Source organism: Neophocaena asiaeorientalis, unplaced genomic scaffold, assembly GCF_003031525.2.
Source record: "Neophocaena asiaeorientalis asiaeorientalis breed wild unplaced genomic scaffold, Neophocaena_asiaeorientalis_V1.1 scaffold135, whole genome shotgun sequence".
Lineage (NCBI taxonomy): Eukaryota > Metazoa > Chordata > Mammalia > Artiodactyla > Phocoenidae > Neophocaena > Neophocaena asiaeorientalis.
The window spans coordinates 1,899,007-2,042,910 of record NW_020175190.1 but is presented as its reverse complement, the minus strand read 5'-3'; the positions used below and the strand labels follow the sequence as shown (position 1 = coordinate 2,042,910).

The window sequence follows — 143,904 nt, the reverse complement described above, 5'->3', positions numbered from 1 at the left end:
GAAAGAGTTACACATCTATTTTTCCAGAGCTGGACAGAAAATACCATTTTTTTCACATGGACTTTTGACTTTAAATCACAACTTCATTTAGGTCCTACTTGTATTCCCAGATTTTAAAGGGAGGAGGCTGACTGGGGATGGAATCCTAAAACACATATGCCCTTTTTGTGATTATCTTGGTAGATGAATTAAGGAATTGTCCACTTATACACTAGGCAGAGTACTTATCTTTTATTCCTGGGCAACATGGTAATTAGGGCTTTTGTCTACGTCCAAAATAAACGTGTGGAAATTTTAAAAACCATGTTATCTCCACTGTTACAAATTTCCACAAAGGCTTTCTAGGTGAATAGAAGATGGCAATTGCTATAGCTGTAACTTCTGGTAACTCTGAGAGTCACCTCTAGTTGATGATCTTGTTTCTGTTTCTTTGCCAAAGTTTATGTTATCTAGGTACAATGCACTGGCATAATGTGGAAGATGGGAACATTTATCTTAGTCCATTAACTTCTAATATGTTATTAACCATAAATCTTGACCACAAGTAGCAACTTTACACTTAAGGTGTGGACTTACTATTTAGATTATAAAAGTTCTTAGGAACCAAGAAGCTTATATCTTTAAAAATAAAAAATCACCTCATATTATTCTTGTGTACAATGAATGTTCAATATAATAGACTCACAAATGTCTGCATTTTATTGCCTTGATCTGGTTTCTATTTCCTTGAGGATATTTCTTTAGTTAAATTGGTTTTTATATATTATTCCTTATTACATTAAATTGTAGAATATCTAGATTATCAATTTTTAATGGTGATTGACAATGCATAGATCTTGTGAAATCTCACCTAAGATAGTTGGAAATATCCAATATAAAGTTTTATAATAGAAGTTTGTAGTATAATTCAGGACAGTTATACTTTTTAAAATTCTGTTAATTTTGTCTGTGGTCTTAGGAAACTTACTATTGGATCATTTTAGATAGTGTTAAGATATTAAAGCCTTAATATGAAGAGATTAGTCTGTTTGCAAATTACCAAGTTACTCCTATTCAACTGTACAAAATATCTACAATTGTTTAAAACCATTATATTTTAGTGTGATATGACCTGCAAATATACAAAGCCTTTCTCACATTTTAATTCTTTGCTTCTAAAAAGGGCACAGCTTTTAAAATAGGAATGTTTTATGAATAACTGGTTATAGGGCTATTTTTAAATGTTCTGGTTAAAAATGAAAAGTAATTTGACCATAGCATCTTTATAATAGAGTTCTCTCAAAGTTTGTTGACATTCTTGATTTTTAGTAGGCTGTAACTGCAAGTAGGATACATTTTGTGCATGTATTTGACATTTGGGACATGATTCATGTTCTTGAAACTAATAGCTGGCAGTGATGAACATTTTAGATATCATGACTTGTTGTCAGCAATATTCTCAAACTAATGATTTACTCATTTCATTAAGTTATTTGTTGAGCCAGAAAAAGTAATAATTTATGCTTTTTTTTATTCCTATGTCCTCAAAACAATTAAGTGAATGGTTGTTATTAGATCTTTTTTTTTTCTCCAGGCACTCTTATGAAGTAACTCAGATATTGTCAGTTAATTAAACTATGTAAGTTGAGAACCAACTATCAGAATAGGAAAAATCTATTTAATTCTGGCATTTTAATATATTTGAGAATCTTTAGCTGGTAACATATATGTATATTGTCATTTTTGAAAGTTAGGCATACATTGTTAGCACTAGATTATCAACATCAAAGGTAATGTATTGGTATGTGTGTACTTTTGTATAATATTGTAGTATATAATGATTTTTTTAAAATGCACTTAAATACCAATTCCAAATGTTACTGTAACAAATAATACTTGTTTTATTGGACAGCTCTTCAGCATGCAGGAAGAAATCCATCCCAAAAGACTATTACTAAGTATTGGACTCCTCAAACTGCCAAACTGAATTTTGATGATTTTTGTTTAATTTTAAGAAAGGAAAAACCTACTTCAAAAGCAGAATTACTAAAATCATTTAAGCAATTAGATGTAAATGATGATGGCTCTATTTTACACACTGATCTTTATAAACTTCTAACAAAGGTAAGATCTGTGAAACAGTTTTGTAATATGCATGTTTTGCAGAACAACTTGGAATCTAGCTTTGGCTACCGAAGTCCACATCAGAAATAACTATTTCACTGGCAGGTGAAATGAATCACATATACGTTGTTTGTAAAGTACTTAAGGATGAAGTACTTCTGGATGAAAGTACTTTATAAAGTATAAAATTGAGCCTGTGTTGTAATCCTCTTGTGCTCCTTTGCAATTCTTTCCTGCCAGAACTCTTTGTAAATCAGTGATAGGTTCATATGTGATAAGTAAAAGAGAACTAAAGTATAAATGAGATTCAGAAACCATTCTGTTTCTTGGTACAGCATGAGAAAGTATTGTTACTCTGAATTTAATAGTAGTTATTACTGAATCTATGATATATATTGTTGAAATTTAGTAAACTGAAATTCAGCGCACTTTTATACAATTTAATTGTGAAATTTTATTTCATATAATAGGTTCATTTTTGCTTGACATAATACTCATTCTGAGATTTTTAATGAAATCGTATATTCAAATTTACTTGTAGAAAAGATTAAAATTAATTTCCACTCTCCCCATGCAAAACAAAGTGATAGGCATGTTGCTTTAAAATAAATCTTTTTTTTCCAGAGAGGTGAGAAAATGACTCGAGAAGAGGTAAATGCCATAATAAATTTGGCTGACGTAAATGCTGATGGCAAATTTGACTACATCAAGGTACATAAGCTCATACTGTATAGGAGAAGTATTACTGTATAGGAGAAGTATTTTTAAAGGCACATATCTTTTAAATATTGACAATGATATATATTCTGTACTAATTGTACTTGAAATTTAATCTCTCCAGTCCCACAATTGTAATCTGAATGACTACCTGAAAAATAATGTAACCAAGTTAAAATACATGCATGTGCTCACACACACACACACACACACACACGCACACACACACTCTTCTTTGAATATGCCTCTTCTGGAGTGGAAGAATCATAAAAATTATTTAGAACAAACGCAAGTCTGCACGTCTTGTAAAAAAATAATAATAAATCACCTTTCTTTGTGTAACATTTTATTTTCACTCAGGGTATGGTCTCCTTATTGAATCATGGCTGCATTTCACTAGGTCTCTTGAGGGTGGTCAATCTGATTCAAGAAAATAAAATGAGTAACCTAGTTCAATAGGAAATATATTTCATCTATCAGTCTATCCCTTGCCTACTAATGTGCATTTTCTTTCTCCTCCCAAATGTATGATTGAATGTTTTACCCACTGGAGTACTTGTTTCCTGTAGTTTTGTAAATTATATATGACAACCAATGAACAATGTCTCAAAACTACGCTAGAAAAATTGGAGGTTGACAGTAAACTGAGGCGTCAACAGTTTGGAAGCCATATGGAAGGGTCCCCTGAAAGGGACCCATCACCAGTACCAAAACCATCACCCAGAATCATAAGAAAAACTGATCAGGAATCATTCTCAAATAAAGGTATTTACTTTTCTTGTTCAAGAATTAAGGATCATATTCAGATAAATTTTTCTTTCCATCTTAGCTTATCAGTGATAAAACAAACTTTTGTTAGCTACTGTTTCTAGACTCACTTAGCTATAAAAATCTATTGAAGTAAAATTTTATTATGGAACTTGACTTGGCTTTGTTCATTATATTTTATTAAAACTAAAATTTCAGGCTAAAAGATGACAGATTGAAATAAAGAATCTTATTAGTAGATCAGAAATTAGGAGCCATTAAAAGTCTGATAAATATAAAGCTTTTGAGTTTATTTCAATAGGAAGAACAAAGAGAATGAAATTAATACATAGTCCTTTCATACTACACTGTGTTTAGAAACAGACTTCTTATTGACAGCTTTTCATAATGTGAGACTGAATAACTATTACTTGTTACAGGAGACACGAGGAGTTCTTTACTGACAACAACTAGAGAGTTCAGAACATCTGTTTCTTTCACAATTACCATGGGCGCTAATAGTAACCAAAACTCAAAGTTAACTCTGCCAAACTCAATAAAGGTATAGTATTTTAAATGAATAGGTATGACTTTTTCTGAAAACAAATTTGACATTAAGTTTATTAATAACGTTTTGGTGTTTACAGAGAACAAGTAAAGTTTATGAAATAATTCTTTGAGGTTTTTTGTGGATTGTAGCATTTCTACCTATAAGCCAGTTTTAGTAAATTTAAAGTGAAAATGATGGATAAGAATATTATTAAATGGTCTTCAGTTTAAAAATGATGACTCTTCAGTTTTTGAACTTGATGAATAGATTTTGCAATTATGTACTTTGCCGAGCAATTTTTTGGTTTTGTTTAACAAATACTTCTCATAGGTGTTTCTTATAAATAAATCATTCATTCAATATCAGTTCCTTTGAGAGAAAGACAACAAAGTCACTTTGCTAAGTCAATATTTGTAGAGTGTTAATATTGATCTTCTTCCTTTGTTTTCCCTTTCTAGACTCAACCTTTACTAGTTTTCTTTCAACAGAAAATAATAGCTACAGACATATAAAACATTAACTGGAAACTGCTAGGATACATTAAAAATGTGTACCTAGGGACCTCTGTAAAAGGGGGAAAAATGGTTATGACCACATACTATAACTGCTGTTAGAAAACTGAACTGATTTTTCTCAAGAGCTACATTTTTGTTTCAAATAACAACTCTGTATTTGATATTGAACTCTGAAGTGCCTTATATCTTTAAATTGCTAGACAGTGACATTTGTTCTATATTAAAATTTTAAAACATTATCTCCAAGGAATTTTGTTCAGACTGTTTAGGAATCTATACACCCTAAGCAATTTGGTGTGCATGTCCAACATGTTCACACACAATATTTAGTGTTCCAACAATATTATTTTCCACCAGTGAAAACTTTCTGTATTTTGCAACTAAATTAAATGCTAAGTAATAAAATCAACTTAAATAATTGTTGCTTACCTGATTCAAAAGTGTAAATAAATATAATTTTATAAAATATAAATGAATATTAATATGGGTTATATTAAAGCCATAATAAAACTTTTTCTCTGTTTCATGCTCTTATTAATTGGGTACATACCAATACACTTCCTTTAATTTAGTTCAGCTCAACAAGTATTCATTGAAAAGGTAACATATGCGAGCTATTTTGCTTAGTGTAATGGGCCCTGAATTAAAAAAATAAAAATTTTCATTTCATTATTAACAATATACGAAGTTAGTATAGCATTTCATTTATTCAACAAATATTTATTTAGGCCCCACCAAGCAGTGTGGCTTGTGGGATCTTAGTTCCCCGACCAGGGATTGAACTCGGGCCCTCAGCAGTGAAAACATGAAGTCCTAACCACTGGACCACCAGGGAATTCCCACACCAACAAATATTTATTGAATGACTACTTTGTGCAAAGCACTGTTCTAAGGTGCTGATTAAAACCTTTGAATAGACAGACCTGTGTTTAACTTTTAGCTTTATCACTTAATAACTGTGTGACCTTTGGTAAGTTAGTCAACAGCCCCTCTGAGTTTTAGTTTCCTTATCTATAAATTGGGAATAATTATATTTAGTGTGTTTTTGAAAGATTTAAATCATCTAACATATATAAATAATTTAGCACAATGCCAGGGACATAGTTTTACTTTAATAAATAATATTGTTATTAATATTATTATGGAAATAAGAAATTACTGTAGGTCTTTGTGTGGGAATAGCATGATGAAAGTATAGTTTAAGAAAAGTTATTACACTGTTGTATATTGTATATGGAGACTTCAAATTAGGGAGACTGTAGAGAGGCTGATAGAGTTACCCAGATACAAAGTAAGTACAGCTAGACCAAGGGTAGTACCTGAACATAGTAAGGAAGGGACAACTCTAATAGACAACACCAAAATTAATCTGTAGGCCATAGTGATTGTATAACAAAAGACTAAAGTTTTGCATCTAAGACATCAAGAGCAAGGAAAGGTACTGATGATAATTAGGAATTAGGTAAAAGATAGTAGGAGAATTTAATGATTAAAAGAAGATGGTTTACTGTCAACTCATAAATTCTGTGACTTTCATATAAAATTTAATGTCTTTTAGAAATACTTCATAGCTTTCATATTACTTACCTGACTTTATGTCCTTTTTCTGATCTTGATATTGCCCACTGTTTGTACTCACTGATATTTCTTAGATGAGCTGAAATGATTTTTTTAAAAAATGTGTGATCCTTTTGCTATTCAGCAGAATTCAGTTCTTTGTTTGCATTTTACCTTGAAGTTATTTTTAAAATTTTCTTAAATTTTATATATTTCTTAAGTTTCACAACAACTCTAAGAAGTACTTGGTTAGGAATACAATTATTGTATAATTTGTTTTAATTGAGATTGATAGAATAAGTTACTAAAAGAATTATGAAATTAATTTTCTTCAAATACTTTAAATCTATTTTAAACAAGTTTGGGTACCTCAGTTTTATGTGGAGTGGAGAAGTATGGAATTGGGACAGAAAAGAAAGGTCTTTTCAGAAATTAGAAAATTATTGTAATGGGGTACACATAAGCCAGATTTTAAATCATAAATCTACACAAATGGTAAAAGACCTGAATTATGGGAGGAAAGTACGACCTTCACAGGGACTATACATGTGTTACTTTCTGTATACCATATGTAGGTACTGTATCACTATTCTTTTTTTAATCCTGAATTCTCTCCATTTACTTAGGTTTCATAATGTACAAGGAGTGTCAGAAATTTTTCTTTGAGAGAAATATAGCTTCAGTTGCCAGTCATGACTAAAATTAGAGAAAGCCATGAGTTGTAAGCTCCAGAGTTGCAATACTATATCCAGATTCCTAGTTAGACTATGTCTACATATATTTTACATATATATGTGTTGTGTAACATATATATAATACAACATATGTGTTGTATGTGAATATGTTGTGTAACATGTAGGTTATATATGTCTATATATGTAAAACAATACAAATATAAACATTTTAGACTTGAGATGGTTGTCTAACTTAATTTTTGTGAAGGCTCCAAAGAGTAATTTTCTTATAAAAGTCTCTCATTTTCAAAATGATGATCAATTCAACTTGTCAGTTAGGTGAGCAATCTATATCAAATTTTCCCCTTATAAATCATCTATTTAACCTCCTGTTTTTAAGTATGTACAGTTTTTAAGTATGTACAGTTTAAAATTCTTTAATAGCAAAAAGTTCAATAGCAGTCTGTTTACCTACTTAACAAAAAGTAAATAGCCTTCTTATAGTGTGACGTACGGTATCTTTATAGAAAACAACGTGATGATGATGATGATAATGATGACATAGAAGTTCCTCCTTTGACTGAGTCTATGGCAGATCTACTGCTTAATAATTCTACCTCACCTAAAACTTTAATAATACAGAATTGTGTGTCAAACAAATCATGTTCTCTACAGTGTTCCAAGAAAAATGTAACTTTACTGATATATTTAGGTTTTGAGAGCTAGAATTTTCAACTTTACTATTTTTAATTTATGCTTTTAAGCATTTCCTTATGCATTGTGAATGAAAATAAATAATATTTGTATATGACAAATGAATTAACAGTTCTTTTTCCTTTTATATGAATTTACTTGAATTGGTAGAATATAGCACCACCTTATGCCCTATATAAGAATTACAAGCTACTATTTTATTTCTGCTTTATATTGTCAAAAATTATATCATACATGGAATTTCTTACTCTATCATTCTCAGAATTTTTTAAAAACTCAACCTTCTTCCATTTTTCTCATAATACTCAAACTGTCAACTTAATCTATAATCCTTTCAAGTTGATTTATTTGAATGAGCCAGCCAATTTGTCAGTACTTTTTTCCTTTTAATTCATAACATTTTAGTCTAGGTCCTAGAGAAAAAGCTCTGTGTGATTGTAAGTCTATTTGTTTTAAAGTAAATTTGGGGTTGAATAAGCATTGTGTGTTTAATAACTCTGACAGATCTTAAGAATTTGAATTCTTCCTTTCAAACAAGAGAGCTACAAATTCTCCTAGTGGTGTTATTTAATATTCAAAGTAAACTGATTATCACATTGAAGTTTGGTTGATATATATAATATATAGGCTTTCTTCTATTTAATAATAGCTGTTTTCTTACCATTTTCCAGCCTTATTAACCATGTGTTGTATTCAGAGTGATTGTCTTTCAAAGACACTTGTAAATTCCCTTCTACCTGTACCTTTTCTAAAATTGGAACTTAAGAAAGACGTCTAATAAAAATACTTAATTCGCTCCCCAGCTAAATTTTATAAAGCATCTCCTATCAGCCAGAGATACCATAAGCACATGGAGAAACTCTTCCATTTTTGAGTTTCCCAGATGCCACAAGTACTTTTCACTATGTGTACCAGGCAAAGTACATTGTTTTTTAGTTTCATTTAAACATTTTTTAACTGGAGAGTAGGAGGCTGCTATACCCATGGTTCCAATACAAATTTAAGAAATCTTTTAGCTACTGAAATCTACATTTTTTTAGTAAGAAAACCAAATAATTATGTTTATCTTAATACTTCAGTATATGTATAATTCTGAATGATAATGAGTTATCATACTTATGATAATTTTATAAACATGAAGTTTAAAAAATATTAGCTTTAGAAAAATCATGGCAGATATTTAAATGTGGGGAAAAAAAAGATTTTTGAATATAGCTGGTAGTTTGGAGAGAAAATAAGGATACTTAGGTTCAGGTCTGGTTCTGCAATCAACGAGAATTGATTGCAACGAGAATTAAGCATATCATTTTATTTTTCAGAGTTTCATCAGTCAAAAGAGAAGTCTGACTGAATTGCTTTTTAGACTTCTACCTTTAATATTCTGTAATTCTAAACTAGTATCCTTTACCATTCCAGTTGGGTAAATGTAAAAAATATATTCATAAGTTATATTAGATTAAATTCCATGCGTGCTGCAACTAAGGAGCCTGCCTGCTGCAACTGAGACCTGGTGCAACCAAATAAATAATTATTTTTAAAAAATTGATTGAAAGGAAAACAGTTTAAGTGTTTTCCATTTGATGTCAGAATCTTAGTTCAAACTGTCTCAAAATTCCATATGATTGTATCTTTCCTTTCTTATCTGTGGCAGTCATCATCGTCCAAGGTCATGTTGATTATGTTCAGGACAATTGGCTTTGAAATAATGTCAGCATCTATTGTTAGTCAATAATACATTCCCATCCAAGAGATTTACAGGGAGGCTAAATGAAAGTCTGTACATACTCTTACTCATCATTAACAGTTGAACTTTTGACTCAAGCCCAACTTTGAACTTCATTGTGTTATAAAAATTTTGAATTTAGTACCTTGAGTATATTTTCTTTTAGAAACATGATTTAATGGTAAAGCTTTGATCCAGAAGTCTTAGACTCTACACCTAATATTTCTACAAACTCCTTGTATAACTGTGAACCCATATAATCTATGGGTATCTCAATTTGTCTGTTTATTAAAATGACTAATTTATATCTACCCCATATTGTCTTATAGGGATGTTGTTGAAATATCATGTATAATGACTTGTTTCTGTCATGGGCAGTATACTTGTGAAGATGAATTCCAATAATTTAAGGTCACGTTTTAATTTCTCAGAATTAAAAGTACACATATCTTTTTTTTTTTTTGCGGTACGTGGGCCTCTCACTGTTGTGGCCTCTCCCGTTGCGGAGCACAGGCTCCGGATGCGCAGGCTCAGCGGCCATGGCTCACGGGCCCAGCTGCTCCGCGGCATGTGGGATCTTCCCAGACCGGGGCACGAACTCGTGTCCCCTGCATCGGCAGGCGGACTCTCAACCACTGCGCCACCAGGGAAGCCCAGTACACATATCTTTTATACCCCAAAGGTGTGACAGTGCATGTGACTAATGACTGACTAAAAGCTTGAGTAATAGTTTAGCAATAATGATAATTTCTTAAAATTCAGTTTAAGAAGAAATCTCCAAAGAAAAGATGAATATAAAAATGGAAAATTACATAATTGAAAAATAACCAAAGCTAAAATTAAAGGAAATAGAGAAAATACATGCATCAAAGTTTACAAAGGTGATTAATACCTAAAATAATCAAAATAACTTATTAAAATATGTAAGAAAAATACCAAGTCCACAATAGATCTATGACGATAAGGGATAAATAGGCAGTTCACACAGAAGGAGACAAAATTATAAACACATGGGGAAATGTTCAACCTTGCTAGTAATTAGGGAAATTAATGCAAAAATCATTACAATACCATTTTAATTTATTATATTTTATTACGTTAATATAAATTATTGTAAAAAATCATTAACAATACCATATACAAAAATATATGTAATGCTATAATGAATATTTTATGTACTCACACCTAGCTTAAGAAAGCATCCCCAACCACTAACGAATTTTTTAATGGTAACACTACTGACCAAGTTATGGTAATAACAAATTATCAAATTATCACAACTGTAAAGTTGCATCACTTTTATAAAGCGGTATGAACATATGTCATTAGCCTTAAAAATACACATACTTTTTAAAAAGTTTGTTTATTTTTATTTTATTTATTTTTGGCTGTGTTGGGTCTTTGTTGCTGCACACGGACTTCCTCTAGTTGTGGTGAGTGGGGGCTACTTTTCCCTGGGGTGCACAGGCCTCTCATTGCGCTGGTCTCTCCTGTTGCGGAGCACAGGCTCTAGGCATGTGGGCCTCAGTAGTTGTGGCACATGGGCTCAGCAGCTGTGGCTCGTGGGCTCCAGAGCGCAGGCTCAGTAGTTGTGGCACACGGGCTTAGCTGCTCCACGGCATGTGGGATCTTCCCGGATCAGGGCTTGAACCCGTGTCCCCTGCATTGGCAGGCGGATTCCCAACCACTGCACCACCAGGGAAGTCCCCACATACTTCTTGCTTAGAAATTCTTCCAAAGGATATGCATCAGAAGAAAAGCATTTAGACAAAATAGTATTCATTTTAGCATTATCTATACTGATAACCTACATGTCCAACACTTTAGAAATAGTTAAGTAATGGTATATAAACTCAATGGGTAATAAAAGAACCAGTTAAATTGAAAATTTGAATATTGCTTAGCAAAATTTTTTTTTTATCGTGCTAAAATACACAGAACATAAAAATTACCATTTTAACCATTTTTAAATGTATGAATCTGTGGCCTTAAATACATTTGTGTTGTTGTAAGACCACTACCACCATCCATCTCCAGAACTTTTTCATCACCTCCACTTGAAACTGTACCCATTAAACAATAACTCCTCATTTCCTCCTGCCCTCAGCTCCTGGCAAATGACGTTCTACTTTCTGTCTCTGAATTTAACCATCCTAGCTACCTCATATCAGTGAAAGCATACAATATTTGTCCTTTTGCTTTTGTTTTGGCATACTTCACTTAGCATATGTCCTCAAGGTTCACCCATGTGTCAGAATTTCATTCCTTTTTAAAGCTGAATGATATCCCATTGTAGGTATATACCATATTTTGTTTATCCATTCGTCAATGGACATTTTATATATTTGAGTCTTTGCTTTCAGTTCTTTTGGATATGTACCCAGAAGTAGAATTGCTAGATCATATGGTAATTCTATGTTTAATTTTTGGGGAGGAACTGTCAAACCTTTTCCACAGTGGCTTCTTCACTTTACATTCCTATGAGCAATGCACAAGTGTTCCAATTTCTCCACGTCCTTGTCAGCACTTGTTATTGTCTGTTTTTTTTTTTTATTAGCCATCCTAGTGGGTATGAGGTGGTAACTCATTGTGGTTCTGATTTGCATTTCTCTAATGATAATGCTGAGCATCTTTTCATATGCTTATTGGCCATCTATGTATCTTCTTCGGAGAAATATCTGTTCAAGCCCTATGGCCATTTTTTAGTTGGTTTCTTTTTTTTGGTTTCTTGTTGTTGAGTTGTAGGAGTTTTTAGTATAATCTGGATAATACTCCATTTCAGATATATGATTTGCAGATATTTTCTCCCACTATGTGTGTTGCCTTTTCACTGTGTTGATAGTGTCCTTTGATGCACAAAGGGTTTTTAATTTTTTTTTTTTTTTTGCGCTATGTGGGCCTTTCACTGTTGTGGCCTCTCCCGTTGCGGAGCACAGGCTCTGGACGCGCAGGCTCAGTGGCCATGGCTCATGGGCCTAGCTGCTCCGCGGCATGTGGGATCTTCCCAGACCGGGGCACGAACTCGTGTCCCCTGCATCGGCAGGCAGACTCTCAATGACTGTGACACCAGGGAAGCCCAGGTTTTTTAATTTTGATGAATTCAGTTTATCTATATATGTTTGTTGTTGCCTATGCTTTTGGAGTGTCATATCCAAGAAATCATTGCCAAATCTAATGTCATGAAGCTTTCGCCCTATGTTTTCTTCTCAGAGTTTTGTAATTTTAGTACTTACATTTAAGTCTTAGATCCATTTTGTGTTAATTTTAGTTTATGGTATAAGGTAAGGGTTCAAAGTGATTATTTTACACAGGGATATCCAGTTTTCTCAGCCCCGTTTGTTGAAATTTGAATTGCATTGGCACCCTTGTTGAAAATCATTTGACCATATTTGTGAGAGTTTATTTCTGGTTTATCTTTTCTGTTCCATTGGTCTATATGTTTGTCTTTATGCCAGTATCATACTGTGTTGATTAATGTAGCTTTGTAGTAAAATCAGGAAATGTGAGTTCTTCAACTTTGTTCCTTTTCAATAGCACAATGTTTCAGATATAACATTAAATGAAAAAGGCAGGACATAAAATAATATTAATTAGAATGTAAAAAATAGGTTTTTATATAAAGTCAGTATTAGGAATGATTACATAAGAATCAAACTAGGGTGGTAGAACTATGGGGACTTTTTTTCCTTATTTTTAAATTTCTAATTTAAAATTTTTTTTGGTACCAGTAAAATAATATAAAATATAAATGTAATTATAATTTACATAGTAGAAAAGTGGTGTGTAAGTATATGTTAAGATAGTTTAGCCTTTAAAAATGTGAGTAAGATATCAATATCAATGTAAATAATGTTTGTTCTTGACTCTTCAGTGCCATAGTAAATCCTTCTAAAATGGATTAATAATATTTTTTTAAAAAATATTTATTTATTTGGTTGTGCCAGGTCTTAGTTGCAGCAGGTTGGCTCCTTTTAGTTGCAGCTCACTGGCTCCTTAGTTGCAGCTCACTGGCTCCTTAGTTGCGGCACATGGGCTCCTTAGTTGTGGCACATGAACTCTTAGTTGCAGCATGCATGTGGGATCCAGTTCCCTGGCCAGGGATTGAACCTAGGCACCCTGCATTGGGAGAGTGGAGTCTTAATCACTGTGCCACCAGGGAAGTCCCAGGATTAATAATATTTTTGATATTATTGTTACATAGCTAATGCATGCCTTTTCAGTTGTTATCTTAATATTATTAAAGCCTTGAGCTTATTATTTAAATATACTAACAGATAATTTTTCAAAATCATCCTTTATATAGTCACTTCAAAACCTCATTAATATTCTATTTTTGGAAGCCATTAGGAGTGGAACAGAAATATGTCTTATAGGTAGGCAAGCCTACTAATGATAAAGTGGAAAGCATTTTTGCTCACATCTATGGTAATGGAACAATTTCTCATACCTTCAACAAAGAATCCTTTACTTTCTGCAGAAAGTGCCATCTTCAAGTAAAACCTGTTATGAAGTTCTAGTTATGAGATCACATGTAAGCATGTTTGTTTGGAACTAGGAGAAGGAATTTGAGACCAAGAGGTAGTAGAGCTAATTTTATAGAGAGGTCTTTCTCAAAACTGGTATTTATCAGCATTTTGCTATAGCTGTGAAATGAATTCAGTCTTTTAGTTACCTAGACTTGAAGCAATTATTCTGGTTTATTATACTTTATCTTTTAAATATAAAGTCCTTTCACTTTTTCTTTCAACATATCAGTTTTAACAATCCTTACTTCTTCATTCTTAGTATGCTCTAAGCACTAATCTCACCCTGATTATTGCAGCAGCATGTTCATTTATTACTTTGTTTCAGTACTTTTCCAGCTCTCATTAACTGTATTTTTCATATTTCTCCTCTCCATTATATCTTTTCCTAACTTTTTGTTATCTAAATGCTGCCTCTTAATGATGTTGCAAATTCCTGGAGGGCACTGGCTCTAGTTGACATTTCTTTTATATGTTCCCTAGGTTTTTTCTCATTGCTCTTCATGCTGGAAACTTGTAATAAATATTGTTTGAAAAAAGTTTTCCTTCATTTCAGGAGTGGCGTTGTGTACAATCAAAAGGTTGCTTTTTCTTAGAAGAAGATGGTGAAATCATTAGTCATCAATATAGGATGCAAATAGCTCAGAGATCCCTGGTTTATCTAACAATTAAGCCATTAAACCTGAGTCAAGCTGAAGGCAAGTTTAAATTTTCTGTATTTTTAAAAAAATATCAATTTATGCCCACTTTGAAAATACTTATGTAAGTATTTGATGGTTCTAGTTAGTGAAGAAAATGATCTGCCTAAGAAACATGTGGTTACATATTGCAATACACTTAAAGAAAGTCGTTTGTACATCGACTGGGTTGTCATATTATGCAAAGAAAGTAAATTGTTTTGGACATGTTTAAAGTATTTTTGTTTTAATTTATTTAAAAATGAGAACAAAATGTTACCTGGTTTCCTTTTGACATAGAATTAACTTTTTATCTGCTAATAAGTCCTTAGCTTTATCCATTTATCAATTTTTTAAATTAATATGCATGAGACAACTTCTATAGGAGCATAATTTGGGACAAATATGAACTACAGGTATTTTTGAATACCTTCAAAGTGCCATGTCATATGACTTAGACAATCCTTATTAATAATTTTCATATCCCTGGTAATATTCTTTTTCTATACATCAATGCTAGATAAAAATTAATAATTTCCTAGTGTCTACAGTGGTTATTACATAATTTTTAATTAGTGAAAAATGGCTATATGGGTGCTTTCCCTAGATATCCTTTTAATGTTATTGTTCTAAGTGTCAATCTTTATTTTTCTTTTATTATGTTTACATATAAACATCTACTTACTAGAGGATTCTTCCCCACTTACATTACTTTTCCCTCCTAAAGTAGAGATTCTGAAACTTTTCACTGTATATATTGTAGGACACTTACAACATTTCGTAAATGATACTTTTAATTTTTTTTATTTTAATTTTTTAATAAATTTATTTATTTATTTTTGGCTGCATTGGGTCTTTGTTGCTGCACGCAGGCTTTCTCTAGTTGTGGCGAGCGGGAGCTACTCTTCGTTGAGGTGCGTGGACTTCTCATTGCGGTGGCTTCTCTTGTTGCCGAGCACGGGCTCTAGGTGCGCGGGCTTCAGTAGATATGGCACGCGGGCTCAGTAGTTGTGGCTCATGGGCTCTAGAGCGCAGACTCAGTAGTTGTGGCACGCAGGCTTAATCGCTCTGCTGCATGTGGGATCTTCCCGGACCAGAGCTCAAACCCATGTCCCCTGCATTGGCAGGTGGATTCTTAACCACTGCACCACCAGGGAAGCCCTGGTAATTGATACTTCTAAATGACAATTACAATAGTCATTTTTCAGATAAAAGTATCAAGATAGGTCTGCAAATTCAATGTAGTTGTTTATTCTCTGTATTCTTATGAAGAAGATTTTTTTTTCATTTATTTATCAAATATTTATTGAAGACCTTATAAACCAAGTATCATTTTAGGTGCTTAAGATACAGATACATCAGAGTACAAAAAATACAAAATCCAAAAAAAAAAAAAATACAAAATCCCTGCCCTTATGAACTTACATTCTAGTGGAGGAAATAAACAATAAATAATAAACATAATAAATAGTAGGGGATTCCCTGGTGACGCAGTGGTTGAGAGTCTGCCTGCTAATGCAGGGGACACGGGTTCGTGCCCCGGTCCGGGAAGATCCCACATGCCGCGGAGTGGCTAGGACCGTGAGCCATGGCCGCTGAGCCTGTGTGTCCGGAGCCTGTGCTCCGCAACGGGAGAGGCCACAACAGTGAGAGGCCCACCTACCGCAAAGAAACAAAACAAACAAACAAACAAAAAACCCATAATAAATAGTAAATGACATTGTGTGTTAGAAGGTGATAAGTGCTATGGGAAAAACGTAGAGGAAAAGGGGCATTGTGAATACGAGGGAATATGAGTTGCCATTGAAAGGGAGTATTAGTGTATGCTTCATTAGAGGTTGACATTTGAGCAGATTTTGAAAGAGGTGTATTAATTATCAACTGCTGTGTAACAAACTACCCCAAAACTCAGTGGCTTAAACAATTAAACGTTTGTTTGCTTATGAGCAGTTCTTTTGGTCTGAGCTGGGCTTGGCTTTTCTCTATAGGGCTTACTCATGCATCTTTGATCAGCTGCAGGTTAGCTGGTGGCTGGCTTTAACTTATCTTGGCTGGGCCCTTTCCTTTGTATGGGTTTCAGCTGAGACAACTTGACTCAGCCTTTTATAGTCTCTTACCCTCTAGTAAGTTAGCCTGGACTTGTTCTTATGGTATAACAGGACTCTAAGAGAGAAAGCAGAAGCACCAAAGGCCTGGGCTCAGAACCAGCACATTACTTCTGTTACATTCTGTTGTGCACAGCAAGTCAAAAGGCAAGTACAGATTTACAAGGTGGAGAAATAAATTTGATATCTTGATGGAAGAGCTACAAAGTCACATTGCAAGGGGTTGTGGATACAGAGAGGGATGGCCATTTTTGCTGTCTTCCATAGGAGGCAAGGGAGTAAGTTTTGTGGATGTAGGCTGGTGGAAGGGGATGGGTGAAGAGTGGAGGAAGTGACAGGTAGAGGGAATCCTCTGTTCAGAGGCTCTGAGGTGAGAGTGTGCTTGGTGTTAGAAGAACAACAAGGTGGCTAGAGTTGGTATATTGAAGTAAGTAAGGAGAGAGTGTAGGGGCTGAAGACAGGGAGAAACAAGGACAAAAATCAGGTAGAGTTTTGTTTTGTTTTTTGCCATAATGAGAACTTGGACTTTTACTCTGAGAGAAAAGAGGAACCCTTAGGAGGCTGCCATCAAGATTTACTCTTCATCTTTGATTTTCAGTAGTTTGAATATGTGTCTTGGTGTTTTGGGGTTTTTTGTTGTTGTTGTTGATGCTGTTTTTGAGTTTTGGGGAGGTTTTTTGGTTGTTTGTTTGTTTGTGTTTATCTTTTTGGTATTTATCCTACTAACGGCTCTCTGAGTTTCTTAGATTTATCCTACTAACGGCTCTCTGAGTTTCTTAGATTTATGGCTTGTTGTCTCATTACTTTCAGATAATTTTCCATCTTTATCTCTTCTGCTCTCTCTTTTTTTCCACTTATACACCTGACATCTCGTTCTCCTGTGCGCCACCACCAATAAGCCAGTGCTTGCATCTCATCTCTCCTTGGAGGGGTCTGTCTTTCCTTGGATTTCAGGCTGCTTGGTTGTCCTGTGACCTCAGCTCTGACAGGTTCAAGAAATGTTATAATTTTGTATTTCATGCATTTTTTCTCATTGTTAGGGTGGAAGCAACATTCTTCCAACTTTCAACTGTATTAGAGGATTTTTAAATAGAGATGGAACATAATCTGACATATTTTAACAAGAGCAGTCAGGTTGCTGTATTGAAAACAGATTGAAGGTACAGAAAGCAAGGGGTCCAGCTAGGACTCTATTGCAGAATTCTAAGAGGGGACTGGTGTTGCTTTGAACTGGGGTGTAGAGGGTATAAGAAATAGAGATTCTGGATATATTTTGAAGGTCAAACCATAACATTTCCTGAGGCTTCGTTATGATATGTGAGAGAAGGGGAAAGTTAAAGATGATTCCAGGATTTGGGGTTTTAGCAACTGGAAGGAATGAGTTACTCTTATCTGAGATAGAAAAGAGTATAGATGGACAGTTTTTTTTTTTTTTTTCAGATGTTTGGGAAAGCCAGTTTTAGACATAGAAATCCAAGTGGAAATGTCAAATAGGCAGTTGGGTATATGGGTCTAATGTTCAGAGGAAAGGTCCTAGCAGGAGATACAAATTTTGGAGTTAACAGCATATAGATGATGTCTAACATCTCTTCCTCCTGTGCTCCTTTACAGGTAAGCCAGTGCTTGCATCTTCTCTCTTCTTGAAAGGGTTTGTTTGTCCTTGGATTTCAGCCTACATGGTTACCTTGCAACCTTAGCTTTCTGATGAGTTTAAGAAAAGTTATGATTTTTAGAAAGTGTGTATATAGAGAATGTTTCTAACAATTTCATTGTGTATAGGTATATGCCTTATTGCAAATGCTATGATGTTTATAAAAATGGATGTGTATTTCTCAAAAAGAAATCCAAATGGGAAAGAAACCACTACTTTTTTAAATAGGAAAGAGTAAGTAGTGATTGCTTATTTTAAGATGTTTGGGTTTTTTTGTTTATAGGAAAACCATCCCCTTGGTTATCAGTTGATACTGCCCTGTATATTCTTAAGGAAAATGAGAGTCAAGCAAATCTACAGCTCATGTGTTTTACTGAACTACGAAATAGAGAGGTATACATATTTATTTTCTAATGTTTAGTTAAAAATATAGTATGACCTCAAGTTTGAGGAAAATAATCATTTTTTTATATATTTTAAAACTTTTTATCTTCCCTTCCAATTAAGGTATATACAGTAATCACTATTCATATTACATATGTTTTATTAATTGTGAAGGACTTTTTCTTATTTGCTGAGATTTAAAAACTGAGGATTGATTGGCCATTTTGGCTTCATAACTTATAAGTGTGACATTGTACTTCACTTTCCTCTTTTCTAATGCCCTGATACCCCACATATGAATATTTTTTTTGTTATACTCAATAAAAATGATTGATGCCAGTGGATTTTTTTCCCCTAAATACAAGAAATTCAAGGCTTTGAAAAAGTTCCTCTAGATGTTTGTCTTACTTATACTACTATTGCAAAAAAGAAAAACTTCAAGATTACTATCCTCAGGCTTGACTCATAGGGTCCAAAAATAGATTGATCTGAAGAAATGCTTTCAAATGATTTTATATGTTGCCCATGGGGTTGTTCTGATCTTTTCTAATTATATATTTACTCAGAGGCCAAATATGTGAGGCAGATACATAAATGTGGCTATTTGTTTTATGAGGACTACAAAATATATCTGCTACACAATAACAGGAATAATACTATTCAAGGGCTTACTGCAATATCATATTTAATCTTTATATAGGCCCAACGACAGACAAACATTTCCCTGATGGAATGTTATATAAAAGTCTTTATTGTTGGCTTCCAACAGACAAGAATAGTTATAGGCAAGAAACAAATAAAATGACAGCAGTTAATGTTTTGATTAAACTGTTCTTCAAAACTGACTACAAAGTTAAATTCAAGATAAAGCATTGTCTAAAACAATAGCTTTCCCACTTTGTTTTGCTTAAAATTACTTTCTTACGAGATTACATGTATAAAAATGTTAGTACATAGCAAGCCTATAATAAAATTTGAATGAGTTTCTATTTACCTCTTTCCTATAGGCCTCTGTTTATCTTTAATATGTCATATTTACAAAGGATGTTTAGTTTTAGTTTCACAATTATTTTCTTTAAGAGGAGTTTTGTGCCCATGAAAGACTTTCCATTTGCCAACCACTGTGGCAGTTCAAGTTTATATGTAGAGATAAGGGAGGTTCAAGGGATAATATATATTAGGAAACAGCAAGAACTACTTTTCATTCCTGGATATCAGTCAACATCTGGCCAATCTAAAAGATTATGATTTCCAAAAGATGGGTTTGGTCAATCTTTAGTTTTCAAAATGGCCCTCACTTTTATTGGATTCCTTCTCTTATCAAAATAGGACATGGTCACTTTAGGATGATGGTTCCTCTGACTTGTGAGGGTAGAAATAGGGCCGAACCCAGAATTTGGATGAGCAACTTTGTTTTGTATATGAGTCCCCAGGATGACCTAAAGTAAACCTGGGATTGGAAAGGAGTTTTAGACACAATACCAGACAGAATTCCCTAGGGTTATTCCGTGCTGAAGGGCAAATGGCTACTTGCTTAGATATTATACATGACTAGGAAATGCTTAGGTTTAATATATTTGACAGAGACAATCCCTAGGTTTTATAGGAAGGCATTGGGCTCCAGAAAGCACCTAGAAGGTTCATAGAGGGATGCCATTTTGCTTTTTCTTATAGAACAGGAGAATAAAATGTGTTCCTATACAAATGTCTTGGCACGCATTATAAATATCCTGTGATGGAAAAGAATTTTGTATAAGGTAGGTTTATCTGGGACTCTGCCTTCTTGTTTTATAGTCCATATTACATAAATAGTAGTAAAATTCCAGTGCTTTTGTCCACATAATTGTATTTTTACAAATATGGCTAATTCATACAAATAGTGAACTCTTAAAATATATTTAATTTTTATGTTGTGTCATAGCAATCTGAATTACAAATCATATGTTTATATTTGAATCAAATTAGGCAACTATAACCCAGAAAAATTCCTCTAAGATTTTTCTCTTTGCTTCCTGTTGAAATATTTGCATAAAAAACATCTTTGAAGATTATTGGGAAGATTTAGAAGTTATATAACTTCTAACCTGTTACAGCTTTAGGCATTTGTTTTTAAAATATATAAAGTACTACATCTAATATTATTAGCCTTACCATTAACAAAAAGATTTTGAAGCCTATAAAACATTGATAGAACCATAATAGAATTGGTGAATATTGGTATAAAAAGAAACTGTTTCTAATGCTTCCCTTTCATAAGAAAGATTAAAAGTCATTAAGACTCATGGTGGTTGTTTGTTTGTTTGTTTTTAAAATTCTTTTGGAAAAGATGTTTGGGTGGACTGGTGAACTAGGACCTGGAATTTACTGGTTAATTCCTTCCACAACTGGCTGCAGGCTAAAGAAAGAAATAAAACCAATAACAGAAGAAGCCCAACTTGTATATAGAGATGAAACAGGGGAATTATTTCTCACAAAGGAATTTAGGTAAGTTTTGTTTATTAAAGTTAAGAGCTATAACATCTAGACTGGATATATATCAGTAGCCTGTCTTCCATCCTTTCCTTTGGCTAGCTGCAAATCCCAACCCCACATTCTAATCAATAGCTCAACTCATCCACTAGGCATCTGAAAGTGACCTTCTACTCATAGGTCTGGGATTGCCATTCATTTCTGGGTTCCATACATTTGGCAAGTCAACTTTAGTTGCGTATCTACTGATTTCTCATCCACTAGAAATAAGTCCTGCTAGTTGCACTATTGACTTAGATAGCTATCAAATATGAAATCCAAATAGGGTAGTTCTCCCATACCATACATGTACACAGTAAGATCTGGCTGCAGGTAGAGAGGAAGAAGAAAGTAGATGGACAAAGGAGAAAAGAAGAAGGGAACTTCTCTTTGAGTTCCTACTACATGTTGACATGCTGGGGTTGCTTTGGAAACTTGTTTATGTCATGTAATACTAGACTGAGTAACATATATATTTGGATACATTAATTTTATCATTCACAAATATTGTTTTTTATTTTATTCTTTTGCATTATGGTTTATTATAGGATATTGAATATGGTTCCCTGTGCTATACAATAGGACCTTGTTGTTTATCCATTCTATATATAATAGTTTGCATCTGCTAGTCCCAAACTCCCAATCCAACCCTCCCCCACTCTCCCTCCCCCTTGACAACCATAAGTCTGTTCTCTGTGTCTGTGAATCTGTTTCTGTTTAGTAGATAAGATCATTACAAATATTGTTTAATGCCTTTATATTACTTCCTTTTGAAAGTTATCCTCATAGAAACCTTTTTCAGTCTAGTTGCCTTAGAGACAAATAATTTGCTATTTTTTGTAATTTTAGGTCAACTTTATCAGATATATTTGAAGTGATTGATTTAGATGGAAATGGTCTTCTCAGCCTTGAAGAATATAATTTTTTTGAACTGAGAACAAGTGGTGAGAAATGTGATGAAGATGCTTGGGCTGTCTGCAGAGGTAAGCACTTTTCTTTTTCTTAATGGTTATGTAAAACATATATATATATATACATACACACACCCTTTCATCCTTAAGAAGTGAAATGTCAAATTTCTCCATGGAATATTATAGCAATTGGGACAGTTTAAAAGTAGTAGCATTGTTTGTAGACCATAAAAAATTAAACATTTATTTTCCTTAAATTAGTAGTTGGTGTAGTACTCAAGTTAAAAGAAAATGTGAATTAATTAATCATAATTTCTATGTTCTTTGGAGCTTAGAATGTAAAAAAGTTTGTCTTACCTCTGATAGCAAAGGGACTGAAATGGTTGAGAGACCCAAACTGCGCCCAGGAGAGGGCAGCAAAGAGCTAATAGGCTAGAGTTTTACTAAAAATTAAGAGGTTTCCAGGAAGTCGTTTATATATCTTAAGAATTCTTTTGTTTTTTGTATTTGAGTTGAATTAAGAAAGTCCATCGATGGACGTATAAAAGCCAAAAATGCTAAGATAGGCAAAGAAAAATACTGAGAGCGAGGCGAAGTCAGTTGTCACTTGCGAGGAGTCTGGGAAGAGGCTAGAGCTTGTATATTTAAGCCAAGGACTAAAAGGTCAAAGGGGAAAGCCAGAAAGCCACAGCCAACTATAGATCACAGAACAAGAAGTTGAGGAGGCTAGAATGCAGTCAGGAGAGAGATTAACTCACATGTTGCTGTCACTGGGGTATTAATGTGTCCTAATCCTCTGGTTCTTGAAATGGTCTAAGCTTGGCAGTCAGTGAGCCAGAGGGGAGTCTGATAAGTCTGTTTATCTAAACAGCAAGTAAGGTAGAAATATTATTAATATAAAGGTTTTTAAAAATACATCTCTTTTTAACTGACAGTTTATATACTGTAATCAGTAACAAGAAATGTATATTGATTTATAATAGTAAACTTCAATTAACAAGATTGATAACACACATAATAGAGTATTATTTTTAGGAGGATGTAATCATCCTGTAACTTTAATGATATAATATTTTGATTCTCTTTGTTCCCTTGTCATATATCAGTTGAATATATTTGTATGAGTATTTTCTGAGTTCTCTATTCCACTGATCTGTTTGTCTCATCTGTCACCAGTACCACACTGTCTTGATTACTGTAGCTTTAATGTAAGTCTTGAAGTTGGGTATTAATAAACTTTAAAAACTTAATGGAGAATTGATCATTTTAAGTTTTAAAAGTAGATTATTGATAGTCTCTATAGCATAGTATCTAGGTACATTTTTCTTGAAAGTAATAATTTCTTTGTATTATATATCAAATATTAATTTTTTTATCTTGCTTTTCTACTTAGTAGCTCCAGCTTCCATTTTAGTGGCTACCATGTCTTTCTATGATCTAATTTAATCTACATTTACTTTTTTTCCTTACAAAAGTTATGAGTCACTTTCCAAACTCTGAACATTTTAAAGTATTAATCAGTCAACCAGTTTTAAGCAGTTATGTCTCTGCCTCTTTTCTCACAGTAATGTGTACAAAAGAGATATCTCAAATAAGAGTACCCATTTTCCTTGGGTATATTACAGATGGGAGTTGGAAAATAAGATCTTTCTTTGTTGTAGGACAATTAACAGAATGTAATCTAAAATGAGTAGCTGTTTATTGTCTATATTATAGAAACAGTCAGGAATTATATATATCTAGATATTTCTTCATGAATTTATGCTTATAAACAATGTTAAAATGGGTACTTAGATTTGTCTGGGACATTCGTGGACTCCAAAGTGTTCCCCATTATCTAACAGTTTTTTAGGGACCAGTGGACAATTCAGTTAAAATTAAAGCAGTTTAGAATATAGCAGTCTCCTTAAACCTGGCACCATCCACATTTCCCTTTTGAAACACCAGTAGTTTGGGGGGTATTACATCAAATTCATTTGGGTTTAAGTGGCAAATATATAAGAAGCATTTTAATTTTTGAAATACACCGCTGGATTTGGCAGCACATATACTAATTTTTGAAATATATGTCAGTATATACTTTAGATAAGCAGACAGGTTGGAATTTACCCAGAAAAATTAAAGTTTCCTCTAATTTTGGAATATATTTTTGACTTCAGATCTTGTTGAAAAACTAAATCATGCACTGTGACAGTGCTTATTGTGGAAAATTAGAACAGTATGTCTCAAACATGTTTTGAGTAATTCTTATTTCACTTTTGTAGTGCTCACAGATTCCTAAGGCCTCCTTTAAAATAAACATTTGTGAATACTAATATATAATAGACATTTTAGTAAGTGTATGAATTTTTAAATTATGTAAGAAAGAAACTTCTGGTTGTTTTGACAGAGAACTTCGATACAAAGAAGAATGAACTAACAAGACAGGGCTTTATGAATCTGAATCTAATGGAAGCCTATGATGGAGAAGGAGATCCTCGTGACCTTTGGGTAACTCTGCACTCAATGGGCTACAATAAAGCTCTGGAACTGACAGAGGTAAAACAATCTTGAAGTTTTTCAGTGGGTTTAATGTACATAATATTTTACCCCATGAGCATTTTCCTGACACAGGACTTTTGAATTGGGCTCTAAAATCCTTGAACTTCAATACGTGAATGAATCCTGGGTACAACAGTATGTTTCTGCTAGTTTATACAAGTTCTTACCTGAAATTTAGTTACTGCCAACATTTAAGTAATTCAGGAACAACAGGAGTTTGAGCATATGATGTGCAGGAAAAAGATTGGTAATATAAAAAATTATATTTCTTAATTGGCGATGGTTATTTGAGTTGCTAAAATTTCATTTCTATTCAGAGACTCTTTGTCCTAATAGAATAAAGGCTCTCATATAATAAGGAGAATATGTCTGGATGAGAACTGGAATTCTGATCTTTTTACAGAGGTACTCCTTGGGTTAATATTTGTAAAACACTTGGAACAGCACTTGGCTCATAGAAAGCACTGTGTATGTATTAGCTATCATTATTATTATTTATTAACATGATAAGGTATAAAAGTTGAATAAGACTCACAATAAACCAGAGGAATAATAAAAATTAGGCCTATTTCTTAAATTGTATCTTTTTGTGTCCTTTAATAAAGTTTAGAATAAAGGATTTAATAGTTTTAGACCACACAATTAGATAACAATACATTTGTTTATAAATTAAAAATAGTATCTGTCCTTTCTATAAATAAATCAACCTCAGAGGGTAACACTACCACCAACAAATTTTAAGTTTTGGGTGTATTGAGTCTTTGGTTTAGTTCCTAGTTTTGACATCATTTAACATTCCTCATAAATTTGTTTTCTGAGAAGTTCTCTGTAATTTTTTTTGCCATTTCTATTAATAAGAGGTGAATAGTTCCAGTAACTTTTTACATCCTACTTTAACCTAACATTTAGTGAATCTCACATTTTTAAGCATGGTGCAAAATCAGCATCTGATCTGTGAATAATATTGTGTCTGCTACACATGCTTTCACTTAACAAAGGAATTAGTTAAGAGCAAATTAAGACATTTTATAACATTTGCTGATGTCGTTGACTTCTGAAGTCATAGGCAAGAAGGATTTCTGAGACAAAGATCTTTTTATTTAAATTTTATTTTTTTATTGAATAGGTAATATATTCATATCACTGAATGTTCCAAAGGTTAAAAAAAATAATTTATACAGTGAAAATGTCAAAGGATGATGAGACCACCACTCAGTAGCTGGAATAAAAAGACAAAAATGAATTGATTGCTTACTACAAGGGAGAGCTATCTGGTCAGGTGTAGTTTCTCTATGCAAAGCAGAATGTTCATCTTATTTATAAAGTGTTTTGGGGAAGCATGGTTACTCAGGTGAGACTGTTGACTGGTTGGCACTCAGTGGTATATTTATTTACATGAGTCTGTCTGTGATTACTTGACTTTCAAAAGTGAGGAGCCAACACTGGCTGACTTACAAAAGTGTGTTTATTGAAGTGAGTTGTTGCAGATCAACTGAACAGTTTTAAAACAAGTTTCTGGGGAGAGAGATCAAGATGGCAGAATAGAAGGATGTGGATCTCACCTCCTCCCACAAATACATCAAAAATACATTTACACGTGGGCAATTCTCACAGAATACCTACTGGACACTGGCAGATCTCATACAACCACGAAAGATCACCACGTAACTGGGTAGGATGAAAGAAAATATAAAAAGGAATCAGGATGGGACCTGTACCCCTGGGAGGGAGTTGTGAAAGAGAAAAGGTTCCCTCACCCTGGGAACCCCCTTCACCAGCTGGGAGATCAGCCGGGACAGAAAGGGAGATTCAGAGGCTCAGAGTGCAGCAATAGGCTTGCAGCAGGCAGAGCAGAAAGAGAACAGCACAGATGGTCCTGGCCACCTTGCTGAACACTCCAGCCTGAGATGCGCATCTATTGGTGTGCACAGTGACTGGGTGCTGAAACTCGGGCTTCAGCGGACAGACCTGGGGAGGGGACTGGGGTTGGCTGCATGGAGACAGCCCAAAGGGGCTGGAGTGTGGCCTGGGCCACAAATGGGGGTGTGCACGGGATGAAGCCTAGGTCCGCCATAGAAGCCCCGTTGTTAATGCATGCAAAGGGAAGGGCAGGGCCCTACACTAGCAGCCTCATTCTTCAGTGACCTCACAGCAGGCGCAGCTCCAGCTCCATGAGCTCTGGGAGCACCAAGCTGCAGTTGCCCACATGCAGAGGCAGAGCTGAAATCTGAGCCAATCTCCAGGGGCTGCTCGACTTCAGAAGCCGGGCTGAAATCTGAGCCTTGTCCAGAGGCTTTGCAACTTTGGTGGATGTATGCTGCCAGCACCTTTGTAAGCTCAGCACCTGTGGGACATCTGTGAGGATTACTGGTGCTCCCATGGCTGGGGCAGGTCTGGAGTTAGCAGCTGTGGGCTTTGCAGGCACACACATGCAAAGGCAGGGCCAGGGTCTGCGCTGATTCCCTAGTCCCCACAGTGGGTTCAGAGGCACGACTATATGTGACTACTGTGGGTCCTGGTGCCTATGAACACAGTACCTGAGGGACATACGGGTTGATTGCCTGCAATCCCATGGCTGAGGTGGGGCAGAGGGCAGTGCCAACAACAGTGTACTTTGTGAGCACACAACAACTGACACACGACACCAGAGCACACTACCTTGTGGACAGCTCCCACAGAGGAATACTCAGTGGCTCTCCCAGCAGAGATACTTCAACCCCACCTACCCCACACCACAGCTCAGAAATGGATCTGGGGACTTCTACTTCAACAACTGAAGAGCAGACCTTGACCCTGACAGGGCTATGACAGCCACAGAGCAAAGAGGAGGCCCTGCTCAACATCCAGTAAAGGCACTGGTCACCACAAGTCCAATCACACCCCCTATCAAGGGGATAACAGCCAGCACACACTGAGGAAAAATGTGGCAGGCATCCATACTAAAAACAGCCCTCGCACCAAAACTATTAGACTCATGTAGGCTACACAGGAATGCTCCCACATAAAAACAGCCCTTCATGACCACAGTAGATACCTGTTTCTCCTAAATTCAGAGTCAGAGAAGTATAAGTAGAATGAAGAATCAGAGGAACGACTCCCAATGAAAAGAACAAGAGAAAGTCCCTGAAAGGACAAACAATGAAACAGACCTCTCCAGTCTACTAGATCCCAAGTTCAAAGAGGAGGTAATAACAGCACTGAAGGGGGAGTTCCCTGGTGGTCTAGCAGTTAGGATTCAGCACTTTCACTGCCACGGCCTGGGTTCAGTCCCTGGTTGGGGAACTGAGATCCTGCAAGCCTCATGGTGCAGCCAAAATAAACAAAACAAAGCAACAACAAACACTGAAGGAATTAAGAAAGCCTATTGATAGAAATGCAGATCACTGTAACAAGGAACTAGAAACTATAAAAGAGGAGCCAATTAAAATTAGAAAACTCACTTGCTGAGATGAAAGCCAAGGTAAAGGCAGCAAATAGCAAACTAAGTAATGCAGAAGAACGAATAAATTATCTGGAAGACAGAATAATGGAAATCACCCAACCAGAACAGCAGACAGAAAGCTAAACAGCAAAAAAAAAAAAAAAAAAAAAAAAAAAAAAAAAAAAAAAGAAAAAGAAAGAAAGAAAGCAATATATGAGACCTATAGGATAATATAAAGCAAGCCATTCTATGCATAATAGGGATCCCAGGAGAAAAAGAAAGAGAAAAAGAGATTGAAAATGTATTTGAGGAAATTTTGGCTGAAAACTTCCCAAACCTAAAGAAAGAAACATATCCAGGTACAGGAAGCACAGAGGGTCCCAAACGGGATGAGCCCAAACAGAACTATATCAAGACATACTATATAATTAAAATGGCAAACCTCAAAGATAAAGAGCGGATTCTAAAAACAGCAAGATAAAAACACAGTTAGTTACAAGGGAGGCCCCATAAGGCTGATTTCTCTACAGAAACATTGCAGGCCAGAAGGGAGTGCCAAGACATATTCCAAGTCCTGAAAGGGAAAAACCTGCAACCAAGGATACTCTACCCAGAAAAATTATCATTTAGAATAGAAGGAGAGATACTGAATGTTTCAGATAAGCAAAAACTAAAAGAATACAGCAATACTAAACCTATCCTAAAAGAAATATTGAATGGTCTTCTCTAAATAGAAAAGAAACAAGAATCTATAGGAAAGAGAAAATCACAGTCAAATCAGGCATTACACAGAAAAACAGTTTCTTTGTGAAAGCAATGATAACTACAATGAACAGCAAAAGCATAAACATGAATATGAAAAAGAGGACATCAAAATAAAATGTGGCGGAGAGGAGTAAGAAAATTTAGGGTTTTTTTTTAAGAATGTGTTTGAGCCTATATGACTACCAGTCTAAAGCAAGTAGATATACTAATGGGTTAACATACTTGAAAAACAGGGTAACCACAAATCAAAAAACATATAATAGATTCACAAAAAACAAAAACAAAAGAACTCAAGCATAACACAAAAGAAAACCATCAAACCACCAAAGGAAAAGCAAAAAGAGAAAGAAAGGAACAAAGAAGAAATTGAAAATCTGGAAAACAAGGTTTAAAATGGCAGTAAATGCATATCTATCAATAATTACCTTAAATGTCAATGGACTAAATGCACCAGTCAAAAGACATAGAGTGGCAGGTTGGATAATAAAACAAGAGCCTACAATATGCTGCCTACAAGAGACCCACTTTAGGGTGAAGTACGCACACAGATTGAAAGTGAGGGGATGGAAAAAGATATTTCATGCAAACTGAAATGACAAGAAAGCAGGGGTAGATAGCAATATTCAGACGAAATAGACTGTAAAATAAAGGCCATAAAGAAAGATAAAGAAGGACACTATATAATGATAAAAGGATCAATACAAGAAGAGGACATAACACCCATTAACATATATGCACCCAACATAGGAGCACCTAAATACATAAAACAAATACTAACAGACATAAAGGGAGAAATTGATGGGAATACAATAATTGTAGAAGACTTTAACACCCCACTGACATCAATGGACAGATCATCCAGACAGAAAATCAATAAGGCAACAGAGATCCTAAATGATATAATAGATCAGTTAGACTTAATTGCTATTTTCAGGACATTACATCCAAAAAACAGAATATACATTCTTTTCAAGTGCATATGGAACATTCTTTAGGATAGACCGTATACTAGGACACAAATCTCAGCAAATTTAAGAGGACAGAAATTATTTCAAGCATCTATTCTGACCACAATGGCATGAAACTAGAAATCAACCACAGAAAGAGAAATGAGAAAAAAATGATTACATGGAGACTAAACAACATGCTACTGAAAAACCAATGGGTCAACAATGAATTAAATAAACAACTTAACCTACCACCTACCACCTTCTTAGAAAAAGAAGAACAAACAAAAATTAAGGTCAACACAAGGAAGGAAATAATAAAGATCAGAGAGTAAATAAATAAAATAGAGATAAAACACATTAGGAAAAATCAATAAAACGAAGAGCTGGCTTTTTGCAAGGGTAAGCAAAATCAACAAACCTCTGGCCAGGCTAACCAAGAAGAAAAGAGAGAGGACCCAAATAAACAAAATAAATGAAAAAGGAGAAATAACAGCTGATACTGCAGAAATACAAAAAACCATAAGAGTATACTATGAACAATTATTTGCCAACAAATTGGACAACCAAGAAGAAATGGACAAGTTTTTAGAAGCATAAAGCCCACCAAAACTGAATCAAAAAGAAATAGGTAATTTGAACAGACCAATCACTAGAAGTGAAATAGAATCTATAAAAAAAAAAAAAAAAACTCCCTGCAAACGGAAGTCCAGAATCAATGGCTTCACTGGGGAATTCTACCAAACATACAAAGAAGAACTTATACCAAACCTTCTCAAACTCTTCCAAAAAGTTGAAGAGGAAGGGATACTCCCAAAGTCATTCTATGAAGCCACCATCACCCTGATACCAAAACCAGACACTACCAAGAAAGAAAATTACAGGCCAATATCTTTGATGAATATAGAGGCAAAAATTCTAACAACACATAAAAAAGATCATACACTGTGATCAAATATATTCATCCCAGGGTGACAGGGATGGTTCAACATACGCAAATCAATCAATGTGGTACACCACATCAACAAAAGCAAAGACAAAGCACATGATCATTACAATAGATGCAGAAAAAGCATTTGATAAAATTCAACATCCATTCATGATAAAAAAAACTCTTACCAAAATGTGGTTAGAGGGAACATATCTCAACATTGTAAAAGCTATTTATGACAAACCCACAGCCAACATAATATTCAATGATAAAAGCTGAAAGCCTTCCCACTAAAATCTGGAACAAGACAAGGATGCCCACTCTTACCACTTCTCTTCAGCATAGTATTGGAAGTCCTAGCCACAGCAATCAGACAAGAAAATGAAATAAAATGTATCCAAATTGGAAGGGAAGAGGTAATATTGTCATTATATGTAGATGACATGATACTATATGTAGAAAATCCTAAAGACTCCACGCAAAAACTACTAGAATTGATAACAAATTCAGCAAGGTATCAGGATACAAGATTAACATACAGAAATCTGTTGCATTTCTTTACACTGACAATGAAATATAAAAAAGGAAAGTGAAAAAAAATCCCTTTTAAAATCACATCAAATAATTAAATACTTAGCAATAAACCTGACCAAGGAGGTAAAAGACTTATATGCTGAGAACTATAAAACATTGGTAAAGGAAACTGAAGATGATTCAAAGAAATGGAAAGATATTCCATGCTCTTGGATTGGAAGAATTAATATTGTTTAAATGGCCATACTTCCCAAAGCAATCTGTAGACTTAATGAGATCCCTTTCATGACATTTTTCACAGAAATAGAACAAATAACCCTAAAATTTATATGGAATCACAAAAGACCCAGAATTGCCAAAACAATCCTGAGGAAAAAACAAAGCTGGAAGCATAATCCTCCCAGACTTCTGACAATACTACAAGGGTACAGTAATCAAAAGAGTATGGTGTTGGCACAGAAATAGACATATGGATCAATGGAACAGAATAGAAAGCCCAGAAATAAACAAACACACCTACAGACTATTAATCTTTGACAAAGGAGACAAGGATATACAATGGAGAAAAGACAATCTCTTCAGCAAGTGGTGTTGGGAAAGCTGGACAGCTGCATGTAAATCAGTGAAGTTAGAACACTCCCTCACACCATACACAAAAATAAACTCAAAATGGCTTAAAGACTTAAATATAAGACATGACACCATAAAACTCCTAGAGGAAAACATAGGCAGAACAGTCTTTGACATAAATTGAAGCAATTTTTTTTTGATTCGTCTCTTAGAGTAATGGAGACAAAAGCAAAAATTAATAAATGGGACATAATTAAACTTAAAAGCTATGCACAGCAAAGGAAGCCATAAACAAAGTGAAAAGACAACCTATGGACTGGGATAAAACATTTTCAAATGATGTGACCAACAAGGGATTAATCTCCAAAATATCAAACAGCTCATATAGCTCAGTATCAAAAAAAAAAAAAAAAAAGCAATGCAATCAAAAAACAGGAGACCTAAAAAATAGAAAAGGCCTAAAAAATAGACCTAAAAAAGAAATAGACATTTCTCCAAAGAAGACATATAGATGGCCAACACACACATGAAAAGATGCTCCACATCACTAATTATTAGAGAAATGCAAATCAAAACTACAATGAGGTACTACCTCACACTGGTCAGAATGGCCATCATCAGAAAGTCTGCAAATAATAAACACTGGAGAGTGTGTGGAGAAAAGGGACCCTCCTACACTATTGGTGGGAATGTAAATTGGTGCATACACTATGGAGAACAGTGTGGAGGTTCCTTAAAAAACTAAAAATAGAGTTACCATATGATCCAGCAATCGTGCTCCTGGCCACATATCCAGAGAAAACTCTAATTCAAAAAAATACATGCACCCCAGTGTTCATAGCAGTGCTGTTTATAATAGCGAAGACATGGAAGCAAACCTAAAAATCCATCAACAGAGGAATGAATGAAGAAGATGTGGTATATACATACATACACACAATGGAATACACACACACACACACACACACACACACACAATGGAATGCTACTCAGCCATAAAAAAGAATGAAATAATGCCATTTGCAGCAACGTGGATGGACCTATAGATTATCATAGTAAGTGTAGTAAGTCAGACAGAGAAAGACAAATATTATATGATATCACTTATATGTGGAATCTAAAATATGATGCAAATGAACTTATTTACAAAACAGAAACAGATTCACAGACATAGAACAAAAACTTATGGTTACCAAAGGGGAAAGGGGGGTAGGGATAAATTATTAGGAGTTTGGGATTAGCAAACTACTATATATATAAAATAGATAAACCACTGCATATAAAATAGATAAACAGCAAGGTCCTACTGTATAGAACAAAGAATTCTATTCAATATCTTATAATAAACTATAACAGAAAAGAATATGAAAAAAATATATATAATATATACGTACATATCTGTGTGTTTATATATATACATACGTATATAACTGAATCACTTTGCTGTACACAAGAAACTAGCACAACATTGTATATTAACTATTTTACTTATAAAAATTAAATATATATTAAAGAAAAAACCAAGTTCTGATGACTGCTCATTACCATAACAACAGAATAATCAGTTTTTTCATAAGTTTATGGGCACTTTTTTATTCCCAGTCTTTCCTTTTGATTTTCATCCAGCTAAGGTTGCAGAAAAAACCATCAACGATTCACTCAACCACTGATGTTGATTCTCTTTGAAGAGGTTTCCTCTGTGGAGATCTAATTTTCAGTTTGTGCATGTATCATGATTTCATCCTGATTTTGCCTTTAAGTCATCTGTTGGGAAAGTAACTTTTTAAGTTACTGAAGCATTTTAAGATTCTGGACAACAGTTAAACTCTGAGACAAGTACAACTAGAAGTATTATAAGAGAGGACTGAAGGGCACTCCAGAATCAGGACCCCAGATTTTCCAGACTTGGCCAAGAAAAGTCCCAAGGACTCCTTAAGTCTATTTTTTATAGCCTTTTGTAGTTTTAGTTAGTTTTACTTCTAGTGTTAATCCAGGTACAACCTGAAGTATTAGCATTAGTGCAGACTCCTCCCTGATTGTTCAAAAGAAAGTCGAGGCTTTTTTATTATCTATACCCGTTTGTGTTAAAGAATTTAACTCAACTGGCTTGTTGTGCCCCCAGGCTTAGGCTATATTAATTACTGTGTCAACCAAAATGAAGGAGCAATGTTTTGATGATCATGTGGAGTGGCATAACTGCTGCGAATCGGCTTACTATCTTCAGGAGTCTTTTGCAGAAAGGGTTTTATTATTTTGGGGTGTATGTCAGGAAATATAACCCACTGAGGGTATTGGAGAGTCATACCCTTGTAATGGCCTAACTAATAGCTGTACAAAATAATTTACCGTGGTTCTGGGTTGGCATTAAATAGTCTGATTTCCACATAGAAGCTGCACAAGTCATGTAATCATCCTTTGTGGGATTGTAGGTATATTGTTTCTTGGTGTTTCTTGGTGCTGTGACTAATAATAAATATTGCATTTTTATTTCTCATAGTTCAAACATATTTTCCTTAAAGCCTAGACTTAGGAAAGTCAGTATTACTAATAAGGAGAACATGATAGGCTAAGTCAGACATATATACCCTTAAATCAGTAAAGAGGAAAGCTATGAATAAACAAGAGTGTTCAAAGAAGACTGTAACCTATAGAAGAATCTTGCTCCAGTGGTCTCGAGAGAAAGCTTCTTACTTCATATGGTCATGTGCTTATTGAAAGGTTTCTGGGTTAGCAGTTAATTCTGTGTACTGCTGGCTTCTGGAGGTTCTCTGGTAAACCTCACTTTAGGATCTTTAAAGGGTGTGTCTTTCTAATTCTGTTAAGGCCCTTATCGTTTTCCCAGAGATTTGGGAACGATAAAGACAAAAATGCTTTTGAGTACATAATCCAAATTTATGAATAATTGTTCCAGTTAAATGTGTCCCTTGTCACGGGATCAGTAATTTGGAATGTCCTAGGCAGTCATGATGGTTGTGACCTTTCAACAGGGAAATATTTTGATCCATTCTGAAAAGAAATGTGCTATTATTAGTACGACATATTCAGAAACCATGGCAGGAGAGGCAACTGTATAAATTCAATTTGGACATGCCCAGAGTCTTTTAGAGCATAGTCTCAGTTCATGTCCCTCAATTGTTTTAGGTTAATTTAGTTCCAAATAAAGCATGGACCGACTTTATCCTTCATCATCCTAGGAAAGTTCTTTCCTTAGTGTTTGATATTATAGCCAGTTTGTCCCTATTGGAATGAATTGTTTCACAGAGGATTTTATCCTTTATTTTTGTAGCCCAGATGGCTATTTTGGTTTTGTCTGATCTTAATCCTCGTGGTTCTTATAACCTGATTGTACCCATTGTTTCTTTACAGAATTTGGGAGGCCAAAGTTTGTATATCTACAATGCAATCCTTGAACTTTTCCGTGGATTTTATTTTATTATTCTTACAATGCTTTTACATAAGGACTTTAGTCAGAGTAGTCTGTTTAATATAATGGTCTGTTAAAAGTATTTGTATAGTACTTCTAAAGTATTTCTGTGGTATCTATAGTATAGATATTAGCTTCCATAGAACTTCTTTTACTGTCTCTTCCTTTATGATAGCAATTATTTTAGGTATCAAATCATGTATTTGTTGTTCATTTTTAAAGAGTACTTGAGAAAGTGCAAATAAAACCTTGTTTTTTTCTATAACATTTTTAAAAAGTCAATTATTCTAAAAGCATACTAGCTGTTAGCTAGTATGTGTATTTTACTCTCTTCTTCTAGTGATTTGATATGCTTTAGAGAGAGCCATAATTTAATCATTTGAGCTAAGCTATTTCATGGTAAGGAAATAGATTTTACAGAAGAGACTAGGCTACTTATTATGTCAAGCCTGGTATTGTCCTTTTTATTTTTTTTAATATAACCCCATCAACAAACAATATTAAGTCAGGATTTGGTATTGAAGCATCCAAAATTTTTTTCTGGGTATGGATACTTCTTGATTTACAGAATCATAATGAGGATATTCTCCTCATTCAGTAAGAGTTATAGAGTTGTTGGGTTGAAAGTATTGAATCAGCAGATGGTAATAGAGGGAGAAAGTAATAATTCATAATTAATTAATTGGTATAAAAATATTGAATACTTCCATCAATGATAGGGATATACACATGTGATAGCATTTTATTTAAAGGATTCATACAAAATCTGAAGGTATTTGGACTGATTTAGTTTTGACTGATACCTGTAAGTGCTCTGAGACAATGAGCCTGTTCAGTTAAGGTATTAGCTTTGATAGGCAATGGTTCTCTGATGTGTGCTATGTTACTGAGTTAATATACCTAGAGCATGACCTAACATTTTCATGTTTGTAAAAAAAAAAAAAATTTATGATAATTTAGGAAGAATCCATTTAAAATCTTATGAGCTGTGTTCTAATTGGTTTGAATATGTCTGTAGAGTCTTTTGCCCATAAGGATTCAGGAACTGTTTTTTTGGCAATTTCTTGAGTCGTATATTATGTAAGTAATCTAATGTCTAAATGAGCAGTATTTTGATCCCACCTATTAAATTAGTAGGTATTGTGTCACAAAGACTAACCAAAGTATCAGTTACAGGTTAGGATTTAGGAAAGGGCTTAGGTTTGTTTGAAATCTCATTAATTGAATGGTTTTAGTAAACCAAAGTTTATTTTAAGCATTCTATAAGTTACTATATACTCTCAGTTTGTCTTATTTTTTTCCTCTACAATCAGGCACAGCCAGTCACTTTTACTTCATTTTTTCTTATTAAACCCCCTAATTCAGTTTTAGAATTATAGGTTATCCACTCTCTCTATCAACTTATAAAGGCAGATCCTCTTTCAAAGAGCCGCATAACTTCTTTATTGTTCCTCCTGCAAGAGCATTGCCCCTATGTCACCATAACAATAATTTGTTCTTTATTGGACGTTGATAAGCAAAACGTATGCCTAGTTTTTTCCCTTTTTTTCCTTCTCTTCTTTTTAAAAAAAGAATTTCATGGTATAAATTCCTTTTGGAATTCAGAACTGGGAAAAATTTCCTTCGTTTTTTTAGATATTGAGAGCTACGTAATACACTCTCTTTCACTTTTATCTTGGCTAACAGGTAGCTAAGAGCCACACTTTGTGCAAAATTTTAGTAGCATGCCTTAATCTAGGTTTTTTTATTACAATCTTCCCCGTCTTCCTTATTATATATTGTTAATATTTTTACAATTACCAATTTACAATGAATTGTTTTCTTCCTTATTGTATGCTTCCTATATTAACTTAGTAGGATAAAAAAGTTAAGTAAATAAAAGATCAAGTCCATGAACAGAAAAAAGTAATACAGTTACAGGGCACCATTTTTAGAGTAGATAAGATTTTATTTAAAAATTTTAGGGAATACGTCTTTAACAAAGACTTTAAGATGTTTATAGTCAGTGATATCTGAATGTAATATTGATACTCTTTGGTTGAATAAGACAAATAAGCAAGACTTGAAAAATGGTAGAATAATACCAGAATCTATTCAGTACTGAAAAAATAAATTAAACCTTTAAAATGCCATAATCATAATTATTACAATTTTTTTTAGAATTCTATATTGTGAAATATTTTGACACATATTACTATTAGATATTTCTAGCAACTCTTGGCAGGATATATACTGTTTATCCCCACCTTCTCAATGAAGAAACTGAGCCTCATAGAAGTGAAGTGACTTCCCCAGATCACGAAGCTAGTAAATGTCAAAACCCAATTACAAACTCAGATCTTCTGCTTTCTTTTCCAGTGATTTTTCAGACTACTATCTCTTAAAAAGGTGACTTTATTATTGCCAAAGGTTGGAGTCATTAAATGTTTTTAAACTTTTTAAAAAAAATAAAAATGTATATTGTTCTACTAAGTTCAGACTTTTATCTTTTGTCCCCATAATAAGAAGTTGATCATCAATGTGTGTGAATTCATTCATTTACTCAACGAATACACTTTAATGCCTACATAAAGTAAGCTTGTAATAAAGAGGCACAGTGATGAATAAAATAGTCAAAAATTCTGCCCTCATGGACATTCCATGAAGGAGGATGACTGATTAAATGCAAAATTAATAAAATCATTTCAAAAGTGTTTTGAAGGGAACAAGCCAGTGGCCAAAGTAGAGAACAGTGGGGGAGTGAAGGAGATTGGGGGACCAGAGCCACTCTCTCTGCAGAAGTGACACTTAAGCTTAAACTTGAAAGAGGAGGATGAGATATATATGTGAAAATGTATGAATCTTCTAAGCAGGGAGAATACTACATACGAAATCCCTGACACAGGAAAGAGCTTTATTTGTTCTAGGATATGAAAAAGCAGAGTAACTGGAACATGTCCTGCAAGGCAGGGGACTGGGCTGTATAGAGAGGCTACCGTGTGCAGTATCTTGTAGGCTATGGTAGAGACTAAAGAGTAGACATTAGAAAAATCTATTTCCAAATGCAGAAAATCTCTTTAGATCTCAGATTTTTAAAGGTGCTTTTACACTAACTATAAACTGTGTGAATTAATTTTTCTACACTTAGTTATTTTTGGTGCTATATATTCGTGTATTGAGTTTCACATAATTTCTTTAGAGCCTGTTGATGAATTCTTTCTGTAGTCTTTCTGTAGTTAGGAAAGGAAATTAAGTAACTAACATGACATGAGTTAGCTTTAGAGCAAATGGAGGGGTTGGCGTAAAGAAGGTTTCTTTCCTTTTCTATGAACATTATCAGTTAATATGCAACCAAAAAATCAGAATTTCATGCTTTTTTATTAATCAATTCATAGTACTAAAATTTTCCTCATAAATGTGTATCAGAAGGACAAGCTAGAAAGTATGTTCTTAAGTCATATGATAAACATATTAATAATAAATAATTTAAATTCTATCAAAAGGCTGAAACAAGGTTTGATTTATTTTTCATTTCAGGCATGCCCATTTGTCATCGATATCTATGCAGACAAATGCAAGCCAAGAATTAAAACTGTCCATATGGAGGCATGCAGTGGGCAACTTGAGAAGGCCATTTGTAAATCTGTTCTTAACAAAGGCGATGCCAAAGTAATGGATGGCTATGAAAATATAATTGTACATACTTATAAGTGTGACACCTGGATAACATCAGTTATTGAAAACAAGGTATCAGTTATGAGGTGGTTCTCCTCATAACAGCAATGTTTGCTACTATGTTCCATCTTCTTTCTCACCCTATTCTTGCATAGTAATTAAATACCCCATTACATTAATAATATCTGTAATAGTCAAGTTATTCTTTTTTCTTTTTGAGTTTCTAACTCAAACTGGGCATGATAATTTTTATATATTTTTAAGGTATATAATATTTACTTTATTTATTAGATATTTATTTTTTGTGTTTCCTTATGAGACAATTGTTTTTCTATTAAAATATTATGAAAATTAAATATTTGGAGATCTATGAAGATAGAGCATAATCTGGATACAAAGTATTTTATTTAGTTTGTTACTAAAAGTCTTCACACATACATAGCTATTTTAAACAATGGACATCATGTTTTAAAGAACTATAAACAAAGTAAAGAAAAGAATTTAGCCCAACTGTTTTATACAAACTTTGCAGTATCAGAAATCCTACAGATTATCATCATTTTATCTAATTAAATATATTCCACTGTCCAGGACCTGTTTTTATCAAGCCAATTATTTCTGGCTTTTGGCCATCTTCTTTGCTACTATTGATATTGCTGGTCAAGAGAATACACACATAAATTCTTAAAGTCAGATATACTGAGTTTTCTAGAAATTATAAATTTTTATAAAATCTTACTCAAGATGGCTAGGTTTTTTAGAACTGTTGGCTTATTTCTTTTAGTTCCTGGGTGAGATTTACATTATTTTTATGCCTTTCATAAATTTCTTAAAGTGCATTAAGATTTGGCTGAGTATTGAGTCAATGTGAATATATATTATGTAACTCTCATAGTCACCATAGGGGCCACTAGAAAGTATAACATGGTCTCTGCTGTCAAGGAGTTTATGGGCTAATTGTAAAGGCAAAATTAATACTCTCGAAATAACAGTTAAATGTTAAATTACATAATACTGTTTGTATGTGCAATAGGAATTCAACTGTATTTGTATCTCTTGTACTTGATGTTAGTTTGGACTATAGAAGTTGGGGAAGGGCTTGTGATTAGGGGGAAGGGAACTGATGTGGGATTTAAACATGTGTATAGGATTTGAAGGATAACTAGGATTTAGATACGCAGAGAGGCAGCCTTTAGAAGCAGGAGAAACAGTATAAGGAGAAATATGAGTAAGAGTTAATGTGAACTATAGATGAAAAAGTGAGAATATCTCCTTTGCAGAAACAGAAAGCTTTATTTGGAGAAGTATTTGAAAGGTAAATAACATAGGTTGAATGGGTCCAGATTATATATGTTATCTTGAAAACAAGATAGAAGAGTTTTAGACTTGATGAAATAAGATAGGTTCCCCAGCCAGTAGATTGCAGTCTTCAAATGGATCATAACACTTTGGAGAGTGGTTCCTAAGATCCAGCATGTTTCTGTTTCTGCCCTCTATGTTTTCTTTTTTGTTTGGTTTTGGTTGTGTGTGTGTGAGCCCTCTACGTTTCATTAGAACTAAAAGGGTGGAAGAGAGCCACTACCTTACCCCAATTCCTCTGCTCTATTACCTTCATTTCTCAACCCTCCATCTCCTTTTCCCTCAAGGAAAATTAAATTTCCTTCACCAAAATGAGGTAATAATAATATTTTAGAGCTTACCATGTGCCAGGCACTTTAACGCTTTTACTTCTCACAACAACCCAATGAGGTAAGTATTATACTATTCCTATTTTCCTATTCCTAAGTATTATACTATTCCTATTTTCCTATTCCTAAGTATTATACTATTCCTATTTTCCTATTCCTAAGTATTATACTATTCCTATTTTCCTATTCCTAAGTATTATACTATTCCTATTTTACACACAAGGAAACTTGTGCACAGGGATGTTAAATAACTTACAAAAGGTCGCAGAGCTAAGTAGTAGAAGAGATGAGAGATGAATCCAGGTAGTCTAATGTTATATTGCCCCTTTGTAGTCATTAGAGTGATTACAGGTTCTTTAGCAGGGGAAGACTTTGACTCCTACATTTCTCTTATTTATCAGCTTCATTCTGCTTTCTCTTGTTTGCTATCCATCCTAGAGGCTATCGTTATCAATGATATATTATCTTCAGTATCACTTCTTCCATAAGGTCTTCCGTGATACCCCCGTCTGAGCTAATGTTTCTGTGTTTCTATAACGTCTTCTTTGTTTCTATAGAACCCTGTGAATATCTCTATCACAAGACTTGCAAAGTGTTTTGCAATTATCATTTTGTTTGTATGTATTTAGTAAAGAAAGGACTAGCAACTTATAAAATCTTTTTTTTTATAGTCAGATAATAAAGTGATTATTCACATCAACAACGAGCTGAGTAAAAACTGTGTAAACAACAGAGGACTTGACATATTTGCAGTAGAAGTGGCACCAAAATCTACAATGGTAATGCATTGTTTTCTAATTAAAGCCTTTTGTTTTATCAATTTGAAAAAAACATTTTTGCTATTAATGTTATGGATAAATATGTAGATAAATATAAATAAAGTAGAAAATTATTTTAAGTATGATATTTGTATTAGTACCATCCTGTACTATGAGATAGGAGACTGGTTCTAATCCAGTTTTCACTATTTGGTTCAGTAATTATGGGACATTCACTTAACTTCTCTGTTTCAGTCTCTTTTTTGTTTGTTTCAGTCTCTTTAAGTGTAAAATTAATGTAATGTCACCAGTTTTAGGTACTTCACAAAATTAATGTAAAGATAAAAATATAATGATATATGTGAAAGCACTATTGAATATTATATAGAAATACAAAGTAGTATTAATAGTAATAGGACTTTTGATAACTCAAAATATTTTTATCTACATTATTAAGATTTTCTGAGGTAACCTAAAAGAAAAAATGCCTGTGAATTTCAGATAACCAACTAAGTCAAGAGCTAGAATAGCTGAAGTTATGGTGTTAGCACAACTCTGGGTTTCTGATTTAGCCAGGAGTTCAAAGGCAGGGAGAGATCAGTAGACCCTGAAACTAGTTTAGTCAAGGGAAAAAGGAAAAAACTTCCTATCTTTCCCTTTTTTTCTCCATACTGTCAGTGAAATCCTAAAACAGGATAAGAAGAGTTTATCTTTTCTGTTATCCCAATCATGGTTTTTTTTTTTAATGTTCTAGGTTTAGTGAGGAAAGAATATTTACTTCCCTTTCTACCACTCCTCTTTACCCACATTCACAAATACCAACTACCAAATACTATATTACGTAGAATTTAGGCTGGATTATCCTGTTAGACATCAGATCGTAGATTGCAGGTCCCTGCTAAGGACAAATATTAAAGAATTTTATCTGCACAGAGGTATTTTTTTACATAGGTTCTAGAAATGTCCTATTGAAAAATTAGCCCCAAATTACAGTATATAAAAGGAAAGTAAAGGCTTTCTATTTTTATATGCAGGTTTGTCAACATGTAATGCCTCTGAATGAACGACAAGAATGGATATATTACTGTGTGTATTCCCTTATATCTTAAACGTTGTTTTTAGGAAATAATTTTGCTTGAGACTATCAAACTGAGAAGAATTATTTCAAGTTTAGTCTGTTATTTGTTGATCAACAAAATGCTAATCAATTTAACTGATGTACGTAATAATCTATTTAATTTGTATGCATTTACATTTCATGTCCATATTATATACTTTGTTATTAAAATAGAAATAATTTTTTAATGTGTGGCCTTCTTATTAATTTAATGGGAAATCTGGGCATATTTCATTTATGACTAGTAAATTGAAATCAAAGTACAGGTAAGCTTTTAAAAAGTAATACTCAATGAATTCTATAAAATCCTATACACTTTTGATTTATCCAAAAAATCCTGGAATAAAATGTAAATGGGCAAGCTGCAGTGAGTGCCTTGTGCTTTATCCCTGTGCTCTGGCCTGTCCAAGGAGCCCAGTGGATCCAGGACTCCTATCCTTACTGGTATAGTCACAGGCATGTGGCTGTGAGAGGACCAGGAGTCCTCCTTCCTGCTGCTGCTGCTGTGGCTGGTGACGTGCAGCCCTTCACTGCTTGCTTCTTCATCGGCAGCCTCTATCTCCTGCTGCGCCTCTTCAGCCTTGAGCATGTGCCCTCCCACAGGGCTCTGCTGGTGCTCAAGCCCCAGGACCGAGTTTCTGCCATTGGCAGTGGCAGTCACAATGAGTCAGAGAACAGTTGGATGCTGCGTTTCCTTCTGATGAGATTGCTACCTTAATGCACAATAGCACAAGTAGACTGATGGGACTGGTCGATGTGTGATTTGACACTTGAACAAATTAGAAAGTTTAATCCTGCAGCAGATCACAGATTCAGGAATAATTTCCCTGATGAGAAGATCCCTGCCCTGAGGGAAGCTGGAGCAGAGTGCCTGAACCATAATGTCACAGTCTTCTTTGATGTCAAAGGCCATGCAAATATGGCTACTGATGTTCTAAAGAAAATGTGTATGAAATTTCCTCAACTATACAATAGTAGTAGTATTTGCTCTTTCTTGCCGGAAGTTATCTATGAGACAAACAGATCACAGTGTAGTAATGGCTTTAACTCACAGACCTTGGAACCTTAGCCAAACAGCAGATGGGACTATGATACTCTCTGGATACAATCCATGTTTGTGGTAATAGATGTTTCATTTGCTTGGAGCATACGTAATATCTTATGGTACCTGTGTGGAATTTCAGGTTTCCTCATGCAAAAGGATTTTGTATCCCCAAACTACTTGAAGAAGTGGTCAACTAAAGGCATTCAGGCTGTTGCTTGGACGGTTAATACCTTTGATGAAAAAAAGTTACTATGAATCCCATCTTAGTTCCAGCTCTGTCAGACAGTGTGTTGGAAGACTGCACATCAGTTCTAGAATCTCCCCCAACCCCCTCCCCAAGGAAACATGTACAGAAACTGCCTGCTGGTCTCATGCAGGGATATCAAAATACCCCTTGTGCTAGCCCAAACCCTGGGAGATCAGGTAGCTCACACAGTAATAGGAACCAAAGCAAAGTCTGGTGTTGCCAACATGCTCCGTGGAATGCCTGAGTTCAACACTTGCTCTTGAAAGTCTGGGTCTGCAAAAAGGCAGAACAGGGCTTCCCTGGTGGCGCAGTGGTTGAGAGTCCGCCTGCCGATGCAGGGGACACGGGTTCGTGCCCCGGTCCGGGAGGATCCCACGTGCCGCGGAGCGACTGGGCCCGTGGGCCGTAGCCGCTGGGGCTGCGTGTCTGGAGCCTGGGCTACGCAGCGGGAGAGGCCACAACAGTGAGAAAGAGGCCCGCGTACCGCAAAAAAAAAAAAAAAAGGCACAACAGCTCCTGCCCTGACCTAAGTGAGGCATACACCTTAACCTGGTGAGGATAAGCACAGACCGAGTTGTGAAATTTGGGGGTACAGATGCAAATACATGGGAAATGCACCATCACTCAGAGTTGACATTTTAAAACTTGCCACGCTTTTGTAACATTTCAATACTGTCTTCAGCTATGTTATCAATGTATTGTGGCTGTCAAACTTGTGACCACACTAAAAATCATTAAAAGGAATAAAATAGTGAATGCAGAAACAGCCATTTAATTATATACTGTATTTAGTTTTCCCATGAGGAAATATAATTAAAGCAAAGTTTGGAGAAATTAATTTTTGTATTAAAGAAGCCAAAATCTAATCACAACAGTAGGAATATTTTGTTCTGACAGTAAATTGTTTAATGGATTTACCTGTGGAGTATTTTTAATTAAATGTATTTTGAAATAATAGGAATTAAATCAAATAGCAATTAATGAAGTAGTACGGTGCATGAAATACTATATTAAGGAATTAAGACCTGTGTAACCATATCAGTAACAGAATACTTGGCTAGTAAATGTCAGCTTTTGAAATATGAATACCAGTATAGCAGTATATTATTTTTACCCAGCATATGCTAGCACATAGTTTAAATGTCACTTGGATTTTTGGCCCTTGATTAGATGTCTGTAAAATGGGTTGTCATTATCTAGCAGTTTGAATTCTTCAGATGATGTCTTAAAAAGTAATGCAATGTGAAAGCATTTTATTAATTGCCGGATGCTTTCTAAGTCAAATAAATGTGGCCCTATATTCTATTTCACAAAGTATTGAGTTGCAGGAAATAAATTATCTGGCTCTGTTACCAAAAGCATATGATAAAGTTGCTATCTTTGCCGCAAGTTGTAAAAAGGCTTTTTATAATAGAATGATAGGTGACATAAAGTGCTATCATTGGAACATGGAGACTCAAGAAAGAATAGTGAGCACTTAAGCCTTATCTTCCACCACTGTCACCACTTAGACATACCAAGACTTTTTTCTTCTTCCCATTACTCACTTATTAGAGGGGAAAAACCCCAGCTATCTTATGGTCCCATTTTCAATTACTCAGTAGAAAAGAAAGATATTTTGTTTCAAGTTAAACTTTCTTCCAAGCAAATGAAAATCCAAGGGAATCAGCTAGTTAATGATTATAATAAGCTGGGTTCCATTTTTGGACGTTTAAGTAAATGATGTTTTAAGAATTACCTCAGTACTGTGGTACTAGAATATCCAGAAAAAATTAATTCAAGTCCTGAAATACCAGACTCATAGGTTGATAATGATTCTTTATTCAACTAAAATAAAGTTGATTAACATGTAAGAATGTTTTCTTTAAATTCAAGAGGTACTACCCTTTTTCAGGGTAGTTTTGTGCCGATTGACTATTACATTTTCAAAGGTAACTTTTCATGTTGTTTAATTTTAAAATCACAAGGATTCAACTTACAAAAAAGACATCTAAATGCCCCAAGTCTCTCCTGTGCCCTTCCTATCTTCATGGTATCTACATTAAAGCTCCCCATGAAAAAATTTTATCTACAAACACTTCCTCGAAATTAGCTCTTTTTTCATTATTATATATATGTGTTCTAGACTTTTCATCTTTAAGAAACCTCTCATTCCCCATCTATCTCTATCATTATTCTGTCCTCCCCTTCACACCAAAAAGACATGAAAGAATTGTTTGCTATACCTACTTTTTTGACTCCCATTCATTCTTCCCAGTTAATTCAACTAGTGGTTGTTTTTCCAGGGACATAAATAACTTCCTTATCATTCAACACAGTGGATATTTTGAAGTCTTCTCTCCAGTGTTAGATATCGTTGATCTCTCTGACACCATATTCTCCGGATTTTCTTCCAACCTCTGACCATTCCTTTTCAGGCTTCTTCCAACCATACTTCTGTACCTTCTCTCAGTTTCTGCATTCTCTCTCACCTCAGGCCCTTTGGATGTAATATTTCCTTCTTGCCCATAGAGTAAGTCTTCCTTCTCCTTTTCCTCTTCTTCCTTCAGGTCTCATCAAATATGTCAGTTTTCCCAAGAATCCTTTCTTGATTACTCCCCCCCACCAAGACCACTTTGATGGCCCTATTACTTTGTGCTCACTCTTTATGGTCACACTCAGCATCCCATACGGGAATTACTGTTTTATCTGTACCCTTCACTAGGCTGAAAGCAGGGATAGTTACAATTCCAGCATATACCATTGGAACCATAATATACAATAAATATTTTTTGGATGATTGAATAAAGTGGGCAGAAAATTTAAACTTACATGTGGTATAATTTTTTCCTAGTTCTTGGGCTATTTGTAAGTTAAAAATAGAAACATAAGAAAAGAAACACAAGGTCTCATTACTATCCAATTCCACTTATACAGATTTTGTTTTTCATGTAATTAATTACATGAAACAGATTAAACAACTAAAACAAAATGAAATATTTTTTCGTTATCTAAGTTTTAAATGGGAGGGGAAATGGCTGAATGATCGCTGTAATTCCTTCCTACTCTAAAATTCTACAGTTCCGATATTTTAAAGCCAAATTAGTGTTAATTATCAAATGCTGTCATAAGTAATTCTTAAATTACTATATTTAATAAGTTTGTTGATTTTTCCATTACATATTGTAGTAGACCTGTGGTTTTTTTTTTTTTTAAGCCAATGGCCTTCTTTTAGATCTATTTTTGGTGTAAGTTAAATAGGAAGCAGAAACTTAATATACCACAGTGATCATATTTTGGATATAATCCAGGAAAATGGAAATGTATTTCTGGTTTTGACCACCAGAGGGTGAGCATATTATTTCATTATTCATTAGTGCACACATATGCCCCAGAGAGAGAGAGACTGATAATATTTCTCAGCAGTGGTTTAAGTCCTTTATGACTTCTAAGACTGCTTTGGGGAAATATATTGTATATTGTGGATACATCCATACACAAGCATATACACCCATTCTTATTAGAGAATATATAAAAATTATTTCTAACTTGTAAAGTGGATACTAAATCTTCAGCTCTTAAAAGGCTCTTCACTTGTTCATGAAGTTACAAATATTATATAAGGACATATAGAGATAGCCCTGCTAGGTTTTCATAGGATTATAAAGCCTATCTTTGCTACTCAGCCTTGCTTAATTTCTGGAAAAAATAAGAGCTACATAAAGATTTGAGGAAAAATAAGGCAAATAATGGAATTGATTTAGGGAAAGTAGATGCGATTGTGGAGACACAATTTAAGGGCCAGGGACTAGGAATTGTTGCTGAAAATCTAAGAGATAAAGGATTTTGATTAAAGTGTCTGTATTTATTAGCTATGGCTAATTCTTGTCTAAGGAAGATGAAGAATAGGCATTCTCAATTCTTATGAATAATTCACAAGCTGCATATATTTGCAATATTTGACCACAGTTGATTTAAAGATATATATGAATGTTAAAAAGAAGACTAACATAAAGTGGTTAGAAGTATGGTTCCATTCCCTCCAAATTTAAAAACAATATTTTAAAATTTCTTTTAGATACAGTTGGTAAACATCCAACATTTTATACATATTCTTAACTTTATTCTTTCCTCTACAGTTTAACACAAGGTCATCTAAATTAAATTCAAGGCCAGCTTAAGTTCAATCATCCGTATGAGGCTAATGTCAACATAGAATATCAATGCAATAGTGCCAGTTACAGAATACCAGTATTGTAACCTTTCTGGCAATTATAGATATGAATATGCAGCATTACTAAAACATACATTTCTCTGCGCCGTTTCTAAACATTGTTGTAAAAATTGTTTGCATTTAGCTTCTTCAGAAAGACTTGTTTTCTTCCTTGCAGAGCAGTAACAATTTTGGAAGCCAAGTAGACTGGTGAATAGTATACAAGGACATAAAATTAGCAAGTATCTAGCACACATGGCATTAGTTACAAGGCCGAAGTAGTGGACATGATCTCTGTCCTCAGGAGAAGAAAGAGCTGAGGAAATGAGTTACATGTTATCCTACTAAGGAATGACATTAAGTCTTAAATTACAGTAGTAAACACTGATCATTAAGCATAAACTAGGGATGAGTTAGGGTACAGGAACAGAAAAGGAAGGGAAGACTTGCCCAATTTGAGGGGAGAGGGGTGATAAGATTTTCTTGGAGGAATGAAGGAATGAAAGAAGTGTGGTTTGAAGCCGACAAGTGCTTTGATTTGTTTTTAGTCATGCAATACAATGTATTTTAAAATTTAAATAATGGAAAAAGGCACATTTTAATAACTATTAAAGGAAATGAGTCATAGGCTTTAAAATATTGAGAAGTACTACACTAAAATATTAGACCATGTTTGGTAGAACCAGTTTGGACAAGTTGGAAAGAGTAGTGTGGCTGGAAGAATCAGGGAGATGAGCTAGAACTTTAACTGAACTTGAAGGGATAAAAGGGATTTAGAAGGGGGAGGAGGAACTTTCAGGCATTTTCTCATGTTTTTCACTTTTCCTACAATTTCTTGTATTGTATCTCTGCCTATTAATATCATAGGCAATAAGTCAATAATCATATACTTATTGATTGCCAAATATGTATAGAGCACTGCTTTATTTACTGCATGTACACAGGTGATCAAACTAGACATTGTTCCTGCTCTCATTATATATAGTCTATCAGAGAAGATAGATTGTGAACAAGTATTACACACTGGGCCTTTAACATATATTTTTTATATTCTTCATGAAGCCTTTAAACCTTTCCCCAATGCAGAAGAAGCTATTCTGCTTCTTGAGCTTCTATTTTAAATCTAATACTTTTTTTTCTGTGAGTTTTTTTTTAAAATAAATTTATTTATTTATTTTTGGCTGCGTTGGGTCTTCGTTGCTGCACGCGGGCATTCTCTAGTTTCGGCGAGCGGGGGCTACTCTTCACTGCAGTGCGCGGGCTTCTCATTGCGGTGGCTTCTCTTGTTGCAGAGCACAGGCTCAGTAGTTGTGGCGCATGGGCTTAGTAGCTCCACGGCATGTGGGATCTTCCCGGACCAGGGCTCAAACCCGTGTGCCCTGCATTGGCAGGTGGATTCTTAACCACTGCACCACCAGGGAATCCCTCTGTGTGGTTTTAATTCCATATTAAAATAATTATTATACAATAAATTTGACCTTTTGTGGGGGAGGAGGTGAGGTTATATATTTCTATTGAATTAACACACGTATAGATTCATTTGACTACCACCGCAATCAGGATCCAGAGCAGTTCCATCACCAATAAACTCCCTTGTCACATCCTCCTCTCCTCCTAGCTCCATACTCCCAGCTCCTGGCAATCACTGATCTGTTTTCCATCACTATGGTTTTCTCTTTTTGAGAATGTCATATAAATGGGATCATGTATCAACCTTTTGAGACTGAATTTTTTCACTCAGCATGCCTTTGAGAATTATCCAAATTGGTGTATCAATAGTTTGTTCCTTTTACTGCTGAGTAGTCTTTCATCATAAAGATTTACACAATTTGTTTATTCATTCATCTGATAGGTTGTTTCCAGTTTTTGGCAATATTAACAGAGCTGCTGTAACATTCAAGTATAGGTTCCTACCTGAACGTAAGTTTTCATTTCTGTAGGGTAGATACCCGAACGTGAGATTACTGGATCATATGTTTAAGTGTATGTTTGACTGTTTAAGAAACTGTTTCAGTGTTTTCCAGAGTGGCTGTACCAGTTTGCATTTCTACCTGCAATATATGAGAGCTCCAGTTGTTCTGCATCCTTGTTAGCACTTAGTATTTTTTATTTTAGTCATTCTAATAGATATGCAGTGTTATCTCATAGTAGTTTTAATTTGCATTCCCCTAATGGCCAATGATATTGAGCAACTTTTCATATGCTTCTTTACTATCTGTATATATCCTTTTCAGTGAGGTATCTCTTTAAGTCTTTTGCCTATTTTAAATTGGGTTGTTTTCTTACTGTTGAGTTTTGGGATTTTTTTGGTAATTATGTAAATTTTTTTTGAATTTTATTTATTTTTTATACAGCAGGTTCTTATTAGTCATCAATTTTATACACATCAGTGTATACACGGCAATCTCAATCTCCCAATTCATCACACCACCACCACCACCACCCCCAGGGCTTTCCCCGCTTGGTGTCCATACGTTTGTTCTCTACATCTGTGTCTCAATTTCTGCCCTGAAAACCGGTTCATCTGTACCATTTTTCTTTCTTTTACATGTAGCTGTCCAGTTTTCCCAGCACCACTTACTGAAGAGACTGTCTTTTCTCCATTGTATGTCCTTGCCTCCTTTGTCATAGATCAATTGACCATAGGTGCCTGGGTTTATTTCTGGGCTTTCTGTTCTTCCTTTCTTTTCATTCTTTTTTCTTTATTCTGTTCCACAGCAGTGAATCCCACCATTCTGTCTTCCAGGTCACTTATCCGTTCTTCTGCCTCAGTTATTCTGCTATTGATTCCTCCTAGAGAATTTTAAATTTCATTTATTTTGTTGTTCATCTCTGTTTGTTTGTTCTTTAATTTTTCTAGATCTTTTTTAAACATTCCTTGCATCATCTCAATCTTTGCCTCCATTCTTTTTCTGAGGTCCTGGATCATCTTCACTATCATTATTCTGAAATCTTTTTCTGGAAGGTTGCCTATCTCCACTTCATTTAGTTGTTTTTCTGGGGTTTTATCTTGTTCCTTCATCTGGTACATAGCCCTCTGCCTTTTCATCTTGTCTGTCTTTCTGTGAATGTGGTTTTTGTTACACAGGCTGGATTGTAGTTCTTCTTGTTTCTTCTGTCTTCCCTCTGGTCTGCTAGTGTTGGAGGGTCTCCTGCAGAGGCGGGGCATGGCTGTGTCTTACCATGGCTGTGTCTTACCAAGGACACCGGCAGCAGAAGTTCTGGGAAGTACTCCTTGGTGTGAGCCCTCCCAGGGTCTGCCATTAGCCCTACCAAAGAGCCTGGGTAGGCCGAGTTTTGGGCTTCTTTATAAATTCTGGTTCATCTTTTGTTGGAGATGTGATTTGAAAATATTGTCTCCTAGTCTGTAGTTTGTCTTTTCATTCTCTCACTTGTGTCATATGGAGAGCAACTGTTTAACTTTGATGAACTCCAATTCATCAGTTTTTCCTTTAATGGATCATGCGTTTGGTGTCAAATCTAAGAAGTTGTTGCCTAACCCCAGGTCACAAAGATTTCCTCTTGCTTTCTTCTAAAAATTTTATAGTTTTACTTTGTACATTTATATCTATGATCTTTTTTCCCCATTTTAATTAAATATTTCACTTAGCTCTTTATTTTTTTAACACTGTGATCTATTTTGAATTAATTTTTGTGTGAACTATGAGGTTTAGGTTGAGGTTCATTCTTCTTTTTTTCCATATGGATTTCAGTTATCCTGGCACCATTTGCTGAAAAGATTATTCTTTCTCCGTTAAATTGCTCTTTTATTTCTGGACTCTATTCTGTTCCTTTGATCTATCTGTAGTTCCCCTAACCAATACTACACCGTCTTGTTAGTGTAGCTTTATATATATAGTAAGTCTTTTAATCAGATAATGTGATTCCTCTAATTTTATTGTGCTTTTCAAAGTTAACTAGTTTCTTTCCCTTTCTAAGGAAATTTTAGGACTAGTCTACAAAACGTTTATATATCTACAAAAAGTTTTGCTGGAATTTTGATTTATATTGTGTTAAATGTATTGATCATTTGGGGGCAATTGACATGTTTATTATGTTGATGCTTCCAATCCATGAACATGGTATAGCTCTTCATTTATTTAGGCTTTCTTTTATTTATTTCATAAGCATTTTATAGTTTTTAGCACACAAATCCTATACATTCTTTATTAGATTTGTATCTAAGTATTTTATTTTTATGAGCTATTGTAAATCTATTTTTTAAAAAATTTCAGTTTATACAGTTGTACATTGCTAGTATATAAAAATATGATTGATTTTTGTGTATTGGTCTTATATCCTGAGGCTCTTGCTTAACTAATATATTAGTCCTAGGAGTTTTTTGTTTGTAGATTTCTTAGGACTTTTTTCATAGAAAAACATGTCATCTGCAATAAGGACAGTTTAATTTCTTTCTTTTCAATCTGTATGCCTTTTCTTTATTGCATTGGCTAAGGCTTCCATAATTATGTTGAATAAGTATGATGAAAGTGGATATCTTTACCTTGCTCCCTGTCTTAGGGAATAAAGCATTTATTCCTTCACCATTAATGCAATGTTAGCTGAAAATGTTTTTGTAGAAGCCCTTTATTAGGTTTGGGAAGTTTCCTTCTATTCCTAGTTTGCTGAGAGTTTTTATCAGGATCCTGAATTCTGTGAAATATTTTTTCTGCATCATCCTATGGTTTTTCTTCTTTAGACTGTTAATATAGTGGAGTACACTGATTGATTTTCAAATATTGAATCACCCTTTCATTCTCAGGATAAACTCCACTTGGTTGTGATATGTTATTCTTTTTATATATTGTGGATTCAATTGTCTAGTATATTATTGAGCATTTTTGTGACTGTGTATATGAGGGATATTGGTCTGTAGTTTTCTTGATTTGTAATGTCTTTGTCTGGTTTGGGTATCAGAGCTATGCTGGCTTCATAAAATGAGTCTGGAATGTTCACTCCTCTTATTTTCTGGGAGAGATTGTATGGAACTGGTGTTATTTCTTCTTTAAATATTTGAATTTGCCATTAAAACCATCTGGGTGTGGAGAATTTTGGAGGTTTAAGTATTAATTCAATTTTTTAAAACAGTTATGGGACCATTCTGTTTATCTATTTCATCTTGGGTGGGGGGTAGTTGGTAGTTTGTGGGTTTTGAGGAATTGGTCCATTTTATCTAAGTTGTCAAATTTATGCACATAGAGTTTTTAAAAATTGTTTATGGGGTCTGTGGTGATATCCCCTTTTTAATTCCTAATATTAGTAAAATATGTCTTCTTTTCTTTGCCACTGGCTGCAGGTTTATCGATTTTATTGATCTTTTCAAAGAGACAACTTTTAGTTTCATTAATTTTTCCCTATTTTTATGTTTTCAATTTCATTGAAATCTGTTATCTTTATCATTTTCTTCTTTCTGCTTGCCTTGGGTTTATTTGTTCTTTTTCTAGTTTGTTAAGGTAAAAGTTTAGGTTATTGATTTGGGACCTTTTTATTCTAATACTAGCTTTAAAAAATCAATACGTTTTTTTGTGGCTCATGCTTGTTTCTTGTATTTTATTAATTTGTATACATGTCTGTATTCTCCTATTTTAAACTCCTTGAGTACAAGGATCTTATCTTACATGACAAATCTGGGCCTACCTAAGTATCTTGTACTATATGTTTAGTAAGTATTTCATAGAAGGCTTGAATGGAAGGATGGATGGATGAAAGGAGAGTTAGTGAAGACAATGAATATAAATTATTTCAAAGATATCTTCAATGTTAAGAAAATATACAGCAGGAGCTACAGGAGTCAGGAGTGTCAAGGGAAGGAAACAAAACAATTCACTCTGAGGAAAAATTGCTAAAGCCAATCTAAGCTACTTCTGATAGGGAGTATTCAGAATCTCAGTGTGGTATACAGAACACTCACAGTATGCTATGTTCAATTCTACATAGTGGATGAAACAGAGACTCTGTTTCCTAGACAATTCAACAAAATATTTTGTTAGATAATTTAAGCAAAACAATAATTTGGAAATAATTACATCCATGATTTTCTCAATTCCTTTTTTATTTGTGATATACCTGAGATACTTTCCTCTGTTGTTAATTCATTGGTAGAGCCTCAGGATAGCCTTCTTTTCTTATTCTGTCTCTTGCTGACCACCTGAAGTCACACTTTAGGCCTCTAGAGAATCAGACCATGAGTTTCTTGTCTAGACTTCTCCATAAAGTTAAGCATCTGTGTTAGTTTCCGATGGTTGTGGTAACAAATTACCACAAATTTGGTGGCTTAATACAACATAAATTTTCTCCCACAGTTTTGGAGGCCAGAAGTCCAAAATCAGTAACACTGAGCAAAATCAAGTTGTCATCAGGCTGTGCTCTTTCCAGAGGTTCTAGAGGAGAAAGCATTTCTTGCCTTTTCCAGCTTTTGGTAGCTGCTGGCATTCCTTGGTGTGTGGCTACATCACTCCAAGTTCTGCCTTTATGGTCATATTGTTTCTCCTCTTCTGTAGTCAAAATCTCCCTCCTTCTCCTACTTGTCAGGACACTTGTGATTGCATTTAGAGCCTGCCTGATTAATCCAAGATAATCTCCCATCTCAAGATTCTAAATTATATCTGCAAAGTCCTTTTTTTGCTAAAAAAGTTAACATTCATGGGTATCTTTTGGGGGGGGCATTATTTAGCCTACCATAGCATCTTGATTTCTTTTTTTTTTGCATCTTGATTTCTTAATCAAGAACACTGATGAAATGGGATAACAGAAGACATTCATTATCTCTTTAAAAATGTCTTTCATAATCTGTATTTTAAGAAGCTTATCTTTTTGTCATTTATATTATTAATATTTGCATATGAAATATTCATATAAATTAATTCAGACTGATATCCTTTATAGTAGATTCCAAAAATGAATTCTAAGGGAAAAGTCCAATTTATCATATATCCATCTTTTTCACATAAAACTTCATGAATAACCATTTGACACTGAAACATTAGTGCAGAAACTATTATTTTGACAAGGAACAAACAATTTCAGAATCACTGACTACAGATATCCATTAAGTTTTATTCAAATAAGTTTTAAGCACTTGAATAACTTACAGATGCAGACAGAATAGATATTGAATGGTTTTATATTACTTACACATGTAGGAACAAGTCATTTCAGCAAATTATAAATAGATCAAAATTTAACATAATGAACTAAATCTACAGCCACAAAGAACCTATGATTTAGGTTTAACAAAAGAACAAAAAATGACATTTGCAGTGTTGTTCAGTATTAATTTGTATGGGGATATGGAATCATCAATTAGTTATTTGACAGCTACAAATAATTGAAAGTTCTTGTAGAAGATTATCTACGACTTACGTATTCCATCAGATTTCTCATAATTGAGAGACCTCATTACAGGCCTAGTAGAACACTTGGGTAGGAGAGAGATTTGGGTGACCATTCTAGGCCTAAACTGGAGACCATTCCGATATTCCTCAATATACACTGTCCTGCTATCACTTGACACCACCAGATAGGAAGTTGAGTGTATAAAAATAATGAGTTGTGTTTTGTTTTTAACTACAATATGATACACGTTTTTATTGTATGCCATATAGGGTCTTTCTAAGGCCTTGTCTACATGTTGTTAATTACTTTTCAGTGTTTTTTATTTTGATAATCAGTTTCTGTATAAGCCATATAACCAGTGTTAAATGGCTAATGCCACTAGATCACCCACTTCACCACCCAGTGTTTCCACTATAAATTCCATACATGTCTTTTACATTATAAAATGCGTACCATCTGCAATTTGTTAAAGTCATCAAAGATTGATATCCTATGGTAAACACATTTCTTTAAATCATTATAGTTGGAATGCAAATTATGATTTGTGAAGGGTAAAGGTAAAGCTGCTTTAATGAACACTGTATTTGGAAATGGGATTTGACCAAGCATTATATACTTATCTAGCAACGATTTAACCTACCTTCCATTTATACACACTTGTATATGTAGACAGAGAAATCATTCAACCCTTTCACAAAATCGCCCACTGCTTGTTCCTTGACCTAGATCAAACTTAACAAAATTCTGGATAATTTGGTTTATAGGAAGGCTCCTAAATGGCATATTAATAACTTATTTAAAAAGCAAATCTTCCTTGCCTTTGAATGTAACCTAATAGGTTTGAACTCAGGTTTACGGAAGGCTGGATAACATACAGAAGAAACACATTTAAATCTTCCTGCTAGGTCGATGTTCCTAAAGAAGTTGTTTTTCGAAGGTAGAAAAGCCTAATCTTTCACACTGCAGTTCTTGGCCTTTAAATGTTGGGGTTTCTCGGAGCTTGGTATTGGACTCTCTTTTTTTTTTCTGTACTCTATATTCTCTCCCTGGGTGATTTCATTCACTCTCATGTTTTCAAATGCCATCTATATGCTAATGGGTTATAAGTTCATATCACTTGGCCAAGTCTCTTTTCTAAGCTCTAGACCTCTGTATCTAACACATTATTCTATAACTCCTCTTGGATGCATGGCAGGCACCTCAGACCTTACATATCTAAAACAGAATTCATGTTATACTGCACTACCCTCCAACCCCACATTTCTTATAATAGTCCCAGTCCCAGATTGCCAAGGGATACCACTTCTTTTCACTTACCCTATACATACAGTCTATCAGCAAGTTCTGTTGACTCTACTTTCTGAAAATATCTTGAGTCTATTCACTCCTATATATCTCCTTTGACTTCAACCTAGTACAATCCACTATAGTTTTCCACTTGCCTGTTTGGTTTCACTTCATCCACTTTCTTTCATTCATACACACAGGAGCCAGAGTGATCTCTTAAAAATGCTATTATGATCATAGTATTCCTCTGCTTAAAACCCTTTTGGCATGCTACAACAGGATGAACCTTGAAGACATTATGCTAAGTGAAATAAGCCAGACACAAAAGGACAAGTGTTGTATGATTCCACACATATGAGAATAGAATAGTTAAATTCATAGAGACAAAGTACAGTGGTGGTTCCCAAGTGCTGAGAGAGGGAGGAATGAGAGGCTATTATTTAAATGGTACAGTGGTTCAGTTTGGGGTGATGAAAAGGTTCTGGAGATAGTGGTAATGGTTGCACAATGAATGTATTTAATGCCACTGAATGTACTTAAAAATGGTTAAAGTGGTAATTTTTATATTATGTATATTCTACCACAATTAAAAAAAACCTTTTGGTTGCTTATTGCTATTATGATAAAGATCCTAATGTTTGACACCATCCAGAAGGCCTGACATGATTAGACCCTCTACCCCTCAGTTTCTATGCTACAGTTACACTGATTGCTCTTTAAATCCTCGATGGCACAAATTTTCCTTCTTACTTCAAACCTGCCCCCTTAACATTCCTTCTCATGGAATGAAATGTTCTTTCCTCCCATTTCACCTGGCCAACTACTGCTCATCCTTCCAGTCCTCAGCTTGTACATCAGCTCCTCCAGGATATTTTCCCTGACTGCTCCAATGATAGATCCTCCTATTTACATTTTAAAGCACCACTATGTATTTGTAGCACTTATCACAATTATGATTTGTTATTCAGTATTTGTCTCCTCTAACATATGGAAAACTCGGTGGGATCAGGGACCATTCTGACTTGTTCACCTAACACCTTTTAAAGAGCGGGTGCTTAGTAGCAGTTCAAAACGTATTTGTAGAATGAATGAACCAATACATGAATGAATGAATGCCATCTAAAGGATAACTCATTAATGAAATAACATGAGAATTACCACTTAAAAGAGGTAATAAAAAGAAAAAATGTGTTTTTATTATTATAAAAACAATACAAATTCCCTATAGAAAGCATGGAAGATCCTGATAAAGCATAAAGGAATATATAAGAATTACCCTATCCCACAACCCAGAAGTGATCATTGTTATATATGTTGATCTATTTCCTTTTAGTCCTTTGCATGTATGTGTTTCTAAAAGAAAGAAATGAAAACACTCAAGTAGGATAATACTATATATACAATTTTGTTTCTTTTACGTTACACTATTTACTTAAGCCCATAATATAAGTAATGCTGAGTTAGAATATCTTTTTTTTTTTTTGCGGTACGCGGGCCTCTCACTGTTGTGGCCTCTCCCGTTGCGGAGCACAGGCTCCGGACGCACAGGCTCAGCGGCCATGGCTCACGGGCCCAGCCGCTCAGCGGCATGTGGGATCTTCCCAGACTGGGGCACGAACCTGTATCCCTTGCATCTGCAGGCAGACTCTCAACCACTGCACCACCAGGGAAGCCCTAGAATATCTCTTGATAAATCTTTGACAGCATCTTGGATTTTTATTAGGATTAATTAGTGAAAGTAGATACATTGTATGAACATGAAAAAATATGAATCAGAAAAAAGATGAAAGGGGCACATATGTCACTATAATCTAACTGCAAGGAAGACAACTTACTTTTTCTATAACAACTTAATGTTTTCTAAACTCCATTCTGCTCAGGTGGCAGAGACTTAGATTTCTATGAGTAGATACAAATCTTAGTCCACAGAGTTAGGTGTTCAGGAAATAATATTTATTTCTCTAGAATTCATCTTGATTTCTATTTCGTTTGCCTGAGATAATCCATCTGGGACTATCATTAAGTACAGTTAGCTTATATGGCACCTAACATTGGGGAAGAATACCTGGCCTCTGATACCAAATGTCTTTGGAGGCACAAAATCATCCTGTCGAATTCTTGACCATTGGTCCACACTGCCAAGAATTCTCATTTCTATTTGTATGGGCACTTCAGGTCCAATGGCTTCTTTTCCCACTTCACTTGCCACCCAGGAAGGAACAGGAATCATTCTGCTGCTTTTCTCAATACTACAACTTGGAAATCTGTAAGTCAGTTTTTGAGTGCAGGTAGAATATTCGAACATGATGGGATATAACTTCCATGATTGTTACATTATGTGGCAAAATGGAGGTTATCCAGGTATTCTGATCTAATCACACAAGCCCTTTACAAAGCAGTAGTTTTCTCTGGCTGATGGTGGAAGAGGGAGTCAGAGATTGCAGCCATGAGAAGGACTCACTGTAGGTGGCCTCTAGGAGCAGAGAGTGGAGCCTGGCTGACAGCCACCAAAGAAACAAGGACCTCAGACATACAACTGCAGGGAAATGGATCCTGCAACAATTTGAATGAACTTGGAAGCAGATTCTTCCCAGAGCCTCCAGGTAAGAGCCCAGCCTAGCCAATACCTCGATTTCAGCCTTGTTGTACAGGTACTATGAACATTCAACCCAGCCAAACCCCCCCCAAGACATCTGACCTGTAGAACTGTGATAATAAATGGGCGTTAAGTTGCTGACTCTGTGGTAATGTGTTACACAGCAAGACAAATAATATAAGGGGATTACATAAAAGCATGATTACCAGGAGGAGGGGATCGTGGGGACCACCATCTACAGGAGCCCAGTCAAGATCCGCAGAACCACCCAGTTAACTCATAAAATCATGGGCAATAAGAATACATGGTGATTGTCTAAGTTGAAGAGTGGTTTGTTATATAGCTAAAGCTAATTGTTACAACTTCTGAGGTGAGAGAAGTATGAAACAAGTCCTCTTAAATGAAAAGCCTCATCCTAGTTCCAAAGATAGGGAAGAATAGAGAAAGAGCATGAGATCTGAAGTTGAGCCCACCACTTTATAATAATGAGTTACCATTTACTGAGTAGCTATCAGTACTGTGCGAGGAGCTCTATATTCAGTACGTCATTTAATCCATACAACTCTGAGAGGTTCATATTTCTAAGACTCAGTGATTCTATGCTATATTTTCATTTTGTGGAGTCAGGTAACCTTGATTACATTCACCATTCTATTCTCAATCCTCTAGTCTATAAAATGAGTTTGATTACACTACTTAATTCACAAGATGATACTACTCTATAAGCATGCTGCTTTACTTACATCAGCTGATTATCATTGAATCTGTTTGGATCAGAACATGGCTAGTTTCTAAAGGGTCTCAGGTGAGTCTACTGTGTATGCATGATTGAGAACTAGGGACATACAAAACCCCATTAATTCTTGCAGAAATTCTCTAAGATAGGTTTTGTGTCCATTTTATAGTAAAGAAACATATGCCCACAGATATTAACTAGCTTTCCCTGGTTAACACATGTTGTAAATGACACATTTCTCAAGCAGAGGAGACAACCACTCTCACCAAATCAAGGGAGATGCTGAACCTAAAAGACAGAAGATTCCTAGTTAACAATCGAGCCTCTTTGATTGACTCTGTATCCTCCAACCCTTTGTGGCCACCTCAGTTCTTTTTGATCTCTTCACCAATTCTGTACTACATGAATAACTGGTGGTAGTAACACTCAGCCTTACCGTGTATTTGTACATATGTTTATCAAGGCTTCCCCATACATTTCCTAGTTCTCAAACCTGGTGACATGCAGGCAAATCATGGTAAGAGCCCTGGCTTGGGAGCCACATCCACCTGAGTTGGCCTCCTGCATATACTTATCTCTGTGGCCTTGACTAGCTTTTATTTATTTATTTATTTATTCATTCATTCATGCGGTACGCGAGCCTCTCACTGTTGTGGCCTCTCCCGTTGCGGAGCACAGGCTCCGGACGCGCAGGCTCAGCGGCCATGGCTCACGGGCCCAGCCGCTCCGCGGCATGTGGGATCTTCCCGGACCGGGGCACGAACCTGTATCCCCTGCATTGACAGGCAGACTCTCAACCACTGCGCCACCAGGGAAGCCCCCATTTTATTTTTTGAATCTCAGTTTTGTGAGCATGAAATAGGGGAAAAAATAAAACCTGTACTTTAGAAATGTTATACTCAGTAAACATTATATTCAATAAATCTTATCTATTAGTACACCCACCCTAACCAAATGAAGTGTGGCCCATCAGTAAACAGGTGGAAAGTAGTAGGTTGAATTAGACCTTTGAATTAGACACAAATACCCTAATATTTAGAGAATAGAAAAAATGAGTCAAAATCTAGCTAAGGCTGACACTTCCATCCCTCAGAACGTGTTTCCGGAAAGTTATTTACATATGAAACTCCAGCTTAACCACAGGAAATGTTGTACACATCTTCTTCTACTTAGGGTTACCTCCTGATAAACCCACTGTTAGGTGAAACTATCATAAGGGGAAAACGCATTTAATACACCTAACCTAGCAAACACTGTAGCTCAGCTTAGCTTACCTATAAGAGTACTTACTTTACCCTGCAGTTGGGCAAATTCATCTAACACAAAGCCTATTTTATACTAAAGTGTTGAATGTCTCATGCAATTTATTGAATACTGTACTGAAAGTGAAAAACAGAATGGTTGTATGGATACAGAGTGGTTCCACGTGTATTGGTTGTTTACCCTCCTGATCAAGTGGCTGACGGGGAGCTGGGGCTGGGTTTGCTGTCACAGCTCAGCATCTCCAGTGTACAGAGTACCTACTGCATATTGCTAGCCCAGGAAAAGATCAAAAATCAAAATTAGAAGTATGGCTTCTACTGAATGCTTATTGCTTTCGCACCATCATAAAGCGGAAAAATCCTAAGTTGAAACCTTCCCAAGTCTTCTAAGTCCGGCTGTCCCTACTCTGTTTTTCCCGCTCTGCCTCAAGTCCTTGCCCTGTGACCCGGTCCCTACCCCAAGCTCTGCTCTTCCACTTATGGGAGGAGTTTCGGATTTCATTTTACAGCGGATGGGTTTACGAGGGGAGGGTAAATCAGAGAGGCTCCACCCATCACACTGGTGGCCTAGGGGTGGGCGCTCCCCATTCCCCTCCCTCTCGGACCTGCAAGGAGGTGGGCTGGCCGCGAAGGGAGGGCCCTGTCCCCTGTCACTTTAAGGAGGAGGGACGAGCACCGCTGAGAGAGCCTGTATTGCCCTGACCCGTCAGAGGCCTCACCACACAGCAGCTGCAGCCACAGCTCCGGTCGCCCCTCGCTTAGCAGAGTCCGCTCGGGCCCCAGGAAGCTAGTCGCCACCATGGTGAAGATCGTGACCGTTAAGACCAAGGCGTACCAAGACCAGAAGCCGGGCACGAGCGGGCTGCGGAAGCGGGTGAAGGTGTTTCAGAGCAGCGCAAACTATGCCGAGAATTTCATCCAGAGTATCATCTCCACCGTGGAGACGGCAAAGCGGCAGGAGGCCACCCTGGTGGTGGGCGGTGACGGCAGGTTCTACATGAAGGAGGCCATCCAGCTCATCGTCCGCATCGCCGCCGCCAACGGGGTAAGGGACGCGCCCGCTCCTCAGTCGCCCCCGTCGCCCGCCCGCCTTCTGCCTCACTCTTGCGGGGCCACTTCCGCGCGCGCCGCTTCAGTCTCCACCCCCACAATTCTCTGCGCTCGCTCTTCCTGGCCTAGCGGGCCGGGCAGAGGTGGCCCAGGGCCGGACAGTGGCCACGGGGCGCCGCAGAGCTGCTCTTTTGCCAGCTCCTCCCCTCCCTCGTCGCCCCTCCGCCCCCGCGGGCGGGGAGGCGCGAGGCGAAGGGCAGGGCTTGACCTTGGGAGGCCCGCCCCTCCGCCTCCTGCACCTCCCTTCTCTTTCCCCCTCCCCCCCTCCCCTACCAGGCCTCTGACCTTTACGTTAACCTTTTCTGCTGGTGGAGATGCAGTTACCGAGCAGAGGGCAGTCGCCTTAACCGGGAAAGGTTAGAGGCCGCCGCCTTGCTCAGAACCCTTTTGCATCCCGCCGGGTTGCCTGCTGTTCTCGTCCGGGACTGGCGCTTCCCGCTGGCTGCGAGCTCAAGGCTTTGGACACCCGCCCCGCTGGTGGTCAAGCACTCAGTTCTGAGGAGGCGGTCGCAAAGTCCCTTTCCCCGTCCCCTAAGTTTGCTGGGACGGAGCTTCTGCCTCTGCCCTGGAGCGGCCTGGTTGCGGGGCGGGGGGCAGGCTTTTGAAAACGGTAGTCTTTGCTCGGTGTTGCTACTGGATCTGTTCCACCGAGGGGGCTGGAGCTGAATTTCCATTAGAACAGAAACCACCTACCCAAGGGCGCTCTTGTGTAAGCGTCGTGGCAGGCCAGGAAATTGGCGCAATACCTTGGTTCTGCCACCACAGCTAAGGAACGTTAAATGAGTTAATGGGGCAGGTCCACTTAGGTGAAACCTTGAAGTAGACTTTTCAGTCAACCTGGTACGTTTGCGAAAATGCGGCTTTATAAAATAAGTAAATTGGGGTAATTGTTTACTCTTATAAAAAAGTTTTCTAACGAGTTTTTTTTTTAAGTTTTCTTTTTTCTTTCTATATTTAACATAAGATTTGACTTACTCTCACCTCTTCTGGAACTCAGTAATATTTAGAAATATTTTTATCCATTTTAGCAGTACTTTATTTCTCTTATTAACATATTGAGTGCCATTTTGCCAAGCCCTGTGAAAAGTACTTCCCTGCAGTATCTCATTTATCCTCCCGTAGCCTTATGAGGTAGATGCTATTATGGGCATCTTCAAGATGCCAATTAGAAAACTGAAGCTTAGGCAGGTTCAACAGGAACTCTAATGGCAGCACTGAGAATCTAGTATACACCTGCTAGTTCCAAGGACTTGAACAGTTTCTGGGAATGAAGAGACCCTGAGCCTAAAGACATATTTTCCAGCTGTCTCTCAAATCTAAACTGGGAACAATCTACATCTGCCTCTCTGGGTCAAACATTTATAAGCATCGGTGAGAGAAGATTGTCTGGATTTGTTTTCTTTATAATCCTGAGTTTTCAAACAACCTCACATTCCCTTGAAAGAAGAACGAAGAGTGAACAAGACCTGTATCCCAGTACAGCTCTTGTTCATTTCCTTGTTATCACCTGTGTTGAATTTGCATTTCTTCAGCAAATACTGAGCCTATACTATGTCAGAGAAATGGGTGGAATAAAAAGATGATTTAGAAGCAAGATTTGTCCTTAGGGGGCTTACAGCATAGTGGGAATTTAAGGGGTCCAACTGGAAAACTGTCCATTTGAGAGTAGCGTGGGGTGGAAGAAAAGAATTAGTTAAGACTAAAAATATATGTTCTTAAAACCACTTCACCCTTTTGCTTCTACCCTGTTGCTTTCCCCGCCCCCTTTTAGCCAATCTTTGTAAAGGTTGTGTACATTCACCATCACAGATTTCTTAACTCCCGTTCACTCACCGCCTTACTGCAGTCTGGCTTCTGTTTATTCCACCACTCCACTGACGTTGCTCTTGCCAAGGTTACTGATGACTTTCTGGTTGCTAAATCCATTGCACATTGTTTAGGCCTTATCTTATCTGACCTGCCTGTTGCATTTGGCAGTGCTGACTTTGTACTCATTAAAAATTCTCATTCCCTTGCCTTGGTCACTGTCTCCCGATTCTACTCACACTTTTTGAGAGTTCCTTCATGGACTGCTTACTCTACCCACATCCTAGCTATTCCCTAGGTTTCCATCCTCAGCTCACTGTTCTCTGATTTTATTCTCTCTCTCTGTCATCCCTCACCAGGGATTTAAATATGCTGCTCTTTCTCTTCTGGTGCAATCCAGATAGCATCTTCAGAAAGCCTTTCCCAGCAGCCCCTGTCTGCCACTCTTCTCCCTTAACTGACCTTTCCCCATAGATACCGCTAGAATAGATGAAATTGTCAGTTTACATGTGACACTCCCTCGTACCTAAGGCAATGCAGCATTCAATGAATCCTTGTTCTGTTGCCCTGAATTATGAAGTATATGGAAAACACTTCAAGTATATTCCAGCACTTAAAGCCAGCATATAGTTTATGACCCATACATTTATTCTCATTAAACATTTATTATGTGCTTACTTCTTATCAGTCATTGTGCTTAGTACTTGGGATATAATACATTCCTGCCCTCAGTAAGTACATAGCCTAGAAGGGGAGGTAGACAGGAATAAGCAGACAACACAGTGTGTTAGGTGTTGTGAGGGAGTTATGTGCCAGATGGTGAAGGGACAGGAGCATGGCAGGCTGTACTTGGGCGCGGAAGGGGAAGCGAAAAAGTTTTCACAGAGGGGTGGTAGCGGGATTGAGGCTTACAGGATGAGTTGGAGTTTCTAAGATGGATTTGTTGGGGGAGGAATTCTAGACAGAAAGAATAAAAATCATAGGAGTTGGGGACAGTTCTCTTGGGCAAGTTATTCAATTTCGGATCCTTTTTCCCCCTTGTCTGTGAAGACTGGAAATGATAATATGTACGCAGTGAGGCTCTTGTGAGGATTAAATGAAACAACATATTAAAAAGTGCCTGGCAGCCCCTTTTCACCTGGAAACTGTTTGAATGACACTTGTAGGGAAACCTCAGGATGAGCCTGAGGGCAGGACTTTCTGTTATCAATGTTCTGCTAATATGGGGACACTAGTTAATCATACCCAGCCCGAGGCACATATTAATGCCCACACCCCATAGATCTCAGCGTTGTCTCCTACCTTCCTCTTACCCTCAATGGCCCCAACCAAAATAGAGGGATACCTTGTTAGTCAGAACCCAGTTGGGTACAAGTGACAAAAACTTAGATTAGCCCAAGCGAAAAAGGAGGGAATTTGGGATACCTTCCAAATGCTCATTTACTGCTTAAAGCTTTACCCAGACTGGCGAGGGGGAAGGGTAAGCTGGGATGAAGTGAGAGAATGGCATTGACATATATACACTACCAAATGTAAAACAGATAGCTAGTGGGAAGCAGCCGCATAGCACGGGGAGATCAGCTCGGTGCTTTGTGACCACCTAGACGGGTGGGATAGGGAGGGTGGGAGGGAGGCGCAAGAGGGAAGAGATATGGGAACATATGTATATGTATAACTGATTCACTTTGTTATAAAGCAGAAACTAACACAACAATGTAAAGCAATTATACTCCAATAAAGATGTTAAAAAAAAAAAACCTTTACCCAGACTGACAGTGTCCTCAGCCACTCCCTGCGGGAATCTAGTATTTGGAACACAGTCCTGGCATATCTGTGTTTGCTACTGTGTAACATCTCTTGCATTGCAGGAACAGAGGGGCCAATTCCCAGTCTCTTTTCCTAACTCTGTTAGTGTGGGCCAGGGATGCCTGAAATGTTTGCTGTAGTGAGAAAATAAAGCAGTATGTGTGGAAGTATCTTGTAAAATATAAAACATGAGGGGTTTTTAGTGTGTTTGCTTCCTGTAGAGCGTGAAACAACAGAGTTGGAGGACGGGGCTCTCTCCAACCAGCCTCTTCAACCTACTTCTCCAACATGCTCTACTCTCTCACATCTGGTTCCACCTGGAGCGTTCTTCTCGCCCCCTCACCTTCAGGTCTGGGTTTAGTTGGCACTTCTCTGCTCCCAATCCCTGAATCAGGTGCACCATTCTTCTGCTCTCGTAGCCTGTCTTGCTCACCTCCATGATAGTGCTGACTGCATCTTATAGTGGTTGTTGGGTTGCTTGTCTGTAACCCACCTGGCCTCCAACACAAACCTTCTTGACTGTAGGTCTCAAGTGGTTGAAGCCTGGGCTTGTCTCGTTCTCTGCTTTATCCCAGGAGACCATTCAGATGAACTGCGAGTTCATCTGGAGCTCCCGCCAGTGTTTGTGGTCCTCACGCTGGTTGGTTTGGCCCCAGAATGGCTACTCACCCCGCTGATTAAGCCCATGGGACTCACACAATGTAGTGACCATTTCAGCTCACTCTTTAGCAACACAGGTGTTTGTAAGCATATTAGAGTTCAGTATAAGAGACTAATATTTATTCAGAATCAAATCCTTACCCCCAGATCCTATACCATGTGGTGACTCAGGAGGAAAGTTACCCCAAATCCTACCCCCAAATCCTTACCCCCAAATCCTACCAGGTAGTGTGACCTGGGAGGAAAGTAATCCTTGGGCAGAATCATTCACACTCAACAGCAGGCAAAAACAGATTCATGTATCAGTTGTCAAAATGAGCCGTATGGTATAATCTATAGGAAAACAGGATCTCACCCTCCCTGTATGCCACTAACAACAGTTTAAAAGGAAGAGGCCAAACTTAACCCTGGGAAGATTTTTATAATGTATGGATAGTCATATCAACCCTGGGGTGGTGGAAATTGATACTTCCCAATATCGTTCTGGGGCCCTCTTGCAATCTCACATGACTCTTTTGTATATTAAAAGCTCTGAAAGTCCTACTTAACATTGCCCAATCCAGTTTTCCCAAGCTTTTAAGTAAGATATAACAATCCCTGAAACTGCTTGCTTTGGGATATACTTATTTATGGAAAAGATCAACTGGATGAAATATCAGAAGACCAGAGTCCTGATTACAACTCCACCATTTCTAGCAGGTTGGACAAGTCAACCAAGTCTTTCTGTACCACCACCTACCTGTCACGTTTCTTCTTTTCAGAAACACTTTGGGGCACTCATGAAGAGGAAAAAGGGAAGAAATTGTTTCCAGTACGAAAACTTAGTGTTCAAAGTGTTTCAGACTCATTGGCCTGAGCTGATTGACATTCCTCACTGTATTTATTCAGGGTTCATTCACCTTTTCTATCTTGTGCCTCAGGGACTCATCTGAGTGGTGATTGGGATAAGCATTGGGAAGGGAGACTTCCAACAGTTGAAGTTAAAAAAGCAACAAAGCCCTGAGGCAAAGGCAGCCCCCTTTCACCCTTTCCAAACATCCTCCCCACCCCTAGGGCTACCCCGTTTGTGGTCCATCCCGTTTGAGGACACCAGGTAAGAAAAGTCTTCTCCAAATTCTCCCAACTGAAGGTGAGCCCTCGATTACTTTGGCACACTCAGGAGGCATTAAAAATTTTTTTTAAATTTTTTAATTTGTGTGTGTGTGTGTGTGTTTTCACATCTTTATGGGAGTATAAATGCTTTACAATGTCATGTTACTTTCTGCTGTATAACAGAGTGAATCAGCTATATGCATACGTATATCCCCATATCTCCTCCCTCTTGCATCTCCCTCCCACCCTCCCTATCCCACCCCTCTAGTGGGTCACAAAGTACGCGGGCCTCTCACTGTTGTGGCCTCTCCCGTAGTGGAGCACAGGCTCCGGACGCGCAGGCTCAGCAGCCATGGCTCACGGGCCCAGCCGCTCCGCGGCATGTGGGATCTTCCCGGAACGGGGCACGAACCCGTGTCCCCTTCATCAGCAGGCGGACTCTCAACCACTGCGCCACCAGGGAAGCCCCTCAGTAGCCATTTTTAAAAGGTGATTCCCCACTGTAACCACAGCTCCAGTGGCCACAGAATGACTGGGTATGTCTGTGTCAAGTTCAAGGAAATTTAAGGGAGAATGAATGGATCATAGAAACTTGCCTGCTTAACTTTCTTAGAGGTGTAGCCCACTCAAATCATTCTTCTGAAAGCTTTTCTGAAGTCTGAAGTGGTCCAGAATACATCACTGTGGCATAAAAACTATTTTGAGCTGAAGGCCTTTGAGAATAGGCATTTTTCTGAACCCCTTTCTCTGCCTAAAAGCAGAGCCTCCTCAGTTGTCATAAATCCTGTCCCTGGGAGAGAGTTTCTGGAAACCAAGGAAAATTGACTCAGCACCACACCTAAACAGACATTATCACAAAATTATAATATCCCCTACCCATTCCTTTAAGGCCCCATTTATCTTGCCTAAAAGTCCTTTGTTTCTCCAACACTGATAACCACAGTGAAAGTTCTCACCTAGATGGAGTTTAGAAGCCTGAAAACATTAGCTTTTATTTTTTGGCCTCTATGCTTTGTCCCTCCCCTGATTTCTCTGTCACTGATGGTCACTTTAAGACAGTAGGAAAAGCTAGGCTGGGTAAGAAGACAGTATCCTTAATGGGTTATTTGCTGGTAGGCTAGTTCCCACTGTGTGGCAGAGAATCCCAGGAAAGATTTAAGCCTTTTCTGCTACACCTGCTGCTTCATGGGTAGCTGCTTTAGCCTAGGTATACAAATGATCTTCATCTCAACTCTGCAGTGTACAGATTACTGGACTTGGGCAACATGGTGTACAAGCCACAAAGAAAACTTTCCTTAGCAGAACCATCACCTCCATTTCTGCTTGCAGGATGCCTAGTCCTTGCCTGAGCTCCTCTCTGTATTGTGGCAAGAAGCAGCCAACAAACACTCCTGTTCTGAATTCTCCTAACCATTTGCCTAGAGCTACAGGTTTGGTTGGCCCGTGGTCTGCCTTCCAGGGTAGTGGTGGTAAAAATTTTGCCATGGCCATAAAAAGTATGCCAATGCTGCACATTTTAGATTCTGTTTTGGTACAGAACACCAAATTTTATCATTAGTTAAAACATAGGTTTTGGCTGCTATAGCAGAGTTCTAAAATAAGTTACTTAAAATAAAAGTTCATAGTAATAGGTTCAAGAGTATTACCCTTTCTGTAATAGACTGGGTGTGGGCAGTCCAGGCCTAGGGTGGTGGCTCCACTGTGTCAGAGGATGCATGTTTTTCTTTTGTTGCTCAGCCTTCCCCAGTGAATCGCCCTTATCTGCATAGTCCAACGTGGCTGCCTACCACCATATGGTCATTCCAGCCAACAGGAAGGGGAGAAAGAGAGAGGAAGGCACACCTTTCTCAGAGGCTGCATGTAATCGATTTCACTCCTGTTCCATTGGCTGAAACTTAGGCTAAGGCCTCCTCAAGCAGCAAGGGAGGCTGGGAAATACAGGTATACCTCATTTTATTGTACTTTGCTTTATTGCACTTCACAGATACTGTATTTTTTGCAAATTGAAGATTTGTGGCAACTCTGTGACGAGTTTTTTTCCAGCAGCATTTGCTCAGTTCGTGTCTTTGTGTCACATTTTGGTAATTCTCGCAATATTTCCAACATTTTCATCATTATTATATTTGTTATGTGATCAATGATCTTTGAAGTTGCAGGTGCAAAAAGATGATAACTCACTGAAGGCTCCGATGATGCTTAACATTTTCTTTTACCAATAAAATATTTTAAAATTAAGGTATATACAGTTTTTTAGACATGATGCTGTTGCACACTAAACAGACTGCAGAATAATGTAAACATAACTTTTATATGCACTGAGAAGCCAAAAAATTCGTATGACTTGCTTTATTGTGATATTCACTTTATTGCAGTTGTCTGGAACTGCAATATCTCTGAGGTATGCCTATATCGATGTTATTCTGGGTACTATGTGTTAGGCTAAATATTGGGGGTGTCAGTCTAAATGAAGGGGAGTATTAATCTTGGGGAATACCCCACAGTCCTCATTATCATAAACATGCTTTCCAAATTTAGTGAAAACCACTCAGTCATTTTCAAGTGATAGATTTACAGAGGGAACATAGAGACCTAGTTTTATATCGGTACCTAGATTTTTTAAAAAGACCTTGACTATCGTTTATTCCAACTACAGGCTTAGAAAGGAACCTAGGCAACAATCATTCTCATTGTGGAGGACTTTTAAAATAAAACTATTTTATTGAGATATAATTCACACACCACACAATTTATCCATTTAAAATGTACAACTCAGTATTTTTTAGTGTATTTACAGAGTTATGCAACCATCACCACAATCTGATTTTAAAATATTTCCATCACCCTAAAAGAAGCCCTGTGCATTAACAGTCAATCCTTCTTGCTCCCCTATACCTTCAGCCCTAAGCAACCACTAACTCTACCTTAGGCCTCTATAAATCTGTATGGGTGGATTTTACACAGACTGAATGTCCAGTTTTGCTTGCCAGGCAGAAGAAATTATATTTGGCAGGCGAAGTCCTGGGAACGTGAGAAGCAAAGGCAAAGGGTCCGCCTCCAGAACGGGGATTAGTGTCCTGTGCTTCTGTGCACATTGTCCGAGCATCGGAGATACAGGAACAAAATAATGTCCTCATTCTCAAGGAGCCTCTAGTTGAAGGAGGTAGATTGACACAAAAACAGACAATCACCACTAAGTTTTATAAGTGCTAATACCCGAGGGAAAAGAGATGGCTGTGGACGCTCAGAGCCGGGATGCCTGCCCCCGCTTGAGGTGGGGGTTATGTGTGGGAGGGGGTAGTGTGTCCAACGAAGCCTTTCTGCAGGAGATGAGTCTATTTTTCTCAGCACACTCCTTGTCCAAAGCCAACCAGGCTGTCAAAAAAAGGAGGAGAAATTTCTCCAGGAGAATAGCTTCTTCATTTTCATGAGTGTAAGCAGTCAGATTTCTTTTTTTTACAAACATATTTGAACTTATATATCCAAATTAGTATTGTACCCTGCCAAGTCACCACTCTGGGAACCATACACTTATTCCAGTGATGCATCTAGTGCTCAAAGCGTTTTGAAACTCCTCTACGGGAATTATTTTTCAGCTAGTCGGTTTATGGGTCACCTAGGGAAACCAGTCACATTATTTTACAGTCATGCCTCATTTTTCACCTAAAATGATGTAACAAGATTTGATCACCCACTTTATGCATTAGACATGGCTCCGACCAATTTTCTTCTCTCTCCAAAGTTCACATCTGTTCTCAGAGGATGAAATTTGTTAAGACTGAAGACGTTCAAAGAAAGTACCACAGACTGTAAAGACAGCTGCCTGAAAAAGAGTTCCAGAAATGTTAGTGCAAAGTCAGCATTGTTTGAATACATATGTTGCTACCCAGGGTGCTTGTTTTGAAGGAGATAATATTAATTTAGATGAAAATACTCTGGTATAACTGTTGAAAATGAGTTACATTTTATACTGTTCAAGCACACTGCCCTGTCGAGAAGGTCTTAGAAGACAGTTCATGCTGAGGGAGATTCTGGCGTTCTGCTTTCCTTCTGCAGTTTACCGCAGTGGGCTGGGGATCCAGTTCTCGTCCATCCTGGTAAGCATCTCAACATGCTTTGGTGCATTTAGAAATTGTACGCAGTAGGAAGTTTTGTGAAAGCCCAAGTAGACAAAATGACCCTGACCTTGGAAGGGAGTTCTATCAGCTCAAAGCCACGAAAACCAGAAACCTAGGTGTTAAGCCTGTGTCCACCTCAACTCTGAGAGATCATCCCATGATTGCAAAGAGGCCAGAAAATGGAGCTGGGTTGGCATAACTGGGTGGGGATGGGGAAAGACCTTTTGCTTTGGTAATAAAACTATTATGTTACGCTGCCCCGTGGGGACTTTGAAAGAAATGCGTTCTGTGGAGCCAAATGAAATCCATTTAAAAATGAAGCAAAAGGGAAATAAGTGTAGGAAACGCAGATGGAATTGGGAGTGAGGCTGGCTCCTGTCACAAAAGACAGCTGCCTCTCTGGGTTGGGCCATGCAGTTGGCGCCAAGCCCTCTGAGGTCAAGTTCACTAGAAACATGCTCATCACACAGTTCACCGTAGCCTTTCACCGTGTAAGTAGATTTGGTATAAAGAGAGTAAAAATATCTGCCTTAACGATTAACGTGAGAACAAAGTAACATTTGTGAAGCGCTCACTATAGTGCCTGCCGTTGGAAGTATGTAGCAAACAGAAGCTTCTGATGATTCTAATGATTATTATGATTATTCCAAACTCTGAAGCCAGTGGAGGGGCAGAGGGGAAGGTCTTCTGTGTCTGTCACCTCCACTGCCAACACGTCCTGTCCTGTCTCTGTCCATACGTTGTCCCTTGAATTTGATCTGTGAGGCAGAGGTTCACAGTTGCTCTAAGTGTCGGTCACAAGGCCATTGATTTGAGGCCTTCACCTTACTGGAGTCATGAGCTAGCAGTGCGTAGTTGAAGATGGGTATTTTGGGATGGATCTGTGGCATGGTTACCTGGCCCAGGCCAATGTCATGCTACAGATGGGAAGCTGCACGAAATGTGTGCTGGCGTTACTGTGTACCTCCTGGACCACATGTATTTTCTCATTCAACAAGCATTGCTGAGCACTCTTTAAGTGCCAGGCGCTGTGTGAGATAGTTGCAGGTACAAAGATAAATAAGACAAAATCTTCATTCTCAGGATTCGTGCTGGTAGAGGAGAATCCATAAGTAGTTACAAAAATATGGTGTGAATACTAGTTTGAACATTGGTGTGAACATTAGTTTCCTGTTGCTGCTGTGATAAATGACCCCAAACTGGGTGGCTTAAAACTACAGAAATTTATTTTCTTACCGTTCTGGAGATGAGAAGTCTGAAATCAAGGTGTTGGCAGGGTTGCATTCCCTCTGAATCTCCAGGGGAGAAGTTCAGGGAATCAAAGGATCACAGAGTCACTCAACCCCACCTTGAAGGGGAAGGGAAGAATGAGGATGTTTTCTCTGCCCAGACAAGGTGCTTTTTGAGACAAGTGCAGGATGATAAAGAGGAATCAGGGAGACCTTAGCCGAGAGTGAAGTGAGGGTGGAGGCAGGGCACAGTCGCTGCTTTACTGCATATACCTAATACCGTTGTTGTCCTATTTAAAACTATACTAATGGTAATAACTGACAAGAAGATTCCAGTGCTCCATAATCCACACTGCTTCTGTAGACTTCTGACATAATGTCAAACGGAAGACAGGCCACTTGGTGGCTCCTTGAATCTTACCAGATAACTTTAGTTCATAGTGATGGGTTGGAATTGAAGATTTTGTTTCAAATCTCAGTTGTACCATTTACTGTGCAATATCATGTATTCTGCTTAACTGATCTAAAGCTCAGTTTTCACACTTGTAAAGTGGAATCAATTCTAGTATCTGCCCTATTGGAGAGTTTTATGAGAATTAATTTAAATAATGGGCATACAAAGGTTTGGAAGACTCTAAGGTGCAGTCATTGGTGCAGAGAATTCCAATCTCCATCTCTGTCTTCACTGGCTTTCTTCCCTATGTGTCTGTCTCTGAATCTCCCTCTTCTTATAGAGACACCAGTTATTGGATTTATGGCCCATTCTAATCCAGTATGACCTCGTCTTAATTTGATCGCATCTGCAAAGACCCTTTTTCCAAATAAGGTCACATTCACAGGTATCTGGGGTTCAGAATTTAACATATCTTTTTTTTTTTTTGGTGGGTTGCTCAGTTCAACACACAACACCTGTGCTCTGTCTACCAAGTGCAGTAGGTTGTACAGGCATCAAAACTCATATACTTTGCACTTGCCCAATATCCCGATGAGAGTCACCTGGAATCTGTTTCCTCTTAATTTTTTCCAAGTTCAAATGCACTTGATCATCCAAAGGAGCCATACAGCCTAAGCACCAGCTTTGGCGTTAAAACTGGTGTCGAAGCCTGCCTTCCAGTTTATTAGTTGTGAGGCTTTGAGTGAGTCATTTATTCCCTAAGCCTCAGTTTCCTCATCTGTAAAATGGGGGTTGTGAGGATACCTATATTGCAGGGTTGTTATTAAATAAACCTGCCTGAGAACCTACATGTAATCCTGTGTACCATGATAAGCCCTTTACATGATCTCCTTTTATCCTGTCAACAACTCTTAAGAAGTTGGTATTTAGACCTCTGTTTTACTGATGAGGAAATAGAGGGTAAGTGATTTGCCCAAGATCACCAAGATACATAACCAGTGTTCTTATTCCTAAGATAGGGGCTGAGAATAATAGTATTGATCTCATAGGGTTGTTGTAAAGATTAAGTGAGTTAATGCTTGTAAAGCCCTTGGAACACTGCCCAGCACATCATGACCTACTGCAATTATCTCCTACTGTACAACAGCCTTTAAAGCAGTGTCATTGTCCCTGTTTTACAAATAAGAAAAATGAGACCAGAAAGGCCATACACAGCCAGAAGCTGGCAAAGGCAGGATTCGGACCCAGGCCTGTCTGAAGTCCTCTGGTTAGAGCAGGGACTGTAGATTCCTCTGGTTAGAGCAGGGACTGTAGATTCCTCTGGTTAGAGCAGGGACTGTAGATTCCCCTTCCTCCACCTTTTCCCTGGCCCATCGTAGGTGTTTAATCTATCCCACAGGCCGACCCAGAGCATTGATTCTCTCCTGCCTGGGCCCACGTGCTTTAGAGATCAGGGGTTGTGTTAGAAGGATGGGATCAGTGCTTCTCAGTATCTCTATTTTGGTAGTTTATATAACATTTACTGAGTGGCTACTCTACAGGCCGGCATTGTGATAAGCACTTTACATGCCTTTCCTCATTTGCTGTCAGAACCTTTAAAGGAAGTTTTACTATCCCCATTTTACAGAAACTCAGACTCACAAAGACCCCATAGAAAAAGATGTTCCCTCTCTGTGGCCACCTTCATTCAGTTTCTTTACAGCTGGACATACTAGTTTGGCCAGACCGTGCAATTGGAAAAATCCTTAGTGAGGAGACAGAATAATGTAACGTCTCTTCTTCTTAAAAGTCAAGAAATCTGCCACATTTTAATTATTTGACAGAGGGCCAGTCACTGTCTGCCACAGAATTCCGAGGGACTTGATTCTCATTGTATTCCAGGTGAATGGTACCCTCGAGAGTTGTGTAATGCTGCTCCAGGCAGGTAGCCCACCCATTCTGAGGCTGTTAGGAAATCTTGCTTGTGTTTCCATTTTGTAACACAAGAGGGAAGCATACAGCTATGAATGATTTGAAATAAAGCAATTCTATATAGATAGCCCTCTTTTTACCAGAGGATTTTTTTTTTTTTTTAGTATGCGGGCCTCTCACTGCTGTGGCCTCTCGCATTGCGGAGCACAGGCTCCGGACGCGCAGGCTCAGCGGCCATGGCTCACGGGCCCAGCCGCTCCGCGGCATGTGGGATCTTCCTGGACTGGGACACGAACCCGTGTCCCCTGTATTGGCAGGCGGACTCTCAACCACTGCGCCACCAGGGAAGCCCTACCAGAGGATTTTAATACATAGTTCCTGGTAATAGCCAGAATATGGGAAAATATTCTGCTAACTCCAAATGAATGTTCTTCATGGATTTAAACAAAAAAACTTTAAAGGATGCTCCAAAAAGGAAATAAGATAAAAATACATATAAAAATTTTATGTGAACCATACTCATGGTTTTTTTAGGTCAGGATGATTGAATATTGGTGATTTCTTATTAAACAGGAGTCTTCTTGACATGTGCATTTTGTATGAAAGTAATTCCTAAGCCTTGAGCATCTTCAAGTTGGAGAGACTGTTTTTAGATTTAACCACACAAGTTAAGAATGGTATTTGGGGAGTGGGGAATGCCTTCCAAAAATTTTCTCTCTCCTCTGAACACTCAGAGAACCCTTGCAAGCTCCCAGATTTTACTCCTTTTAAAATGATTTATTGACTTATTAATCTCTCCTTTTAGATCAGGAGATTGATAACTTGAGTCTGTCATCTTCCCGTGGTGCACAGTGCCTGATGATCTGAATGGAAAAGTCAGTTCACATAGTAACTGCTGGACATATGGGTGTAAGCAGAGGGCCAACAGACTGGCAGATGCTAAAGGATGTACACGCTCCTAGGCAGCGGTTTTGTTTGTTTTTAACTTCAAAATGTGCTTCTGGAGTATTTTTTGAACCTGGGATTCTGTACAACTCTAAACAAACCATTTGGTCCTTGTAATTCTTCTGGCCTTGTACCTTTACAGTTTAATGTAGTTTCTCCTTTTCTTTAAAGGACACTTCCTAACTCTATTAAAACATATGTACTCATAGATAGCTATTAAATGCAGCTACACGTTTTCAGATTGGTTCAGGGTAGTCATAAAAGCTAACTCTTATGTAGGACTCACAGGGCACTAGAACCAGCCAGTGCTAAGCTCTTTATACTTACTAACTCATTGTACCTTTATACAACAAACCTGTGCAGTAGGTACTATATCTTTCTTTTTTTAGCTCTCTTTAAGAGATGCATTTTTTTAAAAATTGAGGTATAATCAACATATAACATTGTGTTAGTTTCAGGTGTACAAGCTAATGATTCTAGATTGCAATACTATGAAATGATCGCCACAGTAAGTCTAAGGAGGTGCTATTATCAGTCCCCGTTTCAAAGGTGAGAAAATCGGGGCGCTGAGAGGTTAAATACTTTGCCCAAGGTCTCCTTGCTGTTGGCTGAGGTTGCTCAAAGTGTGAAGGCAGGAGGTTTCTTTTCTTCTTCTTCTTCCCTGGATGGGACAGCAGGTGGAGCCTGCCTCAGAGCTGGCAAATGGGAGCCATGCACTACAGAGCCCTGCTCAACACACTGAAGCGTGCAGGTGTGGCAAGTAATAGAAACCCAGTCTGACACACTGAGCCTCTAAGAGGACTGTATCATAAGGCCAGAGGGTCTCCTGAAAGCCAAGGGCAGGGTGGGCACTTGGGCCTCACAAGAGCCTGAGGCAAGAGGAGCCCAGGCAGCTAGCCTCTGTCTCTCCTCTCTGTTTATCTCAGCACATCTGCTTCATTTTCCTCTCTCTGCTGACTCCATTGTCAGTGTAAGTTGGTGCGGGGTGTGTGTGTGTGTGTGTGTGTGTGTGTGTGTGTGTGAGAGAGAGAGAGAGAGATCTTAGCTATATACTCAAACTCCTATGAATATTTCAAGTTTATAAATCAAATGTTTTTTTACTTTATACAGCCTTTGTCTAACAAGCAAAACTTTGAAAATATTCCCATTGTTCTCATATAATCTAATAATGATAATAGCAGATACTTGTGTAGGGTACCTTATGCCAGCAATGGTTTTAGAATTTTCTGTATATTACTTCATTCAGTCATGACTGCAACAATAAGTGAGATAGGGGGACTGTTGTTCTCCCCATTTTTACAGATGGGACAATGGAAGCCCAAAGAGGCTAAGTAACTTGTCTGAGGTCACACAGCCAGTGACTGGCAGAGCTGGGTTCCAACTCTTGTCAGTCTGGCCTTAGAATCCATTCCCTGAAATATTGCAGTAAACTCTCTGCATCTGATGATTTAAACATACAAGTATGGTACATTCAAAGTTTTCTTGAATGATCCAATAATGTTTATAACTTTTATAAAATTCTCTTACTTGAAATCATAAGTCAAAATAAGTTACTCACCTATATCTTATAAATTGGACTCACAGGGCCGATCTATTAGATAAACCAATATCCCAGAGTCTCTTAATATACTTAAATATAGATTTTCTCCCAAGCTTATTGCAAAAATATTAATACTATGATTTATTATCTCTCTACTACGAGTTTGATTTACTTCATGTCTACACTTAATTCTAAATCTTTTTATGTTAAGAAGTGCCCAATCCCCGACTTTAAACTATATCACAAAACTACAGTAATCAAGACAGTATGGTACTGGTACAAAAGCAGAAATATAGATCAATGGTACAGGATAGAATACCCAGAGATAAACCCACACACATATGGTCACCTAATTTATGACAAGGGAGGCAAGAACATACAGTGGAGAAAGGACAGCCTCTTCAGTAAGTGGTGCTGGGAAAACTGGACAGCTACATGTAAAAGAATGAAATTAGAATGGTACCTAAGAACATACACAAAAATAAGCTCCAAATGGATTAAAGACCTAAATGTAAGACCAGACACTATAAAACTCTTAGAGGAAAACATAGGAAAAACACTCTGACATAAACTACAGCAATATCTTTTTTGACCCACCTCCTAGACAAAGGGAAATAAAAACAAAAATAAACAAATGGGACCTAATGAAACGTAAAAGCTTTTGCACAGCAAAGGAAACCATAAACAAGAGAAAAAGACAACCCTCAGAATGGGAGAAAATATTTGCAAATGAAACAACAGACCAAGGATTAATCTCCAAAATATACAAACAGCTCAATATCAAAAAAACAAACAATCCAATTAAAAAATGGGCAGAAGACCTAAATAGACATTTCACCAAGGAAGACATACAGGTGGCCAAGAGGCACCTGAAAATATGCTCACCATCACTAATTATTAGAGAAATGCAAATCAAAGCTACAATGAGGTATCACCTCTTGCCAGTCAGAATGGCTATTATCAAAAAATCTAGAAACAAAAAATGCTGGAAAGGGTGTGGTGAAAAGGGAACCCTCCTGCACTGTTGGTGGGAATGTAAATCGTTACAACCACTATGGAAAACAGTATGGAGATTCCTTAAAAAACTAAAAATAGAACTACCATGTGACCCAGCAATCCCACTACTGGGCATATATACCCTGAGAAAACCATAATTCAAAAAGAGACATGTACCACAACGTTCATTGAAGCTCTATTTACAATAGCCAGGACATGGAACCAACCTAAATGTCCATCGACAGATGAATGGATAAAGATGTGGCACATATATACAATGGAATATTACTCAGCCATAAAAGGAAACAAAACTGAGTTCTTTGTAGTGAGGTGGATGGACCTAGAGTCTGTCATACAGAGTGAAGTAAGTCAGAAAGAGAAAAACAAATGCCATATGCTAACACACATATGGAATCTAAAAAAAAAATTGGTACCGATGAACCTAGTTGCAGGGCAGGAATAAAGATGTAGACATAGAGAATGGACTTGAGGACCCGGGGTGGGAGGGGGAGGCTGGGGTGAAGTGAGAGTAGCATCGACATATGTACACTACCGATGTAAAATAGTTAGCTAGTGGGAAGCAGCAGCATAGCACAGGGAGATCAGCTTGATGCTTTGCCATGACCTAGAGGGGTGGGATAGGGAGGGTGGGAGGGAGGCTCAAGAGGCAGGGGATATGGGGACATATGTATGCATATGGCTGATTCACCTTGGTGTACAACAGAAACTAACACAGTATTGTGAAACAATTATACTCCAATAAAGATCTGTTTTTTTAAAAAAAATCTTTTATCCCAAGCAATTAGGAGTTACCTTTCCAATGGAATTGGGGGTGACACTGACCAGAAATCTGGCTATGGAAGCACCCCAGTCCAGAATGCCAGTGCCACCAGGGGAGTCTCAAGTGGCTTGTGTTCAAAGACCACAATCCCCAACTCTCATGTCTCACGAGTCTGCAACCCTTACCCACTTGAAAAGATTCATCTAACCTATATTCTGCCTGAATCTACTCTGAATTCTTTTCCAGTTCTTCCTATACATCAGGCCCCCAGCTCTTAGGGATGCCTGAGTGATCCAGAGTTGGATCCTGCATAATATTGTCTCATATTCTCATGTATCATCTGGCTGCCAGTTACAATTCTATATATATTCTCATGACACGACATCCCTGCCCCACAGCGCCTGAGTTTACCTGTATTCCCAGTTCAAGAACTAACTGAATCTGACTGGCACACTTTTGAGTCCTAATTCTAGATTCCTAGGAGAAAAAATATGAGTGATCCAGCTTTGGTCAGGTGTCTGCCATTGGTGATCATGGCCTGCCATCAGGGTCCTGCAGTAGAAACTTGGCCCTAGGTATCCACTGTTGTGGGGTGGGATAGGGGACAGTTCTCAGAGAAGAGAGAGAGTGAACTGAAGGGGTCAGATGAAAGAGCTTGTTCGGGTAGTGTCTTCATATTGGAGGAAGATAACTTTAAAGGGCCCAAACTGGCCAAGACTCAAAGTTGAAGTCCTTTGTAAGAGGAGCAGGTCTTGACAAGATCACAGAGACCAGGATCCTCAGAGCCACCTCAGCTGCAGAGGCAATCCTTTTTTGCAAGCCTTGATTCATCTTTTTCCAGTCTCTCCTCCAAGCTATTTGATGCACTACTGGCAGCCATTCAACTTTCCAAAAAATAGCAGTTTGTATTCCTCCGACTTAAAAATTTCCATAGCTTTTGGTGTCTGCAGAATAAACTTTATTGTGATTCATGAGACTCTATAATCTTGCCCCAACTACTTTTCAGCCTTACCCCATCACTACAACCTCTTGCGAGCCATGGCTCTGTCCATGCACCTCTGGGACAGCACCGAGGCCACCAGGCTGTGATGGCTCCTCCGAAATGAACTTAAGAACAAAGGTCCGTTCGCCTTTTTTTCCTGTCCCTATCACCCCTCAGAATGTGAAAAAAAATTCATATCTTTACATCATTTTCTAGTTCACAAAGGCTTTCACAGATATTCGGGGAAGTCATCGTCCCCCAAACCTTGTGAGGCAGGTATCATTATCCCATTTTACAGATGAGGACGTTAAGGATGGAAGGGTGAGGGGCAGGCATTTACTGATAATCTGCTGTATTCCAGACACAGGTACTAAGTGTTTTCACACCTGTTGCCTGATTCAGTTCTCAGAACAACCTTGACAGCTATCCCCATCTTACAGGCTCAAGTAAGTTAACTTGCTCGAGATAATACCTCCCCATACATTTTAGAGTGCAAGATATGAGCCCTGGGGATTCCCTGGTGGCGCAGTGGTTGAGAGTCCGTCTGCCGATGCAGGGGGCACGGATTCGTGCCCCGGTCCGGGAGGATCCCACATGCCGCGGAGCGGCTGGGCCTGCGTGTCCGGAGCCTGTGCTCCGCCAAGGGAGAGGCCACAGCAGTGATAGGCCCACGTAACCCAAAAAAAAAAAAAAAAAAAAAAAAGATATGAGCCCTGGTTGTGTCTGGCTCCTGAACCTGTGGTTTTTGCATTATCCTGCAGTGCCTCTCCTGGGGCTGGCATTCACTACATGCCTACTTACTGTTGGTTGGAGAAATGAATGATTTTTCCCAGCTTTTGTTTCCTGTCACTGGGGTCAAACACCCCAAGCACTCAGGCAGGCACCTGCAGCTGTCACAAGCGCAGGGCTTTGGGCTGGGGGTCTAATGGGCCCTGCTGCTTTTAGCCCAGTTAGTAGCTTTCTTTCTAGTGCTTGTGCTGAGAGAAAGGGTTACCAGTTCTATCCACTATGCCCACACCTGTGGCATTTTCTAAAGAATAATTCTTGGTGTGAAGAGGCGAACCTTTTCAGGCCCTGGGTCCAGCCCTCCCACTGGCCCTGGGGCACAGCAGTTAGTAACCCAGTAAATATTTGTCAATGGCAAAAAAACAAAGAAAGGTAGAATGAATAAAGGATTGGCAAGTCTTCAGTTTCTGCTGTGTTCTACTAGGAAGGCATCATTGCTGATCAGAGTGGGAGCTGGAGTCTTTGCGAGGCTGGGAGCGAAGGGGTTCATAACTCTGCCATTGTGAAATTGATTGGACCCAAGACCAGTATGAAAGTTCCTTGTCTGAAGGGAATAATCCTTAAATCTCCTGCATGGTTTAAATGTAATTTGTGTCATTGTGAAGGAGTACTGGCAAGGCAGGCGGATTCATTAGGCCAAATTGGGTTCGCTATGCTCGACAGTAACGTTTCTGAAGATGAAGTTCAACCTTTGCTGGAGAGCTCAGACAAATGAGTTTCTTAATAGCTGGCCCACTTAGTCTGAGCGTCTTTGGAAGCTTAATGTTTTTAATGCTGCTTCTTTTTTACCACACTTCACAGTCCATCTAACATTGCTGCTTCTGGTAATATTTTTATGTGGGGTTGAATTCTATAGTGTCCATAAAATTATGACCCAGGCCCATCTTTAGAACAGAAGTTTTTCTAGGGCAAGGATTATATCGTTTTGGTTTAGTTTTGCATGTTGACAAACACCATGCTGACACGTGTAGTTGGTGAAAACATTGCTCTTCATTTTGGGGTACAGAACTCTCTCCTTTGGAGCCTTAGATTTGAGGTGCACTTAAATTGCTGGATATTCATTGGCACGTGCAGGGGCCATGAGAGATGGGGTCTTTTCCAGTCCATGCCTCGCCGTAAAGCTGGCTCACATACAGTGAAGTAAAAAAGTGTGTGTGCCCACACGGACATTCCCATCCAGGAAGGGGGTGCTGGGTTCACCTAGTGACCTGATTCCCCAGGTTTCACAGGTAGGACTTCCCGATGCTCAAACACTGCTGTCTATTTCCCTTTGTGTTCAATAATGTGTTAAATATGAAGATGTTCCACTGGGGAGCTATATTTAAAAACTTGGAAGTGAGAGGCCATCAAATAATGAACCCCAAAGTGGCATATCAGCTATTTGGAGAGTTAGGAGTAGAAGACCACCAGCATTATTGTTTGCAGTGATTCTTCTAAACTACTTTAGAATATATATTTTTTAACCTTGAAGAATCAGAATACTTATGTTTGGAATACTTTCTGTATCAGTCAGTTTTTAGGTGGTTAGAAACTGGTACTAGGCCTAGGAACAGGCTTAATCCTGGAGAAGTGTAGCTCTTACAACAGTTTCAATGTAAAAAATATTTTTAGAAACAAATTTTAGTTCATATGAAAACACACTGCTAAGCTGAGGTGTTCTAGTATATGACGTGGCCACTATCTTTAAAAAAAAAGAAAAGCAAGCATTTACCATCCTTTGAAATAACACCTGCTGGATCTTATGCTGCAAACAAACCCATTTTGATGCTGTGGGTTTTTTTGTGTTGAACATCTATCGATTTTGAATTTTCATAGTTATGCCTTGATTCTTCATCATTTCTCATTTTACGGAATTGATTTGCATTGACCATAAACTGTAAATAAAATAAGTGAATGTGTGGGAAAAGCCCCCAACAAAACATTACTCTTCTAGTTCTGGCTTCAGAAAGAGCTTCGAGAGAAAGCGATCGATCACCAGCAGAGAACATGCTGGAATGTGTGGGCAGAGAAGTTTTAGTGGGGATATTGGAGCCCCTTTGCAACGAAGTGTCCCTGAATCTATGCTGGGCTTTCAAGACCTTGTTAAGGATACTACCAATTACATGGTTGGTTGCTCTGTTATTCCCAATGAAAAGACTGTTGAGTTGATATTTCATGAATGCGGATCTATTATTAAATATGTCAAGACACATAGACTGGCATAATTTGCGAACCTATCTAAAATCAGAGAAAACTGGCCATGGAACTTAAAAAATATGAATTAAAAAAATGCATTTGTAGTAAGTTGAAAAACATTGGGTGTGTAAACTACTGTTCATAAAGGAAGCTTACTTCATAAGAATTTTGGTTTTAAACTTGAAATAAGAGGGAAAAATAAGCTATAAAAAGCAATTGTCTTTTGGCTGACTGGTTTTCAGCTTAATAGACGTGTCCTGTGAATTGTTATAATGTTATGTCTCGAGGTCCTCTTTTCAGGTGGGCCAGCCCTGTTTGCCATTTGAAGGAGACTAGGCTTCCTTGGTAGTGGCCTGCTTTCTGCTCATGAGCCCGTTAGCTCTTCTGGTCCAGTATGTGTAGCCCCTGGAGCACAGAGACATTCTTGCCTCACAGAGGGCAGTCTGCTGCTCTCAGGGCCTGTCTGCTTTTGGAACTGGCTTGACAAATTATTAGAAAAATATTCAGATTTTGTTTCTCAAGAGATTACTACTTTTCCCTTGAAAACCTGACTTTTATGTGCACATCAAACTCCCCAGACATGTGGCGTAACTAGTCTTGATTTACGTTTTAAGCCTTGTTAACAAGTTCACCAAAACCTTGACAATGGAGCTTCATAATTGACAACTTTTGCTGAGCCAGATAAAGAACACAACATGTATGTACTGAAATAGATTATTAATAAAATCTCAGGGATCAAATGGGATGAGGTAGAATGTTTTTAAACATCTTAGGTTCTTCAAATGCAAAGGACTTAAACTGCTTCACTAAAAATGTTTTCTTAAAAGTCAAATACTTAAAACTGAGAATATGAATATACAAATTTTAATCTTATGTTCATATTATTTTTCCAAATAATAACTTGATCAAGCCTCATGCGTTCAGAAAAACTTACTTCCTTCTCCCCCTACCACACACACACTATTCTGCTTATGTTTTCAAGGATTTGGTGCATCTTCATCCCTACTTTTCTATAAGTTCAAGGGAATGATGACCAAGCTGTTGGTCATTCAGGGCATATTTGTGAATCTCTATTCTTCTAGAACTGAATACTTTTTTGTTAAATCTCTGGTGGCCAGTGAATAAATCTGTTCTGTTAGATGCTTTTTTTCCTTCTAACTGGGATTGCATGTGGGAAGTAAAAAAAAAATCACTTGAGTATCAAATACTTAAGTATCAAAATGACAGTGATGAAAGGAAACCAGAGGTAACTGAGATCTTTCACTTCCATTTTAAGATTGACCTTTAACTTGTGAGATGGCCTGGAACAACTTTAGCTGCAGATGGCCTTCTCAGTGGTGACTGCCCAGAGAGGCTCAGTTTTAAGGGGTGTCAGTAGCAGAGAGCCTGGTGGGAGCCACACCAGGTGTCTTGTTAATGATCCTGCCTCTTAGGACTGCACTTGCTCCGTCTTTGTCTGGCTCTGAGAGTGGAGCCTGGAGGCCACCTGGTGTTTGTAACTGAAGTCTGCTGCATGCAACACCCTCTGGACCCATCTCCACCCTAACAGGGAAACGAGGCAAAAATAATTGAAGGGTATTTGGCTTGGTTATGTGGGCAGACTGTCCTCATCAAAACAACTTTGAAGATCTGTGGATGTGGGTGGGTGTTTGGTCTGTAACTTTTTCACACGGGGTGACGACAACAGGAATTAACTCTGCTTCGTCATTGAGAGTGATCTTCCAGGCAAGACCTCTGTTTTAGTTACTCGGCCAACACTGTTGCAGATTCAGTTTGGACAGACTATTTGGGGGACCCTTGGCTGCTTTCTGGGCACCCTCGCTGAGCCAACTGGTGGAAGTGAAAGATGAGTGATCCTGATGAATGGATTTCTGGGAAATACAGAAAAATGGAAGAAGGTCCTCTCCCTCTGTTGACTTTTGCTACAGCTCCCTACTACGACCAGAAACCAGGAACTAGTGGATTACGGAAGAAAACCTATTATTTCGAGGCAAAGCCATGCTATCTGGAGAATTTCATCCAGAGTGTATTCTTTTCCATAGACCTAAAAGATCGCCAGGGATCCTCACTGGTGGTTGGTGGAGATGGGCGGTATTTTAATAAATCAGCAATAGAGACAATAGTGCAGATGGCAGCTGCCAATGGGGTTGGTATACGATAAGTATTGCTATGCTTCTGGCTCTCCACATAACCTCTTAATTTTGCAGAAATATACACAAGTACAAAGATTTGTATATTGTAAACACCTCAATGCTACTAGCATCCAATTAAGTTTCATTGTGACTTCAGAGATTGTATATTGTGATGTTACCCCTGAAATTACATTAGTCACATTGGGATATGGGAATGTAAGCTTAATTTCTTATGTTGTGCTCTGTGCCTGTTGCTTGAAAAAGTACCTGTTGCTTTTAGACATTCAAAGCGTACCCCAGCCTTAAGCTGTCTTATCTACATTCAACTAGTTTTGAGGGACACTCTGTCCTGTGTATGAGGCTCTGATGAGCAGCGGAGAGAAGAAGATTTTGTTTTCTTTCAATGGCTTCCTTGTTGAAGTTCAGTCACTTGTCAAACAGGAAAACAAAAGCCAGGGCACGCTGTTATTTGTGGATCCCGGTAGTTGTGCAGAAATGCTAGGAGGGAATTGGAAAATGTTAGGTGTGAGCTCTCCAAGAGGACCTGTTACAGGGGAACCCACTTATAATGACCTTGGACACAAAGAAGCCCTGTGTGTGGTGAATTTGTGCAGCAGGGTAGAGATAATAACTCCTGTAAGACTATAATATATGGAGGCTCTGCTAAAGCTCTGCATCGTGAAAAACTGTGTTGCCTGAATTAACCAAATCAGAAGGAATCTTGCACCAGGAAGCATTGATGTTGATAATCTAACAATTTGCACAGCCTTACTGATTTACGGGAAGGCAGGCATCAGGACATTGCTGTTTTTGCTCTGCAAATTCCTCTGTGGGACCAAAAATATATTTTTAGATTTTAGATTACAGTTAGCAATAATTTGGAGCACACAGTCCTTCAGTACTTACACATTTAAAAAATCTGTTTTAGTTCCTTTCTGGAAGCAATTCTGATGCTGAGAACATAAAAATTTAGCATTGTAGCCAAATGTGTTGGGCATTCATTTTCAGTCTGTTTTAACAACACACTAAGAAGGTGTGATTACAAAAGCCAAATTAAAAAAAAAGCATACGTTATCAAATTTAGAAGAGTTTGTAGATCCTATTGTTTATGTGAGGTTTCCTCTATACCCAGTTTCAGAATGAAAATGCCTCTCATGTAAAATTTGCTGATAAAGTACTCAAATACGAAATTATGACACATACACATTTTTAAGATAAAATGTGACATGCTGTCAATTTGAGGAGAGCTGCAAAGGGAACGAACGGTATTAAGATGCTTTTAATCATTTGGGGGAGAACGAATGGCACATTATTTCTCCGAATATATCTAGATTGTTGAGTGGATCTGGTACACTGTCCCCTTTGCTGTGATATATTTGGCTTCATTTCATTTTTGTGCAAAGCGGAAGGCTATGGAAGACGTGGTAGGAATGTGTGGTAGGAATTCAGGCAGACGCTATAGACTTTCTCAGATTTACCATCTGAAGGTTTGCTAAATAATGCAATTAAGTGATAATACTTGACTAAATATGGTAACTGCCTATTTGTTAGAGCTGTGACAGCCCCAGCAATATTTTCAAGTCTTTCCAAGGACATTCCTCATTAAAAATAGTGTTGCATTTAAAACAGTCACACTACCCAGCTGACTTACGTAAAACGTTTAGTGGACCCATAAAGCACTTTCATCTGATAAAACCTATCAAATCCTATATAGTTTGATTTCTTTTTCTAACATATCCTAAATTCTGACTATTTTAACATCCCTTTGATTGTGGGCAGAACTTTAGCGAGGCAATCTAAAGGAAAGAAAATTTATTGCCACAGATTTTGGTAGAAGTCAATGTTCCTTCCTCAGCTTTGTCAATACCTACTCCACCTATGAGCCGATTCTAGGAGAGCTTCTCAGCCTAGTGAGCTACATGGAGACCATTTCATTTCTCCCCTTTAGTACAGTTTTATCTGGTACATTTACAGATAATGGAATACACTCTGCCTTTGTTTTTGTTTGCACAGAGCTGTCTGCATTTACAGGCAATTTTAATGTACAAAATAAAACATTGGTGGGGCCCCGTTTATAGTACGGGTATGTCATTCAGTCCCCCGAGCTTTAAACCCAGAGATAATTTTGGAAATGAGAATAGAACCTGTGTGTATGACTGGCAGAGCAAAGAAAATGGAACTTGTTTTTTTTGTTTGTTTTTGTGTGAAACATAAAACACCAGGCCCTATTTTCAATTAAAAGGAATATTTTAAAGTTTGCTCCCTGTCATGGTTAACTATCAAATATGGGGTTGGGGGGAGAGTGAGGTATCCAGCTTGGCAGCAGGACGTGAGTCTTACGGAAGGGAGTAGAGGGCCAGGAGGAAGGGCAGGAAAGGCTGCTTGGTGAAGGACTCTCAGTGCGGGATGAAGGGGTATCTTTAAGTTGGTAGACACTTGGGACCCAGGGAAGGGTTGTTTTTTTTTTTTAATTTTCCTTTTTGTGGTAGAGTATACCTAACAAAATTTGCTGTTTTAACCATTTTTAAGTGTACAATTCAGTGGTATTCATTACATTCACAATGTTCTGCAACCATCACCACAATCTAGTTCCAGAACCTTTTCATCATCTCATCCAAAACTCTGTACCCACTAAGCAAGAAGTCCCCATTCTCTTCTCCCCCCAGCCCCTGGCAACTTTGGTTTTACTTGCTGTGAATTTGCCTGTTCTGTGTCCTTCATATAAGTGGAACCACACAATACTTGCCCTTTTGTGTCTGGCTTATTTTACTTAGTATAATGTTTTCAATATTGTTTGTATTCAATATGTTTCATATTGTAGCATGTATCAGAATTTCCTTCCTTTCTGAGGCTGAATAATAGTCCATTTTATGTGTATACCACGTTCTGTTTATCCGTTCATCTTTTAATGGACATTTGGGTTGTTTCCACTTTGGACTATTGTGTATAATGCTGCTGTGATGGGTGTGCAAATATCTGTTTGAGTCCCTGCTTTCTTTTTGTGTCTATACCTAGAAGTGGAATTTCTGGATCATATGGTACAGGGAAGGTTTTTGAGTAGGGGAGGGACACAGTTAGAACTATGGTTTAGAAAGATGAACTAGGTGGGCCTGAGTAGGTCAGATAGATTCAGCCAGGGTAGGGCAAGGGAGGTACAGGTGGGAGAGAGGCAGGGGAGGTTGAGTCAGGAGCTGTTACAATGCTCCAGACATCCTTAAGGGGAGGAAGATAATAGAGTAATATCTCCCCAATATCAGGTTGAGGATTAATATTGCTGAGGATAATTCGTGGAAAAGAGTCTGCTCTGGAAGGGAATATTTTGGCCAGCTGTACCTATTCTTGGGCTCAGGAGAAGGAACCTACCATGCACTTCCCTTGCTTCTCTTGACTTTCTCTCTTACTCTTACCTTCTGGTATAGTCCTCTCAGTCTTGGACCATTCCTGACTGCAGATTTCACCGTAAGGAATGGTAGAATTAAGGGGTGACTTGGGTGGCATAGCTTAATATTCATTTATCGGTTTCCCCTTCCACATTAAGAACATACAGAATCCAAGTAAAAGTCAGCGTGCTTGATGGGGAAACACTGTTTCCAGATAACTCCACCAGCCACTCTGGCTAATTAAACTGACATCTGTAAGCTCCTCTCATTGAAATTATGGAACTGCTCAGCCATAGGCTTTTATTTTCATCAGAACCACACCCGGAAACTGCTGGAAGGGTGAGATGTTACCATTACCACTGTATTGAGTCAGGGAGCTACCACTTCCTGAGGGAGGCAGAACGTAAGAAATATATTAGGATAACAGAAATTGTTCAGAGAGAGACACATGAGAGCCAAGATATGCCTGCAATGAAGTGGCTGCCTCCTGAGAGGTGGCTGGTAGTGGAGAGGGTTAATTATAAGGCAGTCGAGCCGTTAGTGACCTGCGGGAAGGTGGCAAAGCTAACAGTCCCAGAAAAACTTCCCCAGGGAATCCAGGTATCTCATTGGCATTTTCAACATTAGAAATGCATCTTCCACCATCAAGTCATTTCTTCAACCATGTTTATCTTGGGTGGGGCAAGAAGAAATAACAACTGGAAAACTTAAAAACATCCTCGTCCCTTCCTTCTTTCAGAGGGGAGAATGGAGGAAGGGCACAAACTCCTTGTTTTTTAAATCTTTTCATGTAGCAGTCACATCTTCTCTAGTCAGAGGAACGGACAGAACTTCTTCCTTCTTTTCCAACTTGCGTCGTGTTGAAACAGATATAAATTACTCTCATTTTAGCAAAGGAGTTGTGCTGATACCATCTGTGAGAGAAATGGGAAGGTGAGTTAAGAACGCAACAGAAGTACCACCTGCAGCTCTTTCATGTAGGTGTTCTGGCTGGTTTACCCAGTAACACTCCCAGCATTCCCTGCCTTAGGCCCAGGAGGTAGCTCAGGTACACCCTAGCGTGGGTAGGTGTGTCCTGCTTTGAGGAACCCCCAAATCCAAGCTTGACTGGAAACATAAATTTATGAGATACATTTTGTAACATTTCTTCATGTAAAGTTTGCCCTTTTTACTTTGTCAGATATTTTAGTTTACAGAAGCCTTCTGTTTGGGTTAGAATTCCTTTAACTAGTTAAATTTATATTCTCTTTCCCAATGTGGATTGAAAGTATGATTATAGTGGATAAAAATGTGGGTTTTCTCACAAATTTTTAATGTATCCAAATTATGAACCTAGTCTGGAAAGGCTGTGTTTTGTTTTCTTGCCAAAGCCTTACAGCATCCCTGGATCATACACTACAAAGTCCTAAAAAGCTATCTGAAGGAATGGCTTTGTTCAGCAATGCTGATTCTACTTCAGTAATAATATTACTCAACGACAGCAATAAAATACTCTACTTCGGTATAATAATACTATTAACCCAAGCTGTTAGATGTTCATTAAAGGACATCTTTTCTTGTCCAGTAGAATATTTCTTTGTCCATCTGGCTGTTCTGGCATTTCTGTGCAGTAGCTCTGGATTTATTAACATTAAAGTGTGTGTTCTGGATTTCTTCTCCTAGATCGGTCGCTTGGTTATTGGACAGAATGGAATCCTCTCCACCCCTGCTGTATCCTGCATCATTAGAAAGATCAAAGCCATTGGTGGGATCATTCTGACAGCCAGCCACAACCCAGGAGGACCCAATGGAGATTTTGGAATCAAATTCAATATTTCCAATGGAGGTGAGTTTGCTGTCATTTTGAGTATAGCCAATTTTATGTTCTGTAGGACACACTGATAACCAAGGCCTTGGGAGGTCAGGGTTCCCGTTCTGATCCTTAGCAAGGGAGCTTTTTGTTTCCTTTTGGTGAAAATGAGATGCTTCTCATTTTGCTGTACCTGAGTATGAGAAGCCGTGCATGAATGATCATTAACGTAATATTTCCTTTTAGAAAATTCCGACTTTGCTGCTTGAATGGTGGCATGGCAGATGTGCTAGTAAGGAGGAGTTGATGAACTTTGTGCTCTTTGTATTTCCATGTCAACTGTACAAAATGACCCACTGTTTGCTGTTTGATTTCCAGGTCCTGCCCCGGAAGCAATAACTGATAAAATTTTCCAAATCAGCAAGACAATCGAAGACTATGCAATTTGTCCTGACCTGCATGTAGACCTTGGGGTTCTGGGAAAGCAGCAGTTTGACCTGGAAAACAAGTTCAAACCCTTCACAGGCATGTTTACTCTTCTCCTCTGTTGCCCACTACTAGTTCCAGCTTGAGGGATTTGCCTTTCAAGGTTTTAATAACATGGGTCTTTATCTTTGGAAAGATTGTGGTCACCAAGCTTTGCAGGCATTAATTAGCAGGTCTGGAAGTCTAGAGAACTGGGCTCTTTGGGCCCTGCTGGGGATCAGCTGTGTGACCTTGGGTGAGTTGTTTCCAAAACTCTCGGCTTCAGTTTCCATACCTATAAAACAAACGGCCTTAAGGAGAAGACCTGTAAGATCATGTTCATAGCTATCTTTTATTGAGCTTTTATTGTGTGCCAAGCTCTTCACATGCGTTATCTCATTTTATTCTTACAGTAGCCCTGTGAGGGCAGCACTGTCAGTATTCACTTTTTCCAGATGAGGAAACAAAGGCTGAGAGAGCTTAAGTAACAGGCTCCAGGTCACATAGTCAGTGAGTGGTAAGCCAGGATTCAGACACAGGTGTGAATGATTCCAAAGCCTGGGCTTTGATTTCCTTTTCAGTAAAATCAACTTAGACCATTTTGGGGGCTACATTGAAACTCCCTGTGTAGCAGCTGTGGTAAACATTTTGTTGTTGAATGCCAAGTTTTGACAATAATTGATGGAATAAATGTTTATAAAATTATTCATATTAATAAACGAGGATGAGATGGGTTAGCAATGTGACTTGCATTTCAACTTTGCTCTAAGATGTATTCTTTCCTCTGGGCTGCAAGTTTATGGGAGGCATTTTTTTTGTTTGAACCTACCCATAAGGAGCTGACAGTTGCATCCCAACAAAGAGGAAGAGGTGCTTTGGTACATTCTGAAGACATTCTTAGGGTTTAGAAAACACCAGTAGAGAATTTCTTAAACACTTCATGTTTTGAAAATGTTCAGACCCGTGAAAATTCAACAAGAACAATACTTAGTTCTTACATTTGTTTTATTCCTTTAGCAGTGCATGTGAAAAGTGATTCATTAAAAATTATTTTCTCTGGGGCTTCCCTGGTGGTGCAGTGGTTGAGAGTCCGCCTGCCAATGCAGGGGACACGGGTTTGTGCCCCGGTCCGGGAGGATCCCACATGCCGCGGAGCGGCTGGGCCCGTGAGCCATGGCCGCTGAGCCTGCGCGTCCGGAGCCTGTGCTCCGCAACGGGAGAGGCCACAACAGTGAAAGGCCTGCGTACTGCAAAAATAAATAAATAAATAAATAAATTTATTTTCTCTGCTTTTTACTAATATGTCTTGATGGCAAGGGGCCTGGAAAAAGTAAAATAAAGTAGGTGTTACATTTTCTGTTATTTTTTGACACCCAAATACACTTCTCGTGGAGACTGATAGGGAATCAATGTGGCAGCAGAACAGAGTTTAGCATCAGGCAAAACTCTGTCAAAATTCCCCTCTGTGCCCCATCCCAGGTGTGTGGGCAAGTTACTTAATCTTTCAGGACTTGAACTTGCTCGTCTATAAAATAGAACTGATAACATTTACCTCTCAGGAAATTTGTTAGCATTGAATAAGAGATCATGTAACGCGGCCCTGGCACATTGGAGCTGCTCCGTAAATGTCCTTTTAAAATAGCAATTGCACGTTTACAGCAATGTGATCATTTCAGAGGAGAATATTTCTAAATGTGTTTAGTTCCTCCATCTTTAATGTTGCTTGTTCTCACAGTGGAAATTGTGGATTCGGTGGAAGCTTATGCTACGATGCTGAGAAGCATCTTTGATTTCAACGCACTGAAAGAACTGCTTTCTGGTCCAAACCGACTAAAGATCCGTATAGACGCCATGCATGGAGGTATGGAGCCATTTGTTTTCTTACATTTACCCTCAAAGACATGAAGCAGCTCTCGACTTTGTGTATTATGATGCTTTAGTAAACCTTTTCTTAAGACTCTCTCTGTTTGACGGTTTTTAAAGTTATGTTGCAAAAATTTCAGAGTAATATTCACGCAGATAAAAATCTAATTGTATGCAGGAAAAATTCCTAATGGTAAGGTAGTGTGAAGGTCAGCGTTTCCACATTAAGCATCAGGTTTTGAGTAACAGGCAACTATTTTTGTGTACCCTCCCTCCCCCTCAGAAGATGCCTTACATTCTTCTTAAATGCCCCCATCTATTTCCGAGCTGGCCTGTGGTTTGCTAGATACGATAAACGTGCTTCTGAGCCCCACACCCCACTTGCCTGCTCCCACATAAGCCTTTACTTAGAAGATGACCAGAGCAGGCTGAGGATTAAATTCAGGAACAACAGGATGTGTCTCTCTCCCTCTTCTTCCTCTGTGGGTTGTGTGGCCAGGTCAGTAGAGAGAGCAGCTGTCACCGAACCAGAACCATGAGGTTCTCTTGCATATAGGGAATTCCTGAGCACTTGAGTTTATTTGTTTTGTAATAATTTACAATTTTAGACTCTTTGAGTCACAGGGATTTTCCCTGGTGTTGGAATCCATCTGCCTGCCTGGTTGTGGAAGACTTTCTGCCTGTGCTTGAACCCTTTCCATGATGCTGTCAGGGCCTTCTGTTACACTGCAAAACCACAGTTAGAAAACTTCTCCTGGTGGGCTGAAATCTTCTTTCTCTGGAACTTCTCCCATTGGGTCCTAACTTGCCTCTGGAGTCCCATAGAATGGGTCTCCTTCTTGATTCAGACAAAGGCTATTCTGACTTTTCAAAGCATTCAACAGACATGTATTGAGTAGCTACTATGTGTATGCTTGGGGGTAGGCAGGGGTTCAGTAGAGACTCTCTTCAAAGAGCTCTGCGATGCTTGGAGAGATGAGGTAGGTAAGAAACCAACCATTGCCAGGCCAGCAAAATGAGGGTTAGGTAGAATTTCAAGTATTCTCCTTGGGGTGTGGAAGAAGGCATAGTTTGACCAAAGGTATCAAGAAAGGTTTCCTGGAAAAAGTGGCAACCAACTCATCTTTTATGAAAGAAAGACGTAGGGTGGTGGAGAGTCAAGTGATGGTCATTCCCAGCTGAGGCAGTTGGCTGTAGCAAATGCATGAAAGCTTAAAGATAGAAGTCACGTTAGGGGAATGAGCAGAAGCCTGGGCTGGCTTGAGAACGGAGCCTGTGATGGGGTATTTGCTAGTCGCTGACAGTCACGAAGCTGACCTCTTTCTCCAGGCCTTTATGTTGTTCCTCGAAAGCCTCAGTTGCTATACCCCTCACAGCCCTGGCTGCCTCGGCCTCATTCTGTGGTGTGTCAGTAGCCTCCTTAACAGGAGGCCCCTAATGGGAGACACGTATTCTATACTGTTCTGACCTCTGTCGCATATATTGGTGTCGGTACCTTCCTTGGTGAAAAAACATTCTCAGCATTTTAGAGATGAACATTCTTGATCGTTACACTAAGTATCACTGTAAAGTATGTGACTGGTTTTTCCTGTTGTTCATTGTTACTGTTTTTTGTTTGTTTGTCTGTATTCTTTGGATCAGTTTTCCAGATAGCTTGATAGAGGAGAAGGATTAGGGCTCTGAATCCTAGCTCCCACTCCTGCTCTCTGTGTAAGTCTGGGCAAATAGCTTCCTCTCAGAACCTCAGTTTTCTTATCTATAAATTGGAGGAAATAATCGTAATACAAAATTTATAAAATGTGTGCTGGTACTGTTCTCAGTGCCTCATATCTATTAACTCATTTAATTCTCACATCAACTATTATTATCCTCATTTTGCAGGTGGGGTAGACGGAGGCACAGCAAAGAGATTACATAGCTTTCCCCAAATGACACAGCCAGTAATTGGCAGAGCTGAGATTTGAACCCAGAACCTCTGATTCCAGAGTCCAGGTTCTTAAGCACTATGCTGTACCACCTCATGGGCCTTTTTTGAAGGACTGAGTGAGAAAACAGTTGAGAAGCACCTGGTACAGGTGTGTAGCAGGGCCTTCATAATGGTTCGCTCCCTTCCCTTCCCCCACTCTTTCCTTCAACAAATGGCCTCACCCTTTCCAACCTAATCTCTCAATATTCCTGTTTGTAGAACTTTCTACTCCAGACTTATCTCCCCACAAGCCCTTGAATACAGTTTGCATGTTCTCTTTGCCATTCTCCCTAGAACACTACACCTTATGTAGTAAGTCCTCACCTCCTGTAGTAAGTTTTTATTTTCTGGTTCTTTATTTCACGCTCTGCATAGTTGTGGGACCGTATGTGAAGAAGATCCTCTGTGAAGAACTCGGAGCCCCCGCGAACTCAGCAGTTAACTGTGTTCCCCTGGAGGACTTTGGAGGCCACCACCCTGACCCCAACCTCACCTATGCAGCTGACCTGGTGGAGACTATGAAGACAGGAGAGCATGATTTTGGGGCTGCCTTTGATGGAGATGGGGTGGGTACAAGTGTTTTTAAGTGAACTCTGATGCAGGGCAGGCCTGATCCTAAAGACGGGGGAAAAAGCAGACTGCTTCTACCAGGCCCTGTGGGCCTAGGAGTGCCAGTCAACCTCCTTCATTGCACCTGGAGTCAGGGCTCAGTTATTAGAAGACCCTCTTGAACAGAATGAGTCCTTGAAATGGAACCCATGTGTTTAATGTCTGCTAAGAGGGGCAGGGTAATTGGGGCCTGGTTATGATGTCATGACTGGTGCTTCATGAACTAGTTGGGTTCTAGGTACCTGTCCTGAGGTAGGTTTTTGCTCTCAACGAGCAGCTAGCTACTTAATCTCTGGCAAGGGTCTTGGCCTTATAATATACCCACCTGTTCATTCACATTAGCTGAAAGATGAAACTATAATGAGAGAATTAACATTTTATTCTTTAGCTACAATTAATATTTTAAATGAACACGCACTTTTATTTACATTGGTGAGTACATGACAGATGAGGAGGGAAACTGTCTTAGTTTTGTATACTTGATACTCAGAGATAGTAAACACTACACATATTTACTTAGTCGAAAATATATTATGGTGGTTGCTATTATTCTTTAACATCATCTAGAATTCATTGTTTCCTAAAAATAGATATTCCAATATCAAAATTTGGAGAAATTAGAAGGGTCCCTAGCAGACATCATTTGCAATGCATCTTTCTGTGGCAGTGCATGATGGGAGTTTTTCCCTCCATACTCTCAGTTACTTGAGTACTTCCGGTATGTCAGGCACCAGGAGAGCAGTGAGGTGGCAGCGTGTTCTGTTGGGTCCTGCACCACGTGGAGGGCCCAAGATTTAGAAGCCTTTCCTTGAGGGAATCTGCTTTGTTCCTTGAAGGATGTCTGGTAGACCTACCAGACTCTAAAGAGCCCATATTTCCTCTCATTGTGATCTCTCCTCTCTTTTGGGAGACAATAGAGGTGATTAGTTCCAGAGTTTGGAAAAGGTCAGGGAGGTTACAGTCAGCTGGCCTCTGGAGGGAGAACAGAGGATTCGGCCCAGAAGGAGTTTGTGCCTGCACTTTAATTTAAAACGGTTTTAGCTCTTCGGCACGGAGGTGCCGCTGGCCCAGTGGTACTGTACAGATTCATTAGGAATAAAATCCAGTGTTTAGAAGCCAGTATGAATAAATGTATCATAGTTTTAAATTTTATAAAACCTCCATGTAAGATAGTTTGGTTTCTTCAGCACTTTGATTAAAAGATCTTCCTTTGAATTCCCCTTCTCCCAAAGGATCGAAACATGATTCTGGGAAAGCATGGGTTCTTTGTGAACCCTTCAGACTCTGTGGCTGTCATTGCTGCCAACATCTTCAGCATTCCATATTTCCAGCAAACCGGGGTCCGCGGCTTTGCACGCAGCATGCCCACCAGTGGTGCCCTGGACCGGTACGTCTCTCCATTCCCTTGGCTCCCGCCAGGCCCTTCACAGTGCTGGGAACACCCTTCTTCCCTTTTCAGCTAGGGCATCAGATGCATAGTATGTGCTGTGGAAGTGTTTATTTTATGAAGGAATGGATGAACTTTTTTCTGGTTTGGTTGTCTCCCCTCTGTGCTCCCTCAGCACCCTGCATTCTTCCATCCTGGCACTTATCACACTGTGTCCTGATAGCCTGTTTACTTGACTATCTGCCCCGTTAGACTAGAAACTTCTAGTCTAGTCTAGTCTAGAATGTCTTATTCACTGTCCTAAACTCTTCCTGATCATGGTGTGCCTCACACACACACACACACACACACACACACACACACACACACACATCATTTTTAAAAATGAATGATTGAATGTTAATGAATAAATGAATGGATAGCACTTCGTTGTAGTCAAGACATCATTCTAGAGACTCACTTTCCCTTAGCAGTGTACACAGAGTTTGGATGAAAGAGCAGTTTGATGTAAGATCAGTGTTTCAGCAGAACTTTCAAAAAACATCCCTCATCCAGCCCCCATCAGATGCCCATACACACACAAGCATAGTAAATGTTCATTTGTCCAAAATCTGAGTAAACGTAAAGCTAGAATAGTTTAAAAAGTGCATTCGGTTTTTGAGAAAGGCGGTACCAGTGACAGTAAACAGTTGATATCTCTGACTTGCTTATTTATTGATTGATTGTATTTCATCTCACTTGCAAAGGCTTTAGGGTAGCTTACGGGATCACATCTAAAACATCTGAAAAATATAAGTTATCAATGAGGACCAACCAGGGAGAGTATTAGCTAGACCATGTTAGGTGTCCAATAAATGTTTCCTGAATGAATAGATAAAGAACAAGTGAATGAATAAAAGGTCGAGGCCAGGGAGGAAAGCAGAATGTATGTATCTAGGCGCTTACAATCATAATTAATATTAATTGAACATTACCTTATGCTAGACACTAGATATGTTTTAAGTCATTTAATTCTCAGACCGACCCCATGAAGTAAATGCTATATTTAACTCCTCTTTACAGGTGGGAAAACAAAAGAACAAAGAAATTAACTAATTTGCCCAAGGTCACCCAGCTAGTCAATGATAGAGCAGAATTTGAACCCAGAACCTTTGCTCCCAACCACTGAGCTATACAGTAGTTTTCTATTTCGTGTGTGTGTGTGTGTGTGTTATAGAACTAGTGCTGACTTCAGCTAACAAAGTAGTGGCTAATATTCATATAGTAGTTTGTAGTTGACACAGCGCCTTTTTACATTCACCATCTCAACTGATCCTCATAGCAGTCCTTATTTTAAAGAGGGGGAAACCAAAAGAGTAGTTAGCAGTCTTGCCCGGGACCCCACAGCTACATCAGAGCTAGAATTAGAACCTGGTACTTCTGCCTTCACATCCTCCGAAGTTGTGAGCTGGTGTGTGGCCACGCTCTTGTACATTAGACAGATCAGGTCCTGAAATACCTTCTGTGTAATCCAGAACAGTTTAATTCCAAGTTCTGAAAAAATTGATAATCCACATATAGAATCACAATGGAAAATACCGCATTACCCAGAAAAAAGTTCATTGTACTTTCACAGGTTTCAAAATCGTAGATCTAATTTTCCTCAAATATTAGAATTGAAATATGATATTGTGTTGCTAGTGATAAGACAAGCATTTTGGAAAGCAAATCTCACTAAAAGAGTAAATGAATTGTAGGTAACTTTTCCTGTTCAAAGGGCAAGGGTTTAAAAAAACAGTCACTCAAAGGTTTCAAATAGGCTAAGGATAATATAGGGAGAGGTAAAAGATATATTGGAGGGGACAGGGGACCATGCAACAGTGTGGACGCAGCTGGTGCACACGGGAGACTGCACTGGGCACTGTCCTTGGGGGGCCTTCCAGGGAAATGAAAGGAGCACTGACTGGGCAGCTGGATAGCAGGCATTGGTCATCCTGGCCGTGTGACCTCGGGCTGATCACATAACATTCTGGGTCCTGTTTCCTTCTCAGTAAAATACTGACCTCCCAGACCCAATATTCTATGTCTCTATGACTATAGGTGCATCAAAACATCACTCTTTTATTCACTATGGAATGGTTATAAATATTGTGTATCCAACACATGTGGGTTTAAATGGCCCCCCAAACAGCCTTGCCCATTTTGCCACTGTTGCTTCTTCTAAAATGTTAAACTCAGTGACCTGAATTAATTCTTTCTTCGTCCCCTTTTTCTCCCTCCGCTGACTCCACATATAATAGCACATTGTGTGCAAGTTTTCTCATATGATTTTTCACCGATCTTAGAATTATGTGTACCTCTGAGGAATACTAAACAGGACCCTTGATACAATAATGGTTGCTGTTTTCCATCCCTCACATGGCTATGCTAGCAGTCCTGCTGTGATGTAACTTTGATTTCATGCCTTTGAAGGGTGGCTAATGCTACAAAGATCACTTTGTATGAAACCCCAACTGGCTGGAAGTTTTTTGGGAATCTGATGGATGCAAGCAGACTGTCCCTTTGTGGGGAGGAGAGCTTCGGGACCGGTAAGTGTGCAGTCCTGAGCCACCGCTTTCTTTCCTGTAAATGCTGCTTGCAGTGAAAGAAAGCTTAGACTGCTAAAGGCAGCACTGAAATAGCAACAGTAGCTGATGTGTCCTAAATCAAGATACAGCTTATTTATAACAACCCTGATGGAGTGTACACATTTGAAAAGCAATGAGCACGTTCTGCCAGGGAGGGCTAATTTTACTTTCAGAGGATCACATCTACTGAGGCAGGAAGTTTGATCCTTGAGTCTGTGGGGATTAAACAGAGTGATAAACACATTTTTCTTCCCTCGGTGGTCAAGGAAACCTTTATAAATGTTTTCATTTCTAAGAAGAAATATGGTGGAGCGAGTCAGTTTCTTGTTTTTATATAAGAGAAGGTTTCACCACAGCATTACATCTTCCTCTTTAATAGGCACACATTTTCCTTAGCAACAGGTTGTGATTTATTAAGGTTAAGTGGAGGGAGACCAGTAGGGTGGAACTAAGTTGCTAGGTGATCAAGAAGTTGACGACAAGGCTCTATATGTAAATTGTGGTATGATGAAAGAGTAGAACATGGTACGCTTTGGGAGATGTCCCAAGACACCTAGATCCCACTTTCTATGCTCTCTCTCCTCTTCTATGTCTGTCCAATATCGACCTGAATTCCCACCTCCATGACCTTTCCTGTAACCCATCCTACATCAGTCTCTTTCTTTTCTAAACATTCATTCAGGTGTGTGGCCCTTTCCCTCGTGTTGTCTCCAGCAGCCAGGTTACAAGGTACTTCAGTGGCCCTATTTCCTTTCCTCCTATTTCCTCTACCCAATATTTTGAAGTAAAAGGACCAGTCTTCTGGGTCCTTCAGTACCATTCTTCCATCCTTTAGCAAAGAAAAGGTCAAAATCTAGCATTCTATCAGCCTTGCCATTAAGTTGCAAGTCATGCTAGTTAAACAGAATAGAATGCTGATTTCTTTTCCTACAAGTCCTAGGGCAGGGTGGGTAGAATGGGCTGGTAAATTTGAGACACCCATTGACAAAATTCTAAGCAGTTTAATATCCTTGAGGGAGTGGCAATACTTCTTGGTAATGAATTGGCTTGATGGAATTGGAGAGTATTAAGCAAGATGGATGAGTCTGGGGGGTTGAACAATGTCTACAAAAAAGGCTACATGATTTCCCAAGGTTCTAGATCTTTGGTAAGAGGTGACAAGTCTACTGCTTAGTCCTTTCCTACCTCATAAAGTATGGATGGTGCCATGTTACTCCATGGGATAATAGATGAATACCCAATGGACCTGTGAGGTGGTCTTCTCCCATGAAATCTCCTCAGTGTTATCCAGTGCAGACTTGGTGTCAATAATTCTTCCCTATGGATGAAGCTGTCTTTGAAGGCAGGCACCGTGTCTAAACCTTTGGTTTCCTGACCCCATGTACCTATTTCAGTGCTGAGCCTAGCAAAAAGAGAAAAGTCTAGAACAGGTCTTTCCAGGGTGTTTGGATGTGTGGAAAGGTACTAGTTCCATGCAAAAGTTCTGAGTTCAATACAGATTGGGAAACTTGGAATATACCTTTCTGTCTTGGATATTCATGATGATGTTATCATTTGAGGATTCCAAAACATTCTGCTATAAGGAATCCCGTTTGTATAGTTTTACCTAAGCATAGTTAACTGCGATATCTCTTTTTTGTGGTATATCTAGTAATGTATTGCCCCACAGACCCATGTGGGTAGCATTGGTCAAGGTGGGTCAGAGTCTTAGCTGCTCCTCCCTCACATGACAGGCCTTCAAGATGCCAGAGGGCAGTTCTCAGGTCCTCTCTTCTCTGGCCACCCATCCCTAGTCCTCCAGTCATCCGCCACTTCATGTTGGTTATATACCCAGCATGAGTTTCTTGATGCTTCCCTGTTCACCAGTGCCCTTTGAAGAAGATCGTGTCTAGAACTGAGCCCAAATCCTCCAGGATTGACCTGACAAGTAAAGAGTAGATGGGATGACTATTTCTAGAAAACTGGACCCTGTAGTTTTCTTGATGTAACTTTCATTTATGTTAGCTTTTAGGACATTTCGTAATACTGTTTAGCCCATGTAATGTTGTAGATAATTAAACCCCCTTAAGCTTTTACTTAGGAACATTTGCCAAGAAAAGTCCCCATGTTACGTTTGTGGAACTGATTTCTTTGAATCCAAGTATTAGATTTTAAGTTATTTCTTGTTAAAACTTGTTCTTATTTGTTTACTTATTAACCCACTCATCAAATACTAAGTACCAACCATGGTTTTATCTTCCCTTTGATATGTTTTATATCAAAAGAGAGAATTCATCATAAGAACAATCCACAAACTCATTCTCTCTCTCTCTGAAAAAAAGACAATTGTTCTGCAATATTTCTGAGATAAGCATTTAAAAAACCAGGCTGCATAGCCATGGGTCTCCACTGCTAAGTGAGTGCAGCTGGACTTATTTAACTGAACTTCTGATCTCCTTATTTATAGAGGAGTTAATTTCCACCTACTATGTCCCTTGTCGGCAAATGCTTCCAACGGTTCCTTTACAGAGCTTCTCTGTAAAGGAGAAGTGATTCTACAAGCTTTGAAATGTTTAAATTCTGTAGCTTAATTGAGTACAGGGTCATTTATTTGTGTATTTTTCTAGGCAAGAGCAGAGGCAATTTCTCAGGAAAGCCTTCCTAACCTTCCAGAGTAGGTCCAATCCCCTTATTATTGGACTTCATGGCACCGCATACTTCTTCCTTGCACGTATTACAGCTGTAACTTTACAATGATTTATGATTAACGTCTGTTGGTTCCACTAGAACGTCTGTTGGTTCCACTAGATTTTAAGTCCCATGAGGACAGGAGTCACATCTGTCTTGTTCTCCGTCATATCCCCAGAGCCTCCTATAAATCCCCAAATGGACCAGGTGCTCAGCAAACACTTGTTGAATGAATGGGAGAACACGCTCTTTACTTGGCATCCTCCATTCAGACCAACAGAATCCTGCTGTTGGAAAGGAAAGAACTTTAAACGTTATCCGACATAATTTTCTGTGTGTTGCCGGAGTCATAAATAACCAGTCAGTGCTCTTCTGCTTAAACACCCGCCTCCGTGGAGAATGCCCACCTCACCTCTGGCGGCTGCAGTCTGGGACTCTTGTGGGGACTCAGCATCATTCCCTCTCCATAGTCCAGACCTGAGGACCCAAGGTCTTTGTGAGACGAGATGACCTTTCATGAAAGAAAAGGAGAAGTTTACTGGCAAAGAGGTGCATAGGAGTCAGACTTCAGAACTGGCTCACCAAATAAAACAAACCACTAGCATTTAAAAGCACAAGCCATAATATGACTCTTACCAAGTATACGTTAGTCTGTTCCTGGTGGAGAAACAGCAACTGTCTAGCATGATTACTGTAGCCACCAAGGCTATGACACTTCCTCAGACATCAGCATTACAAATGCCAGGGATAAAGGTGTTTTTGTTAGGGCACCAGAACTAGACAGGGTGAACCTGCTGTTTCTGGTTGATCTCATGGAGCAGTTATTTGCCCCCCTAACTGTGGATGCTGACGCACGTGTTCATGCACAAGGGTGGAGGGAAACCTTGAATTCTTGGGAAACTGGGAAGGAAATAGAAAGTGAAGTCACTGAATAGATTAGAATGTCACTGCTTTTTAAACTCTTCCTTGGGAAAAGTGGGGGGTCCTGGGAAAGAGGGATAGGAAACCAGGTTGAGGATTAACTTGGTATCATGTAGAAATATGCCAGTAAATTCTGATCTGGTTGGGTCCAAAGGTTAGCAATATTTTTCCCCCATCCCATCTTGAAAAGGTCCTAGTGATGATATATTATATAGGAGTGATTATCTTGAAGAAGTACAGCATTCATGCTTTGCAGATTTCTTTTAATTTTAATTTCTTATGAAAAGTCCTTCATATTTGTACTTCTTTTCATCAACTCATTCCTCAAATGTTTATTGAGCTTTGACTGTAACCCAGATACTGAATTAGGTTCTGGGAACACAGTGTTAAGCATAACCTCCCTGTGGAGGACTCCGTGGAGGCCACATTTTGGGAAGGAAATCGGACCCCGGCCAGGCTCTTACAAGTGTAATAGAAAGTGATAGAAACTGAAGTACAGGATGCTCTGGGAACTGTATAGTCAGGGCGCCTAACCTGGTTCTGTGGTGTAGGGGATTAGATGTCCTATCTACTTCTCTGCCTGCCCTGATTTGCATACCTACTGAGTACATTTTCCTGTAGGTAAAGCCCCCGCAGGAAGGTTAGAGCATCCCGTCTCTGGAAATTTCCCAGGCAGAACACCCCAGTAGAACTAGGCTGATACTCTAATTATAACTAACTCAGTTAAACTGTTACCTGCATGTCTGTCTCCCTCATCTGTACATCTGTGCTCTTCTGTGAGGGCAGGGAATGTATCTTATTCATCTTAGTATTTTCTCATATACTTGGAACATGGTAGGCACTGATTCAAATTTGTTGAGTATCAAATGGAGTTCGGGTTAAGACACATTTCCTGCCTGTCAGGCGCTTACCAATTTCCTCCAAAGAAACAAAGTTCCAGGGGCAGTCATGAAGCAGCACAAGATGAATTGATAAATGGAAAGTTTGGGGGTTGCTGAGGAGGAGCCCCCTTGAAGGCCAGCGTGGTCTGGAAAAGGCTTCCTGAGGAGCTTATCTGCCCTTTCACAGGGAAGTCATTTGTGCAGTGGAAGCCAAAGAGGACAGCACAGTGGACAGAGCAGGTCTGCTGGACCTCCCAGCCAGTCAGCTGAGGTCTGGGCATCCCCCGGGCAAACCTGTATTGAGAGCTGACTGCACACCAGGCATGAGCTGGGGATACAATTCTTGGCGTAGGTTGGGGTAGGAGCAGACAGGGTGTGATAGAATAGGGGTAAGGACAGAGGGTAACAAGTAAGGCATCCTAGATAAGGAGGAAGTTGAAAGTAGTTGCAGGAGATGTTGGCCAGGCTAATAGGTATATGTGGGGTGGACATTTCCAGGCATGTTTAGGAGATTGAAGGAGAGACAGAGGTGGTCAGAGAAAGAGAGAGAGGCAGAGAGACAGAGGCAGACAGATGGATGCTAGGGTTTTCAGAGAACTCTGTGGAGCTCTTTTTCTGCTGCGTGGTCCATCCACAGGCCTTGGCCTGGCAGAGGCAGAAGCCCAGGCACTCCTGAGATGCTCGTACTGGTAAATGAAACCTAATCCCAAAACTATTGGCTCTTGGCTCCCTGAACAAAGGTTGACATTTTTCTTGGCTGAGACCAGAGTGTGCCCTGACTGAGCAGTTTATACATATCACAAGGTGCTGATTAAGTCAGAGTCAAGTGACAGGTGTTTGGAGATGCTGAAAGGGCAGAATCCCCATAGGCTTAGTTGGTCCCTGACCTGGACTAAGTATGAAAAGACCTGAGGCAAAACTCCTGTCAGCTAGGATCGGTGGTGCTTGCTGATAGTTTTCCCTTTCCTTACACTTCAGTGGGATTGGCTGTTTTTTTTAATTAAAAAAATGATACCAGTAATTCACATTCATAACTGGAAAAAATTAGATAAGGAAGAAGAGAAAATCACTGTAATCACACTGCCCGGAAAAAAAGAACTTATTGGGTTATATTCCATTTTCTTTCCCATTATGTAGAGTTAAGGGATGTTATTTTTTTTATTTTATTTTATTTTTACTTTTTTATCAAGCACCATACCTTCTGAAATTTCTATTCTACCTAATTCAGATTTCTCTGATTCTATGTTCTTTTTTTTTTTTTACATCTTATTGGAGTATAATTGCTGTACAGTGGTGTGCCAGCTCCATTTTTGGATTGGGTTGTTTTTTTTTGTTATTGAGCTGCAAGGGACGTTATTTTTGAAAGCTTAATGAGGTAGTAGAAAATGTTAATTTTCCCTAAAAGTTTTTTTATTTTTCCTTATTAATAATGGTATCTTGCATTTATATTGTACTTAACAATTTATAAACTATTTCCACTCTCTATCGCAGTAAAGTCTTAAAATTGTGTGAGAAACGTGGCATCATCCCCATTTTACAGTTGAAGAAACTGAGGCTTGGAAAAGTTAAGTAACTTGTCCAAATTCAAGCAGCTTATAAGTAAGTTTCAGATTCAGGTTTTCTGACTCTTAAGCATAAAACATTTTCCATTGAACAACAACTGCCACAACTGCAAAAACAACAGTAGCTTGAGAAACACATACACACACCATTGCCTTTTTTCACTACTAGCTTGTCATCATTCATTAGAACCCGAAAGAAAATGAAACTTACCCAGACTTCCTGAGTATTAGTCAGAGTTACCTAGAGTTTTGATACATCCAAGGTGATTAGTGAAATTAATGAGAATTTTCAAAGAGACTGGGGATTGTGTAAATGGAATAGAATATTTATTTATATTATCCAAGGCAGATGATTCGTTTATAATATTAGGTGTGTGATTTAGTTATCGCCAAGTAACTTGGTCAGAGTTGGGTGAGAGTTTTAGATTTTATTGTCATTTCTACATAAAGGAAAAAGCCAGTTCATTACTTGGAATAGGAAAAGCACAAAGGAACACTGCCCCCTATGCTTTCAGTCTAGCCACCTCCCTTCCGCCTCTCTGCACCCCACCCCCAAGAAAAAAGAAAAGAAAAAGGAAGGAAGGACAGGAAAAAATAAAACCAAACCTAGGGGTTCACAGATGAATAATTCCAAGCTGTACACTTCTGTCATGAATTCTCAGTATACTGGGGAAGCTGCTAGGATCTTACTGCTCAGGGTAAACTATTGCCAAAACATATCATCATTTGCAAAAGCTGTAGGAGCCAGAGAGCTAACTTTCTGTTCCTTGAAATAGCACTAAAGGCAAATAAAAGTCCATAGCTAATAAAATTAGGTTAACATTTCTGCAATTTGTTATATAAAGTGCTAAAAGTATTGCCTGATATTTCTAGTTTGTCAGCATCCAGGTTTTGAGAACTGCTGTTTCTAAAAGTAGTGTCTTACTGAAGAGGGACTCTTGGGGGGAAAAGTTGTATATTTTTATGAACCAAAAAGAGAAAGAGAAGATGTTGGAGTAGAATATTAATTGATTAATTCATTTATGAACTCCTTCACAATTAGTTATTTAATATATTCCATGTGCTATGTTAGCCACCAGACTAAGTTACAAGGATATAAGAGATGCCTCCAAGACATACATGGATAGTGGGGTAAAAGGCTCATAAATAGATGGCCGAGGCTCAAGGAGTATGGCGCCGCACCACATGTTTTGAGCAGTTGCTATACGAGAAGAACAAGTAGCTCATCACTGTCCAGGGAAGCTGGGAGCTAGTCTCAGATAGGAGAGGATGTTTCAGCTGGGTCAAAAAGGATGAAGAGAGGAGGGAAACAAACTTACCTCATGCCTCATCACCAGCATTGTGCTAGATACTCTCACAGTTGTAAGGAGAATAAGACCCAGTGGGATGTCAAGAAGGACAGAGAGGTACATAAAAAAGTTCAAGGCGTAAAAAAAAAAAAAAAAAAAAGTTCAAGGCATGATAACATGCAAAACATTATTGGAGGGATTGTATCAAGTCCTATTCAGAAATCAGAAAGTAAAGCTCAATATCGTCTGCTCTTTTTAGAATAAGGAAGTTAAAGGCAAAAAAATGAGAGTTCTGTTCCCCATCAGGCTCTTGGGAAAGGGTCTCCATGCATATAAGCACATCCAAAGGAGCCAATTTGCTATTTTTGATAAAGAGTTTAGCAAGGACCTTAGCAGGAGACAGATGTGCCAGAGTTTATTTAACCAAACCCCTTTTGGTTAAAGAAAGATATCCTAGAATTGGAGGAGGATCCACAAGTAGGTCCATTTTTAAGCCTTTCATACTTTTTGCCAAATTGCTCTCTGGAAGGACTGTACCCCTCCCAGCAGCAGCATGTTGGAATCCCATTTCCCTTATACCTCCCCTGATGCTAGGTGTTCTCATTTTTAAATCTATGGCCATTTGTCAAACAAACAGCAGTTTCTTATTGTGATTTTAACTTTAATTTGTCTTCTTAAAAATAATACAGCTTTTTATTATGTAAATTGGGTACCTGTATTTATTCTTCCATGAATTGCCTATTTATACCCTTGGCCTGTTTTTCTATCAAGATTTTCCTTTTTTCTTATTAATATATAAGAACTTTTTCTATATTGAGTGTTTTAAATATCTACTGTATATTGCAAATGTGTAGTTTTTTTTTTTTAGTTTACCAATGGCCTTTTAATTTTATCTATAGTAGTTTTGCTGATAGAAATGCTAATTTTTAAGTAGAAAAATACATAGATTTTTTTTCTTTATGAATTCTGAATTTATATGTATTTGCCATCTCTAAGTAAAAAAATTACATATATATTCTAATATTTAAAGGTTTTCAGTTTTTATATTTCAATGTATAATTCATCTGGAATTCTTTTGTATGGTGTTTTACAGGGAAAAAACTGATTTTTTCCCAACTGTTTAGCTAGTTAGACAAATACTACTTAAAAAGTAATCCATTCTTTCCTACAGCCTTAAAGTGACACCTTTATCATTTATTCAAGTCTCATATGTGTTTGGGTCTATTTCTGGGTGCTCTCTTTTGTTCCGTTAAGCTACCAGACTATTTTAGTTATTAAAAATCCACAGTGGTCATGTTCTTTTGTTTTTTCCACTCACATTCATACTTCATAATTGATACATCAAGTTCCACCAAATTATTCTGCTGACATTTTTACTGGCATTTGCCTTAAATTTCTAAAATTACTTTGGGAAACATCACCTTCTTTTCAATAGTATGTGGCTTTATTCAGTATGTGGTTTCTTCCATGTATTCAAGTTCCTCAGTAAAGTTTTATGACTTTTTTGGTTGGGTCATATACTGTTGAGGAGTTTATTCCCAAATATTTTGGAGAAATCACGTTTCTCACAGCCGCATGCTGTCCCCCGACCAGGTTCTGACCACATCCGTGAGAAAGACGGACTCTGGGCTGTCCTTGCTTGGCTCTCCATCCTAGCCACCCGCAAACAGAGTGTGGAGGACATCCTCAAAGATCACTGGCAAAAGTATGGCCGGAATTTCTTCACCAGGTAAGCCACAGCCTGGCTGGGCACAGAGGTAGCATGGGGAAGTGGATAGAGAGAATTCTCATGTGTACAAATTTTTTACTTCCTGTCTTAAGTGATAATAAAACCTCAGTTCCTTCAGCCTCTATCAATTGAGGATTTTTAATATAATTCAGTCATTGTCAAGATGAAGTCAACTTTTATGTTAGTCGTAAAGAACGAGGCTTAAAACTTTTAGTTAACATATTCAAAAGAATGAATGTTTTGTCAGCCTTTTAAATGTACCTATCAGGTGGACATGATAATAACATTGGATTTGGATTCAGAAGAATGGATTAGAATTTTATTTCTGCGCCCTAGTAGATTGGGAAGTCATTTAACCTCTTTCTGTACTCAGTTTTCTCATTTGTAGAAATGGAAATAACAGTCTAGCTATTGAGTGGATTAAATGAAATATGAGTCTGAAAGTGTTCTATAAACTCTGGGACACTGAAAGTATGGAAACTTTTTCTGAAATTATGGAAACAATTATGCTTAGTCTAAATCAACTTTTCTGACTCATTAAAATAGGTCCCCAAAGGCTGTGTAGTTATCAATACTTCATTCATTGATTCAATATATATTGACAGTGTGCCTACTTTCTGCCAGGCACTGGGGATTCATCAGTGGACAAAATACTTAGACTAGTTAGTAAGTCTTCTTTACCATACATACTTCTTTTTTTTTTTTTTTTTTCCCTGCATTGGCAGGCGGACTCTTAACCACTGCGCCACCAGGGAAGCCCCATACTTCTATTTTTAAGAAGCATTAACATTTTTTTCCAGTTGTATTTTTCACTAATTTCAATTTGCCTTTCCCACAGTAAGTGTAAAAATCTAATAATTTTTTTCCTGAACCTCACTATTCTAATTATGGAAAATAAATATGAGGAAAAGCATATTAAATAAATTATTTATGTAAGAAATACAAAGGTATTATTCCTCTGAGCCTCAGTTGCCTTCTCTATGAAATAGGTGAGTTAGACTAGAGAATTTTTAAAATATGTCACAGATTTAATGGTCCATGATCTTTGGATAGTCAGGAAAAGAATTCAGCCTTCAGGAACTTGGCCTCCTTAATCAGGATCCTTTTTTTGACTTTGGACAAGTATATTGCTATCTTTCTCCCTCAGGTTATTTTTTGTGGAAGGTATAAGTGGTATCTGCCACATGGTACCACACAGTAGCCCTGGTAACCAATGCAAGAATCTCTACTTTCTAAGAACCAGAAAAATCTGGTAATTTAGAACAGCAGTCATGAACTGTCTAGAGCCTAAAGGATCATGAAGGCAGGACCATATCTGTTTTTGTAATCCATGGTATCACCAAACACTAATTCATAGTGACATTGTGTAAATATGCTTTGAAGAGATAAATGAATGAGTTAACAAATGAAAAGTAACCAGAATGGAATAAGGTTAGGAGGGTTTGTTCAGAGAGGGTCACTCTTGAATCAGTTAGGAGTCTCCATCTAAAAACTATCTTAACACATTTTTATTAATTTCAAATAACTGCTAACCAAGTATTACAAATAAAGTCCTCAGAAACTGAATTTATGGTTAGTTAAGACTCCATTATACCCTCCATTTATTTAACAAAAAGTGCTTTTTGCATGCATTGTTTCACATCGGCTTCGAAAACAGTTATTGATAAGGCAACTGAGATTCTAAGACATGAAGCAGCTTTCCCACAGTTGCAGTTGGTAACCAATAAAGGCTGGGTTCATAGCTCGTTCTGATTCCAAAGCCCAGATTCTTTCCATTATACCCTTCTGTGCCTAGGATTTATAGAACATTTCCCTCAAATACCCAAAGGTCACAGATGTAAAGCACAAACACCTGGTTGTAATTTTTTTGCTGTTTATCATTTTAACTGGGGGAAAGAGCTGACTTCAGGATTAAGGGGACTGCTGTCCTTGATTCATAGAATCCTGGAGCCAGAATAGTTGGCCTTAATTCCCTGGTATTTCTTATGTCTCAGAGGTGTCTGCTTGCACATATCATATTTGTTTCACTATTGCAAATAAATATAGACTCTGCTATCTTGAGCCTCTAAAAAAGAACTCTCTCAAGAGGGTGTGTGCCACTAGGACAAGAAAAGCCACCTGTAAGAGTCTTTAACCTCATAAGAAAGAAGTCAAGAACAATTCTTGGAGGAAAAGTAACAGTCATAGAATTTCATTTGTGATGTACTTTTTGTTTCTTGGCCCTTTTGCATCCACACCAGGCCTCCTCTGTCAGGGTGGATGCTGTGGACCGGAATCCACTCTCACTGAGAGGAGGGAGGCATTTCAGGTGTAAAGAGTTAGGGCTTAAAAAAAAAAAAGAGTTAAGGCTTGGCTCCTTCATTTGGTCAATGAAGAATTGGCCTTGGGCTTCCCTGGTGGCGCAGTGGTTGGGAGTCCACCTGCCGATGCAGGGGACGCGGGTTCGTGACCTGGTCCGGGAGGATCCCGCATGCCGCGGAGCGGCTGCGCCCATGGGCCATGGCCGCTGGGCCTGCGCGTCTGGAGCCTGTTGCAACGCAGCAGCGGGAGAGGCCACAGTGGTGAGAGGTCCGCGTACCGCCAAAAAAAAAAAAAGAATTGGCCTTATTTGAGGAAGCTCCTGTGGAGACTGGAACTCTCCTTATCCAAAATCTCAGCAGCCTCAGGCAGGTCCCAGACTGGGACCCTTCCCAGCATTTATCCCATAGAAGCTCCAGCAGTTTGGAAGAGCAGTGCCTGAGTCACGTGTGCATTTATGCAGATAACATTGCTTTTGTTTCTACATCCTCAGGATGTGGTGATTAAATGTTAGATAATCTCTCTCAAAAGGCTTTGAAGCTTCTAAGAGCTTTATTCTGTAGAAGAGCCAAGATGGGAGTTTTCTGCTTATTCAGAAGCTCCTAAGCCTTTCCTGAAACCCTCCAAACCCTTCTTTTCATCCCTCGTCTGCTCCATCCCCAGAGAATGACACGCGCATATTTTTGCCAGCTTCTTCTGAAGTTAGATGGTTTGGGGGAGGGCCAAACAAATGCTGTAGAAAGTGGTGATATAAGTTGGTGTGATCTGAAGTCAGCCCACAGGCCTCAACTTTGTGATTTCTTCCAGGTATGATTACGAGGAGGTGGAAGCCGAGGGCGCAAACAAAATGATGAAGGGCTTGGAGGCCCTGATCTCTGATCGCTCCTTCGTGGGGAAACAGTTCCCAGTGGGAGATAAAGTTTACACTGTGGCGAAAATTGATAACTTTGAATACAGTGATCCGGTGGATGGAAGTGTTTCAAGAAATCAGGTAGGAACAGATGTATGTGCAATGTGGGAGAGAAGCCTCAGAGCTTTGTCTCTGAAATCTCAAGAGAAAAAAGAAAAAGGCTTCTTGGTCATTTGTCCTTTGCTGCCCTGTTTTCTCAAGCGGCTGTCTGCTGAGTCACACATGATTTGCACAGGTACTTGTAGGGAAAATGGTTTTTGCCCTGATTCTACGTACACCCCTATGCCCTCATTCTGGGATTCTTAGTGTAGACTCCAGAAAGACTTTTACATTCTCCAGAATTCTATGCAAGAGGTCATGTTGAATGTGTGTGCAGAAAAGAGCCCTAGAATCTTAAAAAGATGGAGAACTGCTGCCTTAGACCTCAACCTCCTTCTGCTCTCTCAAGAGCTTGTAGCAGAATGCCGGCGTGGCATGAGAGTAGCCTCTTCATAGGCATTTCTGTGATATGTTCTGATTTCTAAAAAAGAAGAGAAAAACAGACAAGCCATTTACAGACTTAGAAACATTCACTGTTATTACCTGTAGCACGTGACTCACAGCTGACCCTAACACAGCAGCGCGTAGGAGGACATCACAGTTGAGACCCTGGACCGTGTCTGGATATGTACAGAACGGTTAGCGTTTCCCTCACTGGGCACCAGGCACCCAGGGTGCAGGCTGGGTCAGCCCTTCTCACTAACACCCGGGCTCAGGCTCCTCTCTCCTCTGGTTCTGTTGTTGTTGTCAAAGAATGGACTCATAACTTAGAAACAAAGATAATAAAGAGGGAGGTAAGATTATGCTATAGCTGTCCAATTAGCTTTTTTTCTGATCCAGACCCAGATTTTTGGCTGGGTCCTTCTCAAGGCATCCAGCAGGCTTTGAAGGAGTTGGGCTGCAGGACTTTTTTAAAGTCTCTCTCTGGAGAGCAGGTAGTGGACGAGTGGATGGAGCATGGCCACAGTGACCCTCAGTGCCTGGAGTCTCCCTTTGTCAAAATTCTGGCCCCGTGGCTTTTCTTCCTTATGCTTTTTCACCATCTGTGAGAACTTTGGGTCTAGTATGGATGATCGTAAATGATGTCTGAGATAATTAGAAAAAGAGAGGCCTGGGGTTGAGGAGAGGGTGGGTGTAGGAAAGGGGAGGGTGGGGTCCGGGGGCCGCAGAGCAGAGCAGAAGATTTTGTGGTGAGGCTTCAGAGAGAGAACAGACCCTTAGGCAAAGTAAACCCTGACTCTGCGCCGCATCCGGCATGTACCAGGAGAGAGGGGGGATGCTGAGGTATGCATGGGAGGGGCGTCGGCGTGAGCACGGGCCCTGTGCTCTGTGCTCAGAGGAGGAAGTCAGCAGCTCCACGTTTTGTAATCAGAAAGTCTGAGCATTTAGATGGAAGACCAGGGAGGGGGGAAAATCTTCTGAAGTAGATATAGCATCTGCAATCAAGTGAAAAAAATTTAAGAGGCTTCAAGTTGAAAGTTGTGGTAGGAGGAGGCCAACCCTGGTATGTGTCTAGAAAGCAGGAAATGGTAAACGGGTATTAACTGTATCCTCCCCATGTTGACTAAGTGGGAATGTACTCTGTGTATTTCATCTGCTGTCTTCAGTGTTGAGTGGCATGATTAAACCCTGGATTGGGTCTGGTGACAAATAGTAGATGAGAGGTAGTACCTTTCCTTTTGGTAGGCCATCAGCTTTATGCAAAGTTCTTTTTATGGAAGAATTGACAGCCTCATCAAGACTGAAGGGTCTTCAGATAACTGTCTTGCTCAGCCTTCTTACCTCAAGAGTCCCCAGCCTTTTTTCCCTGAATCAAGATTATCGAGGACAAGAGATGAGGCCAGAGAGGGAAGGCGGAGGGCAGGAGATAGAGGGGCGGGGCTTGGCATTGCACCCACATGGGCCCTGCTTTCAGTCATCAGGCATTGGTGGAGACTGACCGCTGGATCTGGCTCAATAGGTCGGAATAGCTGGCCTCTGCCATTTGGGGCACATGGCTCCCTGTTCTACTTTGAGGCTCTCCATCAGTGTTTTGCAAAGAGTTCTTCCTCTGTTTCACCTGAAACCTCCTCTGCTCTGGTTTCAGCCCATTCTGTCCGTGTTTCCCTCCTGATTTGGAAATCGGATTTCCGTATCTAGCAGCTTATTTATTTATTAACTTATTTATTAGGCTTCAAACTGGAATGGTTAGTCCATAAATCACAGGGAAGTGGGATGGAGAGGGCAGGGCTTGTGTCAGCCAGCCTCCCCAGGATCCTGTCTCCCGCCTGACCCTGGGGATGTTTTTCCCCCATGAGCCCAACCCCCAGGCTGACCTAGGGCAGACTCACGGGGCTCAACTGTGGCCGTTTCTCAAGGATCTAATCCTCCGACTGATCAAGTACGGATGAAATGAGATCTCCAAATAGACCCCTCATAATTTGTCAGCCTTCAATCTTTCTTCCAGCATGCGAGGAAAAAAGAAACTCTGTTACCTTTCCCAGGGCTTGCGGCTCATTTTTGCAGATGGTTCTCGCATCATCTTTCGACTGAGCGGCACCGGGAGTGCAGGCGCCACCGTTCGACTGTACGTCGACAGCTATGAGAAGGACATCGCCAAGATCTACCAGGACCCCCAGGTAATGCCCAGGCCCTGCGCCCTGGCTAGTTCTTTCTGTTGGAGGGAAGGGTAGTGGCTCCATTGCGCCTGTCATCACAACCCGTTTCTCAAATGATCAGACAGGTGGGCTCACTTTCCTCCATGTCTTCTTCAGTGCATCAGAAGGCAATAATAGCTAACAATTATCTGAGCATTTTCTATTCACCAAGCTCTGTTCTAAACCCATTACCCAAATGGATACACTCATTTCATTCTCAAATCTGTTATTCTTATCTATTAATACCCCTTCTACAGATAAGGAAACGGAGGCTCAGAAAGGTTAAATAATAGTTAATAGGTTCACACGCCTGGTTAAGTGGCAGATTCAAGAGAACTAATCTTTCAAATCAGCCCCTGATCTGGTATTCTGGTCTGTCACTGATTATTTGCCACTTTGCTTGGTCTCATCACCTGCCCTGGCAGAACATACACTGGCTCTAGATTTGGTCAGGGCTAGGGGGTAGGCAGGGAGAGACTGTTTCGTGGCCCAGAAAGAAAGGTCTTTATGGGAGAGTCTTCGGACTTGCAACCTGTATTTTGGGGTCCCAGCCCCACCCAGAGTGTCTCCAGAAGTATGTTAGAGTGAGGAGGGGCCCTGGGAGCCAGAGGTGGAACAAAGAACTTGGAGGACAGCCACCCAAATGGGGAAGCAGGGACGCACAGGGGAGAGTTTCCCCATGTGTGTTCCTTGTTTTGGAAACTGCTCCCCAACCAGAGCTCCAGAGCCAAAACCAGTTTAGGAAGTGCTGGGGTACGTTAGCCCCGTCTTAGCAGCTCACGACACACACCTCGCCTTAAAGCTCGGAGCAGACTTGCAGTACATATGCCAGTTCGCCATGTCTATTCTCCCACAAAGCCCTTTTCCTTCTGACACCTAATTAGTATCCTGTGAAACTCATTTGGAAACCCCTGGCATAGTGATTTTGATCTCTCTAACCTGTTTTGGAGTTAGATCTTGTTTTAAATTCAGTTCCTTTATAACTGTGTGTCCCTGGGTAAGTCTTTTCAATGTTCTGAGCTTTGGTTTCTTTGTCTGTAAAATGGCAGAATGCTACTTACCTCACAGAGTTGTTACAGGGATTTAAGGAGATGATGAAGGCAAAATTCTGAACACTGCCTGACATATGGAACTAGCTTTTGAGGAAAAGTGGCTCTTACAATTGTTTTTATTACAAAAAGAGAGAAATGAAAGGGTGCTTCAAGTTTACAGTTTTTCCAGTGGCCAGGCATTAGCTCCAGTTATCGCCAGATTGCTGTGGTGTTGAGACATCCCTAAAACTAAAATCAAAGGGGATGGTGTCTACATTGTAGATCCACAGAATAATAGCGCAAGAGCAAAAGAGGAAGGAAGTTGTGTTTCTCTGTCTTAATACCTGACACATGGTAAATACAAAGAATGAGTGAGAGTTGTTTCGTCTGAACCATAGTCCTCAGGAAGTGGGAGGGCCCTGAAGGATGCAAGGTGCCCACATGCCCAGGTGTACCACCATTCTATCTGGGGACATGCCTTTCCCCTGGGCCTCAGCCTCAGCACTTCATTGGGACTGTTGGAGCCCCAAAGGGAATGGCAAGTGTGCCATTGTGTACAGCACAATGGTATGCCAGTGTGTACAGCGGTTCTCCAACTTTCTTCCAGGTGTAATGAGCTGGTAGAGATTTAGACGAGGGAAAGCAACAGTGGTCAATAGAAAATGTACTACTCTTGGCTCTGCCCTTGAATCACTTGGTCAAATCACTTCACTTCTTTGGGTATCAGTTTCCTCATCTATAAAATGGGCAGTTCAACTAGATACATAGTTTTCTTTTTTTAATATTAAAATATTTATTTATTTAAGCAACAGCAGAATTCTTTTTTCCCTTAAGTGAGAGGTAGATGGGAGGATGGTGTATTTTGAAAAGAGTGCTTTGGGTAGAGTGTGAGAAACAAATAGGAGGGTGCAGAAACACATCTTACCTGTTCCGGGTAAGAGGGAGGACTTGGTTTACCGAGAGCTGTGGCACTGGGGTGGAGAGAACTGGGTGACAATGGGAGAGAGGTAGAAGATAAGTCACTTAGGCTACTGGTGGGTTGGACAACAGGAATGTGAGGGAGGAAGGTGTCAAGAATGACTCCTATTCATTCACTTGCTTTATGTAATAGATCATTGACTGAAATAGGGAATGCTGGAACTAGGTTTTTCTGCGAAGAAAGAACATGTCTTTGTTTTTAGACTTACACAGTTTGAGGAGCCTTTGGGTTATCGGAGTAGGCAATCAGACATGGGTCTGGAGCTCGAGGCCTACTCAGGGCTGGAGCTATGGATCCGTGTCTAGAGAAAGTGATGGCAAAGGTTTTTGTCTTTGTGTCTCCCTCAGGTCATGTTGGCTCCCCTTATTTCTATTGCCCTGAAGTTGTCCCAACTCCAGGAAAGGACGGGACGCACTGCACCCACTGTTATCACCTAAGAAGACAGGCCAGATGCGGTACATCCTTCCACCCCAGGCCCTCCGAGTCATCTGATTGAAGAGCATGAACAGAAACAAAGTGTATTCACCCAGGCTTTTTAGGATTCGGTTCTTCCACTAACCAGTCATTTGCAAATGGTACAATTCCAAGGCATTGCCAATTGATATGCCCGTAGGAGCCATGCAGGAAAGAGAAAAAAAAGGACCCAGGGGCTTATACTACTGTCAGTTCCTTTTTGTGTCCTCGTGCACCACTGGTGTGTGGGTGTTTGTCTCCTTAGCACCAGGTCCTGTTTACACTACAGTGGAAGATGGAGGTTGAGCATCAGCTCATAAGGCTAATTTCCATCCTTAGGATCCACCCGTGAAATGATAGCGCAAGTTCCTTTCTCCTTTGTGAGCCTTTCCCCCCATTTACTGTTTACATATAATCCAGCAAAATGCAGTTTCTGGTGCCTTCTCTCCAATCAGTTCTTTCCTCAGAGTGAGACGTGCTTGTCTACAGAGTTCTGCCTTGTTCTGTAGCATAGTCCCATTCACACAAATATTTTGGGATATTAAAGCAAAATAAGCTACTATTTCTGTATGTCTTTTTTCTCTCCTACAAAATGCTCTTTTGATTTCAGAAAGAAACCAGATTTTTTTAGAGGGGGTGGGTGGTATTGTATTTTGTTTGGATGTCCTAGCTAGAAAAAAAACGTTCTCTGTGCTTGGTTTAAAATTAGACTCAAGAACTATAATTTCAAATCTTAGCAGGGTCAGCTGGGCCCTGGCTCCTTCGGAGGTGGATAAATTAAGCTCGACATGGTTAACTTGGAACAAGGAAAAGGAAGATAGTTTTCAGGAGATCTTAAATAGCAAAGCACCGTCTTGTGCCTTGTGGTGCTGAGATGCCACCCTGCCTGTTGAGGGGACAGAAACAGAACTCTCGGAATCTGAGAGCAGGATTTCTGGCATTTGGCTGGAAATCTTGAGCCCGTTGGCATCTTATTCATCTTAGACTATATTCAGCCCACGAGCATAACTTAGTAGTTAAAAGCATAGTCTTGGGAGCCAACAGACCTGAGTTTGAATACCACTTGAGACCTTGAGTGATCTTGGAATGTCATTCTCCTTATCTTTAAAATGGGCTTGAAAAATAGTTCTAACTTTGTAGGGTCATTGAGAATATAAAGCAAGTAAGTCTGTGAAAAGCCATGGGCACAGTATCTCATTCATGGTAGGTTATCAAATAAATGGGAACTAGGATTACGTTTACAATATTGTTTCTAGATTTTAAAGAATCAGAAAAACAAAAACTATAAAACAAATATTTGAAATGCATTTTATGGTTTGGAAGGCACTTCCCATAGTCACCTGCCATATGGACTTCCCCCCCCCCCCCCCCCCGACCCAGGGTGGAATCCCCGTTCCAGGTGGCAGGGTCTTTATCTGGGGTGAGATTTCCAGTGTTGCCATTTAACCAGGGAGTCCAGCCCAGCAAACCGAACTGAGCTTTTACAGTGATGAGGGGAAGATGAATACTTGCTGAACGTTAATCCTATACCAGGCACTGTGCTGAGTGCTTTCCATATACTCTGTAAATGCTCCCAATAGCTATGAGGTAAGTACTCTGAATATCCCCGCTTTAGAGATGAGGTTCAGCTCATCATCCAAGCTCGCACCACGGGAGGGTGGTGGCATGTACCCCGGCAGGGCAGCCCTAGTCCTGCATGGTTTACCAATGCTTTGTATTGCCTCTAGTACTAACTGGCTACTTCTCAACTACTTCTAACAGGTGGAAGAAAGGCGTGCAAATGCCCCTGTATTTTGGTGATTAAAGGGTGATGCCTTGGGTGCCAGAAACTCAATTAATTTTGGGCATTGTTGTCCAACCCCACCCTGGGGATATGGATACCTGGGTGTATCAGTCAGCCAGGAAACACGTATTGACCACCTTAAGTGTGAGATGCCTTGGGAAGGAAAGGATGTGTAACACACAGTTGCTGCCCTCCAGCTGCCTGTTAGACTAGCTAGAGGAATGGAGTCCCACACAAATAGAAGGCTGTGTAGGACTCATAGACATAGAGAACAGACTTGTGGTTGCCAAGGAGGAGCGGGGGAGGGAGAGAGATGGACTAGAAGTTTGAGGTTAGTAGATCCAAACTATTACATTTAGGATGGCTAAACAACAAGGTCCTACTGTATAGCACAGGGAACTATATTCAATACCCTGGGATAAACCATAATGGAAAAGAATATTAAAAAAAAGACTATATAGATGTGTATATCTGAGACACTTTGCTGTACAGCAGAGATTGGCAGAGCACTGTAAATCAACTATACTTCAATAAAAAAAAAAAGAAAGAAAGAAAGGCTGTGTAGGATAAGTGCCTTAGGAGTTGTATAGGCAACACATGCTGTTAAAATCCAAATTTTCCAAGCACCTTTTCTGTTTCAGAAGGTGGTTTCCAGTAACCCTCCAAGCAAGACATTCTTGTGCCCGTTTTAGAGCTGAGGCAACTGAAACTCAACAGAAGCTTAAGTAATTTGCCCCAGGTTTTCAGCTACCATGTGGTAGAAGTGGACTTTTGACCCTGAATCTCGCTCATTTTCCATGACCCTTTGTTGCACCCCCCATCTGTTGAATCAGCTGTACACAGTTCTGGGTCTATGGCCCCTGGAGCGGCTTCAAGAATTTCCTCCTCAAACCTGATCATAACTGAGCTGCTTTCCCTGATCCACTTGGCTATAGGTTTGGGAGCCGTTAGCTCAAAGGAGGAAGAGGGAGGTGTCTGGGGCCGTGGAGCAGTGGGATGGGCTGGGGTATGGGCTGCCCTTCCTCCCTCTGTGGCCTCTAGAGAGACACCCCAACACGTGCCCCCAGGCGTGCAGGGAGACGGAACCGTGAGACGCCGGCCAGCAGCACACAGCCAAGCTTCCCTGCCTCCCAGGATTGATGTGGTCCGTGAGTCAGGCCTGTTTTCTTTAGGGTGTGGTGAGGACTACAGCGAGATAATTGGGTTTCAACTGTCTGGGGCCCAACTCTGAAATTTCAACTTTTCCCCTCCCTCTTGACATTCAGCTCTGATTTCAGAGAAGGAGGTTCCTGTTCAGGGATGTTCCTCAGGCCCAGGGAATGGCCAGGCTTCCAGGGCGTGGGCCCTGCCTCATGGAGAATGACAGCAAAGGCCGAGCTCACTGCAGTGTCCCGGAGGCCAGCTCTGGGGCCTGGGTCCTTCTGCCCTCTCTGCCTCAGAGCTCATCCCATGCTGCTGCTGCTGCACTTCCTGTTTACTCATCGGACAGAAAGTGGCCTTACTGTGTTCGAATCTTCCAGAAAACATAATATGTAAAAGACACACCCTTCATCTTTCTATGTTCTAAACCCCCAGCAAAAGGAGTTGGAAATGAGTAGCAGCTCATGCACAGAATCATTGCATCCCACCTGGGTTACAGCAGAGGCCTCCTCACGGCCCCTGGCCTTCATTCTTGTCCCCTCTCATCCGCTATTCTCATCACTGGCTAAGTGCTCTTTCCAACGCTGACTCTTTCAAGTGCTCTTTCCCCAATGACTTGCGTAGCCTACAAGACCAATGCAAACTTGCCTGCCGCTTTCCATCCCACCCCCCGCTCCTCTTCTACCTTCTGCGTTATGTTGGATGCTTCAGCCACGTGAAACCACCTGCAGTTCTCTGGAAATACCGTGCTCCCTCGTCTCCAGGCCTTTGGACCTGCTTGCATCACCCTTCTCCTCCGCCCCACCCTCCCCCATATTCCCCAACTCCTACTCCTTCCTCAGGCCTCAGAAGCTTCTGAGCTTCCAGTCTGGCTTGGGAGCTTTTTCTAGTGTTCCCGTAGCAGCATCCTCTTCACAGCACTTATCACACTCTACCTGTTTATTTTCCATTTCTCCTACTGTCCTGGAACTCCCAGAAGGCAGGGGCTGCCTTTTTCACCAATGTTTACCCAGGGTCTAGCCCCATGCCTGCCACATCGTAAAAGTTCAATAAACGTTTTTTTTACAGAGTGCATCTCACACCGGTCAGAATGGCCATCATCAAAAAATCTACAAACAATAAATGCTGGAGAGGGTGTGGAGAAAAGGGAACCCTCCTGCACTGTTGGTGGGGATGTAAATTGATACAGCTACTATGGAGAACAGTATGGAGGTTTGTTAAAAAACTACAAATAGAACTACCAGATGACCCAGCAATCCCACTACTGGGCATATACCCTGAGAAAACCGTAACTCAAAAAGAGTCATGTACCAAAATGTTCATGGCAGCTCTATTTACAATAGCCAGGACATGGAAGCAACCTAAGTGTCCATCAACAGATGAATGGATAAAGAAGATGTGGCACATATACACAATGGAATATTAGCCATAAAAAGAAACGAAATTGAGTTATTTGTAGTGAGGTGGATGGACCTAGAGTCTGTCATACAGAGTGAAGTAAGAAAGAGAAAAACAAATACCGTATGCTAACACATATATATGGAATCTAAGAAAAAAAAAATGTCATGAAGAACCTAGGGGCAAGACGGGAATAAAAACACAGACCTACTAGAGAATGGACTTGAGGATATGGGGAGGGGGAAGGGGAAGCTGTGACAAAGTGAGAGAGTGGCATGGACATATATACACTACGAAACGTAAAATAGATAGCTAGTGGGAAGCAGCCGCATAGCACAGGGAGATCAGCTCGGTGGTTTGTGACCACCTAGAGGGGTGGGATAGGGAGGGTGGGAGGGAGGGAGACGCAAGAGGGAAGAGATATGGGAACATATGTATAACTGATTCACTTTGTTATACAGCAGAAACTAACACACCATTGTAAAGCAATTATACTCCAATAAAGATGTTAAAAAAAAAAAAAAGAGTGAATGAAATGTTTGTTGCATGGCAGAGTGTTTCCTTTTTGCTGTGACCTCCCCAACCTGTGAGGTATGATTAGCTTCATTTTACAGGTGACCAATGAGTTGATAAACTTTTGCAGCTAGTGACTGGCTAGCCAAGAACTCTTTCCTAAAGCTTTAGAGGCTGAAGGGGAGAAGCACCCAGGACAGAGGGTCGGGGTAGGGGGGGGATGCTGGCAGGAGATGGGAGATATGTATCATGGTCACTTTGAATAAAACTAGATTTACATGTTAAACAGTATTTTATCTCCCATTGCTACAAAAGTTAATTGGGGGTATAGCTGGAGGAGGGTTCTACCAACTTAGTCTGAATCCAAAAGGAGTTACTTTTCTTTAAGGAGTAGACTCAACAAAGGCAGCCCCAAGCCCCAAAGCCCCACCTCAAGCAGGTTCTCGGAAGGGGAGTCATGATGGGACTAGGTGGGCAGGCTGGCCCTGGGCCTCGCACTGGAAGGGCACACAGCATGTACTTCTGGGAGGCTGAGAGGCTCTTCTCCATTCTTATTATCAGAGGCAAGAAGCAGTCCCACATACTTGGCGTGTCATTATCTAAGAGAAGTGAGGTCACCGCCAGCAAGAGTATGTCTCATGTCTGCTTGTCATGTGGGAATTTTTGAGGGCTTTGGTTTGGTTTTTACCAAATGTGAAAGTTCTACCTAGATCCATTAAGTTGGATTTGTGGAAGTGGGGTAATAACTATTTTCCCAAAGGCACATCTTTCGTGATTCAGAGTGCCACTCTCCAGTCGATGGAAAGGCTAGTCAAGAGTAGCAATCATTTGCTCTTCATGACGGTGTTGTTTCATAAACACCCTGTCTCATAAAAGCTCAGTCTCTATTGGTTTCTGACTTCATTTTTGTACTGTGATAAGAAGGCTATTATTATCCCAGATAAAGGAATGGAAACTTTGAGAGTTTTCCTGTCCTGTGCAGATTCTCACAATCAAGATGAAGGAAAAAGCAGACCCGCCACCAGCACCCACCCTTGGTGTTTGGGATGCTTCTTCTGGTTTACCATCGCTGTGTAACAAAGCACCCCAAATCTAGTGGTGTTAAACTTTTGCATAATATTTTTATGCTCACAGATTCTGTGGGTCAGGAAGGCAGACACAGAGGAGATAGCTTGTCTCTGCTCCATGACGTCTGAGCCCTTACCTGGGAAGGCCAGAACAACTGGGAATGACTCAAAGGCCATGGGCAGGAATCATCTGGAGCCTCTCAGAATTGAAGGCTGGGTTCAGCTGGGAATGTCGACAGCTTGACCTGCACATGATCTCCTGTGTAGCTTGCTTTTCTTACAGCACAGTGCTGGCTTCCCAGAGGAAGCTTCCCAAGAGCAGGTATGCCAAGAGAGCCAGGCAGAAGCTGGGATTCCTTTCCTACCTAGCTTCGGGAGTCAGGCAGCCTCACTTCTGCTATATCCAATTGGTTATGACCCACTCAGGCCAGCCAAGATTGAAGGGACGGGGCATTACACTCTACCTCTTGGAGGAGTGGCAAGGTCACATTGCAGAAGAGCATGTGAGCTGGAAGCTCTGTAGCCATCTTATGGAAAACACAATCTGTCATAATACTTGAATATTCCACCCCCTCCCACCGCTAAATATACCATTCTGAGTCAGGTGGGCAGGAGAATGAATTTAATCTTGAAATTATTTTCGCCAAGAACATCCATTTGTCAATTTTCTAAGTATAGACATGTGTTATTATTTCACATTCCCATGCCCATGGCAGACATAACTAATCAATTGCAGCACTATTTCTACTAAGTCCAGATAGGGCCCCAGACACCTCAATACAATGCACTGGACAAGATATATTAATCAATGGTAGTGGGAATGTCAATGAAAACTTATTTGCTACTTCTGAGGAATATTCCTACTTTCTTTCACAAATGTTTAATTAACATTTGTGGGTGTGAAAGCCTATTTGAAAATAGACCAGCCAATCTGTAAATTGATAAAAAAAATGTGCCCAATATACAGACAATTAGTAGTTACTATTAAATGAGATAAATCACAATTGATTTCAGAAATAGTACAAAACATATTAATAAAATAGTTGTACAGATATTTTTAAACTCAGAAGTGAATTAAAGATTGATTTCAGTAGTTTAAGTTCATGACCCCAGCTTTTTTCTACACTTTGGCTTTTTCCATCTGCCACTTTGCAGCCTCGCCTGTAACAGTCCCCCGTGTCTGACTTCATGATTCCTAAAGCTGTACAGCACTTTCAAAGCATTCAACTCGCCTTCTTTAATTTAATCTTCACAACAGTGCTGTCAAATATGTAGATTTGCAGTAAATATGACATTTTGCAATCAGATTATTTGCCCCCAATCATACAAGCCACTACTACTACTAATATGTATTGATCACTTTTTGGTACCAGATACCATTTAATCACTTTATATACACCATGTCATTGAATCCTTATCATAACCCTAAAGGTGGGTATTATTAGTTCCATTTTACAGATGAGGAAATGGAGGCCAAGAGATTAAGTAATTTGCCTGAGGTTAAAGTTAGCCAGTGGTGGAACAGAGATTTAAACCAGAGTTGATCAGATTATAACAGTCAAGTAAAACCTAGAAGAAGAAACAAGGCCTCAGTTACTTCCTTTGGGAAATAAAATTTTATTCAGATCTAATTTTTTAAATGATGATTTTAGCAAGACGAACCGATGGTAAAATTTGATGTATAATTTGATATTATGTTTCTGACAGATGGGTGGTGGTGGAAGGGAGATATTTACACAACTGATACTTGGGGAGAAGTCAAGCCTAGTCTGCATAGAAGCCCAGGTTCAGGGGTTCCAAGTGTTATCAGGAGAGAGCCCCTTGCAATGTGGCTGATTACAGAAGGCAGGAAAGACCTGGGGGTCTGCCGCATCTGTGCAGTCTCCCTGAACCAGTCTAGCCTGGTTGTTGTGCTAGGGAAGTGCTTGGCATCATAAGAGCAGTTCCTCTCAGGGCCCCTAAGTTCATGTTTATGCTCCCACCTCCATGCTTAAGGCAGATTTATGTCCTATTGTATAGCAGTTTCCAGCAAATGAAGGGTTGCCTTCAAAATGTCTTTTTGGGGGGTGGGTGGGGAGGGGACCTCTGACAACAGTGGCAGGGGTTCCCACTCTAGTGCCCACTGTGATCTCTGACCCAGACTGGGACCACAGTGAGTGTTTATGGGATAATGATGTTTACCACCATCACTCCTGCCCTGCAGTGAAAGAATGTCCTGACTTCCAGAGAAAGGGGACGATGTTCACCCCAGCTGCTCTTCCCCAGCCTCCCTTTCCAGTTTTATCTCCAATCACAATCCAACTTCTCCACCCTCCACCCTCACAGTTCCCCAAATATCTCATACTTTTCCACACTGGTCTGACTTTGCATGTGCTGTTACATCTGTTGGAAAAATTTTCCCTGTTGTGCTAATGTCATACTGTCTGCTCCACCCAATTCCCCTTCTAAGGGAAACTAGCTTCTGCTGGGGAGGAGGATATGGCCATGAGTTGAACATGATCCACCCTCAGATTTCCTGGCCACAGCTGATTAGACCAGGGCTGAGCACCTGACTCAAGGGCAGCCAATCCACTGGCCTGTCAACAACTTATCACCTCTGACTTACGGCTTGGTTCCAAAAGATAAGCTGGAATGATCAGGCTCTCTCTTGGGAATCTGAGGTAAGACAAGAACAAATTTGTTCAATCTACCTAGCCAGGAGTAAGACAGACCCTCTCCTTCAGATGAACACAACACTTCATACTCCTTACAATAGTCTCTGAAGGAGAAAAATGATGTCTTGCATTGTATCCACAGGGTCTAGTTCAATGTCTGGCCCACTGTAGGGGCTCAGTAAATGTGTAGTGAGTCCATAAACTCAGATGGGCAAGAAAAATTCACATTTCTTATTATCTCAAGGCAACTTAAATCTGGATGTGACCCCCATTCCACTAGGCTGTCAGGATTTTATTTTTTTAATTGGACACTTTATGTTACTCATGTAATGCTCACAGCAATGGAAGATTTTAATTTCCATTTTCTACTTGAAAAAGTAATGGTGCAGAATGTTTAGGTAACTTGCTCGAGGTCCCAGTGCTAACAAGTGACAGGTCTCAGATAAAACACAGTCAAGTCCTCACTCTTAATCAGATTTCATCTTTTAAAAAAAATTTTATTGAAGTATAGTTCATTTACAATGTTGTGTTAACTTCTGCTATATAGCAAAGTGATTCAGTTATACACATATATACATTATGTTTCATATTCTTTTCCATTATGGTCTATCACAGGATATTGAATATAGTTCCCTGTGCTATACAGTAGGACCTTGTTGTATATCCATCCTGTATATAATAGTTTGCATAATATTTCATCTTAGCCAATGTTGCTACTCATCAATGAATGAACGAATAAGATGCTGTGACCTACAGCTCCTTTCCACCATTAGTTGGTCCCTCTTTTTTTCATGTTTCTTCAGCATTTATTTCACTCATATTTAATTTATTCACATCCTTTGCAGAGAAATTCCCGTAGTGTAATAATCAGAGCTAACAGTGAGTACTTGCCTTATGCCAGGTACCGTTCCAGGGAATGTGGAGAAAAAGTTGATTAAATATGGCTGAAAATTATTTGTCTTGAAATATTAATTCAAGTTGCTGTGAGTTCAAGAAGGGATTCTTTTTTAATGCCCAGATGCTTTCCTCTTGAAAATTTGAACTTTAGAGTAAAAAATTTCAGATCCTCGAGTCAAGCCCTTGTTTGCTTTCCTTTGGAAAAGCTTAAGTCATGGAATGGTATAAGTTCCAAATACTCTGGAAGTTTTCTGCAGATCATGTGATGTGCGATGTGACAAAACCCAAGCAGTATGTTTATAAAAGTTTATTTTTTATTTAATTAATTTTTTAAATGGATCTTACTCTTGTCTGGTTGGCAATTTGGAATTATTGTGTGATCTTATAAATTAAGATAACACTGGTAAAGTCAGCGTGGTGACTGAGCTGTTTTCCCCAGTATTCCACCAGATGGCGATTATTATCCCCATTTTACCGATGAGTAAACTGAGGCCCAGAGACGTTGTGTAACTTGTCCAAGGTCCAGTAGCTATAAGTAGCAAGCAGTTAGACTCTAGAGCCCTTTAAAAAATTGTTATAACTCACATACATGAAATTCTCCCTTTTAAAGTGTACACTGGTTTCTGTGTATTCACAAGGTTGTGTAACCATCACCACTATTCAATTCTAAAACATCTTCTTTGCCCCTAAAAAAACTGGTACCCACTAGAGCCACTCCCAATTCTCCCCTCCCTTCAGCCCCTGGCAACCACAAATCTACTTTCTGTTTCTATGGATTTGCCCCATCTGGACATTTCATATACATGGAATTGTATAATATATGGCCTTTTGTGTCTGTAGAGCTCTTATTTTAACACAAAGCAAATGCCCCTAAACTATGAATTCCTCCAGTGTGAAGACTTTCTGTTCAGTTTTGTCTTCACAATGCCCTGAATCCACTGTGATGATTAAATGAATGACTGAACGTGCAAATGAATTATGAAATAAATATATGTAGACACTAAATAAGCTCAGAGTCTGACGTTTGCTGAGTGCCCACTATGGACCTGGCAGTGTGCTAAGTGCTTTGCAAAAGTGACCTCACTTCACCTTCATAACACCCCCACGAGATTTACTGTAACATGCCCATTTTACAGATGGAAGACAAGGAGGTTAAAAAACTTGCTGCAAGTCCAAGACAGTGGGTGGTGGAGCCAGACTGCACTCGTGTCCTCGGTCTCTTGAGTCTGCACTTCTAAATTGTATGCAAAGGAAAGTCCTTTAGAGACAGGGTCTAACCTCCTCTGTCTGCAGCAAGAAAATGGAGATCTATAATGCATTTACAGCAAGTCCCCTACATACAAACCTTCAAGTTGTGAACTTTCAAAGATGTGAACGTGTGTTCGCATGTCCAATCACATAAGCTGTAAGTGAAATTGCAGCTTGCCCTCTGCCTCCTATCGCTGACGATCCTTCAGCTCTACCATCTCCCACCTCCTCTCCCTCCTCCAGTCAGTAACTCTTCTTGCCTGTTCACTCGATGCCAGCCCCTGGATGCCGGCTGTTGTGCTGTACTACTGTACTTTTCAAGGTACTGTACTGTAAGATTTAAAATGTTTTCTTTATTTTCCATGTTTGTTTGATGTTTATGTATTATTTGTGTGAAAAATACTATAAACCTATTACAGTACAGTACTATATAGTCGATTGTGTTAGTTGGGTACCTAGGCTAACTTTGTTGGACTTAAGAACAAATTGCATTTACAAACGGACTCTCAGAACAGAATTTGTTCGTATGTAGGGCACCTAACATTCCTTGAGCCCATGCTATGTGCCAGCCACCACATTACGTTGGAGAGCACGTGCTAGTCAAGAACAAAGGTAATTAAACCAACAACAGCAATTCCCTGCAACGGGCACGAGGTAGAGGTATATGTGCACGGAGAGCTGCGGGAATGGTGGGTCCAAGGTGCCTGCGCGGGTGCACATCCCAGGGCCTGAGCCAGTTTCTACCCAGTGCTGTTAGCAAAGCACATCCCCATGCATGAGCTCATGGGGCCCATTGTCACCCTCCTCCACACCTTGAGGGCTGCCTTGAGGGTTGGATGTGCTTATTCTCCTGGCCTGTCAGGGCTGTCAAGGCCCTTGTCTCTCAGGACAGCAGGTGACTGGGCCTTTCCTCCTCACTGCGGGGCTGCGGGACAGGGTGCAGCTGGCAGCCCACTCCCTTAGTGTTTCTGGCCTGCTGGTGGCTTTTCTCTTCTCACAAAGACTGCTGTGTTGGATCTGTTTTGAGTCAGATAGTTATTTGATTTCCACCTCAGAACTCTGTGCCAATGTTGTGTGTTGCCAGCCTCACTGCTACAGGCCGTGGTGTGGGAAGGAATTCAGGTTCTGGAGCACTGTCTGGGCACTCCTCAGTTAGGGGGCGGAGTCAGGAGAGACTCCCACACCCACCATCTGACTCGGGCCTGGTCAGCAAGAGGGCAAAGTGGCTCTGTGTCAGGAGGAGCCCAGGCCACACCACCTCCACGAGATGCCACAGACTGGGATGAAGACCAACCCAGAGCCTGCCCTGGTTCATTTCTCCTTTTCTCCTGCTCCCTCTGTCTTTGTCCAGCAAGCAGGGTCAGAACAAACTGAGAGGGGCATAGTGCACATGGGGTCATGCCAGTGTGTAAGATCTCAAAGCCAGGCTGGGCCTAAGGTGGAGAAAAACTGTCACTGGGGGGCAGTCAGGGGCTTCATAACTAAAGGAAACCCCGGACTAGGTTGAGAAGAGGACAGAAGTTCCAAGCCAGAGAAATGATGCAAAGATCAGGGCTATAGTGGGTTCAGTTCAGCCCTAGGCAGGAAGAGGAATCACGAGGACAGACACTAGGAAGGTCAGAAGCAGATTGGGAAGGGGTCAGGATGCTCCAGAGGCCACTGGCCAGCTAACGGCCCATGTGGTCATCACAGGGGAAAAAAGATGGCTGAAAACCTCAGCGTGGGATGGTGAGCACACGTTCAGTGAAATTTCTCCGGGTGCATCCTAGATTGAGGGTCTCTAGAGAAATTTTTGTTTGTTTCTTCCAGGTACCCCACTGGGTTTGACTTGTTTGGAATCCCTTTAAAGTTGAAGATTTCAGGACCATGCCAGCAGAATAAATTTCAACCCCAAACCCATGAGAAGACTCATGTCTATACACTCTCAAAGGGGATGGCTTTTTTTCTACCCAGAGGCCAGGGCAAGATGCAAATACTTTCTTATTCTCTCTCCTTGATGATGGGTGCATTTTTCCCCCTGGTTCATTATTTCACCATTCACTGAAATTCCCAGCTTTATGTGGGGTATGGGCAGGAGTAGGAAGGTTCTCAGATCTAATGTCCATCTCATTTAGGCCTGAGACCCTCTCTCCTTTCCCCATGCGGCTGTTAAAAACATGTCTCTTGGTTATCTAAGACTGGAAGAACTTCCAAGGGAAAGCAGATTCAGGTACTCACTTAACACTTATTTTTCAGTTTCTTCCTTGTCTTTGCCCCCAAGAGGATTTCTCGTACTTTCCTTCAAGTACTACTGTGCATTTAAAAGGATCTTTGCTATGATTTATTGAGCATTTCTAGATAATTTCTAGGTAGCTGGGAGGTGTTTCAGTTGGCCTAGAATCTGAAGTCCCTTCTGCTTCTACCCTTTTCCTTCCATTCCAGTCTTACAATAGCCAATGTGATCTTTCAAAAAAATAAACCTTAAAAAAAAATAAAATAAAATAAACCTTATCTTGTTTTTCACTTGCATACAACATTTCAGTCGTTTCTCATAGCTTTTTGTTAATTATGATGTTGTTTTGTCAATGTTTTTGCATATCCCACATTTTTTCCCATTTCCCTTCTATAATCAGCACCACTTTTCTTTGGGGGAAATCTCCTCCCATATTCCATATGGCCCTACGTCTGTCAGTCACGGTGCCTCCCCTTTTCCTTTATTCACCCTCCACCCTCATTCTAGCTACAGTGGTAGGAACATGGCCCAGGCTAGGCTGATCATTGTACTGCCTCCCTGTGGACATAGTGATTGGTCCAGTGAGTCTAATGGTTCCAGCATGTGACCAAAGCTGAGCCAGATAGAGTCTTTCCCCGATTTTTCTTTTCAAAATGGAGATAGAGGGGTAACTTTCTCTTCCTTTTGGATTATAGGTTGTAAAGATATAGGCCTGGAATATCAGCCTATTTTCCTACCAGATTGACAGAATATGTCAGTGCAAGAGAAAATTAGAACTAATGACAAACGCAGAAACAAGCAAAGATAACTAATTCATTGAAAAGGAAGTCTTGATGATACTATCTGAACTCCTGGATTCAGCCATACCTGAAGCTTTAATGCCAGATTTTCCAACTATATGAACCAATAAATTGCCTTTTCAACTTAAACTAGTTTGCATTAGGTCTTGTCGTATGTAACGAAAAGAGACTTGACCGATAAAGGGCCAAATCCTTAACATGGCATTCCAAGGCCCTGTGTGACCTGTTTGCTGCCTATTTCCACAACCTCACCTCACACCACTCTTTTGCTCTCCCTTGATGGTCCATCAATACAGAGCTTCTTTTAGTTCATCAAATGCACCAGGCTCCTTCCTGTATCAGGGCCTTCACACATGTTGTTCTCCTAAATCACTTTGCTTTGCTAATTCCTACACATCCTTCAAGTGTCTGCATAGAGAGCATGTCCTTAGGGAAGGCTTTCCTGACTGACTGACCAGGCCAGGGTCCTCCTCTCCCCTTCCACATTATGTACTCCTATAGCGTCCTGTGCTTTTCTTTCTAAACACTTGTCACAGTAATAATGCACAAATTCCTTGTTTACAATAAGACAGTTCCTTGTTTATAGCCCATCCTTTCCATGGGACTAGAAAATTCATGAAGTTAGGAACCGTATGCCTGGATCATCATTGTGCATTCAATGCCTAGCACAGTGTTTGGCACAAAATAGGTACCCCGTAAATATTTGTTGAATGAAAAAAAGTGAAATGAATAGGTCAGTGTTTGACTTGGAAGCCCATACTTTCCATCTCTGTGGGTTTTGTTAACTAATAAATAAACACTGGCAGTCCAGATTCATAATGTGATCACTGAAGGCTCCCTGGGGGAAGCAGAGAAACTAACATGTAATTTAGTCAGGTATTCATTCTGAGCTAGATTTCTGCCTGGCCAGACCAGATGGACCTTGTTCCCAGGAGAGGGCAGTGTTGTACAGTCTTTGGCTCCTCAAGCCTCCCAAACGCTTCCCTGAGGCCCTGGGAGCTACTGGGCTTGGCCTTGACACCCAGTGCCCCAGAAGCCAAAGTTCATGGCCCTTTCAGAGAGCTGCATGTTCAAAGCAGCTCAGTAGCAGAGCCTTTATTTCAGAGCCTGGCTGTCCCCCAATCCAAGATAAACAATCCTGATTGATCGACTGATTGCTCGGGTTTTGTTCCTCTGTTCAAGAACTCTATTTTTCTCAGGGTGGCCCAAAGGCTTCCCTTATGCTCTACAATCTCCCAGGAGAGAAGACTTCAAGTCACAGTGTTGGTACCTCCTGAGGCTGTGGAAGGTTCTCTCTATTCATAATTTCTCTCAAATCCAGAGGCTGCAAAATAACCCAACTACCAATGTAGACCCACAGGTGGACAGTCCTCTGCTCAGATCCTGGCTCTGTCACTTACTGGATGACCCAGGATAAACATCTTACCTCCTCCCAATGAGAGAATAGTAGTATCTCCTTCTCAGGCTTGTGCTGGTGATGGAGCCAGCTGTATGGAGACTGCCTGGCGCCCTGCCTGGAGCACAGTAGGTGCTCAGTGAATATCGGTTCCCTTCCTTGTCCCCCTCCCACCACCCTGGGGCAGCCATGTGCACAGGGAGAAAAGGTAAGAAGTCCTCCTCAGCAGGTTTTTACTGGCAAAGACCTAAAAACAACAACCTTCTTCACTTCCCCGAAGCACCTACCTATCCCCAGTGTGACTATGAAGCCAGGTTAAAAAGTTCCCGTGGACACTGGAACACACCCCAGTCAGATAACCCATGTCACTGGTCTCATCCACGTGAGCCTTGCTTCTGCCACTCCCCACGGTGGGGAACCAGGTGTTCCCTGGAATCCTGAGAGCTACCCTGACCCAAAGGCCCTGGCTCCTTTTCAGTTCATTTCTTTCGTGGTGGAGCGGCTGGGCCATAGCGCTGGAAGTGTTTTGGCTCTGATGCTGGAGCCCTTATCTCTGTGCTGTGTGAGTGCCATTCCTGCCATGTCAGAACCCATTAGCGGCCACTCTGCTGAGGCTTTTGAAGGAGTAATCGGTTTGTAGAGGGAAGGGGCCGTGCCAAAGCCAGGCCAGATGGAGTAAGTAATGAAGGCCCCAGATTAATCTCACTTCTCTCTTTTTTTCCAATATGAAGCCTCAGCCCAAGAGCTTGGCAGTCTCAAGACAAATTATACTTGTCAGCTTCAAAGCACAAGTTCCCTTCCAAGTCAGAATGTTTGCGCTCTCTCTCTGTCTCTCTCCCTGTCTCCTTCTCCCTCTCTCTTAAAATAAAAAAACTGGAGTAAAAAATGGGGTGCAAATGAAATGTTGTGACACTTTTGCCTCATTGTAATAATAAGAGCCTCCACTGGGCATTTACTATGTACTAGGCAACATACCACGTCCTCTACTTGCATTCAACTCATTTATTTCTCACCATAAGCCTTCAAAATAGGGTTATAGTGGACAGTCCTCTGCTCAGATCCTGGCTCTGTCACTTACTGGGTGACCCATGATAAACGCCTTACCTTCTCTCTATGAGAGAATAATAATATCTCCTTCTCAGGCTTGTGCTGGTGATGGAGCCAGCAGTGTGGAGTATCCCCATTTTACAGATTAAGAAACCAAGGTTTAGAAAGGATGACTGACTTAAAGTCATACGGTTAGTAAATTGTGGAGCAAGGACACAAACTTAGGTTTGTGTTATTCCAACCATTACGCTTTACACACTCTTTTGTCTTAAGAGCTGCTAATCTCTCTGGTGTAAGTCTTTACCTGAAGGGAGAGTCCAGCTCTGAAGCCAAGAACACAGTTTCCTGTTCTTACTTATTGTTAAAAACTCTCCCTGGAGTCTTGGGCAGAAAGCAAGGGGTAAGGATTGGGTTCCCAGAGAAGCATTTCCTGAGGTATACTTTATAAAATCCTAGTCTTTGACGTATGTGGGAACACATATCCTGTGGTCAAATAATGTGGGAACCACTACTTATATCAGTCTCCAAGAGTCACAAGGCATGTGAGCAGGCAAGAAGTCCTGAAAGTAAAGGAACCTGTAGAACTTTGCTATGCTCACTCTTTCCCCAAAGTATTTGGCCCAGTTATATTTTCAAGGCACATCTAGAAAGAAGACATACAGATGACCAAAAAGTACATGAAAAGATGCTCAACATCACTAATTATTAGATAAATGCAAATCAAAACTACAATGAGGTATCACCTCATACCAGTCAGAATGGCCATCACCAAAAAATCTATTTACAAACAATAAATGCTGGAGAGGGTGTGGCGAAAAGGGAAGCCTCCTACACTGTAGGTGGGAACGTAAATTGGTACAGCCTCTATGGAGAACAGTATGGAGGTTCCTCAAAAAACTAAATATAGAACTACCATATGACCCAGCAATCCCACTCCTGGGCATATATCTGGAGAAAACCATAATTTGAAAAGACACATGCATCCCAATGTTCATTGCAGCTGTATTTACAATAGCCAGGACAGGGAAATAACCTCAGTGTCCATTGACAGATGAATGGATAAAGAAGATGTAGTACATATATACAATGGAATGTTACTCAGCCATAAAAATAGAATGAAAAAATGCCATTTGCAGCAACATGGATGGACCTAGAGATTGTAATACTGAGTGAAGTTAAGTCAGACAGAGAAAGACAAATATCATATGATATAATTCATATGGGGAATCTAAAAAAAATGGTAGTCATGAACTTATATATACAACAGAAATAGAGTGATGGATGTAGAAAACAAACTTATGGTTACCAGCGGGGAGGGGGCGGGAGGGATAAATTGGGAGATTGGGGTTGACATATACACTCTACTGTATGTAAAATAGGTAGCTAATAAAGACACTATAGCACAGAGAACTCTACTCAATGCTCTGTAATGACCTATGTGGGAATAGAAGGTAAAAAGAGTGGATCTATGTATATGTATAACTGACTCACTTTACTGTAGACCTGAAACTAACACAAGATTGTAAATCAACTACACTCCAATAAAAATTAAAGAAAAAAAGGGCACACCTAGAAACATCCATGGAACTGAGTCCTCAGAAACTCTTCTGCTCCAGAGCCCTGCTACTGAAAGCAATGTGTTCAGACCAGCAGAGCCGCATCACCTGTGAGCTCGCTGGAAATGCTGAATCTCAGGCCATACGCCACTGAATTCTCTGGTGACTTCACAGCCTTAACCCCCGGGAAGCCCTGCTCTAGGTTAGAGTACGGCCAAACTACTGTCACTAGACCAGGAAGCCCACCGAGTAGACAGGCCTCATTCGGCCACCCAAGTTTTGAAAGATGGCAACATGAGTGCTATTTGGAAAACCAAATTAGAAAGAAAGCCCAGTTTCTTCTTTGTCCCATCAGCCCCAGCCCCCCAACTAAACATAAATAGGACATGGAGTAAGAATGCCATATTTAACTAGGGCCCTGGCCCACCTATAAGATTTTGGTAATTCCTCATTAGGAAGAATTAACTCTATGAATGATCGTTTTCTCCTTCTTTTCATCCATGCTGCCTCAGAACCAAGATCCTATCATTCTGCTTAAAAATTTCTAGACGTTTGAGCGGAGCCATATCTGGCAGCCCCACCATCTGCCACATTCACAGCCCTGCCCAAGTGAAGGGGTTCTCCCCATAGCCTCCGAGGAAGACACAGTCCTACGTGCTCCAGGGACATACGGTGTGATCGTCCTACATCTCTGTTGGATGAGGGGCCACTGGACCACAGATGGGCACTTGGCTTAAGGGAAGCCAACCTATATGCTGTCCAGCAAACTGTGTGCCCTGGGGCAGAATGCGAACTATAGGAGGCAGTGAAAAGAGCAATGGGTCCCAAAGCTGAAAGGTTCTAATACAGACAGGAGCCAGAGAGGACAGGGATAGGCTAAGCGTAAGCCAACGCTGTGAGAGAGCGGAAACGGTGAGGAAGCAGGGGCTCTGAGGTGGAGAAAAGATACAGCGGAAGGTGGGAACAAGGGTGAGAGCGTAGAGCAGATGCGTGCAGAGCTGCAGCCTGCTCCAGGCAGAGCAGCAGGCAGTGAACCACACCTTGTGTTGGTTTCCTGTGGCTGCTATAACAAATGACTACAAACTTGGCAGTTTAAAACAACAGAGATTTATTCTCTCATAGTCCTGGAGGGTAGAAATCTGGAATAAAGATGTCTGACGGTTGTGTTCTCTCTTGAGGCTCTGGGGGAGAATCCTTCCTTGCCTCTCCTATCTTCCGGTGGCTGCTAGCTTCCCTTGGCTTGTGGCTGCACCACTCCAATCTCTGTCTCTGTGGTTATATTGCCTTCTCTTCTGTGTCAAATATCCTTCTGGTTCTCTCTTATAAAGATACTTGTAATTGCATTTTGGACCTACTTGGGTGACCCCGAGTAATCTCCCCATCTTGAGATCCTTAGTTTAGTCATATCTGCAAAGTCCTTTTGCCAAATAAGGTAACTGCTATGAACTGCTTTTGTGTGGGCAAAAGGGGGGCCCATTCCTATGTTGACGCCTCAACTCTCAATGTGACTATATTTGGAGATTGGGCTTTTAGGAGGCAATTAAGATTAAATGAGGTCATAAGGGTGGGGTCCTAATCAATAGGACTGGCGGCCTCCTAAGAAGAAGAGAAATCTCTCTCTCTCCACGTGCACATGCTGAGAAAAGCCCACGAGAGAACACAGAGAGAAGGCGTCATCTGCAAGCCGGCTTGGAAGAAGACAGCTCTGACCAGGAATCAAATTGACCAGCACCTTGATCTTGAACTCCACAGCCTCCAGAAATATAGCAAATACATTTCTACTGTTTAAGCCAGCCAGTGTATGGTATTTTGTAATGGCAGCCTGAGCTGACTAATGGTAACAGTTACAGATTACAGACCTGATGTCTCTGGGGGTCATTATCCAGCCTACCGCATACCTCAAGCCCAGGGTCCTAGCCTTGGGTCTACAATGGCTTTCTGATGTCTGACTGTGCTGGATCCTGGGGTCAGCTCTTCTTATTTTATTCTAGTGTTTCGATTTGGGGCTCACTTGGAGCAAGTGCCTGTTCTTTGTGATCTAAGAGGCCAGCTGACCCAGAAGACTCACATACCTACTTAAATGATGTGTTATGAGAAGCCAGCAGTCCTAAATCTCCCCTCTCCTGTAAAGTAAAATCCCGGTATTTCATTCCTCTGTGATATACAGTGCCCTCAGCCTATATTTTTCTTTTAAAATGATCAGACGCCTGGGAAAGATAACAGATTAACCCTATATTTGCCAGAGTCCAGTCAGGAAATAGGACTCAATAGAGTGGGTTTAATTTAGGGAATTTGTTACAGAGGTGTCGAAAGGGCTGAAAGGACAGCCAGAGGAAGGTGAGGTGACCCAGAAATGAATGAGTTTAGGAGGAGGAGATGTATTACCAGAGACTAGGACCAGAGTTGCCTGGTGGGAGCTGGAACCTTGGGGGAAGGGCTGTGTGAGGGGCCCCGTGGCCTGGGTCATCAAGTAAGAGTCCACAGCAGGGGTTGCTTGACAAGAGCTGAGACCACCGAGAGAAGGGTGCTTAGTGGGAAGTGGAACCACAGAGATGTGACCACTGTTAAAGATGCTGCCTGGAGCTGAGAGAAAGGGAGCGAAACACCCTGGCTTCTTCCCAACCCAAGCCCTCCATCGCCCACTAGTGCCTCTGCTGAACCTGACCAGAATCCTTCAGACAAACGAGCTCAAGGATCATTGACAAGGATGGTCATGAGATTCAGGGTAGAGCAGGAGAAGGGTGGGGTTGGATCAGAGAGCCAGCAGGCAAGTGACTGGTGCAAAGCCCTAGATACCCACGTGGGTGAGGATACCAGCTCTTTTCTTCCTTGAGAACGGGCTGCAGCAGGGAACAAAGGGAATCTGGTGGGGAGAGGATGAGACCACTCATGGAGCAGAGAAGAACCATGTCAAGAGTGGAGAGCCCCAGCATTGCCTGACTTTCACTCTGACCTTTGCATGCTTCTGGCATATCCAGCTGTTGTACTGCCAGAAGCCCCTGCAGGCCCTGCTGGGAGCAGTCCAGGATCCATTCAGACGTCCTCCCCTGCCTTATATAGACACACACACCCCCATCACTTGTTCGCTCTTCCTGCCTTTCTGACCCCCTTGGTTCCAGAGACCCCAGCTCCTGACACCCACTTCAGGCCACTCTTGTTAGGGAACTTGAGGATATGCCTCTGTGGGTTTGGCTTCAGGCCCTCTCCTGGAGCCGCTTGAACATCTTCCACTACTCATTTCCCCACAGGCTGATGCAGAGGTGCTGCCGAAAGGAGCATCACAATTGCTGATTCTAAAACCGTCTTTTTGGGAAATCTTAAGTCTTGGTCTTACATGGGGACCTAGGCATTCTAGTGATCTTAACTGGCAGGGTGAAGTAACGAGCAATTATTGAGTGGCTGCCGTATGCTCCTTGCTGTATTTGGGATCCTGTGAAATGCACGCACGCCATTGAACACCAGCATATCCCTTTTTTTCTAGATAATCCTTTCTCAAAGTTCACTGAGAAATTAACTCCCTTCCTTCCCTCCTTCTTTCCTCCTTTCCTTCCGTCCTCTTATATATCATCAAATATTTATGTGCCAATTGGGATGCAATGGTGAGCAAGGAAGGACGTGGTCTCTGTCCTTAAGGAAGCTCCGTTTGCTGAGAGAGAAAGAAGGACAATTATAGTTCAATGAAGAAGGCCTGGGGCAGGGGGAGAAGAAAGGCATGGAGGGAGGAGTGACGTCACCATAATGTTGACATAGGTCGATCCTGACCTCGCTCCCCCTCACAAGAATAAGTAACGTCTATTCAAGAACAAGACACCACCAAGAGAATCCTAGAGCATGGGGTGAGGCTGAAGCACCCTCCTGCACCTCAGAGACCAAGACAGACCGCGTTTGAAGGTAAGAGAAGCCGGTACACGTTCGCCGCGTTGCCCCTCCCCCAGCACGCGGAGAGCTCTCCCCTGAGCCTCCAGGTCCCCCAGTGGGAAAAGAGAACCCAGGGGGCACCCAGCCCTCCCAGCACTGTGGGTCACTTTGCGGGAGCCCCTACTCTGATCTCGCACCATGGAGACTGCAGGGGAGTCTGCGGGGCTCAGTCACTGCCTGCGTCCTCTGCTCTGAGTAAATCCCCTTGTGCCTCCGCACTGCGGTCACACTCTAGTTGCAACGACCGCAGCCCGTGGGGTCCAGGTGGATAGATGCGATTCTTTCCCATTCGCAACCCACTGATTTTCCATTAAGTAAACAACAGCTGTGTTCAGATTTCAAAATGACTCTACCTCTGAAGTCTCTGTGCCGTTGAACTATCTTCTAGATTTTAGGAGCTTGGCTCCCAATTCTGGTCTCTGGTCTGTCATGTGTTTGTTTAGAAACTCTAATTAGCATTCTTCAGACTAGACTACTTCTGTCTCCCTGAAAATGCTTTTAATAAATAATAAGTCTTGCTTGTTAGGTAGGCTCCTGGCCACAAAAACCCCAGGTTAATCAACCCCATGGTATTTACTTATTTTGAAAGTTTCTTTACCTTTTATTGAATGCCAGGTATTATGTTAAGAGCTTTACATGGACTGGTTCATTTACCCCTTTGAAGAATGCTGTAAGGTATTATTCTTATTATATAGTTGAAGAAACCAAGGCCCAGAGAAGTTAAACTTTCCCAAAGTCACACAGCTAGGAAATAGTGAAATACAAATTGAAATCAAGTTAACTACCTTAACTACCTTTGACCTTAACTCTCTTAATTCTTAAAGCAGGTGAACCCCTCCTGGTAATATGTTTACAGGCTCTCTGAGCTGACCCATTTGAGAGACAACAGTGGTTTTCAAATTGAAATCTTGATATGCGTATTAAAAATCATTCCTATTTCTGTATTCATGTTTTATAAGTGACTATCATGTCTTATATGTAGTGGTATCCATCCATCCATTCCTTCCCCTGCCCATCTGCCCATTCTTCCATCCATTCCTTCCTTCAACCATTCATTCATTTTCCAACCTACCTATTCATCTACTCATCCACCTACCCACCTACTCGTCCACTTACCCCTCCATCTGTCCACCCACCCATCTATCCATTCCTCCATCCACCCATGAATCCATCCATCCATCCTACAGCTTTCCATGTAACAGACTCTATTCTAGGTGCTGAACACCCCCATGACATCACCTTCATATTATTTCCCACACTCAAAGCGACTTCCCTCTTCCTCTCTGCCCATCCAAATCCTCCCCTGCTCTCATACCCAATTCAAATCCTTCATCTCCCTTAAAGACTTCTCTCACTATGTTCATCCAAATGAACTCAGTCTAACTCTGGATGGAATGTCACATTAAAGAACACAAGGCTTAGAATGTGACAGACATGGGCTCAAATCCCAGCTCTGCCCTCTCCATAACTATGTAACCAAATTGTTCTTTTTTGAGCCTCTGCCTTCCTCATTTGTGAAATGGAAATCATGGTAATGAGAATAGTAATAATGATAATATCTACCTCATAAGGTGGTTGGATGATTAACTGAGAAACTGAATTTAAATTATAAAGTAGGTAGTAGGTGCTTAATAGAAGTTATTTCTTCTCCTCTCCGCATTGCCCCTCCCTCTCCAAAAATTGGACCAATGGTCTGTACTATAGCCATCAGATTCATGCTGTTAATTAAGTTTAATTAAATTCTAATTAAATTAATTTGATTAAATTTTAACTGATTTAATTAGTTAAAAATTAATTGTTCAATTCATGTTAATCATTTCCTTGGTAAGAAGCCTATAAATTCCTTCAATGCATAGACCACACCTTGGACATCTTTAGCATCCTTTCCCTCCATGGGGTTTCATATGGTGCTAGGGGCATAGTAGATGCTCCATAAATAATTGTCAGGTCAAATTGAGTTAGTGTTTCACCCACTTCTCTCAGCTGTCAAGAAAAAAAAAGAGTCAGGAACACTCAGGAAGTCCTCAAGAACCTGCCGCAGGCTGGGGCTCCCGTGTGCCTACTTGCTCTGAAGCCCCAGCAAGACTGTTCACATCCTGGGGTTCTCTCCATCACTGTGACTTCTGTATTGTTCAGGCAATAGGATAGCTCCCACCCAGGGTCTGGGGAAGGGCTACGGACAGGGGTGGAGAGGAAAACAGCCACAGAAGCCATGTCCTAAGTCGCAGTGACATGCAGTAGAGCTCACCTTAGCTTCTGGCCGTGGAGCCCGCAAACTTTTGCCAATTAGGGTCTCTTAACGTCAAGAAGTAAGGGCACCAAAAGGAAATCAGTGCAGACTGAGCACTGAGGAGGTGGATGGAGGTGAATGAAGGCGCAGGCCAGGCAGCGGCCAGCCAGGATGCTCATCTATACGGGGAACTGGGACGTCACTAGACAAAACTGGCAAAATATAAATTGGTCCTGTTCCCCTTAAGGGAGATGGCATCTGTCACTGGGAATGAAAAACGCTCCTGGCTAGCCCTGGCCAATCTCTGTTGAGTTTTTGTGAAACTCACAATGGTCGCGCTCTGATGAAATTCTGAAAACCATAGAATGAATGCATGGTTAGTGCTCTTTCCTGGGAACTTATGACTCATTTTATCATCTAAATTTAAAAATCCTCTGCAGTGTCTCCTTATTAAGTCCACTTCAGGAAGTCAGCAAAGAAAACTGAAGACAGAATCAGAATTCTGAAAGGTAGGAAATTTTGTCAGATTTTCCTGAACATTGATTCTGCTTCAGCCAGTAGACAAGAACTAGTAATTAAGTTGTTTCTGTAAATAGTATTTATTCATAGGAAATCGGTGTTTATTCATAGCATTTTTCCATAGGAAATTGCAACCTTCACTTAATAACTATTGAATAAATAATCAGAGAAGAGTGATTGGAAGGCACAGCAAGTGACTGCTGCCTGAGTGTGTCCTTGAGGGCAGGATGTGAGCTCTGCGTACAGCTGGCCCTGATTGGAGTTTCCTCAAAGGCTGACTCCAAGACTGGGAAAGTGTAGACAGTTTATTTAGGAGGTGCCCAGCACCAGCAGGGGGTTGTGGAGGTGAGGCAGAGAAGAAAAGAAAGCAAAGGGGGAACGTGTTTTCAATCACCTTACCATTGTGGGAAACTGGAGCCTGACCCCACTGGGGTCTCTGGGAGCCAATGTAGAATACCTGCCTTTGGGTTATCCTGCTGACGGGAACCCAGGAGCTGGAGTATTTATATACCGACTGCCAGAATTCACCAGAGTCCCGCCCCTCTGGAGTATGGATTCTAGGACTTGTCGGTCCTGCCTTGTAGCAGGCAGAGCCATTTTCCTCCACTGAAAAACAAAAGAACAGAAAAACAAAGAAAAATCCCTAAGGCAAAGAGGTGCACATGTTGTCTGTGGGCCAGCTCACCCCGAGATGGGAAGGCCTTTGAGTACTGGTTTTTCTCTCTCTCTCTTCTTTTGTTTTTTAACTGTTACAGATGAACCCCAAAATAGGGTGTTTTCTGGTTTCAAATAAAAGTCACCCCTACCTGGAAAAATATGTGGGTACCAGCAGCATCTGTTACCCTAAGGTATTGCCAGACCCCAGGCAGTGCCTGGCCACAGCTGACGCTCAGTGTTTTCCCACTAAATTGATGAATCCACAGCTGCACCCATTTTAGCAAGGCCACAGCGAAGGCTGAAGAGGTAACCCACTGGTGCAGCAGGCAACAGTAGGGCACCCAGGTGCGGTAACTTCTCCACACCTCAGGCGTTCGGATATAACCGTAAGACGACTTCGACTGGAGGACTTGGCCCTCCACCGGGCTGGGGATGAAGAGAGGACTTGAAAATTCTAAAACTAGCTCAAGCTGGAGAGGCAGAATAATACCTAGGGCCAAAACGCTTCCCACGGATCTCTACGAAATGCTGCCAGACCAATGCTGTGCTGCATCCTAGACTCGGAATTACAAGGAGTTCTCTGATTTAGGAACCAGACTGTTTGGTGGGGTAGGCAACGTTTTAACAAATCAGAGTTGGATGATGAAAGAGGTGAGGTTGTGGCAGGGCCGGGAGAAGCCAGGGGGTTGGGAAGGAGGCCTCAAAGCTCGGGTGGCCCTGAGGAAAGCTTCCAGCCCACCATGCTGACATATTGTGACAGCTGAGCATGCTGGTTAGCTTATCCGGATTCCAAACCTAGTTTTGTCGTCTACTAGCCATTGACTTTGGACAATTGCTAGACTCTCAGCCTAGTTCTCTCATGTACATGTAGAGTTAATCCCCATCTCGTGGTTCTGTGAGAATGACATGAGAGAACACTGGCAAGTGACTTTCTGCCTGCAGGTAACGGTGCTGAATACACTGTCAGGCTCTCTTCAGGATCCCCAGCCGCTAGCCGAGTAACTGGCACAGAGCAGGTGCATGAGAAATAATGTTAATTGAAATAATCATTTGCATTCTCCCTGTGTCTGCTAATTCATCACCTTTCCCCCTTCTATCCGAGGCTTGTCGGAGTTTACTTCCAACGTCCTGAGAGTGTGAAACTTGAATTGAAAAAATTCTGCTAGAACTTAGGTTGGGGACAGATTTACTGATCTTACCTTGTGCCAGGCACTGCGGTAAGCACTTTCTGTGGATAATTTTATTCAATCCTGTACAAGTATTCCATTGAACCACATGGAGTTGTCATTTCCGTTAAGTCAAAATGGTTAAATATGGACAATTTCACGTGCCTGTGTCCTATACATGCATTAGGTCTTATTACTGTTATTCTCGTTGTACAGATGAAAAATCTGAGACTTGGCAGGGTAAGTAACTTAACCACGGTCTCAAAGACCTGTGCTTCTCAAACTGTATTGTGCAAACCAATCACTGGGGACCTTGTTAAAGTTCACATTCTGACTCGATCTGAGAGTCTGCATTCTCCAAGTTCCCAGGTGGTTCCTGCTGGTCTGTGGACCGCAGACTTTGAGTTGTAAGGACAAATTAATACCTGACTTGAGTTTACCTGATCCCTACAGGACCCCTAGAGCTGAGGTGGGGATCAGGTAAGGAGACTACCAGAAAAGCATCTTACACTATATTAAACTTTATAAAGGAACTTTCCTTGCATTCAACGTTATTTACTGCCCACTATGCATTGAGCAGCGGCTAGGCACCCATTTTGACAACCAGAAAAGGACTCCCCTCTCCTTTTCTTCACCTTCCCTCCCTCCCTCCCTCCCTCCCTCCTTCCCTCCCT

General features: G+C 39.8%; 2 protein-coding genes and 1 pseudogene across 4 annotated transcripts in view; all 3 read left to right on the top strand.

The window, feature by feature from the left end:
- The window catches only part of EFCAB7 (EF-hand calcium binding domain 7), a 50,535-nt gene extending 7,948 nt beyond the window's left edge, over nt 1-42,587 (top strand). Inside the window, exons 3-14 of one of the 3 annotated variants that reach the window (XM_024764748.1) lie at nt 1,892-2,103; nt 2,728-2,814; nt 3,390-3,585; nt 4,008-4,129; nt 14,380-14,521; nt 18,540-18,649; nt 20,967-21,124; nt 21,998-22,131; nt 24,449-24,597; nt 38,709-38,918; nt 41,206-41,313; nt 42,327-42,587. In XM_024764748.1, coding sequence (XP_024620516.1) covers nt 1,892-2,103; nt 2,728-2,814; nt 3,390-3,585; nt 4,008-4,129; nt 14,380-14,521; nt 18,540-18,649; nt 20,967-21,124; nt 21,998-22,131; nt 24,449-24,597; nt 38,709-38,918; nt 41,206-41,313; nt 42,327-42,401 — 1,703 coding nt within the window. In that variant the 3' untranslated portion in view covers nt 42,402-42,587. Of the gene's footprint in view, nt 1-1,891; nt 2,104-2,727; nt 2,815-3,389; nt 3,586-4,007; nt 4,130-14,379; nt 14,522-18,539; nt 18,650-20,966; nt 21,125-21,997; nt 22,132-24,448; nt 24,598-38,708; nt 38,919-41,205; nt 41,401-42,326 lie in introns of those variants that run through there. The other 2 variants (XM_024764749.1, XM_024764747.1) reach the window with 2 other exon arrangements.
- LOC112412957 (glycerophosphodiester phosphodiesterase 1 pseudogene) lies at nt 42,490-43,945 on the top strand (annotated as a pseudogene).
- Nucleotides 43,946-61,553: 17,608 nt separating this feature from the next.
- Nucleotides 61,554-117,589, top strand: PGM1 (phosphoglucomutase 1). The gene is made up of 11 exons (XM_024764767.1): nt 61,554-62,154; nt 90,612-90,774; nt 91,117-91,263; nt 92,939-93,064; nt 95,408-95,598; nt 96,874-97,028; nt 99,480-99,595; nt 108,548-108,683; nt 111,789-111,972; nt 114,414-114,548; nt 116,924-117,589. Exons 1-11 carry the CDS (start codon nt 61,909-61,911, stop codon nt 117,011-117,013), a joined length of 1,689 nt encoding a protein of 562 aa, XP_024620535.1. The 5' UTR covers nt 61,554-61,908; the 3' UTR covers nt 117,014-117,589.
- Nucleotides 117,590-143,904: the final 26,315 nt, after the last annotated feature.

Coding starts and splice junctions, on each gene's coding strand:
- PGM1 (XM_024764767.1), top strand. CDS start 61,909: ATGGTGAAGATCGTGACCGTTAAGACCAAGGCGTACCAAGACCAGAAG. Junction 108,684..111,788: donor GGCCGGAATTTCTTCACCAG/GTAAGCCACAGC, acceptor GATTTCTTCCAG/GTATGATTACGAGGAGGTGG. Junction 111,973..114,413: donor GAAGTGTTTCAAGAAATCAG/GTAGGAACAGAT, acceptor TACCTTTCCCAG/GGCTTGCGGCTCATTTTTGC.